The sequence below is a fragment of the Nothobranchius furzeri genome, chromosome 7 (genome assembly GCF_043380555.1).
Source record: "Nothobranchius furzeri strain GRZ-AD chromosome 7, NfurGRZ-RIMD1, whole genome shotgun sequence".
In the NCBI taxonomy this organism is placed as follows: Eukaryota; Metazoa; Chordata; class Actinopteri; order Cyprinodontiformes; family Nothobranchiidae; genus Nothobranchius; species Nothobranchius furzeri.
The window spans coordinates 30,073,599-30,217,777 of record NC_091747.1 but is presented as its reverse complement, the minus strand read 5'-3'; the positions used below and the strand labels follow the sequence as shown (position 1 = coordinate 30,217,777).

Sequence of the window (144,179 nt, the reverse complement as noted above, 5' to 3'; positions counted from 1 at the left end):
GATGGAGAAGGCTGGCATGCTTCGTATGCCGCCGATGGAACCGCTGGTTGCAGCCCACCTGCACCCACGGCTCTCGGCAACTTCCTCCAGGCCTCCCGGTCTCCCTGTGAAGGCGGACCGCTTCCAGTCGGCGCTGAACGAGAGGGCGTACAAGGCTGCCGCCATCTCGGTCCGAGCTTTGAACGTCTCCTCCATGCTCTCGGCGTACCAAGCCAAGCTCTGTGAGGACATGAATACGAAGCCGGACCCAGAGGTGTGGGAGGAAATCACCGTACTGACCGACATCTGCCTGCGTGTGCAGCGCTGCGCGGTCCAGGCTACGGCTAAAGCTATGGGCATGATGGTGCTTCAAGAACTTGCACGATGGCTGAACCTCACCAACCTCTCTGATAGAGAGAAGGAGGAAATTTTGGACATGCCAATCGTGCCTGAAGGCATTTTTGGCTCTGCCCTGGCATCAATGCAGCAACGGTGTGAGGCCAAAAAGAAAGAGGATGAAGCCCTTCATCTCTGCCTTCCACGTAAGCCCTCACCGGCGCTGCCGGCTCGGCCGAACCTTCCTCAGGCAGCTGCCAGAGCCCAGCCTCAGTTCCGGATCCCAAAGCGCCTGAAGCCTCAAGCTGTCAAACCAGCTCCTTCGGGCTCAGCGCCTCGACCAGTTTGGCCTCAGAGATCCGGCAACCAAGCCGCTCCGCCGTCGGGACAACCCACCCGACCCGGCGGTCAGCAGGTGAGGAAGAAGAAGAGGGCAGCCTGACGGAGTTCATTCCCTCCCGACGCTGCAGCTGGCAGTTCCCCGTTCGCCAGCTCCTCCTGTTCGATGTTGCCATGGTGCCTTCTCCCCCCCCCCTCACGGAACCCCTCCGGCAGAGTTCCCGAGTGGTCCAGGGTGGGGCCAGGACGTGCAGCCGGCTGTGCCGGCTCAAAACACACGTCACAAGCACTCACACTTTTTTTTACAAACATGTCACGCTCAAGGAGCATTAAAATGTTCGCTGACGCATCCAGACAGAACGTCAAGGGCGCAGCAAAAATCAATAAAAATGTTACCCATGGGCGGAAGCAGGCGGGGGCGGCCCCTGGCGGACGTACCCGCCAGCCACGGGTCGTCCCTGTACGCCTGGGCCGTCAAAGCACAAAGCCCCCGCGCATGCGCAGTGATTGCCTCGAGCACCGCTGCCCCACAACCTCTGGAGGGAGCTGCTGCTCCGTGTGTCACGGCTGTGTCACCGCTCTCCACTCACATGGAGGAATGGACAGCGGTTTCTGCTTCACGTTGGGTGCTGAGAACTATTTCGAGAGGTTACAGGCTCCAATTCGCCTCAGTTCCTCCTCGATTCTCCGGCGTAGTGTTCTCCCACGCCCAGGGGACGTCAGCTCACATCCTTCAGGGAGAAATCTCCTCCCTGCTGGAGAAGGGAGCGATATGCATTGTGCCTCCCGATCGGTCTCAGAGCGGTTTCTACTCCAGGTACTTCCTGGTCCCAAAACGGGGAGGGACCGGGATTCGCCCGATCCTGGATCTGAGGGCCCTGAACCGATGCCTCAGAACGTACAGATTCAAAATGCTCACGCTCTCATCCCTTTTGCGTCTGATTCACCAGAGCAACTGGTTCACCTCAATCGACCTGAGGGACGCATACTTTCATATTCCCGTGTACCCTCCACACAGGAAATTTCTGAGGTTTGCCTTTCAGGGAGTGTGTTACGAATACACCGTGCTCCCATTCGGCCTCTCGCTGAGCCCGAGGGTGTTTGTCAGGTGTACGGAGGCGGCGATCGCCCCTCTGAGAGGGAGGGGCATTCAGCTGGCCACGTATTTAGACGACTGGCTCCTGCTGGCACGGTCCAGAGAGGAGGCAGCGTCAAACACTCTGGTTGTGATCCATCACTTGTGTGGTCTGGGTTTCAGAATAAACTGGCAGAAAAGCGCTTTACTCCCCTCCCAGAAAATAACCTTTCTAGGTCTGAATCTGGACTCAGGGGCGTTCACGGCCCGTCTCTCGACACCGCGCGTGAACGCGCTCTCGCTCTGCCTGGCGCGCTTCCGCCTACACAGTTCGGTGCGGTTTGCGTTATGCCTCAGGCTTTTGGGTCTCATGGCGTCGGCTATTTCAGTGGTACCACTCGGCCGTCTACACATGAGAGATTTTCAACGCTGGGTGGCTTCTCTGGGTCTCTCTACAGTGCGCCACAGAGCGCGCAGGGTGACGGTCTCTGCAGCGTGCGTCGCGGCGCTCCGCTGTTGGCGTCACCCCTCCCCCTTGGCACAGGGGGTGCCTTTGGGGTTGGTTCTCGTGAGGAAAGTGGTCACGACAGATGCGAGCCTGTCAGGTTGGGGGGGGGGGGGGGGGGCTCCTGGAGGGTCGCTCTGTCAGGGGTGTGTGGAGCAGAGAGCCCTGGGGGACACACATAAATTATCTGGAACTCCTCGCGGTCTTTCTGGCCCTGAGGCGCTTCCTGCCTTTTCTCTCCGCCATCATGTCCTAGTGAGAACAGACAACACCACGACTGTGGCTTATATAAGCCGCCAGGGGGGGCTGCGCTCCATGCGGTTACACACGCTGGCACGCAGACTGATCCTATGGTGCAGCAGGCATCTCCTCTCAATCAGAGCCACCCACGTCCTGGGTGTTCTGAATCGGGGGGCGGATCTGTTGTCCAGAGGGACACCCCTGTACGGGGATTGGAGCCTGCATCCAGCAGTGTTGGAACAGATTTGGATCCGGTTCGGCACAGCCGTAGTGGATCTTTTTGCCTCCAAGGAGAATGCTCAATGTCCTCTGTTCTTCTCCCTGCGCGACCGAGACGCTCCACTCGGCGTGGACGCGCTGGCGCACGACTGGCCACGGGGACTGCTTTACGCTTTTCCCCCAGTGGCCCTGATACCACCCACCTTGCTGAGGGTACGAACCCAGCGCCACACTCTCATTCTGGTGGCCCCATACTGGCCAGCCATGCATTGGGTGGCGGACATTTTCCAGCTCCTGGAGGGCCAACCTTGGAAACTGCTGCTTCGCAGGGACCTGGTGTCCCAAGCGGGAGGCTCGATCTTCCACCCTCATCCAGAACGGCTGGCCCTGTGGGCCTGGCCCCTGAGGGGTGCGGGCTAGTGTCAGCAGAGCTGCCCCAGGCAGTCATTCGAACCATTCAGAATGCTAGGGCCCCCTCCACTAGGTCCCTATATGACTGTAAATGGAGGGTGTTTGAAGCCTGGTGTCAGGGCAGGGAGATCTCACCCTCCCAATGGCCGGTGAACGTCATTCTGTCTTTCCTGCAAGACTTGTTGGATGGGAAGAAGGCTTTCTCCACCATTAAAGTGTACCTAGCAGCCATTTCCGCCCGACACTTGGGTTTTGGGAAGAAATTGGCAGGTCAATACCCCCTGGTGTGTAGCTTCATGAGGGGCGCGCGCAGGCTTCTCCCTGTGTCTCGACCCCTGGTGCCCTCATGGGATCTGTCCTTGGTGCTGTTGGCCCTCTCCGGGCCTCCATTTGAACCTATGGACGGCCTGGACCTTAAGATCCTGTCTCTTAAGGTGGTGCTACTCCTGGCTTTGGTATCTGCAAAGCGAGTTAGTGACTTACAGGCTCTCTCTGTGCACCCATCCTGCACCCAGTTTGCACCCGGTGACATGAAGGTGTCCTTGAAGCCCAACCCTGCCTTTGTGCCTAAGGTAGTGGGCTCCTTTTCTCCTATTATCCTCACAGCTTTCTACCCACCACCCTTCTCCTCTCCTGAGGAGGAGCGGTGGCACAAGCTGTGTCCGATTCGCGCGCTCAAGGAGTATGTGAATCGGACGGAAAACCTTCGCAGGGGGGACCAGCTTTTTGTGTCATGGGGTGGGCCTCGTAAGGGGAAACCCGTCACAAAGCAGCGGCTTTCCCACTGGATTGTGGAGGCTATTTCTATGGCTTACTCCTGTCAGGGCATTCAGGCACCTGTTGGGCTCAGGGCCCATTCTACTAGGGGCCTGTCTGCTTCTTGGGCCCTTTTTCGGGGGCTGTCAATCAAGGAGATTTGTGCTGCAGCAAGTTGGGCTTCTCCACTTGCATTTGCACGCTTCTATAAGCTTGATGTTTCGGTCCCTGCAATGACTCACACGATTCTGAGTGTGGGGTCTTTGGCGGGCCAAGACGTATCCCTGTAGGTTGGTGATCGCTGGATAAGCTGTCTGGCAATACGGGAGTCTCCATATCCCATAGTGAGACATCGAAACGAATGTTAAGAAAGAGAACTTTAGGTTACTGTCGTAACCCCGGTTCTCTGAGTAACATGAGTGAGATGTCTCACCAGACAACCCTTCTTGCTGGGCGAAGCGAGAAGAGGTGTTTATCTTGAATAGTGCGTGCGTGGGGATGCTTGCTACTTATAGTAGCAGGGGGACGCGTACGTCACGGTCACTGGCCAATCAGGATTGGCGTATTGAGATAAGTGCTTCTGAGGAATCCGCGGAGGGGCGTATCCCATAGTGAGACATCTCACTCATGTTACTCAGAGAACCGGGGTTACGACAGTAACCTAAAGTTTCCCAGCCAGACCGAGGCTCTACTGAGGCCTTTCCACGGAGCTCTGTGGTCACGTGGGTCTGATGCTCATTAATTATACAGAATTTTAGGCTTTTAATACACTTAAACAGAAGAGTGAGAAAAAAATTCACCCCCCTCAGAGCTGTCATGAGTGCAAACTAGATCATTTAAACCAAAAGCATGTTTTGGAACCAGGCTGTAAACATGTTATGTTAAGGGGTGTTAACAAGCAAACCTCAGAACATCACGCCTTCTTTCAGACACTGGACACTCTGATTTGTGGCTAAGAAAATATCTATGTGTCATGACGTTTAACTTAACTTTAATTTATATCTAATGAACCTAGTGTCTGAGTGTAGATAATGATTCACTTGTCATATCAAACATTACTGATCACCATATATATATAAATCTTTCAGTGTAATAATAACATTCATTTCAAACTTCAGTAATTCAAGCACAGCTTAATCAAGACATTATTATCATTCATATACCATTTGTTCATTTCATTTCACGATTGTTTAGCTCATATGAGCTGAAAATGGTCACTTATTCAGAGAGTGAGCAATCCTGCGGTGTTATCAAAAGAAGGCTTTGTTTGGGAACACAGCCTGACATCTTGTTCCTCCTGAAATGTCAACAAGGCTGCAGTATCCTGGGCTTGTTGGAAGCTAGGATGTAAAATCCACTTTAGAGAATGGAATTTATGTCTGCAGACGACCGGTGGCATGTAGGTCAATCTGTAGGTGAAAACTGACCATTGCTGGACATTACACGTTGTTGTGGGAGTTTAGTAAATTAGATCGTGTACAAAACAAACTGTCTAATATAACATTATAGCTTTATAACATTGCTGGTGAGTGATCTGACTGCTCTCAGAGCTAACTCAGGGTCCAGAATCAGACGTGTTCAATGAGAACCGGACTCCTCGCCAGTTCAGAACCGGGTCAGGCCTGCTGCAGGAGGAGCTACTCTTCAGTGTCCCTCCTGCTCTACATCAGCTTATTACTAACTGGCACAAAAACTGTTGTTATTGTTGTTGTTAGCCTCAAGGGCAACATGCCGATTATCACTTGTAAGTCGCTTTGGACAAAAGCGTCTGCTAAATACATAAACATAAACATAAAACTTAACCCAAACCAGTGTGTGACATTTTAACACACACAGCACTCGCTTCGAGCCTGCGGCAATGTGGACTGATTGTCTAAATTACGTGAACCACGTCCACGTCTCTCTTACTTTGTAATTGTAAATATAGCAAATATAGCTGCAAAATTACAGGTAGGGAACGATCTTTAGAAGCAGTCAAAAGTAATTATTTAGCTTACTCACCTCAAATTGGGCCCAAAATCTCCGTTTTGAGGAAGCAGAAGTCGGCGGGATCCTTCTAATTACTGGAATGGCTTGGACTAATTTGTGAAATGCTCTTCAAACCAGCATAACCCAGTTCAAACTCCATCCCGGTTCAAACTCCATCAAGTTGGTTAAAGAGTAACATGTAAAAAACACTTAACTACAATATTAACAGCCAAGCTACTAGAACTAAATAACTATAATACTAGAAGTTTTCCTGGGACTCTGAGACAATGATAACGCTAACTACAGCACAGCTCACTTGCGGCTAATCCGAGCCTCGACTGCTACAAGGCTGGTTGAGACCACGGTGCTTTTATAACCTACAGCCACAGAGCTGCTACGTAGTACTGTTCTTGGACACGTAGCATCGTTCTCGTTAGCCATTGGCTAATACCGACTCAAAATAAACGTGTTCTATACTTTTGAGCTGAAGATGGCGCTAGACTGACTTTTTTAGACAGAATTTAGAGTTTTCAAAGAAAATGCATCAAAATGCAAAAATAATAACTACACGTCTGCAACACAATTAGTCACTCATATATTTTAGTTATCAGCTAAAAAAAAGTTGATTTTGATGTGACTTGCTCTTTAAGGTGTATCCATATAAAAACCACCCTGTATATGTGTGTATGTGTGTATATATACACATACTGTATATATATGTGTGTGTGTGTGTGTGTGTGTATATATATATATATATATATATATATATATATATATATATATATATATATATATATATATATATATATATATATACACACACACACACGAGTAGAATTGAATAGAATAATGACAAAAGACTTATACACACACACATATACACACACACGCACACATTATATATATATTTACCGTATTTTCCGGACTATAAGCCGCTACTTTTTCCCACACTTTGAAACATGCGGCTTATGATGAGGAGCGGCTTTAGTCAACCAGAAAGGATGGATGCTGGAAAGTCTAATGAAGGAATGGTTAAAGGAGTGCTACAGAAAGCGCCCAGGAGGATTTTTTTCACAGTAAAACGGCGCAGCTTGTTTTCCCAGCTTCATCGCGGGATAATGACAGCAACACGGAGAGCGACACGGACATCGCCACAGAAAAGGTATGTGACGAAGCTCTTCTGAGGCTGTTCAACTCCGACACTGAAGAAGAGGGCTTCAGTGGTTTCAGTGCGCAGGAGGACGATGAATAAACTAATCAAAAACTTTTCTGTTTTGTTTGACACTGATCAGTTCAGTTAAACTATGTTTTCAGTTCAGTGGATATCTGCGGCTCTTAGCCCGGTGCAGCTTATATTGAGGTGCGCTCTATAGTACAGGACATCCCTGGCAGCTGTGGTTACAAGAGTTTCCTGTAGATTTTACAGCTGCACAGTAAATACCTTTACTGAAGAATTGTTAATTAATTTACAGTGATTGAAATCACATAAAATATCTGTTAAATCTACAAAAAGTATTTGTTAATTTGGCACATCAATGTTGTTTATAAATAAACCCTTTCTTGTATCAAAACTTATTTAGTCAGGTGATATTGCAGCCAGTTGTTTGTACATCATGGTATAAGGTGGTACGTAGCACCAAGGGCCTTACCTAAGAGCTGAAACAACTAATCAATTTAATCGATTATAATCGATTATTAAAATAGTTAACAACTTTTTTAGTCATCGATTAGTTGTTTAATAATCACATTTTACCGCATAAAGTCTATTTTTACCACAATCTGACATCGGTTACAATCTGTGAAATTTGCCGCCAGTGTGTGGCAATAATGAGCCACTGATCTACCAGTGGAGCCGTAGAAGAAGAAACGAGCCAATAAGTGCCCTCGGTTTTCATGACGTAACACGTTACTGACGCGCATCTTGCTGTGAGAGATGGCGGAACAAGAAGAAATACGGAAGAAAAATAGAAGCGACAAAACTGAAGAGAAACCCCAGACAACAACCTCACGAGTATGGGAGCACTTCACTCTAGATGCCATGAAAAGACGGGTGACCTGCAAAATATGCAAAAACCATCTAGCATGGCACGGAAGCACGACGTCCCTAAGCGAACATTTGAGATGAAAACATGTGGGGGCTGATGCAGCAGAGGATGAGCCAGCCCGGTAAGTAACAGAAAATAAACAAGCTAAATATAGTGGTCCATCACTACACGCAGATCAAATTTGGGACTTAGTGTTTTAGCTGAGTTCGTTATAGTGAATGTTAAACATGTTTTCTTGCCGAGTCAGTCTACTGTGGTCTACTTCTGATTGACTAGATGCAATCGTGAATCTCCATGTTGTGTATCATGGGCTTGCCAAATTTAGCACGTCTGTTTATAAGAATGTTCTCGTTAAGAGAAAAACGGCACAAACCCATAACTATGTTCCTCATTCAAAAAAGGACAACTCCGCGGAGAAAAATATACAGACGAGCTGTGTCCAGGTGAATATAACGCGGCATAGTTGTACGCTTTCAATTTTTAAATACAGGAGAAATTTAGAAAGTAATTTTTTTACTATTAAAAGGCTGTTTTACTATCTAACACTGTAAAACACCTCACAACACATTTTTATCAAAATAAATGATCACTGTATATTGTTAATTAATTCAAATAATGTAATATTGATTTAGTGTTGTAGTGTGTGCTGCTTTATTTTATATGTGTACTTATTTCAGTTTATTAGTGTTTCTTATGCAGAAAAAAAACAAGCAACGATGGACAACTACATGGGGAACAAGACACTCACCCTCCAGCAATGCATACCACTTACAAACTCTATTCTACATTCTACATTATTTTTTATGGAATTTGCCTCTTATATTTTGATGCCAAAAAATTATTCTGGACTGATATTTTGCACTGTTTAGCTCATTTTACACTGCTGACTGTGTTCATGTGCAGTAAAATAGATTGCAGTCAACTGCACAATTCTCTTATGTTTTCCTTTTTCTTAACTGAAATGTATTCATCACTTGTATAGGTTAAATAGCTAAACAGTAACAAACCGATTAATCGGTTAATCGAAAAATTAATCGACAGGTTAATCGATTATGAAAATAACCGTTAGTTGCAGCCCTACCTTACCTAATGACTCAAACTGGTTGTTGGTATTTGTCCCAGAGAAGTCATTTGATATTTGTGCTGACTCCCTCATGATCCCAGCAGTGCATGATAAATTCTCAGTTTCATGATGCAACTATAAATATTTTTAACTGAAAATATTTCTGTAATCAAAATTGGCCTAATTTAATCAATAGTGTTAAAAGTACAGCTTAAACTTGTAAAGTGACTTACAAATCTCTGTCTTTTCAAAAAGGACTGGCATAAAATGTAGTTTTACAATATTTTGATATAATCTTGTCAAAACTTGTTCTGTTATAAGTATTACAGTGTTTTTCTGTATTGATTACTGTTGTTTGTTGTTTTAACAAATAAATGTGTTATTTTTACATAATGTTAATGTAGATGTTACATAAACATTTATATTGTGTAGGAGTGTAGACAATGATTAACTTGTTAAATCAAACAGTACTGATCATAAGATATAAATGGATCATTGTAAGACACTATTCATTTCAACTTCACTGAATTAGGCACAGATTATTCAAACATTTCATATAACATCTGGTTCATTCAACCATATGAGTATTTATGATTATTTTACTTATGAGTTGTAAAAGTTCACTTTTCATTCAGAGTGTGGAATCTAGCAGTCTGAGATAAGTTTGACAATCTTTATTACTGTTTATTATAATAATCATCAATAATCACTTGATTCAGTATAAATGTATTTTAATTACATGAAATGAATTATTATGCTTTGGGTATAATTATGATTATGGTTGATGACAGTAATGTGTGCTCAGCAAATCAAAAGGTCAGCTTCCACGTATCCATCTAACACAGAGTTTATTCAGAGTAAAGGGTAACCGCCATCACATGTTTTTGACTCATGACCAAAGCTTTCTTGCTGAGAGAGGGCGTTTTCTGAGGACTTAGTAAACTAACTTTCAGCAGCTTTCACGTCAGTTCGTGAACCCACCACCATGGACGTCACTAGGATTGAGATATGGGGGGGCTTAGCCCCAGGAGCTTGACCTCGAACGTTTTTTGTCACACCCTGCAAAAACTTTGTCAATTAATTCATTATCTGAAGAAAATCTAACAAAACCTATTTTTTTATCACTTTCCTTTCCTACTTTTGTGCATTTTCTCTCTTCTTTTTATAAAAAATAACCCTTAATCAGTTAATTAGTGGGGTGTATGTTGAAGAAAGATTTTATGTAAGTCCATTAAAAATTTGATATGTTATATTTCCAAATAAAGCTATTCATTTCAGTCTACTGCACTTAACAGGGGGAAATGTTGTAGTCATTTATTTAATTTGTTTAATTACAACTTGTTTAATTATAAATGTTACTGAAATGTGACAATAAAGAACAAATGAATAATTGTCAAACTTTTATTCTGCCAAATGAGTGTGCAGTTGACAGTTTTAATATATGAATAACACTGCTATGATATGGAATAAAGGAGTATATAATTAACTATTACAAGACAAAATAACAGTATATATGAAAATATCCAGCAAGTAGTAGAACTTATAATACAGAAAGTCAACTATACAGATACAACTTGACATAAGGTTGCAGGTCACATGATAATTATAGTTTTTTTTCTCAAGTTCTCTTACCTGTTCACTCCTAAATAGAAAACTGTTCAATTTTGCTTGGGAACTTTGTGCTCAGGTAAATGCTCATAATGGTGCGCTTGCCCCTGTTTTCGCTGTAGATCACTGACCTTGACCATGCAGATCTCCTCAGCATCAACCACCTGGTCTCTCTCCTGTTCCTCATTCACTCTCTTAAAAAAATCTTCGTATATCCATCTAGCCAACACATTGAAAAACATTTTCAATTTCTAATGCCAAAAAAAAAATGCTACTAAGCCATTTAGTTTTCACTCACAATAACTGAAACAGCCATTGGTGGATAGATGGTACAGAATATGGACAACTGTTAGCCTAATATAGCCAATGTTTGGTTGCTCATGATGATGGCATTTTCCATAATGTCACATTAAGCTGCCAAAATTTATGTTAAAGTTAGATGAGTACAATATCTCCTTTCTTTGCCATAGGTAAACATAGGAAATATTAAGCAATTGACAACCCACATGGAAAGAATTCATATAAACATATAGGTTTTAATATATGTTTTGATGTAGCTTTTGAATATATGTGACATATATAAAACTGGCTGTTTACTATATTATAGATACATATATGTACCTATAATATAATATATATATTATAGAAAAAATATATAATATAGAAAAATGGTCAATAATATACACATTCGGCCATATTCTGATTCAGGTTTTTAGTGTGGAGTGATTTTTGTGCCACCAACTGGAGCGTGCAGTGATCAATCTGCAAGAGCACAACCTGCTCTGCAGTCGTATGCGGCCCTCTCTCTGCATGCTCAACTCTGTCTCTGCCTGCACAAATCTTCCTGCTGTTGCTCAATTTGCAATTTACAAAGCAATGTAGCCTCTCCGTCAGCCAATCAGACAGCTCTCCATTATGCAATCAGAGCATGTCCAGGAAATACTGCCAGGAAAATTGCACTTTTTTCAAATAAAGAGGACTTTATATAATTATATTTAATTAGGTTGATTAACCCTCCTCTTTTCCTGGGACATTTCCACTGTTCACTTCCTTTTACACATCAAGGAATCGTTTGTCTGACCAAACAGAGAAGAAACACTTTATATGTTGAAATTAAAAGTCCTCTTTAACTGAAAATAGTGCAATTTAACAGTTTTAGGAATGGGCAATGTGTCTTTTCTGGAAGTCAAATATGGTCACCCTAATCATGACACATGAATTACAACAAAGTATCTTGCAGGCAGTGGATGGTGACTGGTAGCTAACCAGCAGCAGAAAGCAGTTCAATAAGCTGTTAAATGGGTGTTTTTCTGTAAAGCAGTGTTTCCTGGACATGCTTTGATTGGATAAAACAGAGCTGTCTGTGATTGACAGTTGGAGAGGCTACTTGTTGAGGAGAGCAGGGAGAGATTTGCATCGCAGAGACAGAGTTGAGCCCACAGAGGGCTGCAGCTCCTGCACACAAGCGCAGAGCAGGTTCTGTTTGTGCAGACTCATTACTGTACGCTCAAGTTGGTGGCACTAAGTCACTCAATGAACTGGCTGGCTCGTTAATCACGTCACTTCAGGGGAGTTTTCCGACCATTTAACTATGGCGCGGCTTTTCATTATGGTTTACGGCATGTAAACATGCTAGCGGAGTTAGCATTAGCATGTCGGTGCGGTAACATTTTCCTCTCTCGTCTGAACTATAACCTTGAAATATTAACGGTGTGCTGCTGTTGCTGTCTTACCCTAATGTGATGTTGAGTGACTTACAAGAGTGCTGAGCAGGGTTTGCTTATCGATATAAAGGTTTTGCTGTATAACACCTGCCCCTGACTTGTCAACAAAGCTGCCGGGCTTAAGGGGAGGAAGTCCTTTCTTGATACTTCCTGTGTGCGACGGTGTAGTTCTATATTCATTAATTATTATTTCTGTTTCAGACTAAAAAAAAAAACTCATGTACCAACTACACGTGTCGTGATTGTGTTGAGCATGTAGATGTGAACAAATAAAAAAAAGTTAACTGAAAAAATAAAATAAACCAAAATGATAGGGGGGCTTGTGATTATTTTAGGGGGGCTGAAGCCCCCCTAAAACGGACCTAACGACATCAGCGCCCACCACCATCACTGAGGAAGGGAACGGCCGCCCCTAACCTCCACCAGCTGTTCTGTCACGCTGATAGAATAGCTTTGAATAAACGTAACTGTAGTCAGCTGACGCAAAAACTCCTTCAGAGTATTGACTTGGAGACGAAAATAGTTCCACCAGTCGAGTGACCCAAGGAGACATCTCAGGACCGATTTGGTCGTGCCAGAGGTTTTTCTACCAACCTCGTCCCTGGAGGAACCCATCTCCACCTGGACACTTCGGATCCAAAAGGGGGTCTTCTGATACTGGGTGAGGTAGACTTCGACAGATTGTGTTTGATGCTGTTCCTCTAAGTAAACTCAGTTAGCTGCAAAAACCATCATTTCCAACCCAGAATGCGTTACTCTCTCTGAAAGAAACCTTCTGAGAAATCCATTCATGCATCCAAACTCGTATTTTCAATTTAGCTTTCATCCAGCCACAGGTTTGCCTTTTAAAACAAGTTTAATATCAAAGCTGTTAAAAATTGTCATTAAGTTGTCATCCATGAATTGTCATTTATAATTGTCATTCAAATCTTAAAGTTTAAAAATTGTTAGCAATAAATTCTTCATTTTTAAACTTGCCTCATTCTTTGAAATAGAACACAGAAAGGTATAGTTATTTCTGGTTACTGAAAAAGCAAAGATTCCTAGCTTCTGATTCAAAACAAACTTTTGCAATTAAATTTAATTATCTTAAATTAAACATTAATCTTTAGATTAAAAATAGACCAAACAGGTTGGTGCATGAACTTAGAACGATTATCCTGGATATTAATGATATAAGCTTCATAGATTAATCTGCTTGGTCATTCTCAGAATTAACAACTGATAGCAAAAAGTGTTGGTTCTAGTATGTAGTATAACCCTACGCTGTGATTACAACAGAAAATGTGTTTTTTAGTGCTTTTCTGCTGTGTATTTACATTGTTTTTATGTAAATTTCACGGTCATTTTTTTCTGTGTATATATATTTATATGCACACATGCACACACACACACACACATATTTATTTTGTCGTTATTGTTTGTGTTGTCTGTGGAGTTCTAATTCTGTGTTTGCAAAATTGCTCGCATGAGGTGTGCTTCTACCATCCCCTTTTTCAAATAAATAAATAAAAAAAGATTAATTTGAACTCTAGAAACTGACGGTTCTGGGCTGCATGGTGGCGCAGCTTTTAGCACTGTCGCCTTGCAGCAGGAAGGTTGCAGGTTTGAAATCTGGCAGTGGCCTTTCTGCGTGGAGTTGCATGTTCTCCCCATGCGTGCGTGGGCGTCCTCCGGTTTCCCCACAGATCACAACATGCCCTATAGGTTAACAGTTGTACGTTGCTAAATGAATAAACACGGTTCTGAGCGCTGATGGGTCTGCATTCTTCTGTGGCTAATTGTAAATGTTGTCTCTATGATTTAGAGAAAAGGTCACACGCGCTAGGGCCCCTTCTGTTAGAGGAGTTGGTTTCTGGCTCGAATCCATCAGCCTCTCCTGATGATGCTCTTCCCGCACGCTTATGTAAGGAGGGATTTGTTACGCTGGCTCCTTCTATTTAGGCCATTATCAATAGCAGCTTGAGATCTGGTGGGATTCCTAAACCTTTACAGAATGCAGCTGAGATATTTTCCTGTTTTCCTTGTTTATTTTATGCATGTTAGATTGTGTCACTGCTACTGTTCGGATATGGGACAGTTGCATTTTCTTTTGTAATCTCGGTTTTCATCTGTGCTGATGCCCTTTGTTTTTATTTTTCTGTTCATAATTGTGTTTTACTAATTGTGCAGCACTTTGGGCATAATTATTGTAGGAACGTGCTTTATGAATAAATGACAATGAGGAGGAGGAGGGACTTTGCATTGATGTGAGATGTTTGTACAGCTCCAGCTCAGGAGGAGCACTGCAGCCCACAGAATAAATCCCTTCTCCTTTCTGACCCTCTCTTTTTCTGCTGTGGTGAGCAGGCTGGCAGGCGGTGCTGCTGAGCCTCCAGGCTGCTCTTCTCTTTTCCTTCATTTAATTTTCTCCTACAGTACATCACAGCAGATTCATCACCTTGCTTTGTTTTGCACAAAAAGCATCAGAGAAGCAGAGGAAATTAGTCCCAGTGTGTGTGTGTGTGTGTGTGTGTGTGAGGGGGGTTGAAAGAGAGGAGTTTGAAGAATGTGGCTGTGGGTAAATGCTGTGGAGAAGAAAAGAGGGATGTGAAGATAATAGATCCTCATGACAGTCAAATGGGGTGAGCCAGAGTTCTGTCATGGAACGGAAAAGGAGGTGTGTGTGTGTGTGTGTGTTGTGCATCCATGTGTTTCAAACTTAAAGCCTACAACACACGAGAGCAATCGGCCGAGCAAACGGTGCAAACGGTTATTCGAGGCCGTTTGCTCAGCCGATTGCTCGCCGTGTGCGCCTGATTTTCACTGGGTTCACTGGGTTTTTCGCTGAGTCGAATATCTGACCAGTCAGATATTTTCCGCCTCACAAGGGGTAGAAACTCAACGTGTGCGCACTACTTAGCTGCCGGCTGAGTTGCTGGCTGAGCTGAAACATTCTAGTGGCCAATCAAAGCGCGTTCTCCGCTCACATGGCCCCAAGATGTATTCAGATGCAGCCCCTGCCCTGTCTGTGTGTCTGAAAAATAAATAAAACGGTACCTTGCGGATCGATGGGCCCACTCGCTGACGTCGTTAGGTCCGTTTTAGGGGGGCTTCAGCCCCCCTAAAATAATCACAATCCCCCCTATCATTTTGAGTTTTTTTAGGGCCGGGACTTTAACGCGTTATTATGATTAATTAGAAAAAAAGACACGTTAAAAAAATTTCACGCATTTAATCGCAGCTTGCATTTCGAGCACGGCGAACCTTTGTCATTGCACGACTTCCTCGTAGACTGAATATCACTGACGCACACAACAATGCACAGTGCTAATGGCTACTAACGGAATAAAAGCGAAAAGAAGTTTCCTTGCTTGGACTGATGCAGGATTTAGGAAACACGTCCGCCTCTTTTCTTAACTTCAGAAAACAAACTTCCAGACAACAACGGAGTCCGTGTCGCGGACATTGTTCGGAGATCGTCTCTGCTGCAGCTGCCCGCCCGGTGGCACAGGAAACTACAAAAGTTGCGGTAAGCTATATTTTTAACATTTACGTAACATCTGTGCAGCGCTGAAAGCACCAGACAGAATAATTCTGTGCCCTAACAGTAGTTTATGAAAGTAGTCAGACAAACGAGGCACCTGGCTGCCGCTGGGAGAACGCTCCGTGTTCTCACTACTCTGTAAACAATCAGAAACAACGTGTCTTAAAGTTGAAAACAGAAGTTTAAGTTAAAACAGAAACACTCTGAAACTTTTCTGATAATTTTCTAAACAATTCTGTCGGGGAATTATATGTTTCTGAGACGAGTCTCTGTCTAAACATCATCGCATGCATTACAATCATTAAGCAGCGAAGTGTGTTGAAGCTGTCATCAGCTGAGGGGTGGATGCTTAAGTGTATCGGGGCAGCGAGGAACGAGAACGTTGTGATCAGGCTGGAGATCACACCAGATTCGCTGCTGCAGGTGTGAATCTGCGGGTCTGCAGCATCCCCTTAGTAATGTGACATCAGGACTTCCCATGTGAGGAAGGTCCGCTCACCTGTTCGTCAGATCATTATTTCCTCGCCATGATCTTTTATCTTCCCAACATCCTCCAGTCATCCAACTGGAACCAGTTAGTGTTGCTGATCATTCTCAGAATATGCCACGCCTGCTCTGGTGTTAAAAGTTAGTACATTTAAGTCCTAGATCATATTTGTGCCTGTTCTACTGTCATTTTGAAGGATTATTATTTATGTGTTTTTACTACATTATGAGTAGAAATGCTAATAAAAACTCCCAATTATACAAACAAGTGAAACTGGAAAAATTAGAATCTGGTGCAAAGTCAAATTTATTTCAGTAATTCAACTAGACAGAGAGACTATTTAAAGGCTCAGGAACCCTTTGCAGGTGTTTTCTATTTGTAATTATAAATTTTAGTTGATTTGGGTCTTGTTTCATATCACACAGTGACATTTGATTAATTAAAATGCATTTTTTATTAAAAGCTTTAGTTTTACAGTAATAACCATGTCTAATGTTTAATTCTCTGTCTCATAATTTTAATTAAGTTTTGCTTTGAGAGCACATTTTCCTGAACGATTACAATGCGATTAATTTAGATTAATTAATTACAAAGCCTCTAATTAATTAGATTAAAATTTTTAATCAAGTCCCAGCCCTCATTTTTATATAATTTGTCTTGTAATTGTTAATTACATACTCCTTTATTCCATATCATATCAGTGTTATTCATATATTAAAACTGTCAACTGCACACTCATTTGGCAGAATAAAAGTTTGACAATTATTCATTTGTTCTTTGTCATATTTCAGTAACATTTATAATTAAGCAAGTTGTAATTAAACAAATAACTGCAACATTTGCCCCTGTTAAGTGCGGTACACTGAAATGAATAGCGTTATTTGGAAATATAACATATCTAATTTTTAATGGACTTATATAAAATCTTTCTTCAACATAGAACCCACTAATGAACTGATTAAGTGTTGTTTTTTATAAAAAGAAGAGAGAAAATGCACAAAGGTAGGAAAGGAAAAGAAAGTGATAAAATAATAGGTTTTGTTAAATGTTCTTCAGATAATGAATTAATTGACAAAGTTTTTGCAGGATGTGAAAAAAATGTTCAAGGTCAAGCTCCTGGGGCTAAGCCCCCCCTATATCTCAATCCTAGTGACGTCCACTGTTTCCATTACCCTCTCGAAGTATCCGGGCGGCGGTACTGTCGGAAGGATTCTGGGTCTTCCAGGAGCATCTCTTGGAGTAAACTGGCATAAACTCCTTGCCTGGCCCTTCTTTTCAGCCACCGTACACTTACTTTCCTAACCTTGAAATGCCGGTGGCGGCGATGCTTCATCAACAACAAAAGCAGAGGCATTTTCTCTTCCAGCTCTGTCTCTGTTTTGTTTATTTTCCGGCATGCAGACAGGGGACTGCCATCTTGGAATCATGTGATCAGAGAACGTGCTTTGATTGACCTCTAGAAAAGTTCAGCTCAGCCGCCAGCTCATGTAGTGTGCACACAGCGAGTTTCTACCTCCTGTGAGGCAAAAAATATCTGGTCAGATATTCGGTTCAGCGTCTCGAGAGGCGGAAAACTCAATGAAAATCAGGCGCACACGGCGAGCATTCGGCTGAGCAAACAGCCTCGAATGACCGTTTGCTCAGCCGAATGCTCTCGTGTGCGGCAGGCTTTAGGAAGTTACCATGTAATCTGACTGACTGTATCTCATCAGAGCAGAGATGTGGACCACCTGCAGCCAGACACTCATTAGCATATTTATGAGCTACCTGACCGTTCTAATGAAGAAGAACTTTGGTTAAACAAATAAAGGATGATGGGCCTTAACTTCAGTATCCAACTCCCTTTTCCTACTCTCTACTCTGCAGTTTAGTCATGTCTGGAACCAGACTAAAGAAATCAATCACAGATTCACATCCCTGCTCACTCGCTGATCTTGTTAGCTTTATGCACTACAGCAAACCTTCTTGTCTGAGTGTGTACGTAGAATATATGTAATGATGCTTGTTACACGTGTATGTGTGTGTGTGTGCTCATATCAGGTCTGCTCTTTCTCCAGCAGGGCCTGATTTGTTTATGCAGCATTAGGGTTGGTTTATGCTTGACACATTTACTTTCCGCTTGGTGATGCGGCTCGCGGATGGAACGTGCTTCACAACTCGCAGCGTTTATGGTACATGCGGCTTGTCTCTGCGGTGAGCCAATATTCTCCCAAACTGTAGGGGGCAGCATGGAGCTCTATGGCATGCATCCAACACTACACCGTAGTAGAAGTAGAAATTACTGTTTACAACACAGCATTCCAGCATTTTTTAACAGCGTCCTCGTCTTTTCCGACAGTGAGAGCTGTTTCTCTTCAAGAATAATTAACAACATGTTGATCACGGTGATCTCTGAGCGCTGAATCATACAAATGTCTGTATTTACGAACCTCTGCCATACTCGTTCTTGCCAGTCCGCCATGTTTTTCCGCGTCCGACCGTCCGCACGGTGAGAAAATTTCCTAGGTGCGCGGTGAGGAAATTTTGGGCCGTGCGGAGGCGCGGTGGTTGTTAAAATGACGCAATTTCGCCGTGCGGACCTCGCAGACGGGTCAAGCATAAACAAATCTTTCCACTGCCATGTTGCAACACTTTTCCTGGAGCTATGATTGCTACAGGAAGATGTTCCCTGAGTTGTCTTAGACTTACACACACACACACACACTACGGATGTCCCGATCAGGTCTTTTTGCCCTCGAGTCCGAGTCATTTGATTTTGAAAATCTGCCGACACCGAGTCCCAATCCGATACTTTCGATACATAAAAAAAAGGAAGAAACAGTTCCAGAATGTTCCTTATTTTTTATTTTATTACCTTTTTATTTTAATTTTTAACAACAGATCACTTCTGTGAGGTAGCTTGAACAATCCAGTAATAAAAAACATAAATTCTTCACTTTTGGACTTTATTGCAAATATAAAAGTCTAATATAAAAACAGATAGCACTTCAACTTTAAATACCTGGCAGGGGTCTACTTTGTCTTGGCCCCCAAAATGCTTAGATATGCCCCTGGGCATGGGACGGAGTTTTGAAGATGATCTGAATTGTATCAACTACATAAATACTACATGCTGATAAATTATTGCTTTATACAGGTACAAACGTGTAGTGGGATAAATCTACCTACATTTTATTTTTTTGAGAACTTTTTGTTTTCTTGGTTTTTATTTTCCTGTCTTCCTGTCCTGTCTGTCTCTGGTCTTCCTGCATCTCCCAGTCCTCCAGAAAAACTCCTGTCTGCTTCCTTCTTGTTCACCTCACAAGTCACTTTTTAACTAGCAGATCAAATTGATCTATTGACCGCAAAAAAAGCGGAGTGTGCGCCGCGCTGCCCGGCTGCGCCAGTCACGAGCGCTGCAGCGCGTCCACTCCACACATCATGCTCAAATACAGACAGAACTTACCAGAGAGAAAATGAACGGACACGAATGACTGTGTGTAAATTATAGATTTTTTGGTGTCGCCATTTAGAAACTTAGAAAATGTTACCTTGGCCGTGTGCAGAACGCAGCTGGAGTTCATCAGCGGTCTGCCTGCTGCTCTGCTCAAAAGAATCCCTGCTACTCTGAGTCCATTAATAATATAATATAGGTAGAAACTGGATCTTTTTTGGGCTCCTTCTGGGTGTGTAAGTTAAGGGCATCAGGGGAACCTGACAACTTTTAAGGAGAACCAAGATGCTCTCCTGTAATTTGGACCCAGTATCCAACTCTGGATTGGGAAAGCCCGAGTCCCGATCAGTCTGAAAACACGATCGGGGCCGATTTCCAATTTTGTGATCGAATCGGGACATCCCTAACACACACAAACACATATGCACGCATGCATGCGCACACACAGTTGGTCTATGTTGGTGGGGAATGAGATCAGGACAAGGACTTCTCAACGATATATTCCTCCTTGAACCGTCACCTTATCGTGGTGGAGGAGTTTGAGTGCCCTAATGATCCTAGGAGCTATGTTGTCTGGGGCACTTAGTGCCCCTGGTAGGGTCTCCCATGACAAATTGGTCTTAGGTGAAGGGTGAGACAAAGAACGGTTTGAAGGATCTTGCATGGCGGTTAAAACAAAGAGTCGGAGTACCCGGCCCGGAGGGTTACCGGGGTCCCACCCTGGAGCCAGGCCTGGGGTTGGGGCCCGTGAGCGAGCGCCTGGTGGCCGGGCTTTCGCCCATGGGGCCCGGCCGGGCCCAGCCCGAACCGGATACATGGGCTCGTCCAACTGTGGACCCACCACCCGCAGGAGGAACATGAAGGGTCCGGTGCAATGCGAATCGGGTGGCAGACCAAGGCGGGAGCCTTGGCGGTCCAATCCCCGGACAAGAAAACTAGTTTTTGGGACATGGAACGTCACCTCGCTGGCGGGGAAGGAGCCGGAGCTTGTGGCAGAGGTTGAGCGGTACCGGCTAGATATAGTCGGACTCACCTCGACACATTGCATTGGCTCTGGAACCCGAGACCTGGAGAGGGGTTGGACACTCTACTTTGCTGGAGTTGCTCCGGGTGAGAGGCGGAGGGCTGGGGTTGGCTTTTTGTTAGCCCCGAGACTCTCTGCCTGTGTGTTGGGGTTTACCCCGGGGGACAAGAGGGTAGCTTCCTTGCGCCTTCGGGTCGGGGAACGGGTCCTGACTGTTGTTTGTGCTTATGGGCCAAATATCAGTTCAGAGTACCCACCCTTTTTGGAGTCCCTGGGACGAGTGCTAGATAGTGCTCCATCAGGGGACTCCATTGTCCTGCTGGGGGACTTCAATGCTCACGTGGGCAATGACAGCTTGACCTGGAGGGGTGTGATTGGGAGGAACGGCCCACCTAATCTGAACTCGAGCGGTGTTTTGTTATTGGACTTCTGTGCAAGCCGCAGTTTGGCCATAACGAACACCATGTTCGAACATAAGGATGCCCACCGGTACACTTGGTACCAGGGCAGCCTAGGTCACAGGTCGATGATAGATTTTGTAGTCGTTTCATCTGACCTGCGGCCGTATGTTTTGGACACCCGAGTGAAGAGAGGGGCAGAGCTGTCAACTGATCACCACCTGGTGGTGAGTTGGATCAGATGGCAAGGGAACATGCCGCGTAGACCTGGCAGACCCAAACGCATAGTGAGGGTCTGCTGGGAACGCCTGGCAGAAGAACCTGTCAAGACGGTCTTCAACTCCCACCTCCGGCAGAGCTTTGACCACGTCCTGAGAGCAGTGGGGGACATTGAGTCCGAGTGGGCCTTGTTCCACTCTGCGATTGTCGAGGCGGCTGTTGCTAGCTGTGGTCGTAAGGTGGCCGGTGCCAGTCGTGGTGGCAACCCCCGTACCCGCTGGTGGACACCAGAGGTTCGGGGAGCCGTCAGGCTGAAGAAGGAGGCCTACAGGGCGTGGCTGGTCTGTGGGTCTCCGGAGGCAGCAGACAGGTACCGGATAGCCAAGCGGGGTGCAGCAGTGGCAGTTGCCGAGGCAAAATCTCGGGCGTGGGAGGAGTTTGGTGAGGCCATGGAGAAAGACTATCGATCGGCTCCAAAGAGGTTCTGGCAAACTGTCCGGCGCCTCAGGAGAGGAAGGCAGCAACTTGCTCACACTGTTTACAGTGGGGATGGGGAGCTGCTGACGTCAACTGAGGCTATAGTCGGACGGTGGAAGGAATACTTTGAGGAGCTCCTCAATCCCACCAATGCGCATTCCGAGGAGGAACCAGAGCTGGGAGGCCTGGGGATGGACTGTCCGATCTCGGGGGCAGAAGTTGCTGAGGTAGTCAAACAACTACACAGCGGCGGAGCCCCGGGGGCGGATGAGGTTCGTCCTGGGTATCTCAAGGCTATGGATGTTGTAGGGCTGTCATGGTTGACACGTCTCTACAACATTGCGTGGTCATCGGGGCAGTTCCTAGGGAGTGGCAGACCGGGGTGGTGGTCCCCATCTTTAAGAAGGGTGACCTGAGGGTGTGTTCCAACTATAGGGGGATCACACTCCTCAGCCTCCCTGGAAAGGTCTACGCCAAGGTACTGGAGAGGAGGGTCCGATCGATAGTTGAATCTCAGATAGAGGAGGAGCAATGTGGTTTTCGTCCTGGCCGTGGAACTGTGGACCAGCTCTATACCCTTGCAAGGGTGATGGAGGGGGCATGGGAGTTTGCCCAACCAATCCACATGTGCTTTGTGGATTTGGAGAAGGCTTATGACCGTGTCCCCAGGGGCACCCTGTGGGGGACGCTCCAGGAGTATGGGGTGGGTGGCTTTCTGTTAAGGGCCATTCAGTCCCTTTACCAGAGGAGCGTGAGTTTGGTCCGCATAGCCGGTAGTAAGTCGGACCTGTTCCCAGTGAGGGTTGGACTCCGCCAGGGCTGCCCTTTGTCACCGGTTCTGTTCATTACTTTTATGGACAGAATTTCTAGACGCAGCCGTGGTGTGGAGTGTGTCGAGTTTGGTGGCAGGAGAATCTCGTCTCTGCTTTTTGCCGATGATGTGGTCCTCCTAGCTTCATCCAGCTCTGACCTTCAGCTCTTGCTGGGTAGGTTCGCGGCCGAATGTGAAGCGGCTGGGATGAGGATCAGCACCTCCAAATCTGAGACCATGGTTCTCGGCCGGAAAAGGGTGGCTTGCCACCTCCGGGTCGGGGGAGAGGTCCTACCTCAAGTGGAGGAGTTTAAGTATCTCGGGGTCTTGTTCACGAGTGAGGGTAGGAGGGATCGGGAGATCGACAGGCGGATTGGTTCGGCGTCTGCAGTGATGCGGACGCTGAGCCGATCTGTCGTGGGGAAGAGGGAGCTGAGCCAGAAAGCCAGGCTCTCGATTTACCGGTCGATCTACGTCCCAATCCTCACCTATGGTCATGAGCTTTGGGTAATGACCGAAAGAACGAGATCGCGGATACAAGCGGCCGAAATGAGTTTCCTCCGTAGGGTGGCCGGGCTCAGCCTTAGAGATAGGGTGAGGAGCTCGGACATTCGGGAGGGACTCGGAGTAGAACCGCTGCTCCTCCGGATCGAAAGGAGCCAGTTGAGGTGGTTTGGGCATCTGGTCAGGATGCCTCCTGGACGCCTCCCCGGGGAGGTGTTTCGGGCATGTCCTGCCGGCAAAAGGCCCCCGGGTCGACCAAGGACACGTTGGAGAGGTTACATCTCCAATCTGGTCCGGGAACGCCTTGGGGTCCTGCCGGAGGAGCTGGTGGACAAGGCCGGGGAGAGGACGGCCTGGAGCTCCCTAATTGGGATGCTGCCCCCGCGACCTGGACCCGGATAAGCGGAGGAAGACGACGACGACGACGACGACGACGATATTCATAGAACCACAGAGCTCCATGATCCTTTCCTAGCAAGAGTATGAAAGACCAGAGACTTAAAGTTGGTTGACAAGAGATGAGAGAACTGGAACAGATGGCAGGGTATGCCCTGGGGGACATGGCGCCTAGCCCATGGACCGCTGGGGGCTCTTGACCATCTGGACCAAAAGGCAATGAGCAGCAACCCTGTAGCAGCTTCCCCAGGGAAGCATCATGGAAAGATAAGGACCCAATTCCAGCAATGTGACCAAAAAGCTGTGTGTGTGTTTGCGTCATCCTTCTACTGTACATACAGCATCAGCATCCATAAGGTTGTGTCTGTGTGTGTGGGGGGGGGGGGGGGGGGGGGGGCTTGTGCTGTACGGAGCCTGTTGGAGCAACACTGATGGAGCTACAGGAGCCACAAACCTTGTATGAACCTGCTCTTGGTAGAACAGTATACCCCCCCCCCCCTCTCTCTCTCTCTCTCTCTCACACACACACACACACACACACACACACACACACACACACACACACACACACACACACACACACACACACACACACACACACACACACACACACACACACTCCATTTAAAGCCAAAGCCCAGCTTGGATCGATGCCTTTCTCCAAATGGCCCGCCATTAATTATTTACTTGATCAGCACATTAGATGAGTAATCTGGGATGGGGGTGGGGTGATGGAACACTGCTTAGAAACCTGAGATGGAAAAGCAGGGAAGGGCGATCTAGGAGAGGGACATGCAGGACGTTCTGGTGCATCAGTGACTACGGGTCTCTACACCCGAGTTCTGACATCAGCAGGACTGATAAAGGCCCTGGATGTCTCTAAATCTGACACCATGGTCTTGATTTGGAAAAATGTAGAATGCCTTCTCCCGGTCAGGGATGAGGTCCTGCCTCAAGCGGAGGAGTTTAAGTATCCTGGGGTCTTGTTCAGATGTGAGGGAAAGATGGAGCGTGAGATCGATAGGTGGATTGGTGCTGCATCTGCAGTGATGCGGGCGTTGTACCGGTCTGTCGTGGTGAAGAGAGAGCTGAGCCGGAGGGCAAAGCTCTCGATTTACCGGTCGATCTACCGCCCAGGCGTCACCTATGGTCATGAGCTTTGGGTAATGACCGAAAGAACAAGATTGCAGATACAAGCGGCCAAAATGAGTTTTCTCCCCAGGGTGGCTGGGCTCTCCCTTAGAGAAGCTCGATCATTCGGGAGGGGTTCAGAGTAGAGTCACTGCTCCATTACGTCGAGGAGCCAGTTGAGGTGGCTCGGTCTTCTGGTCAGGACGCCTCCCTGGTGAGGTTTTCCAGGCATGTCCAACTGGGAGGGGACCCAAGGGAAGACCCAGGACACGCTGGAGGGACTATTCCTGCAAGTAGCTGGGAAGAGGGAAGTCTGGGCTGCTGCCCCCGCGACCCGACTCCGGATAAGTGGTTGAAAGTGGATGGATGGATAAATCTTTGATGAAATAATTGTTACTTTGATGAACGTGTCTGTGCTGAGACACGTGTCACAGATGTTAGTGCGTTAGGACAGATGGACAACAAACATGCAGAAAAGAGGAGGAGTCAGATTACACCCCTCCTAAATCCTGCTCCGGAACATCTGTGGTCAGTGTGGGTCACATTTCTACTGCCCCACATATCTCTCCCAGTGACAACCGTCTAGTGATTCCCAGTCTCAGTATGTTGTCCCCATTTAGATATCCACATCAGGGTCACACCAGATCTATGGAAGACTGAACATTTTCAGGTGTGTGTGGAAGGTGGTGCCGCTCAAAGAACCCCAGGAAGAAAAGGAAAGAAAGAGGGCTGCTTCTCCTTCACCATGTACAAGTGAGGTGTGTGTGTTGGGAGAATTACTTTCATCTTCATCCCCCACGAAAGCCAAAGTGTGGTGGGAGTGCACGGTGAAAGCTGTGGTGCACATGAGTTTTGATTAAAAGGAAATATGCATCACCGTGCAGCACTTTCCTTTTTATCTGTGCTGCAGAGGCGACACGATGAGCTTGTGTCACAGCTTCATCTGCGCTCTAGTCACCTGAAGTACAGCTGCTCTCGCCTGGATCTGCGAGTGTTTGCAGAGGAGTTGGAGCTTGCGGAGCAGAACCAGGAGAGTCGTGTTCTGCTCTTTGAAGAGGACGTGTCCTGAAGTCTAAACCCTGCATCAGAGGTCAAACAGCCTGTCCTCTTCTCTTCTGAAGGTCTTTGAAATCAGATGGAGATCAGCATGAATGTAGCATCAATGAAACAAACACACACACACACACACGACTCTAACTTCATCAGTTTTACAAAGGGATCCAATTAGTCGCTGACTCATTGTGTGTGTGTGTGTGTGTGTGTGTGATATACACTCCTTTGAAGAATGATTGGCATTTTGATTTGAATCCACCACAAGAACGTTCGGTAAAGCCGGGCGTACACTGTGCGACTTTTTCACTTGTTTGAGCCGATTTTCCAGTCGTGCGAGAATCCACGAGATCGGGGCGAGTTTTTCCCCGAGCGGTCGTGTAGTGTACAGGGGGTTACGAGAGGCGATTAACACCACGTGACCAGCTGCTGATCAGCAGTCGTGAGGTCGCACGGACATCTGGCGTGTTTAATATTTCGCTCGTCCCTCGTGAGGATATCTCACTGTTGAAGCGGCGCTGCGAGCAGCTGCGACCCAAAAAGTATCAGAACCGCTCACGGCGCATGCGCAATCCTGCATCAACACCACTCGCTATTTAGAGGTGATGCTTAAATTTAAAACTGCGGCTGCAGATAGAGCACCGGTGGAGCGGACTATCTCTTATGGTTTGCAGGACAGGGATTCGCTGTTCATTTTTGTTTCTACATGTTTTATTTTTACTCACAAAGATTGTCAAGAAAGCGTGTTTGTCGTGTTCATGTCAAATTAAACTGATCACAAAACACAGATTTACTTTCTTTATTTCGTTTTCCTAATCCAACCCCCATAAATCCCTGTGTGTCCTCCTGCAGCACTCCCGAAGGACAACAGGCAAGACAAGACAAAAAAGTCTGACGTGTTGAGTAAAACCTGCTATTTTTAGCATATTTTTAGGGCCGACGTGTTGCTACCAGACATGCAGTGTGAGCACATGACTCATGAGATCTGCCCTGCGAGGAAGTCGTACAGTTTGAGCTGAAGCGGAGTGCTACGAGTGAAAAAGTCGCACAGTGTCCGCCCGGCTTAAAGCTTCCGTTTAGGATCCTAAACAGAAAGATAGAACGGTAGCACAACTTTATTCTCACATCGGGGTTTTCAGGTACACTAAAGTCACACACTCAGTCGTTTTAAAGTTTTTTAAACATTCTGGGAAACTGTCAGCATACCAAGTCCGGGGGTGGGGGTGTCATCTTGTGTTCCACACAAGCATGGCTTCTGTTGCACCGTCATGGTGCACTCTCACAGCAGCAGGTTCACTAGTGACTCACTCCATGTAAATATATATTTATATACTTTCGGTTTAATATATTCATAAACTCTGTGTAGATACGTCTATGTGGGTGGTTGTCTTTAACATACAGGTACATTCACTTACCCTGGTGAGTCTTTTTATAGAGCTACAGTCACGTGACGACAGCCACCAAAACCCACAAAATAGCCCCCCAAAAATATGAAGAAGCATACACAACAAAGGTAAAGACCAGCCACAAGCATAAATATAGTCACAGACCTCTGGATGATTCTAAAGTACAAAATAGCATATTTATCTGGATTTGACAACAGTTACAACTTAAGTCTGGGTGCACATAACTCCACACGTGCATATATGAGCTGCTTTTCACTGTGAATTTACTAGAATATAACAGTACAATCTACAATCACTAATCCAGGGGTGCCCAATCCTGGTCCTGGAGGGCCGGCATCCAGCGTGTTTTAGTGGGGTGTCTTCTCCAACAACTTGATCCAGTGGCTGAATCTCCTGTGCTGCAGTTCACCAAGCTCTGCAGAAGCCTCTCAATCACCTGGTGAGTTAAACCAGGTGTGTTGAACCAGGATTAACACGAAAACACGCCGGATACCGGCTCTCCAGGACCAGGATTGGACACCCCTGCACTAATTTAAATAGACCTTGGCATGTCACAAAATACACACATAGGCATTAATAAGTCAAGAAATGAGCCAGCAAAAGGTCATACTGATGATTAGTCACAAAACACTAAAACAGCTGATGTCTGTTTCCCCCTGAAGGCCGTGTGGACGCTCCTTGGCTGCTGGCGTGAAAAGCATGTATTCGTGTACCCACGTTAAGAAAAGGTATTGTATGAAATCTGATAAATGCCCTTCAACTTTGAGCTGCCAGGTCAGGTTGTGGCAAAAATGTGTGTGTGTGTGTATTTAGACACACTTTTGCCACAACCTGACCTGGCAGCTCAAAGTTGGACATTTATGAGATTTCATACCTGTTAAAGGGAGTCTGTGGGGTTACATTTCTTCAGGCTTGAATATCTTTAGCCCATTGCATAAAATGCCCTGAAGTAGATTTGAATTCTCTGGATAATTTGTTGGAATTCTGGAGCTTCATCGCCGACTGGAACCGAAGCGCTCTGCGTGGGTTAACTGATGACTGGGTTCACGGGTGACGTGGCTCTGTGTTTTCTAGGCAGAACCCAGAAGATTTAAACGTGTAGAAAAATAGATGTTTGAGCTGAATATTAAATACATCCAAACCCCTCAAACAGAACAGTGCAGCGACATTAACGTTATTTGGATAACATTCATAAAACTGAAGTTTTTCCACAATGTGACTATCTCTTATGGTTTGCAGGACAGGGATTCGTTTTCAACACTGGCCTGATGATCTTTCCTTTCTCTGGTGTCACTAATGGTGAAAGATGAAACTAAAAGCTGTAAGAGAATCCTTCTCTCCCTGTGCTGCTGATTGTTAGGAGAAGAGACGTTACATTAAAGGGCTCTACCAATAGGCTGCCTAAAGTGGGCTTGGGGCTGGGGTGTCTAGATCCCCGTCAGCTTCCCCCTTCTCCTGGCTGGAGTAGGAGCTCAGGGCATCCCACAGCAGGCTGTGCTGCTCACAGCGGTGGTAACTCCTCCAGTGCTCTATTATCAACTCTTTAGTGTCCAACACCTTGCTGCAAAGCACACAGTTAAAAGCTGCACCTGCTTCTAGTACACCGAGACCACGATAGCTTGCTGGAGAGTGGGATCTGTTGTCATCGTTCTCCTCATTTCTGTCATTGTGGTGGGACATGACGTGTTTCTTGAGTTTGGAAAATGAAAAGAACTCCTCTTCGCAGCTCCCACACCTGACCAAGCTGCGTTTCTCGTTGAGTTGTTTCCAATAGTGAGCGGCATGCTTTACCAGCTCGTTCTCCACCTCACGACCACCCTGCAGGGTCTGGCTGTCTTGGGGACGAATGTGGACCTTCTCTCCATGCAAAAACAGCAGATGCATCTTCATGTCAGTGAATGTGGGAGTGATGGCGTGACAGCGACCACATTTTATTTGCAGCTCCACAGGATCTTCGTAATCCTGTTGATCTGACGGCTCTGGTGAGGTAGTTCTGTAGAAAAAAAGGAGTTAGATGCTTATTTACAACTTTGTTATGACAGCTTAGCCATTTACTCTATGTGAGAACCTCATACATAGAACCGTTGATAAGGAACTTGCACTTGTGTATTATCTGATTCAGTGTTCTCACCCCTCCTCGTGACGGCTGATGGATGGCTCCACAGTCAGCGCAACCTTGTGGACCTCTTTTAGATGACGAAAGTACACCCCGATATATCCGAAGGACTTTTCACAGAACTCGCAGCACAGGGAGCGTCGTGGCCGAACCTCAGAGTGATGAAGCTTTATGTGGGTGCTCAGGCTGCCTCTATAGGCATACTCTTTGCGACACAAGGGACATATGTAGGGTTGACTTTTGGTATGAGAGTTCATGTGGCTCTGAAGATGATGCTTAAATTTAAAACTGCGGCTGCAGATAGAGCACCGGTGGAGCGGACGGCTACCTATGAAGACTTTAGGATGGGGGGACCCTCTCAGTTGGAGCGTTACTGGGGCTGGCTGAGGTGGACAGTTTAGAGCCTTTGTTGTGGTAGCGGTAGGTAGCTGATGACCGATTAAAAGTTCCTGCTCTTGGCCATCTGGTGTAATAGAAGGCAAACTAACCGGTCTTGGAACCGTTTCCATTACCAACATTGGTTTGGGACGAATGCTGCGGTATTTCTTAGAAATATCAACTTCTTTTGGTTTAAAGCCTGTAAAAACCGCTGGTGGTTTATCTGGGACCCTTCTACGAAAAAAGGACAGAGACCTCTTTTTTCGGGCTTCAAAAGCCAGGATGTCCTCCATGGTCTTCCTCTTCCTACCTCTCTTCTTGCCAGGTGGTTTCTGGTGGGTGACAGTAACAGGCGTGGGCTTGGTCTGGAGCTGAATCTGGTTTTGACTGAAGTCTCCAGTGTTTTCTACGTTCTTGAATGTGGTTTCTAAGTGGCTAGTGAGTTCTGTTTGTCCATAGAAGCCTTTTTGTTCATGGGATAAACTACTGAGTTTTGTGGTAGGGATCAGGGTGCTTTTCATTTTAGAGTAGGGCAATATAGGCAATTTGCCCTTGGGTGGGGAAGGAATAATTTGGACTGCTTTACTGAAGATGGCTGGGGACAGGACAGTGATACTGCTTTGGGGCTGAGCTGGTTTAGCCTGGCACAGCCTTAATGTAGGCTTACTTTCCTGTAGAGATTTGCCCATGGAGCTTGAGGGAGTTACAGATGGGCACTGGAGGTTCTGAATAAGGCTTGTTGGGGTAGGTGGATCAGAGCAGGTTGACGTTTGCTCTAATTTGGTGCCTGGACAGAGAACAGCATTATCTGGAAGTACAGCAGTCACAGAGATGTCTGATGAGCTTGAATCCATGAGGATTAATTTTTCTAAAGGTTCCTCTTTTGGAACTAAGGTTTCCTTTATGTGCTTTGTCACTTGTAACTTTTTCATAGTGGCTGACGATGCTCTGCACATCATTGGCTTAATCTGTGGTACTTTACAGACACCAGAGGCTGGTTTCACACTGGCAGCCAGTGGCGGAGATTTACCCTTATCTGAAGTTGTCCTGCTTCTCATCGACTGATATCGAGGAATGGGTAACTTGATGTTTTTCTGGATTGACTGGGTTTGTTGTGGTGGTGACTGAGAGGAGACAGAAGGGGGTAGGGCCACCAGGGAGAATGTACCATCTTGACCGGCTATTTGCATGAGTGCATAATTTTGAGTGGGTACGAGGATTGACTTAGGTCTGGAGGCAGTGGTGGTCTCAGGTAGGGCTGACGGTGGCTGGCAAGGAATGGCTGTAGGAGAGGGAGAGCCCACCACAGCTGGGGCCTTGGGAGCAATGCTTCGGAACTGAAGGCTCTTCATTTGAAAGGCTGGACTCAGTTGTCATCAGCTGAAACACACAAAAAACTACGTTTTACTGAGTCTGGCCATATCCAGTCTTACTTTATAAATGTAACACATCAGACTTGTGTTTTATTACCAAGCCCTATTGTGGATTATTATTACTAATATAGAATAGAATAGACTTTATTAATCCTACTCATTACAGCAGCAAATACACTTAGAGAAAGAGAAGAATAAAAATAAAAACAAGACTACAGGTAAACACACAAAGACACTAAACTATTGTCGTAACCTTCAACCACTAAATTCAACAAATACAAAGAAATGTTTAAAAACCTGAACTGGCTTCATTGGAGGACTTGAATGATCAGTTACACACTTCAAGGCAGAGAGGAAAATTATCTCTGCCTGACCCAAACAAAGTCTTGTTATCAGAATCTGACGCCATGGCAGCCTTGTGAATGCCAACAACAAACCCCCACGAAGGAATGCAGACAGACGCTGTGAAAACCCAACCTACCCCCCCACCTTTGGATTGGTGAACTTCAGCCTGGCGAGGTCATCAACCTCAATGTAATCTGCGCTCCTCCCAAGATCTCCCTCCCACCTGTGGCTACACTGGCTGAGCGCCATACAGGGCTGCTCTCGCAGGGGAAACAGGATCCCAGCCCCCTATCTAAGGGTGGGCTATTGATGTCATTCACAATATTATCAGTATTTATTTATTGCCAAGAAAAAAAAATTTCATGTTAAGCTAATTTCATGATGTAATTTCATCTACTACTCTGTTCATGTGGATCATCAGCACAAAGTTACTAAAGTTGTGAAGGTGAACATGGCTTGAATCTCAATTTCAATTCATATTAGCCAGTAGGATAAAATACTTTTGAGGACTTTTGGCCTCTTCTGGCTTCCGTAACTGCAACCTGGTTACACAGAGGTGGGATGTTGCTAGTCTCTACACATAAATGGGAAAATCCCACCAGTGAAGCGGTGACCCAACACTTCCACTGTCCTATTGGGTGATCCCTCCAGGACAGAGGGTGGCTAAACATGGTTGATAGTTTATCAGTTTATGGGGCGACGGTGGCACAGGAGTTAAGTGCTCGCCCCGTAATCGGAAGGTTGCAGGTTCAAGCCCCGCTCAGCTTGTCGCTGTCATTGTGTCCTTGGGACACTTAACCCACGTTGCTTGCTGGTGGTGGTCGGAGGGACCGGTGGCACCAGTGCTCGGCAGCCTCGCCTCTGTCAGTGTGCCCCAGGGCAGCTGTGGCTACTATGTAGCTCATCCCCACCAGCGAGTTAATGGGTGAATGACTGTATTGTAAAGTGCCTTGGGGGGTTCTAGGACTCCAGAAGGCGCTATATTAAATACAGACCATTTACCATTTCCCTTGGCGAGGGTGAAGTGGTGCACTCCCAAAATAAATAAGCACCTGGGCCCCATCAGACCCCATTAACAATGTGGGAGGGTTAAAATTTTAGGAGAGAAGACGTGTGTCACGGTGGCACGGATGGATGGTGTTGAAGGCACTTGACAAATCAAAGAACATGACTCTCACAGACCTCGTTTGCATCTCGAGGTGACTTAGAGCCCGGTGCTGCAGGCAGATGAGCGCGTCCTCCACCCCCATGTTTGGTTTATATGCAAAATGCAATGGGTCTATTTATGGGATCACCACTGAACTTAAATGGGTGAGGATGAGTCTCTTCGTAGTCTCCATCAGGTGGGAGGTCAAGGTGTCTGGTCTGTAGTGGTCTGGTTCACTGGGATGTGATGTTTTGGGAACAGGAACCACACAGGAGGTCTTCCACAGGATGGGGACCTGCTCTAGCTGAAGGCTCAAGTTGAACATGTGCGTGACGACTTCACAAAGCTGGTCAGCACAGTCTTTGAGCAGTCTGGGGCTGATTCCACCAGGACCCGCAGCTTTCCTGCTCTTAAGCCACCTCAGCTCTCTCCTCACCGGGTTAGATGTAACAGGAGGGGAGTGTGTGGTGCTGAGGAGGGTTGGAACAGTCAGCTGAAACAGTGGAGGGAAATGTCCAGAAAGTTTGGACGCATGTGTGTTCATCATTCGTTAATAAACTGTATTTAAGGTCATAAGAGCTATTAACACAGATAGGACTTTACTGTTGCCCAGAATATTTAACTGAGGATGTTTTTCTACTCAACATCAGACTCCTCAAACCCAAAGCAGTTCTGTATAACCAACTTTAGCCCGTCTTCTTTAGAAGCATGTCTCCGTCCACCAGCTCCAGCAGCAGCCACTACGTTCAAAGTTGACAGAAACGTCAATCTGTGCTGCAACCCCCACAATGAATCCAAGTGCTTCCAGTGAATCCGTGTATCATTTGTTGTCTATTTTTGATGGAAAATCAAAAAGGGAAAAATTGATTGTTTTTTTTGTTTTATAAACTGATTAAAAAACAAAACATGTCGTGTTTTTTGTATTTTCTATTTTTGTCTCGGATCAAAAACATGAAATGGAAAAATGGCCAACATATGGTGTAACAGCTTATTACTCCCAGCATCTTTCGAGATGTGCAGCAGTGTTTTTTTTTCATGTCTTTAATCCTGGCAGTCGAGGGGCACAACATTATATATGACATCAAACAGTGATATCAAACGAGATCTTCTTGTTTTTGGTTTAACAAGGTCTTGCAAGATCTCTGCACGTCTGAGACCCTCCCGATGTGGATTAACGTGCCGCGAAGCACGCAAATAAACAGTTTCACTGCCGTTCAAAGTCACTGACGCCTCCAGTGTGGATTGGGGGTTAGGTTTGCTCTAATTGTCCACAGCAAAAACACTTAATGGAGGTGACTATGAAGCCTTTTTTTTCTTGTCCGAAGTTTGCTAGGACAAATGTGACCTCTCTGAACATTCTTGAGTTTTTTCCTCTGCACCTTTAGCAAATACAGAGACAAACACATCCAGTCAAAAATGCACACATTTGCACAATTGTGACAAGCTGTCCTATTACCTACGCATCTCTGGTCCCATGAAGCACACTCTCTCCGCCCCGGGCTTAGGGGAGACTGGCCCCTTTAATATGTGCTCAGTGGGCTGTCGTGGTACATCCTGAGGATCTGCAGGGGGCTTCTCATACCCCCTTACTTCCTACTACAGTCAAGGAGCAGAGCATGAAAACTGCCCAATGGGAGGATCTTTACCCTCTTCTATAAAATAATACCACCAATTAGCCACAATGCTGAGCTGGCATCAGGGAACCTTAGGTTGTTTAAAAGTAGTCAGACTGTGGTGGTAATGTGGTGTAATCGTGTCCTTTTTATACCAGATTACATGATGGCGGTACAGAAGGGGTACAGGGGTGGTCTCTGCACTGCCACGCTTGGACATAACTTGCTTTTTATTCCAATCAAATTCACGCTCATTAAAGTTTTTGACAAGCCGCTCCTAAATGTGTCTGTGTATTGAACTAGGATTGGGACAATATTACATGTAATTGTAACAAGCTTTGTAACCTGTAACATGTTTTGTAACTATTACTTTCATTTTGTAGCATGTGATTCTCATTTTGTAACACATAACTTTCGTTTTGTAACTTGCAGAAAACAATCAATGTAGAAGTTTCAAATCACAACTCTCAAAACACACATCTCAGTCTACAGTTACAAAACTCAAGTTTACAAGTACAAAACATTTTTGTCCCAATTCTAGCTTCCTTCCCAAAGAACCAATGACAGGCTTTAGCTGACCAGCCAATCATGAGTCTTGGATTCCTGTCGAAGAATATTCCTGTTGGAAGCGAGCTAGAGTAGGGACAATATGTTTTGTACTTGTAGACTGACATTTGTGTTTTGAAAGTTAGATTTTTTTTCTTCTGCAAGTTACAAAATAAAAGTTTCATGTTATGTACCAAAGTTATACGTTACAAAACGAAAGTTATATGTTGGTAAACAAAAGTTGTGTGACTAAATGAAAATTACGTGTTACAAAACAAATGTTACAATTTACAAAACATGGATTACATGCTACAAAACTAAAGTCACAGTTAAAAAACATGTTGCAATCAGAATCAGAATCAGAAGTTTTATTGCCATATGTGTGCCAAGTCACAACATTAGGAAATTGCTGCGGTATTTTGGTGCAGACGGTAAGATAGGAAAAAAAAATGAATTAAGAGATAAGCAAATATAAGAACTAATGAAACACTCATGATAAAATTATTAAAGTGGCAAGATTTAGAGAACAGCTATCTACCCTGTGTAGGTACTAATCTGAGTATTTGCTGAATGTTTCAAGCACAGCATCAGGTCACGTGACTGGGACCAATCAACTTGAGTGGGCTGCCCTAGGATGTTCATTCAAAAGTCCAACTGCAGAGGGGAAGAAACTGTTTTTGTGGCGAGAGGTTCTGGTCCGAATGGATCAGAGCCTTCTGCCAGATGTGAGCGAGTCAAAGAGACTGTGTCCAGGGTGAGACGAGTCTGCTATTATCCGACCTGCACGCCTCAATGTCCTAGAGGTGTACAGATCTTGAATGGAGGGGAGTTTGCAGCCAATGACCTTCTCTGCAGAGCGCACGACACGCTGCAGCCTCTTCTTGTCCCTGGTGGTAGCTCCAGCGTACCACACGGTGATGGAGGAGGTGAGGATGGACTCGATGATAGCGGTGTAGAACTGCCTCATCGACTGTGGTGATAGGTTGAATTTCTTCAACTGCCTCAGGAAGTACATCCTCTGCTGGGCCTTTTTTCTGATGGTGGTGATGGTGGTGATGGTGGTGATGGTGGGCTCCCATTTGAGGTCCTGGGTGATGGTGGTGCCCAGGAAGCGACATGAGTCCACCATCGTGATGGGAGTGTCAGACAAGTTTAAGGGGGGGATGGGGTGTGTGTGTTTCTTAAAGTCCACAACAACCTCCGCTGTCTTCTGGGTGTTTAGCACCAGGTTGTTGTGGCTGCACCAGGACACCAGCCGTTCAGCCTCCATTCTGTAAGCGGACTCATCCCCATTAGAGATGAGTCCGATGATGGTGGTGTCATCAGCAAACTTAATTAGTTTGACAGACTCATGTTTGGAGGTGCAGCTGTTGGTGTACAGGAAGAAGAGCAGAGGGGAAAGAACACAGCTCTGTGGTGAGCCGGTGCTGATGGTCCGTTGGTCCGAGACATTCTTCCCCAGCCTGACTTGTTGTTTCCTGTCTGTCAGGAAGTCAGTGATCCACCTGCAGATGGGGTCAGGCACGTTCATCTGGGACATTTTGTCTTGGAGGAGGTCTGGCAGGATTGTGTTGAATGCAGAGCTGAAGTCCACGAACAATATTCTGGCGTAGGTACCTGAGGAGTCCAGATGATGCAGGATGAATTGTAGAGCCATGTTGATTGCGTCATCTACAGACCTGTTTGCTCTGTATGCAAACTGCAGGGGGTCCAGGAGGGGGGCTGTGAGGGTCTTGAGGTGGGGGAGAACTAGGTGCTCAAATTACTTCATGACCACAGATGTCAGAGCCACAGGTCTGTAGTCATTTAGTCCAGTGATTCTTGGTTTCTTGAGCCCCCTTCAGACAGGCCATGAAAAACGGAAATGTTCCGGACTCTGTCCGTAAGACCTTTGTGTCTGAATACAAACATCCGGATAACGTTTTCCGGAATTTATCCGGACAAAGCCCCTAGTAACAGATCCGGAATTGTTACGGACAGGGTGGCTGATTCAGACTGGTGAGGTAAAGTTCCGGACAAGGGGGAGGGGAGGGGGAGGAGGAGGGGACCGGGGGGCGCTGTGCGCACCTAGGTAGCTCGCTGCTGTAGCATGCAGCGAACCACGGCAGCTCGCCTCCTACGGTACCGCCTAGACGCGCGATGGAGCGCTTCACACCGCTTCAGTGATTCCTTTAACCATTGAGCTTCATCATCCAGGTCTCTTATGCGTCTTCGTTTGCGCAGAATTATGCTTAAGCGCCTCGTAATTTTTATCTTGAGAGGCGCTATAGAAATGATATCTTCTTCTTCTTAACATGAGTCCAATTCTCTCTACCCCCACCACCCCGCCCGCCGCCGTCAGACATCTGGAACTTTTCCCTGCTGTGTGAACGCAGCCGAAAGGACAAGTTCCAGTACAAAAGTGGTGTGTCTGAAAACACAGTTCTGGTTAAAAACCGGATTGAATTGTCCACAAATGTTCCAGAATGTCTATCTGAAAAGGGCTCTAGAGACAGGGACTATGGTGGAGATCTTGAAGCAGGCAGGCACATGAGATTCCTCCAGTGAGGAGTTGAAGATGCTCGTAAACACTGGGGCCAGCTCTTCAGCACAGTGCTTCATGAATGTGTAGATTTGTGGTGGAGGTGTGTGATGTGAAGACCTCATGAGTGGGGAGTGAGGGGGAGGGTGATGAAGGTAAATTCCACAGTGAGTACGTTTACATGCAGCCAATATCCGGGTTATGATCGGGTTATGGTCGGTATTCGGGTTTCTGAGTTGATCAGAATAACCCGTTTACAAGCATAAATAAAGAGTTACCTCTAACGTGCATAACCCGATTTAAATGCGGACGTTGGGGTAGCATCAGGACGTATGGACTACGTCCAGACGCAATATGCGTCATTTCCGGTTCTTCTTGTTCCGGTATCCGTGAAAACAACAACATGTTTCCCAGTTCGGAAGAGATAGCGACCGCGTTTGTTTGCGCTATAGTTTCCTCATCACTCAAAGTGTGGTGCTGTGCCGCGACTCGCCATTTTGCTCCCAACTTGTTGTTTACTTCCGGTGTTCTGGGGCATACAAGACGTCTCGCTACTCAAAAGACCAAGATTCCTTGCGAACAGAGCATGCGCAGAACACACGCTTTGATGGGGATATCCCGATATGCGTTTACACGACCAAACATTCGGGTTAGAAAAGGGTTACCCCAGGTGTAGTAACCGGGTTTTTAAAAACCCGGTTATGAGCAGATCCGGGTTTTTGGCGGTGTTTACAAGGACCTGCGGAACCGGGTTATTGTGAATATTCGGGTTACTGGCTGCATGTAAACGCACTATTGTTGGGGCTGGATGAGGAGTGAGCCCTGCCTGATGGCTCATCAAACCGACAATAGAAATTGTTTAGGTTGCTTGCCAAGAGCAGATTATCGGTGGAGGCGGGGGTTCTGGGTTTGTAGTTGGTGATATTCCTGAAACTTTTCCACACAGATGTTGGGTCGTTTTCAGAGATTTGCTGCTGCATTTTGTCCTGATGCTGGTGTTTTGCTTTGACCAATTCTTTGCTGAACCTGTATTTAGTGTCTCTGTAGGAGTCCTTGTCCCCCTTTTAAATGCACCTCTCTTTTCTAACCACAGCTGTTTGAGTTTAGGGGTAAACCAGGCTTTGTCATTTTTATAACTCACCCTGGTGTGTGATGGTATGATGCCGTCCTGACAGAAGTGGATGTAGGAGGTGAGGTATCTGTGAACTCATCTAAACTGTCTGAGGTGGCCTTCATTACCTCCCAGTCTCAGTTGCAAGTTATGAAACTTGGTACAAGTTAAATGTAATATTGTCCCAATCCTAGTTCCACATCTGTCCTCCACAGTCCCTGTGCAGTCTCTGATGATCTAACGGAGAGAAGCTCCTGGAGCTCTGCATCACTCCAGTTTCTCATCTCAGCTGGTTTACGTTAACAAAAGCGAAAGTTTTACATACATACTATGTTTACTTTTATTTTCAACATTGCAGCAACATTACTACTAAGCTTGATGGAACAAATGGCGCCAAATCCCCACATCGCCATGCTGCCAAGGTGTTTACATAAGACACAGTGGCGACAGTGTTATGCTGATTTTCCAGCATGGTGTGTCTTCTATAAAGGGCCGTTACCAGATGAAGAGGGACTTCCTTTATTACATCTCCTTCCACTACCCACCATTACAATAAACAAAGACTTGGAAACGCTAACGGGTAAGAGCATTTTTAATCTGAATATATTCTGACAGAAACTTGTCGCCTGACATTACATTAAACACGTTTCCATAAAAATAACTTTTTGTTCTCTAATTAATGAGTTTCTAAGGTAATTAAATCATAATCGCTGCTAATTCCCGGCTCTGAGTACACCGCTATGTTTCCTGTTTACTAAATGCAAGCACAGGATTGGTCTAAAATGATCACATGAGAGCCGCTTTACTACTTATGCTGAAAAGAAAGTAGTCCCACATTCAAACAGCGATCAGAATAAACAGCGGGACTACTTTAGAAGAAGAAAGTTTACTTTGGAAATCAGTACGGATGTACTATTTTTATGAAACAAACAGATAGTGGCCTCAAGAGGTAGAAACTAGATGAAACGAAAACAGAGACGACATTGAGCGCTGCCCTACTAACACAGAAAGTCGCCACAACGTCGCATTTTGCGACGTTTCGTTTGTGACGTAGTGACAACGTAGCTGCTACGTTTAGGTTACTATGTTCCACAGGGGACGTTGTTGTTACATTGCTGAAACGTCACACTACAACATCCTCCAAAAGTCGCTTTACAACCTCTGTTAAATGTCCTCTCTGTAACTTATTCGGCACTTTGAATAACAACGTTGCTGCTACGTTGTTACAACGTGATAACTGTAGTTCCAGAATAAATAAAATTTGAGAGATTTTATCATCAAATTAGATTTTCAGCTTATCCATGAAAAATAACACACAAAGATATTTAATCTTTGGGTATTTTAATTGTTTTTTATTATTATTAGAGTTTTGACAATAATTAAATAAACAATTAGTAGTTGCAGTACTTGAATCATGTTTATAGCTAAAATGTCTTTCTAATTTAAAAAAGTTGGACTTTATATTTTATGAAAAAAAAATTCTAAACTTTGTTTACTGAAAAACTCATTTTTGCTGTTTACAAATGTTACTTTCTAAAATCCACCAGCAAGGAAATGTAGGCTAATTTACATGTTACTTGCCTCACAGCATTCCAATGGAATGGCTTGTTGCAACAACCCTGTTCCAGCCAGTTATCTGATTTGTTATGGTCATCACATGTTCCAGACCATCTTCCAATCAGCTTACTCTGCCTCTTTTTTTGTTCTTATTTCATCCCTTCTTTAATTCCACAAGATTTCCAGTTAGTTGCTCTTTGCTATTTGGCTACTTCGGATTTATTTGTCAACCACTCACTCCTTAGTTCGCTTGCTTCAGGTAAGAAAAAGTTTTATCATGTGCTTGTTAGTTCTAAATTTGGTTTACAAAAGGCAATAGCATATATCTGCCCTCAAACAATAGCTACCGCATGGTAGCTTACCTACTGTAGTTTATTCGGTCTGTTCAAGTAAAATCAAACAAACTAACTGGACTTTTCGCTTGAATTAGAATAATATCAATCTAATTTTAAGCAAGATGACTCTGTAACTATTCTATTGATATAACTACAACCAGTGTATTTGTAGAGTTAGCAGTCCAGCTACCGTTAGCCACAAGGTAGCCCCATTGCTAAGCGGTCATTACACGTGTTCTCACATGTCTGCTCGATCAGTAAACCTCTGGGCTAATGTTCTGCCCTAAACGTTTTGCGGCTCAGTGGTTTTTAATAATTAGGTAATGTTTATTGGTGTTTAAGCAAGCCTTTTCACTGTGTCTGTCGACTTTATTGAGATCTTGTGTAGAGAGACGGCCATGTTTAGCTAAACATGAATGGAGCGTTAGAAATTTGTGTTTGGGGCAGGGGGCGTGATGGACTTTTAGCCATTTGAGCAAGGATGTATCTAAAATATCCCAAGGACTGGACTTGGGCAACCCAGTCTTCCAAACTAGCAAAAGAATAAAGAATCAAATTGTTTAGTTAGCTAGTATTAAACATTGTAACACAAAGTATTGCTTTAGTTTGAGATGTGTAGTCAAAAGCTAAATTTTCATAAACAATGGGTGAGTTTGTTGTTTTTTGAACATGCAGTTTATGCAGAAATTCCTGTGGCTATGTGTCTGTGTAAACTTGGTTGGAAACTAATCTCTTTTCCAAAATCTTAGGTGCATTATTGTTACTGGACAGCAAACAAAACCACATTCAGGAACCTAAATGTGGAACATCCATCTCCTGATTGGACTCAACATAGAGTAAGGCTATTTCAGCGCCAAACAGGTACTGCAACTACTACTTGGCCATCACATTTAAATGGTTTCCTTCGAATCTTTTCATATGAACTTGACTGTTATGCTTATTAAGAGGAATATGAAGAAGCCAAGTGTCTTGCCAGGCAGTAGCTGGAAGATTCCCAAGCCGAGAGTGAGAGAGAGAGGTGACCAAACGAAAGGTTAAGAACAATAAGCGGTACCTGTCCAGCTCTGATGATGAAGCAGGTAATGTTTCTGTCATAAACATGTTGTATATTCTTTTTAATAATATAAAATAGCAACAAAAAAAAAAACATATCTGTTTGCTTTCAGGTCCATGCTCTACTGAGAGAACGAGAGGTTAGTTTTGAGCCGATGTTCTACTGCTAGAACTTGTGTTTTTAACTAAATCTAATTTTATTTTGTGGGGTGCAGAGCTCCATAGTAATTTTCTAGCCCAATAATGTTGTCGTTTTTTTTTCTGTTTTTTTTTTTTTCATTTTTTGCAGTTCCCATGGCAGAGAGAACGCTGTTGCTGATAGAACCATCAGCAGAGATGGTGTGTATATTTCCCTTTATGTTTATTTAATTTATTCAGGCCATACTTCAATTTGTCCTCTAGACTGCCCACCAGCTTCTTTAGACTGCTGTCAAATTTATTTGTTTAATTTAGTTTTGATATGTTTTGCCCCCTTCAGTTCCTGTTTCGAAGAGGACAACACTGCCAGCTGAGTCCCTCAACGGTGAAGGTACACATTTTATCTTCTGCTGTAACTAAAATGTCTACTGATTTGTATATTTGCCTTTTAAAACTTTGCACTACTACTATTAAAATGTGTTTTGTCAACTCATAGATTTAATGGCCACAAGTACACCAAGGCAAAGGGTCACCCCAAGGCAAAAAGCCACTGAAGGCAAGTAACTTAAAATACCTCTACCAAAACCTAGAGTGGTGTATTAAAATGTTTTGGTAGATTTTTTTTGAGAACTTATCATTTTATCATTTCAGATCAAGCAGCAGGCATCGCTGATGCTTTAAGGAATAATGCTGCAATCACAGGTGAGATTGAGTTTCCCCTTTTTAAAAGGTCCACTTATAAGTTAAATCTATTATTTGTGTTGTAATTTATGATTCTTCTTTTGTCCAAGATATCTGCAAGTCACTGCTGATAAAAGTGAACATGATGGAGGGGAAAATGCACACCATGGAGAAGCTGCTCCATAATGTGGCTTCTCAGCATTTTGAGAGCCAAACTCAAGATGATCTGCGCCTGGAGCCTTGTAAAGATGCGGAGGACTTTACCTTGCTTGACAATAACTTGCAGGACAAGGCATATTTCCAGCAAGCTGTAAGTAAACAATTGTAGACATTCAGAAAATGGTTTTAATGAAATCTGATATTTTATTTGATCAACTTTGTACAATTTATAAGGTCCGTTTTCTAAGCCTCATTGGAGGACGGAAGCTGGGAGAAAATACAAGACGGACCATGCTGGCTGTCGCCAGCAATGCTGTTTGGTGTGGATACAGCCTGCATGGGAAGAAGCAGAAAGCCAAGCTGTGTAACCTTAAAATATTCAGGCTGATCAAACGTGAGTTGATGCTTTTTACTGGACATGTTTTATAGAATTTCATTAAATCTTACAGCTGTCAGAACTGTAAAACGGTTTCAGTAATCTTAAAGAGCAAGTCACCCCTTACAAGAAGCGTACTTCACTCCTACTTCATGTTTGAAAAATGCAACACATGCTGTTTCCTAGCAGACCGAGAGGGTGGAGCCACTAACAAATACACACACTCACGACATTGTGACATCATAATGTACCAGTTTACATCATAGCATACCTCTTAGCCAATAGCGGCGGCAGATTTAAATTCAAATGCAGTGAAGAGTTTTTACCTGACAACGGCACAACACTGACAGTTTCAGGCAGAAATTTTAAATTTTAACTAAAATGCACTAAAGTGCAAAACTATTCTCTACACGTGTCTGCAGCACGATTAGACACGCATTTATGTAGTTTATCAGAGAAAAATAGTTGATTTGGGGGTGACTTGCTCTTTAAGGTTTCCTGTATATCACCTGTCTGTTCCCAGGTGCTGTGAAGACCTCGCTTCCAGACTCCACAGATAAGGACATAGAGGTGCAAATAATGGAAGTCCTTACGCATGCTCCCCAGAAAGTCAGAAGAGAGGTAATTGATTTATGACTGAAAGCTTGTTGGAGACATTTATGTGTTAATTGCTCACTAATTTGTACCTCCTTTTTTTTCCTTCAGGCTGAAGCACAGCATCGTGCCACACAAATGGAGGCCCATTCTTCTGAGGAGGACTAAGTGAACCTGCACCCTTTCTGTTTTATTTTTCTCAGTTTTGTTCACAATTTTAGATTTTTCTATTTTTATATATATTTTTTTGATCATTTTTTTAAAGCGCCTTGTGGTTTTTATTTTGAGAGGCGCTATAAAAATGTTTTGTTTAAATTGTGTATGCAAGTGTCAAATCTTTATGTAATAAAAAGCTGAAAAGTCAGTTTATTGTCCATCCTGTGAAATTACATCTGATCCTGCTGCCTACTATTCCATTCAATTCAAAAATACTTTATTAATCCCAGAGGGAAATTGATTGCTGTAGTAGCTCAGAATAATAATAATAATCAAGTCATCAGAGTTGTTGTATATTACAATGGCTGTTGGCAGGAAGGATCCTCAAGTCTTGTGAAGAGAATGCTCAGGGTTGTCCATAATTTTCTTGATTCTCTGGAGAATCCTTTGCATTATCTCCTCCAGTGGTTCCGAAACGAAAACATATGCATACTAAACATATGCAGTAGAGCTTTTAAATGAAATCATGACACCGCTGTCCTATATTACTTGTTTTTAAGGTTTTTATACATTTGTTTTTCCATTCTGGTTGTTTTTGCTGTTAATCTGCCATTAGTTTTGCACTATAATTTTCTGTGGTAAATAATTAATAAAGGTGAAAAAAAAGGTTAACCTGAAAACGTCTCTGCAACGTGCCACAAACATTTAGTTGGTACGTTGTCACAACGTTATAATAGCGATGTTGTCACAACATTGCAGTAAAGTTGTGGATATGTCGCGACAACGTTCCAGCAACGTCCTATGTGACGTTCTGACAACGTCGTAGCGGAATTTCACTTTGGAAGTCGCTACTACGTAACATGCGACGTTCCTGCAACATCACAAGGTGTCAGAAAATACGTTGCGACTACGTTGTTGCAACGGACCTGTGTTAGTAGGGTGGAGTGTTACCACATCGCCTCCATACTGGATGGGTCCGTCACTCTCCAAAACTTCATCGGAGTGATTGGCGTCACCTGGCCTGGGCATTCATGGCTCATGCCCCGAACATTTCTTATCAAGCCCCAAATGTTTTGTCAACACAGGCAAGATGGATTGACTAAACAGAGAAGAGTTACAGAAACAAGTGGAGAGGCAGGTAAACCCTCCTTGTTTCATTGGCTGAAAGCGACTCCGGGTCAGACAGAACATGGACGTCAGACGATTTTTGGTGAGAAATAAGAAGTAAAATTCATCAGTTTTGATGGCTGGCAGTGGCTAACTCATAAACCAGGTAAATCAACAAGAATTGTCAGGAATTAAATAAAGAAACTTTTTTTGCCCCAGTATTGAAATTGAAATCACTTTTATAGCAAAAAACTGTCTTTCTAATAAAGTTTTTATTCTGAGATTTTTTAAACTTTGTTTAGTGAAAAACTGCTTTTACATTTGGCAAAAACAAATTCTGAATGTTCAGGAATGTTGGAGGAGTGCACTGCAGCTCAGGTTCCTGGTCACTACTGTGTGATCCTAGTGTAGAAGACTAGGGTCATTTGCATTAGAATTATAACCTGAATGCTGCAGTAATTACCATTTTGTTCCCTCCAAAAGCCCACCAGCAAAGAGAGCCTATTTTCCATGTTGCTGCCCACAGTCCTCCAATAGAATGGCTTGTTGTAAACATGCTGAAACAACAAACAACCAATCACAGTGGCCGAGGTTCCAGTCGGTTCATCTGATTTGTGATGGTAATCCCGTCATGGAAAAAAGATAAATCATATATAACCTACAGGTCAAATAAGATTTATTTTTTTTCCTCCCCTTCTTTTCACTTGGATGATTCTTATTAAATTTTTGTGACTTAATGATGAATAATTTATTTTTTTGCTAAGTGAAATAAACTCATTGAATTGAAATAACCTCAAGCAGTATGACCCATGAACAGAATCCTCAAGTGTAGTGGATGTAATCATGTTTTCTTTTATGGTGACCTTTTTGATAACATCTATTATAAAATAAATCTGATATTATACTTTGTTCACAGAAGACCTGGAAAGGCAGAGATGAGAACGGCAGACACCAAATCATGTTCCAAATCATGTTTGTTTATTTAGAAACAGACCAAACGGCATCTCGGGTACTTCTGCTGCCGCCAGCACACCTAGCCAAAACCGAAAAGGTAAAGAAAACAGTCTTCATAAACTAAAGGAAAATGTCCATTTTGGGATTAAATCTTGGAACGATAGTGGCGGAGAGCGATGTGTTTTTACCAAATTAATGTGTAGTCATTTAGCTTCTTTTCATTGAATTTCTACTTTGTTCTCAATGTTCGCAAGTGTGAACCACGTGCGTGAACACATACAACGCAAACATCCAAGCATGCAGTTAAATGTCTTAAATGAAACATATTGTGTGCATTAATCTTATAGTATAATAGTATACAGGGTTTTTCCTGGCTCAAACTGAGGTGGTACCATCCTGACCGTGCGCCAGCACATGCATACTCTGTGCATTCAACTGCCTCGCTTTTTTAAAGGCAAAATATGTTTTCGTTAAGTGTTCGAATCTACGCTTCTGTTGATTAATAGAATATTCCATTTGACAACGTTTCAAGTGAAACAAAACTGGTTTGCTGCAAAAAAATATGAAATAAAACAAAATGATCAGGCTGAAATAACAGACTCTTATTATAAAAGGCTCAATAATTTGCATTAGATTGGTGTTTAGTTCCCTTTTCCCATCTGATATTTATAGTTAAAATATGTTTAAATATTTGACCTACATTTCAGTAACATTTTAGGTTTGTATTAATAACACTCATTTTCGCTCCCTCCGGTTAATAGACGACACCACGGTTCTTCATTCACTGATGGATTTATTCTTCCTTCACACTTCTCCTCCAAAACACCATGAATCCACCGTCAAACTGTCATTACACCAAAGTACAGAATAACCAAACATAAATATTACAAATAAACATTAACCCAAGTTCACAGATACTCTATAAATAAACACAGTTAACGTACCTCGCTGGCTGCACGTAACCATAAGGGAGTGAATCCGCTTCAGGAACAAAACTTAACAAAGGTAATTCGCTGGTTTCTTCTTCGTCTTCTCTACAGCTTCCCCTTACTTTAAACTGCTTATTTATTCATTCCTGTGACTGCATAGGTTATAGCTTAGCTTCTTTTCACATGCTCTTTTACTTCCCTTTCCGTCACCCAAAATGGGCCGTGTGCAACACAGCATGAAACTTAGTTCCTACCCCAAAAGAAACAACAATAGACAAGGGAAATAAGATACATACATAACACAATAAATCAAACAAATTGACATAATTTACATTGTGGCAGTTAAACTCATCTTAGTCAAAATAACACAAAATTATATCCAGTAAATAATGCATTTCATTAACATGCATTTGTATTGGAAATGGTAATAACATTTAATTTCTGCTGCTGACAATGTAATGGTGGCATGTCTATTATGTACGGGTTGGCAATAATCCAATTTAAATTATGTTCAAAGATAGAAACGTTGGTGAATTAAATACTACAACAGCTTGCGGTACATCCTGCTCCTGTGTGGAGCAGACTCGTAGCAGTAATGTGACTCGTATCTGCAGCCAGGGGCGTAGCACCAAATTCTGGGCCCTAGGTACAAGTCTTCTAGGTGGGCCCCCATGCTGAATTACTTAATATCTCTCTTACACATTTTTTGTCATGCTATAAGACAAGATAATAAATATGATCTTAGTTTAACCTCTATATTGAGCAAATACAAATGCCAGCATAATGAAAGTGAAATGCCCAGACTTCACATATAATTATTTTTATTTGCCAACAATGTTTTCAAACAAAAGTCCTGGAATTTATTTTCCAGTAAATGCCCACTGATGGGTCTTCATGTCAGCAAAATCACTTACAAGATCTTTAAAGTCCAATCCTTTGGCTAATTGGCTTTCAATAGAAAGAAGAGCTAGGCTGTTCAGTCTATCCTGGGACATTGTTGATCTCAAATAATTTTTCACCAGTTTCAGTTTGCTAAAAGCTCGTTCACCCCCAGCAACAGTCACAGGTAGTGTGCAAAATATCCTCAGTCCAATACAAACTTCTCCAAAAATGCTCTGTAATTGCATCCTGTGTGGAATTAAGCAGCTCAAGAGGAGACAGAATGTGTGGAAATGTGAAACCATATATTGTTCTCAGGTGTAGCATCTCATTCTCAAATTCAGCTGTGAGATCCTTGTAATGTTTTCTCATCAGTGCCTGGCATGATATCTTCATCTGCTCTTCAGTCATGTCTGTCATGGTTCATGATGTTAAGCTTATATGTATTGATATATTAAATACATATGACATGAAATAAACCAGGTTCTCTCTGTGAATGTAATGTACTCTAAATTTTATAATCCCTGCATTATCAGCCAAATTATAAGATTGTCCGTTTTCAAGATCAAATATAAAGAAATTGAAAATAGGCTTAAAATATCTAACCAAGTCAATAACAATCCTCTAACACCAGTGTCGTCATGCTATACGAAAAACAGTGGCAGCTTCACGTTCCTGAGATTACCACAAATCCATCGATACCAAGTTTGTCCTGGTCCATGACTGGGAAGGAGCTGAAATATCCACACAGAGTGAACCTGTTTTTACTGCGAGGTCCGCAAATTAATTGGCGGCGGCCGCCCGCGATAATAATTCTGATATATATATATATATATATATATATATATATATATATATATATATATATATATATTAGTGTTTTCACTTCTTCTTCTTCGTCTTCGTCCGTTTATCCGGGTCCGGGTCGCGGGGGCAGCATCCCAATTAGGGAGCTCCAGGCCGTCCTCTCCCCGGCCTTGTCCACCAGCTCCTCCGGCAGGACCCCAAGGCGTTCCCGGACCAGATTGGAGATGTAACCTCTCCAACGTGTCCTGGGTCGACCCGGGGGCCTTCTGCCGGCAGGACATGCCCGAAACACCTCCCCGGGGAGGCGTCCAGGAGGCATCCTGACCAGATGCCCAAACCACCTCAACTGGCTCCTTTCGATCCGGAGGAGCAGCGGTTCTACTCCGAGTCCCTCCCGAATGTCCGAGCTCCTCACCCTATCTCTAAGGCTGAGCCCGGCCACCCTACGGAGGAAACTCATTTCGGCCGCTTGTATCCGCGATCTCGTTCTTTCGGTCATTACCCAAAGCTCATGACCATAGGTGAGGATTGGGACGTAGATCGACCGGTAAATCGAGAGCCTGGCTTTCTGGCTCAGCTCCCTCTTCCCCACGACAGATCGGCTCAGCGTCCGCATCACTGCAGACGCCGAACCAATCCGCCTGTCGATCTCCCGATCCCTCCTACCCTCACTCGTGAACAAGACCCCGAGATACTTAAACTCCTCCACTTGAGGTAGGACCTCTCCCCCGACCCGGAGGTGGCAAGCCACCCTTTTCCGGTCGAGAACCATGGTCTCAGATTTGGAGGTGCTGATCCTCATCCCAGCCGATTCACATTCGGCCACGAACCTACCCAGCAAGAGCTGAAGGTCAGAGCTGGATGAAGCTAGGAGGACCACATCATCCGCAAAAAGCAGAGACGAGATTCTCCTGCCACCAAACTCGACACACTCCACACCACGGCTGCGTCTAGAAATTCTGTCCATAAAAGTGATGAACAGAACCGGTGACAAAGGGCAGCCCTGGCGGAGTCCAACCCTCACTGGGAACAGGTCCGACTTACTACCGGCTATGCGGACCAAACTCACGCTCCTCTGGTAAAGGGACTGAATGGCCCTTAACAGAAAGCCACCCACCCCATACTCCTGGAGCGTCCCCCACAGGGTGCCCCTGGGGACACGGTCATAAGCCTTCTCCAAATCCACAAAGCACATGTGGATTGGTTGGGCAAACTCCCATGCCCCCTCCATCACCCTTGCAAGGGTATAGAGCTGGTCCACAGTTCCACGGCCAGGACGAAAACCACATTGCTCCTCCTCTATCTGAGATTCAACTATCGATCGCACCCTCTTCTCCAGTACCTTGGCGTAGACCTTTCCCGGGAGGCTGAGGAGTGTGATCCCCCTATAGTTGGAACACACCCTCAGGTCACCCTTCTTAAAGATGGGGACCACCACCCCGGTCTGCCACTCCCTAGGAACTGCCCCCGATGACCACGCAATGTTGTAGAGACGTGTCAACCATGACAGCCCTACAACATCCATCCAGTGTTTTCACTGATAACACTAATTAATTTATATTTGATCTTGATGGTGAAACTAAAGGCGTTTAACACTGAACTCCTAACATGAATGCAGCTTCTGAGAGCTAGCTAATATCAGCTAAAACTGTGTTCTGCTGCTGCTGCTCACCGTCCTTCTACTTGCTTCTGTTCAATTAACTTTTCCTCCTTCTCCTTCTTTTCTTTTCTTTTCTTTTCTTTTGTGGAAGCCAGATTTCCCTTTCTTGGGAAAAGACATAACTGACTCTCCTGCCTCCAGCTCTGGCTGTCGGCATCTGCGATGTCTCATAGCTGTACATGCGGCCGTGCAGCCCCTGGCCGCAGGTGTGGACTAAACCACTTTGCACATTTTTAAGGGGTGATAGATGCCTCAGAGATTATTCAGTTATTATTTTTAAGGCGAAATTCTGTTTCTTAACCTCTTTATCCAGGTAAAGGGAAGTTTATTAAGACATTAAGTAAGTTGGGGGGAAAAAACAACAACAATAAAACATTTTTATTCAAAGCTGTCTCAGGGCCCCTCCCTGCAGTGGGCCCTGGGTAAACGGTACCCTTTCCCCCCCCAGTCCGACGCCCCTGTCTGCAGCTGTTCTGATCCGTAGCGCTGCAGGATGCAGAATAAACAGGATGGTGGGGACTTTTCATCCGCTTGTAGAGTTTAGTCTCTTAGTTTTACATCATCATATATTTTTCTGTGTGCCGCTTGATCGTGAGACTGCTACCCGTTAGCTTTAGCATTAGCCAATCTGCATGTAGCTGCACTTTTGATCCCAAACTTTGGGCCGGTTCTGCCTTTGCGTCTTTGCTGGTTCCTATCTTTTCCTCCACTGCATTCAGATTTCCACACTGTGCGCCAGTAAAAAGCATTTTTTCTTAAACGTAACTTTTTTTTTTGTTCATTAAAGTTCTGGGGAAAATAGAAATTCAAAGATGTTGCACCAGTGCTACATTTAAAAATAGACAGACACGCACAGACAGTTTTTTTTAGTTGCACTGTACTGCCCTGCTCTGATATGGAAGAGCCTGGGGGAAAATCAGGACGTCAATAGCACCAACCATAGATATGTACCAACTAGCAAGACAAGCTATTTTTGATCTTTTTCTGCAGCGGTTTCAGTGCTTTTCGGTGCACCGCTGCGGATACAGCGCCCCTGTAGTGGCGCAACACTGCAACTGCAGTTAAAATAACATCCATGTAGCTGGGGGCAGAGTGAAATCAGGCTGGGGCGGCACAAAATTAGCTGGAGGCGGCCACCACGCAAATTTGAATGCAAGAAAAACCCTGCAATAGTATATTTATGGTGGGCTGGTTTGATTAATATGTGTGGTATCACTGAGTCAGTAAGTCAGTTTAGGACACTGTGTATTACTGACAAAGGTATTTTTATAACTCGTGTTTTATTGTGAAATGTTTAACCAGTCAGCCGCTAGACCAGAGTCTATGTGTAGCACATTTTAAACACAACGGCAACTCAATGTGCTTTACAGAAGCAAGAACAGCAAACACAGTAAATCAAACAAAGAAATGTAGATATTAAATTCAGATCTAACAAACAGATAAAAGGTATAGTCAAAAGGTTAGTTACAATGCAGAAAGTGCAGCATAACAAACGTTCATTCAAAGGCTAATGGATACATGAAGGTTTTTAATTTTGATTAAAAAATCACTAGTTGTTGGGGGACGTTTGAAGTCACGAGGAAGCTTCACCCTGTTTGGTTCTGACTCAGGTTCTACCAGCTGACCGTTTCCCAAAGATCTGAGAGCTCTGCAGGGTGTAGACAATGGAAGGAGATCCGACATGTACTGTGGCCCCCGTACCACTGAGAGATTTATAAACTAGTAGAAGGGCTGCATGGTGGCGCAGTTGTTAGCACTGTTGCCTCGCAGCTCGAAGGTTGCAGGTTCGAAACTTGGCTGCGGCCTTTCTGCGTGGAGTTGTGTGTTCTCCCCATGCATGCGTGGGTTTCCTCCGGGTACTCCGGTTTCTCCCACAGATCACAACATACCCTATAGGTTATAAATTGTAAGTCGCCTTGGATAAATTCAATTCAATTCAAAAATACTTTATTAATCCCAGAGGGAAATTGATTGCTGTAGTAGCTCAGAATAACAATAATAATAATAATAAAGTCATCAAAGAGTTATTGTATATTACAATGGCTGTTGGCAGGAAGGATCTCCAGCAGCGGTCAGTGTTGCAGCCAAACTGAAGAAGCCTCTGACTGAAGATGCTCTTCCGTTGTCGAACAGTCTTGTGAAGAGAATGCTCAGGGTTGTCCATCATGTTCTTGATTCTCTGGAGAATCCTTCTTTGCATTATCTCCTCCAGCGATTCCAAAACTGCCGAAACTGTGGATGAGTCCTTGAAAGGGCTTGGAGTTCCTCTATCTGGTTGGCCAGTGATCTCACATTGCCCATTATGATCCATGGAAGAGATGGTTTGAATTTCCTCTTTCTCAGTCTCCGTTCTGCACCCACGCTTCTTGCGTTTTAGCTCATTTGAGATTTGTGGCTTCAGTCGAGGTATTATGTCAGCCTTTCCAATGTTAATCAGCTGCTCCCGATTGTAAACCAGCTTGTTGCCATGGTTACGCATCATAACAAATGCTCAAAAACTGAAAAGAAAAAAAAAACTAAAAAAAAATAGCAGTAAAAATCCTCCAAGCTTCATAGCACCAGAAACAGAAAACTAAAGTGTCCAAAAAAAATACAGTTTTTCTTGAGAAACTAGAAGAAAAAATGCACACGAAAAGGCAAAACTTACATATAGTCAACAGAGCTACTCCAACATGCAGCCACCCAGAGCAGCGCAGTTCCGGCGTCTGCCAAATAAATAAACATAAACATAAACAGAAGTACTTGGAAGTAGACTCTGCAGTTTACTGGTAACCAGTGTAGGGATTTAAGAACAGGAGTGATGTGCTAAAATACCATTCCTTCAGCATCTACACTGCACCTACAACCTACCAGCAGCCAGCACTCACTGCCACCTCAGACCTGGTACACACATCTCATTCCACAGAATTAGAATTTAATGTATTATTAAATGGGGCGACGGTGGCACAGGAGTTACGTGTTTGCCCCATAATCGGAAGGTTGCAGGTTCGAGCCCCACTCAGTTTGTCACTGCTGTTGTGTCCTTGGGCAAGACACTTAACCCCCCTTGTCTGCTGGTGGTGGTCAGAGGGACCGGTGGCGCCAGTGCTCGGCAGCCTTGCCTTTGTCAGAGAGCCCCAGGGCAGCTGTGGCTACATCGTAGCTCATCCCCTCCAGCGTGTGAATGTGTGTGTGAATGGGTGAATAACTGTGTTGTAAAGTGCCTTGGAGGGTTCCAGGACTCTAGAACGTGCTATAGAGGCCATTTACCATTTATATGGCACTTGGATGTTAATTCTATCTCTACCTGCCATGTTGTTTTTTCAAGAAGAAGAAACAGGGGTGGCACACTTCTGGCTACTGTGCAGGTCGTGCTCGGGTCAGAGGCTGAACAGGAGGCAGGAGGATGAACGATTTAAAACCATGATGCAGTTCTTCTGTGAGCTGACAGAGAGGGGTCTAGTTACTCTGGTGTGTAATCTACACCAGTTACTCTGGTGTGTAATCTACTCCAGTTACTCTGGTGTGTAATCTACTCCAGTTACTCTGGTGTGTAATCTACTCCAGCTACTCAGCTCTATAATAGCCCAGATTACAGCAGGAAGTGGATCACATGTAACAAAGGTCAGACATTCATAGATTTCGGTCAACTTAAAGCACACCAACTACTTTCTACATTTTAAATCTCAGGTGTAGCGTTAGACTTTATAATGAAACGAGTCACACGTCGTTGTTGCATGATGGGATAGATGGGTGTATAAACAAAGGACGGGCTGGTTGTTTTGTGTGTTTAGAGCTTATAAACCTGCAGAAAACGATACACTCCTGTTGTGTGAAGGGCCGCCAAGCTATCTTCACAAGAAGGTAAAAAAGGGGTAAAATTTAGGCGGGTATTGTGTTAACTGGATATTTTTTGTATTTGACCTTTTATTTTGATGGAGAAATCTCAAGGCTGTTGGTCATGCTGACAGACTGGAATTACCCATATGCATGCAGGTGTGAGGACATTTTAAATATTACACACAGACATCATGGTGGTAACAAAATCAATCAAGAAAAAATTCCCATTAGAACCTCTGAGCATACGTCAGACCTGGACACCAGGGCCGTGCAGAGATCTTTGAAGGGGCACTCAAAGTATAAAAAAGGGGCAAATACAGAGCAAGTTTTTAAAGCATATTCGTGATCCAACAAGTTGGAAAATTAAGATAACGAGAGAACCTTGGGTACAAACAACATAATATAAACTAGGAAAAATATTTCATTTAGTGTAAATAATTAGTGACGTGTATTGATGAATTTCAGCCAGACGATATTAGACATTTTTTAGACTGAAATTGTAGGAAAATTCAATAAACAGTCCAAACTGATATGTAACGTGCTTAACATGCAGTGCCTGAACCGTAATAGAGAGATTTACATTTGAATGGTGGAAACAAAACCCATTGCACACTGCTGCCAACTAGCGGTTGGTGTTTGAATTGCACCAAATGAAAATAAAATATAAAAATGTTTCCATGTAAATCAGGGGTGGACCGTTAAAGCGCCCGAGCGCCAATGGCGCTAAATTTTCTCGTCGGGCGGTAAATACTTGACGACTTACCGCCCCGGTGGCGCCCAAGCTTTATTTGTCATTTACACACCGGCTTTCACCTGCATCATGGCCCCGCCCTGTAGGAAGCTGCCGTTTTCGTTTCGCGCGCGTAAACCTGCGCGCCTCTAGCCACGTACTGCACTTGTACAATTCGTGCACGTACTGCACGAGTCTAGTTATAGTCACGTGAACTACAAGTTCACTGTTAAAGACGAAGTGGAACCACGCTAGAAACACACCAGCACGCAGGGAGATGCCGCCGGCACAGGAATGGGATTTCTTGATGAAATCTCCGGCAAAACGCTTTAAAACTGGTGAGGAGAAGCGAGACAGTTCGAAACGGTATGAAGCAGAGAAGCGTGTGCGTAGGAGGAATGATTCTTGGCGGTTTAAAGAAGACGGGAGGCGCAGAGAATGACCGTGTTCGAGTTGAGCAGCAGCTCGCCTGGAAAACAGACGAGAGCAGACGGAAGCAGCAGGGGGAGTGGCTGAAAGCCGGCGTTTACGCCGGGGACACACCGGCCGCGGAAGCGCTGAGAAGCGAATCGCTCACGAAATTCGGCCGCTGCTCAGTTCGGATCAGGCGCGCCCCCCAGTCGAGGCGCGCCTCGACTCAGCTGTAGTTTTTCCTCCATTTCCTCAGCTCTTTTCCTCTCTCTCTCTCTCTCTCTCGTGTGTGTGTGTGTGTGTGTGTGTGTGTGTGTGTGTGTGTGTGTGTGTGTGTGAGTGAGTGAGTGAGTGAGTGAGTGAGTGAGTGAGTGAGTGAGTGAGTGAGTGAGAGAGAGAGAGAGCCTATGGTGTGAACCAAATGTTTCTGCCAGTTGAATCTCATCATTATCATTTAAAACGGTTCAGTTGTTATTTTGACTCGTTTTAGCAGCTGACCAGCGGGCCGGTAGATTCTTGGCAGGGCCGGTAAATATTCAGAGTTACCGGCCCGGCTGGCCGGTTGGTTTTGAAGTTAATGTCCACCCCTGTAAATGCATCCAAAAATTTGATACATAACTTTGGAAAATCGATGTACATCTTACATCCCTATTAATAATTGAAGGTAATGTTATTTCATTAATATTTGTTTTAGTTTTTAAAGCCGACTTATATCTAGGGACGTTACAACCACACTTTTGCCCCTGATCCGAGTCCAAGTTTTCATTTTTGATGATTTTCCAATATTGAGCCCTGTTCTGATACGAAGTGGTAATGCAATGCATTAAAAAGCAGAAAAAAGAACACATCCAAGTTGTCCTTTCTCTGTCCATTTTAAACATATCCATAAAAAGTCACTCATCCAGGAAGTACATTGAACAGTGTGCAACCACAGGCTGTTATCCAGTGTGATAAACACCGCTATGTTCGCTGGAATCTTGTTCCTGTTTGTAGGAAATTCCTGATCCAAGTCCATGACCTCGCTCTGAACTAAACCTGAGAACATTCTTTAAACAATATCAGTCTGAAAAACAACAACCCACATTCATATAGAATCTGATATAGAATCACACACACACACACGCACACACACACACGCACGCACACGGTTAATTTCAGACCTGCTCCATCACCCAGACTCTATCTGTGAATCCCAGGTGAGCTTTGCTCTCACCGTTGAGGATATCAACCCTGACAAAGCTCTACTTTCTCGCCCTTTTTACAAGACACACCACGCCAGCAAATCAGCGTAATATTACTGCAACGGTGTGTCTTATAAACAGGCCACGCTGGCATGGCGATGAGTGAATTTTGCAACATTTGGTCCGCCTTGCTTGGTAGTAATATTCACACACATTGATAGACCGTGCGTGATTGCAGCTGATTATTGGTTCTTGTCAGACATGTGACCTGCACCTATATCCTCATAGCATCCTTTTAGATGTACGACTCGCGTTGCTAGGGGAAGCCACTGCTGAAGTTTAAGCAGAACAAGAGTCAAAAGGATGGATAAAAAGCACAAGGACGATGACATCCCATACAGGAATAAACTTCTGATGGGATAGGGATTGGTATTTTCTGAAAATCTACAGTCGACATTATAGTTCCCTACGACCTCAAAGGAAACAAAACGGAGCTCAAACATTACATTACTCCTGAAAACATATCAGTTATGTAAGCGTAGCATTCCTTCAACACGTTTATAATCAAGTAAAAGCCATCCAGAAATATTACTCCACTAACACAGGCGCTGAGCCAGCTTTTGTTTTCTGGATGAACCTTAATTAACTTAGTTAATATCAATATTAGTTACAAGCAGGTACAGAAACATTACCTACATGGTGAGGTTGCACGCTTGAGCAACTGCCCCTTTTGTCCCAGGTCCACTTTATCCGGTCGTCCGTCAAATTTTACCATCCAAAACTGTCGTACTTGGATATAGGTCAGGCACTAGGACCATGTGGAGGCAGCCGCCTTATGGGCTCGACACACGGGAGGTGACATCACCTCTCCTCTATTCATTTTCAATGAGACATGCGCGACAAAGTGATAATCGCGGGTCTCCCCCCTACCAAGCGAAACGCGAAAAACGTGCGTGTGAAATTTTGCGCTCGTGCACGTGTCGTGCACAGGCGACCCAGTGACGCAATCCCAGAAAGTTGAAACATTTTCAACTTTTCATCGCTGTCGCTCGGACGAATCAACGGAGGTTTCATTCACTGACCAATAAGTGGACAGGATGCTCCGCACATCTCAGAGCAAACATGGAGGAGAAGTTGATTATTATTATGTTTTATAGTAAAATCAGAAGTAAGATTTCACATAACTCTAGCAGCACCTTGTGAAACATCATGTCTATCACTTTATTAACTCGGAACTGCTTAAATAACCTTAATTCCCTCCAACCTGACACAGCCAAACAAAACAACAGAAGTTTCGATTTCGCCATGGAACAGAACGCGTAGACGGCTTTGCTGCTGGCCGCTGCCGCGGATCGCCTCCCGTGTGTCAGGTAATAAAAGCGACGGCGACAAATTTCGCTGATCGCGGTCGTTTGTCGCGTCCCGTGTGTCGAGCCCATTAAGCTGAAGCCTATTTTCCCTTAGACCTGCCCACAAGCTCACTGATTGGCTCTGCTGCATCATGCTAACATATGATTAGCTGTCCTCGCTGTTGCTCCAATTTGCAGCCATGGAGACTAGAGGCTGGTGTTTTATTTGTCGGTAGGAGTCTGCATTCATCTAACTGTGAGTTTTATTCTGCCTGTATCACATCAGTTGGATTGGTTTTAATATCACAGTTTCTGTTTACATTAACATTTTAGTCTGCGGTTAGTGCGTGTGTGGAGCAGAGTCAGATAGCAGCATGTCTAAGACAGAGAAGCGGAGATGAGAGACTAAGGCTATGTTCACACTGCAGGCAAAAGCGCATTAAATCCGCTTTTTTCCCACATGCGAGCCATATATGATGTTTTTATGACAGTCTGAACGTTCAGATCCAATTTTTTTCTGATGTGATCCGTGTCCCTTGAATATGTGGTACTGATTCCGACACATATCTGATGTTTTTGAAAGTGACTGCAGTCTGAACGGTCATGTCGCATTAAATCGTCTAATGAGCTTGAAAGAAAAGCGTCTGCACTTCTTTGAGTTGCTTGAAGACGTTTCACCTCTCAAGCTTGGTTTATGCTTGACGCATTCACTTTCCGCGCAGCAGTGCGAGCTATTTCTCTCCAAGAATTATTAACAACATGTTGATCACGGTGATCTCTGAGAGCTGAATCATACAAATGTCTGTATTTACGAACCTCTGCCATACTAGTTCTTGCCGGTCCGCCATGTTTTTCCGCGTCCGTCCGCGTGGTTAGAAATTTTCCGAGGTGCGCGTTGCGGAAATCTTGGGCCGTGCGGAGACGCGGTGGAGGGGCGTGGTTGTTAAAATGACGCAAAATGAGGCAACTTTTCCGCGCGGAGCCGTGCGGACCTCGCGGACGCGTCAAGCATACTTCATCCGAGAGGCTTCTTCAGTTCTGAGGTCAAATGGTGGAGAGTCCCAGATTTAAACCCCGTGGGAGTTTCCCCCCGAAGAGGGAACAAAAGACTCCCTGATGACCTTCTATGAGCCAAGGTGTGAGGGTGGGTGTGGGTCCTATTCAGCCAGAGTTTCGGGTGAGATCATTGTGAAACCTGGCCCCACCCTATCATGTGAATTCCTGAGATCAGATGGCCCAGGATATGGGTGGGCGTTGAGGCATCTGGGAAGGGATCTCAAAACTGGATCCATCTGCCTATCACACAAGCTGTTAACTCTCAGAAACTTGTCTTCTGATGCAGTTGTGGCTTTGGGTCTGCCAGACCTCTTCCTGTCAGAGTTTGCCCCAGTTTCTGAGTGCCTTTTGATGGTGAAGGAAACTACTCACTGACACCGTTACAATTTCTCTGTAGAAAAGACCTACATTTTTAGTGTTATGATGGTCTGTCTCTCTTCCATTGTTAATTGCCTTTTTCTCACCATTTTTGTAGCAACACACTATTATCTGCAGTACAATACTGTTCAACTGATGCTCATCAGGGTATGGTACCACAGTATGTTCCAACACTGCTTTGATGCAGACAGAGGAGGTTGTAAGTAATCCAGAAAAGTTGAAACATCTGCAGGAATTAGTAGCACCAGCTTTCAAGGCTTGATCAACCTCCATTGCTGTAGAACAGCTGTGTTTCCTGAAAAAGGCTTTTTGGTATAATTCTGAAATGTACAATATTTTTCAGTTTTGAGCAACTTTACCATTTTTTCACCTCTGGCAGTTTACCACTGACCTTTGTACCAGTTCAAGCTATTCATTGGACTTGAATGACCTACACTGCAAGAAATAATTGGAAAGATTGAGGCGTTCTAAAACTTTTGACCGGTCGTGTAAATAAATATCTATTATGACTTTATTGTGTATTTTTCATTATTAACTATTAAGTTATTATTATAATAATGGACGTAAATAATGAGGGGAATATTCTGAAAACGGCACCATGAAGCAAACTTATGGCCATACTAGTATGTGCATTATTCTGGAAATGGTATGAAATGTCACTGTGTGTGTTAGTGTGTGTGAGTAAGTGTGTGTTAGTGGGCATTAGCGAGCGTGTATGTGACAGAATGTGTGGTGTATGTGTGAGTGTGGATGTGTGTGTTAGTGAGGGTGTGTGTGTGTCTGTGTGAGAGTATGCGTGTCTCAGCGTGTGTTTGTGAGAGCATGTGTGTTCATGCAGGGAACTAGGCTGTGGAACTTAAGCGGTCATGAGGAAAATGAAATCAGTGTTAGCAGAGGTCCTTGTTTCCCAAGGCTCCTGCTGTATGAGACACCTATCGAGTTAGCGCACACGCACGCACGCACGCACACACACACTCACAGTATGTCATTTTTACTCACCTGAGGAAATCAATGCAAGAGAGAAATCCATTCCAATTAGGATTCGGCTGTGCTTGCCTGCACGTGAAATGAAAATAATCAATACAGAAATCCCATTTCTAACTCGGTATTCTTCATACATGGACAAGCGAAAATTAAAGAGTCACTGCGTTACCTTTTTGAAGTAAGGAACTAAGAGTAAGAAACACCTTTAGGTCTAACTAATACCTTTTCTGGAGATTAATATTTCTAGGCGGGACTGAGGATTTCAAAACTGTCCCAACAAAGAAACTGGAGCATAAAAGCTGTACAGACAACTTGCTGTATACCCATGACAAATGCTGTCCTGGTGTCCACTAGGGCCCAGGAAGCTGTAACCTCCTCAATCATCTGAGCTCGATGATGAGCCACCCTACGGGGACACTGGTGCACTCAGACGTCTGCTGGTTCAGAGCCAAGTGGTGCTGGAACAGAGGAGCTGACACCAGTGTGTTCAAATATGTGCAAGCATGAAGAGGTGTGGGTTCAAGGGATGAAATATCAACATGACCCCCACTCCCCTTACCAATGCCACTACGTTCCCCCTCCCCCACACCCTTAAGCATCCAGCACTATGTTAGACATTCAGAAATGGCTCAGCGCTAAACCTTTACCTGACCTTTCCCTTTCCTGTGACATTTAGTCGCATTTGAATAGGTCAAAAAGTGCTAAAGATAGGTGGACAAACAGGGAAAAACCTGAGCATAGAGTAAAAAAAGGAGAGGAAGTAAAGTCCGATTTGCCTGACAAACAGAAGGGAATTTGGGACTAGAGAAGAGAGCGGAGAATGAACACTCTTTTGCTATTTTCTAAATGTTAATTTACAGCTGGATGCTAAAACACACACACACACACACACACACACACACACACACACACACACACACACACACACACACACACACACACACACACACACACACACACACACCATAGTCAGCTTTCTCCAGAATCGTTGCCTTATTATAGCAAACTGAGAATATTTTTTCTGAGCTCAAATAATGTTAATATTTATTTTTGTCTTGTTATATTTCCTTCTATTTCTCTCTTGCTGTTCATTGTGACCTAAACAGTAGAGAGGGTGACAGTGGCACAGGAGTTAAGTGCTCGCCTCGTAGACGGAAGATTTCAGGTTCGAGCCCCGCTCAGTCTGTTGCTGTGTCCTTGGGCAAGACACTTAACCCACCTTGCATTCTGATGGGGGTCAGAAAACATCGGGTGGACACAGCGGATCTCCAACTGTGTGCAAAGAGAACGCACACGCCAGCCAAAAGCATCGTGCATGGCAGCTCAACGCCGCACCCGCTGGCTCGGCCATGTTCTCCACCTTCCCTTTGACCATCTGACCAGAGCCATTTTGCAGTTTGACCCGAGGTCTGCCGACTGTAGACGACCACGAGGTAAACCTCGCGCTCGATGGTTCGACGTAGCAGCCACCATTCAACAATTCTGAGTTGCTGTGGCGAATGCAGAACAACTGGCACAAGACCGCCAGCAATGGAAGCAACTGGTTCACCTGGTAGGCTCAACACACCAGAGCGGGACAACACCCAACCCCTTGCAGGAGCCGCGACGATGATGATACAGCTCCGTCAGCATTTTTCCAACAATAACTTATATGAACAATTTCAATCAGATGTTCAACCCCACCACAGCACTAAAATGGCTCTGTCTAAAATAACAAACGATCTCCTAACTGCAGCAGATTCTGGCCTTATTACCATCCTCTTCCTCGATCTCAGTGCTGCATTTGACACCATCTGCCATTCTAACTCTATTGACAAGAAAATCCTCAATAGTTATTTCATGCACTCAGTTTGATTGATTTAAATCATATCTCACAGACAGATATGACTCAATTAATTCAGATGAAAACATTTACTTCCACACCTACTGATGTAACTCCTGGAACTTCTTACAGTTCTGTCCTTGCCCCCCTACTTTCATAATCTACTTCTCCATCTAGGGTCTGTCTTCAGAAAATTTAACATCAGCTTTCGTTGTTATGCTGATGACACTCACTGGCCTCTTTATTGGGTACAAGTGTCCAACTGCTCATAAACGCAAATTACTAATCAGCCAATTGCATGGTGGCAACACAATGTGTTCATGCTGCTGCAGCACTCCAGGAGCTTCTCTCCGTTAGAGCTGGAGGTCAGATCACAAGAGATTGCATGGGGATTGAGAAGGAAAGACACCTTAAGGAGCGGCTTGTTAAAAAGTCTTAATGAGCACAGCCTCATTTGCAATAAAAAGCAAGTTATGTGCAAAATAAATGGAAGTCCGCAGCAGTGCAGGTACCGCCCATACCCCCTTGATGCTGCCATCCCGTCATATTTTGTAAAAAGGACAAGATTCCGCCGCATTACCACCATGGTCTGATCACTTATAAATGCCCTAAGGCAACCTGATGCCACCACGGCGTTGTGGCAAATTGATGGCATTGTTTAGTAAAAATGGCTACTGACTCCACTAAACCTTTAATTGTCTTCATAATGTCAAGGAACGGCTGGCCGAAAGTGTGCTCCATCCGAATGGCTCTAAACACATGCATGTGTTTTTAATCCCAACAATGTTAAAGCGACCCAGCCACTCTCTCCTCATGCAAGTTCTACTGTTTCCAACCTTGAAGTAAAAATGGACAGTTCTGAAGATGGATGCTCAGGCCAATAGCACATTCAAGTCCTGCTTCTAACACGTTAGGCCAATTTCTAAAATAAAGCCTATCCTGAATGTCCACCTTCTAGAGTCGATGATTCACACCTTCATGCCAGCCTGGCTAGATACCTCCAACTCCTGCTTGTACTGCATTAGTAAAGCTGCTCTGTCCAGACTTCAGCAGCAGGGTTCCTGACTGGAGCGGAACGAAGACAGCACATTACACCCATTCTTAAATACAGTCAGGTCCATAAATATTGGGACATCCACACAATGCTAACATTTTTGGCTCTATACACCACCACAATGTATATCAAATGAAACAAACAAGGTGTGCTTTAGCTGCAGACTGTCGGCCTTTATTTGAGGGTATTTACATCCAAATCAGGTGAACGGTGTAGGAATTACAACAGTTTGCATATGTGCCTCCCACTTGTTAAGGGACCAAAAGTAATGGGACAGAATAAGAACCATAAATCAAACTCATACATTTCAATACTTGGTTGCAAATCCTTTGCAGTCAATTACAGCCTGAAGTCTGGAACACATAGACATCTCCAGACGTTGGGTTTCATCCCTGGTGATGCTCTGCCAGGCTTCTACTGCAACAGTCTTCAGTTCCTGCTTGTTCCTGGGGCATTTTCCCTTCAGTTTTGTCTTCAGCAAGTGAAATGCATGCTTAATCAGAAATGGGTCAGGTGACTGACTTGGCCATTGCAAAACAGTCCACTTCTTTCCCTTCAAAAACTCTCTGGTTGCTTTTGCAGTATGCTTTGGGTCATTGTCCATCTGCACTGTGAAGCACCGTCCAATGAGTTCTGAGACATTTGGCTGAATATGAGCAGATGATGTTGCCCGAAACACTTCAGAATTCATCGAGCTGCTTTTGTCAGCAGTCACATCATCAATAAATACAAGAGAACCAGTTCCACTGGCAGCCATACATGCCCACGCCATGACACTTCCAGCACCATGCTTCACTGATGAGGTGGTATGCTTAGGATCATGAGCAGTTCCTTTCCGTCTCCATACTCTTCTCTTCCCATCACTCTGGGACAAGTTGATCTTGGTCTCAACTGTCCATAGGATGTTGTTCCAGAACTGTGAAGGCTTTTTTAGATGTCTGGCAAACTCTAACCTGGCCTTCCTGTTTTTGGGGCTCACCAATGGTTTACATCTTGTGGTGAACCCTCTTTATTCACACTGGTGGAGTCTTCTCTTGATTGTTGACTTTGACACAGATACACCTACCTACTGGAGAGTGTTCTTGATCTGGCCAACTGCTGTGAAGGGTATTTTCTTCACCAGGGAAAGGATTCTTCGGTCATCCACCACAGATGTTTTCCGTGGTCTTCCAGGTCTTTTGGTGTTGCTGAGCTCACCGGAGCGTTCCTTCTTTTTGAGAATGTTCCAAACTGTTGTTTTGGCCACGCCTAATGTTTTTGCTATCTCTCTGATAGGTCTCTTTTGTTTTTTCAGCCTAATGATGGCTTGCTTCACTGATAGTGAAAGCTCTTTGGATCTCATGTTGACAGTTGACAGCAACAGATTCCTAATGCAAATAACACACTTGAAATGAACTTTGGACCTTTTATCTGCTCATTGTAATTGGGATAATGAGGGAATAACACACACCTGGCCATGGAACCGCTGAGAAGCCAATTGTCCCATTACTTTTGGTCCCTTAACAAGTGGGAGGCACATACCGTAAATCCTCTAATACAGGCCCGGGCCTGTATTTGACTCAAGCTCATCAAGCTCCGGGCCTTTATTGGAAGGAGGACCAGAATTAGAGGCAGGCCTCAATTTCTCTTTGAGCAAAATGAACTAATGGTTCGCTGGAGTTTTTGACAATTAATATTGCGCCCACATTTTCAAAGTTAAACACATTTCTTTTAACAATGGTAGTTTCTGCTTCAGCCTTCTCCCCCCTCCCCCTGCGCAGCGGCCGCAAACTCACTGATGCGCCTGCAGCCTCTCAGAGTTCCTGCTGCTCTAAACATTAAAATAATTATTTCATTTTCTGTTCCTCACTTCTGATTACCTTCAATGGTGTCTGTTTGTTGCAACCAGCAGGTACAAAAACTAACTTGTTTTTTATTTGACTATTTTTCTGTCCTGTCTGTTTATTATCTTCCTGCATCTCCTCTCAATCCTAAAGAAAAACTGCTACCTGGTTTCATATATATTCACCTTATGAGTTACCTTTGAACTGCAGTTCTAAAAGATCTACCGACCGCAGCAACAGCGGAGTGCTCGCTGCTTGCCGGCCACATCAGTTAGGTGAGTCACAGAGGATAAAACAGGTGATGCGCCCCGATCCACAGCAGCGAAACGCATCAGGCACAAATAAAAGAATAAAAAAAACAAAAAACATAAAAGGAAATGAGCCGACATGAACGATCATGTAAACTGTTGTAATTCCTACACCGTTCACCTGATTTGGATGTAAATACCCTCAAATAAAAGCTGACAGTCTGCAGTTAAAGCACATCTTGTTTGTTTCGTTTGATATCCATTGTGGTGGTGTATAGAGCCAAAAATGTTAGCATTGTGTCGATGTCCCAATATTTATGGACCTGACTGTATCTACACTGATTGCTCGTTCAGTTCAGGATCAATTTCATAATTCTGCTTCTTGCATTCAAATCTTTGAACAGCCAGGCCCCTCTCTATCTGAGTGAATTCCTCCATTTCTAAAACCTTCCTCATGCTCTTAGGTCCGCAGATCAGCTCCCTCTCACCGTCCTGAAGGGGTTTTTCTATCTGTGCCCCATCATTTTGGAACTCTCATGAAGATTAACAAGGGTGTCCATACTTTCACATTCTACTGTATATGCTTCCAACTGGAAAAATCATCAGACAGCATGGGATAAACTTCCATTGTTATGCTGACAATACTCATTTATCCATAAACCCTGATGAACCCAACCGGTTAGGTAGATTACAGCCTTGTCTTGAAAACATGAAAATCTGGATGACTCTAAACGTTCTGCTGTTAAATCAAGATATATAAAGAAGATATTGTCTTTGGACCAGAACTGCAGAAAAATAAACTTCTTAGTCAAGAACGACATTAAACTAGCCTCAGTGAACTAAGTAAATAACCTTGATTTTATCGTTGACCAGGACTTGTCATTCAAATCCCACGTTAAACAGGTTTTTAGGATTTTCTTCTTCCACCTCTGTAAAATTTTATAAGATTAGAAACATCCTTTCCAGGAGTGATACTGAAAAATTAGTTCATGCACTTAATACCTTAAGACTGGATTACTGTAATTCATTGCTATCATGAAGTCCACAGAATGTAGTTAAAAGTCTTCAGCTTGTCCAAAATGCTGCAGCTAGAGTTCTGATGTTCCTGTGCCCTGCTCGAAGCCTAAGCAGCAATATCGGTTCTTCAAAGTGTTAAGCTATTTTGTCATAAACTAAAACAAAAACTATGAAATGCCATTTAAAGTACATGTAATGTTCTTTAAAAGGTATTTATTACAAAACCTTTCAAGTAATTGTTATGTTGGGTTATTATTTTTCCAAACAATGCAACAGTCTTATAAAAAGGGTAAAGCTGAAGATATTTAAAGAAAAATGCGAGCTAAATTGGATGAAAACACAAAATTCTAAATAGTTTGAACTGAAGTGAAAAACAGAATTAACATTTATTCCTGCCTTTAATGTTTATTTTTATTTTTTCTGCTCATGAAAGTTGGGTTTTGCTTCACTAATGAATAACTGCAGGAAAAATGGTCCACTGCTGTGTTTTTGTTGACAATATTAAAATAAGGCTGGAGGTTTGTCTTTTTTCTCTGCCTCTGGGTAAGCTTATCCGCCGAGTCTGAGAATTATCCGCGACACTCTCTTGCTCGCTCTGTAAGAAAGAAAAAAGAGGGAGAGACTATCATGTTTTATTACTAAATGGGAAAATCAGCTGAAATAGTGGAGGTGAATTTGTTGAAACTAAATCACAGGAGATGTCCAGAAAGTTTTAAAGCCTGTGTATTCATCATGTGCTAATAAACGAACCGCATTTAATTTGCCTTAAGTTATTAACGCAGATAGGACTTTTCTGTAAGCAAGAATATTTTTCTGAGGACGTTTTTCTGCTCAACATCAGACTCCTTAAGCCCAAACCAGGTCTGTATAACCGACGTCACTCCCTCTTCTTTACAAGCACGTCTTCATCCACCCGCAGCTGCTGCCGCGATCAAAGCAGCGGTTCAAAGTTGACAGAAACGGGGATCCATGCTGGGTTAACTTTCGAAATTAATTTGTGTATTTCCATTTGGACAGACTTGAACATGTTTGCCGAAAGATTGGAGAAATAACCAGATTTTGATTTTTATTCCAAAAAAAGCTAATTATAGATTGGATTTTACAGAAAACAGGGACGGCTTGTCATCAAATTTAAAAGCCATCCCTTGTTTATTATGCAGTCATTTTAGAAGTCAGGTGGTATGCTGGCTATATGCTTCCAGGTGAGCGACTTTCAAGTGCGTCGGGAGCTACTGGTGTACTAGAGTGTCTATCAGCGATCACCAGCTGGCTAGAAGATAACTTCATTCAGTTAAACTCTGAAAAGACTGAACGTCTGATCATTTCCCCTGACAGCATGGTCATTCAATGTAGCTTTCTGGAGTTTTCCCCTTTCAGAAATTATGTAAGATTTTTCAAAAATCCATAAAAGTGATTGTCTTATCATGTACTGTGATATAATGTAAGCAATAAGTCTTTTTGTGTGTGGAAACTGAGCACTGACCAGAATTTACCAATAGCGTTAGACTACTGCTTACCTGCTTCAAATTTAAGGAATACCTCGGCTGATGCTGAGTTAATGAACTTTTCACGGACAAGTAAGTCTCTAAAATATAAATATATGAAAACACAACATGACATGAGAGTAATACTTAAAACAGCTTCGTAAAACAATGTGTCTACCTCTGTCGAATACAGAAGCACATTTATAAACAAAACAATGTGAAGTCACCATCTTAAAAAAACGAATCCAGAGACTATTTTGTGGTATGCTTGTCAGTCACTAGATGGTGCCATCGGATAAGAGAAATACTCCAGAAGGAGACTAACTTCTGTTGTCAAGTCAAACTTGAGAAATTTGGGTATTTTTGACCAATCAATGTCTCCTGAAGCACACTCAAAATTGGTAGTTAGAAACTGTTTCCATCACTTAATATTTCCAAACTAGGGGTAGACCGATATATCGGGAAAACATAACCAATCATTATCGGCCCAATATATCGAGCAGATAATTACACTTTATTATATTCCTGCATCGGCAAACATACCTTCTTAGTAAAGCCGATTTGAAATCAAACACATCTCCGGGCAACCTGGTGCTGTTGCAGAATTTAATTTAAATGAATATTTACATTCCCGAATAACGTCTGCATAGTAAATGCTCTAAAAATGTTTTCAACAGATTTGTTTTTGATTTTTTGATATATGTCATTTTTTTGAATATTTTATACTTTGTCAGTTTATTGGTTTGTTTGATTACCTTTATTTAGATTTCTGACTTTCACACTGAGCAGTGCACAAAAATGAGATGTAAACTGATTATATTCAGAGTTTAAAAACTGGTTCAGATTCAGAAATTTTGTGAATCAACTGATGAAATTGGTGACATCTTAGCATGCAAATAAAGTAAAAGGTGTCTAGATATCAGCCATGAAAATTGGCTAAAAAAATAAATAAATAAAACGGAGGCCAACGGCCAATATGTCTCCAACCAATTGGCATCAGTTCCCCAATAGAAAAACCAATATCAGTTGACCTCTACTCCAACCTGCAAAGGTTGGTGTCAAAACCTGAACTTGAAATGGTTTTTCATGCCTTCATCTCCTCCCATCTAGATTATCGCAACACACTTTTCACATGCTTTAACAAAAACGCCCTTGACCGCCTTCAGCTGGTCCAGAACTGCAGCGAGGCTCCTAACTGGAGCAAACAGAAGAGCTAATGCCACCCCTATTCTGATGTCTCTGCACTGGTTACCCATAAGCTTTAGTATTCCTTTTAGAGTCTGATGTTTAATCTGTATTTACCCTCCTTAACTTACACTAGCAAAAACAAATCTTGCATGTGGAACTTTTACTTCCAAAGTCATGATTGTTTTAAAAGAACTGTATTCTGATAATTGTAGTATTTTATGAAAAATCAGAATCAGCATGTTTGGTATTGGTGAGTCAGAGCTCACAAGGACAGGAAATCAGTAACGCCCATCAAAACTGGTGCTGAATGCAGGATTTGGAATACAACTGCTGGAGAAAACTATAAATACGGGAGATCTGTCCATCCATTTACTGTCTACAGCTGCTCAGGTTTGCTTGTGATGATTTCCAGCGGCCCTTGGCAGTGGCTGCAGGCAAATTATTATTTCAGTTTTCAAGGCATTTTTCAGATACGTTAGCCACATATCACCACCAAGGGATGCCAAACGACCATTCTTATGTGGCACACAACTTGAACCTGATGGACACAGTAATGGGTCCATGAGCACTTCTAGCAATAAAGTTATTCCAAAAACATGTTTAATGTTAATCCAAATATGCAAACTACACACGTACTTAACAGGAAGAGGCTCATCTAAATGATAGAATCCACATTTTCTCAACAACACCCAATTCCAACAACGAGCCGCTAAATGCCGTTAAAAGATGCTAAATACACATTAAGAAAAACAAACAGTACTGAAGTGCAATATGATCAGAAGCAGATGTTTAAATTTAACCCAGACTTTCCAATGTCCCAACATCACACTGAGCTGATTCCTGACTGTTTGGGGCTTTTTTTAAACCTGCTGGACAGTGTTTACAAATGACCAACATCACATTACATCATACTCTTCTAATGATTGGTTACTAAGAGAGGTCCGGTCTTCTGCGTATGTTTCGATCTCAAACCTCTGCGCCCAAAGGCTCTCATATTTTTGTATTGGGGAGGGGGATCCAGTGTCCATGGGCCAGTTATAATGTAGGTCTATTGTAAAGATTGGAGCGCCCGTAAGGAACAGGAAAAACGTCACAAGACATTTAGGTCATGGTAAAAGTGTAGAAAAGTAAGGAAAACCATACTATCTTTTGTGCGAGTTTGCTACAGTTGTTCTACTCTGTTAATACTGCTAAATTATTATGCAATCATTAAAAAAAATATTGGATTATTTAACAAAAAATAATGAACGCTTTCAAATCATTGCAATAACGGAAACATGGTTAAAAGAAGGTGACACGAGGATGTACAAATTGAGGGATATGAGATGTACTTACAACTTGGTGAATAATAAATTGTGCCATAAAAAAGAGACACCATTTTGCGCCGTTGCCAAATGCCCTTTTTGACTACAGCTAAAAAAAGTTGCACGGTCAGCATTTCTTGTTTTCTGATTGGTTATTTTTGAGCTGGCTCGTCCCGCCCCTCTATGCCTCTCTGTCTGTGACTTACCAGACTAGTTCTCTGTGTAGAATTAAAAAGAGGATGAGTCTGGCAGGTGAGGCTATTAAAATGAAACTAACGTACCAGAAATTTGGATTTAAATGGCATAAAACATTATTTACAAGTAGATCCCAGCAAATAAACATACTCATCGTTAACATTGGCGATAGTGTTATTATCATGAGCTAATGAATTAAATAGCACAACTCACTACTTACCTCAGCAAAAACAAGACAACGGCAGTTTAAAGCTTTGCCAGATCACTAAATAGTTAGCCAACCTAGAATACAGTAGCTGTAGGCTTCCAGGCTTGTAAAAGGCTTTCCTTTGCTTGCCAGCTTAATATGTGTTTTGCAGCACAAGATAGTTTGTTATGTTGATCGCTTCAACACTGGATAAATCTTTCAGGGTGTAGGAAATGTCCAAATTTTTAACTATGTGGGTCTAACCGAAAGGAAGATGGTTATTTTTATATCGCGTCTGAGCCAGCTCAATTCAAGGCTTAGTATAGTCACATTCATCCATCATGCTGTGTGTTGTGGAGGAGCAAAACCCTTCCTGACCCCCATTTGTGTTTCGTGCGACTGCAGTCAAGTGACTCAAACACTGCGAATGGGAGCCTTTGAAGAAGGGTAAAAAGGAAGGAAGCTGCCAGCTTGCTAATTTTAGGCACTCAGCATCACAGTTAAAATAGTACCACTTTACAATAACGGACCCCAAAAAGTTGTCTGTCTCCTACTTTCTTGACTTTCTGCATCATGTCTTTGTAACTATCACTACACTTCATCCGGAATGAGAGAGTCTCAAAGCTCCTTGATTAGCTGCACCAACTCTTCCTTTCTTCCTGCTCCCAGTCATTACTCTCTCCTCCTCTTTCCAACGTTTTTTAATCTCACATCTCTCCCTGTCCCACAGTACCTGGGTAAATAAACACTTTTCTGTGGGATGCTAATTAGAGCAGGTTCAGGGATGTGACAAGCCCAGAGACGGATCAACAGCAAGGGTGGGTAGAAGAAAAGATGCAGTAAAGGGGATGGGGGTGATGGGAACCCACCCCATGAGGCAACACATATGAACAAAGATCAACTTAGCAGTGAATGTCTGACTGTAAAAAAAGATAAGGCAGCCATTTGGAGGGTGAATGGTTTGCTAAGAAGGGAAGAGCACAACCAGACACAATTACAGATGAGAAAAAATGAAATATGGGATGTTGGGAAAACTTCCTTAATGATGCCTGCTGCTAGAGACACAGAGCCAGATCAAAAGAATATGCAGATGAACAATCTATGTTGTGGAGCAGCCTAGGCTTTCTAAAACCAGGTCAGCACAAGTCAGTTACTTCTTGTAACAAAAATGGACTTCTATGGTGGAATTACCAGCTGGATGAGCTGGGAAAGTTTACTTTTGATTCAGGTAATTCAGTCCGTCTCTTTTCACAAGCAGAAAAATCTAAACATGTCAGTCATGGTGAAACAGGCTGCTGAAACACCACTGACACCCCAAAAAAAAAAAAAAAAACATGAAGCTAATAGAAAAGTTTAGGCCACTGAGTGTGAGCGCATTACAGGGAGTATGCAGAAAAATTTATATTTCATTACTCAGATGATGACAGCACTTGCTCTGGTAAAAAAAACAAACAACAACCAACAACAATAAGCTGAGATGTGGTACGCTAAATGAATACTCAAATAAAGTGCTGCACAGTAATATATGGTTGATATATTATCGATTATTAGGGATGCACCGAAAATTCGGCTACCAAATATTTTCGGACGAAAATGACGCAAAAGTGCATTTTCGGTTATCGGCCAACCACCAAAATTACTGAAACAACACGGCCAAAATAGGCCGCCAGGTGAACCCCGTTTTTGTTTCAACTCCTGTGGCACTTTGTTCTTCATGTCATAAAATGTCATGTGATTTTATGTGATTTCAAAGTAAAGTTTTCCCCTTTTAGTAACTATGATTGCTGTTCAAATCAATCATGATGCGCGGGGGGGGGGGGGGGGGGGGGGGGGTTAAACTCTATTTCAATAGAAACACCCAGGACTCATCTTGTCTTCTTCTGCCTATCCGGATCGTGAGGGCACCATCCCAACTAGGGAGTTGGAGAAAACTAATTTCGGCCGCTTGTATCTGCGATCTTGTTAGTCCAGTCATTGCCCAAAGCTCATGACCATAGGTGAGGACTGAGCGGTAGATTGACTGGTAAATCGAGAGCCTTGCTTTTCAGCTTAGCTCCTTCTTCATCACAACAGACCGGTTCAGTGTCTGCATCACTGCTGACAATTCCGTCTGTTGATCTCCCACTCCCTCCTCCCCTCACTCGTGAACAAGAACCTGAGATACTTAAACTCCTCCACTTGAGGCTGGACCTCTCTTGAACCAGAGTTGTCAAACCGCCCTTTTCCGGTTGAGAACCATGGTCTCAGACTTGGAGGTGCTGATCCTCATCCCATCCCCTTCACACTAGGCTGCAAACCTCCCCAGCAAGAGCTGTAGGTCAGAGCCTGATGAAGCTAGGAAGACCACATCATCCACATAAAGCAGAGATGAGGTTCACCTGCCACCAAACTCCACACCCTCAACACCACGGCTGCACCTAGAAATCCTGTGCATAAACGGAAGAACCGGTGACAAAGGGCAGCCCTGGTAGAGTCCAACCCTCACTGGGAACAGGTCCGACTTACTGCCAGCTATGCGGACCAAACTCATGCTCCTCTGGTACAGGGACTGAATGGCCCTCAGCAAAAGACCATCCACCCCATACTCCTGGAGTGTCCCCCACAGGGTATCTCTGAGGCCACAGTCATAAGCCTTCTCCAAATCCACAAAACACATGTGGTCTACTCCCATGACCCCTCCATCACCCTAGCAAAAGTAAAGAGTTGGTCCACAGTTTCATGGCCAGGACGAAAACCACATTGCTCCTCCTCTATCTGAGGACCCTCCTCTCCAGTACCTTGGAGTAGACCTTTCCCGGGAGGCTGAGTGTGGTCCCCCTATAGTTGGAACACACCCAACTACTGAGGGTGCCAATCCGTGACGGGCAAGCGACCCAATTGACTAAGCGGCTCACCGGGACGGTGCCAGAATGTCAGATAGGCCAGTCCACCTCTGAGCACCATCCAGAAGGTAGCAACAACAAATTCCTCCTCCTGACTCCCTTATCTGAGCTGCAACTCCAAGGTCCATGCAGATTATGAGACATTTACTCTTTATAAAATAATTTCTTTCAATCTACATGTTTACAATCATTCTGTGTAATCTACAATGAATGTTCTATCTAAAGTGATTTTAATGATCAGTTATCAGTTACATTCATAAATTAATATCAGTTTATTAACAAATTAATGTTTAACAGACTTACTCCATATATTAAGTGAAATTAGCTTTCTAATCGTCACATAAAGGGGGTGTCTGAGGGTCTTGGTAAATGCCTAAATACATTTCTCATATCTGGTTGGTCAAAGTTTATAAACAACCATTTCATTAAAAGTGAACTCACTGCCTATTTTAGCCCGTTCTGCCAGAGCTCCGAGTTCATCCAAAGCTCATGGCTCATGCTGAATGACCATCCAACGGGGAATCAACCAGATTTTTCAGAAGAATTATTTTAGCAGCACATGAACCATCTTTTTTGAATCAACAATTATTCTTGGCTCAATCCACCACCCACTCATCAGACATAAAACCGTCCACCAGAAGCCACCTGGGAAGTATCTTCTGGCCAGTCGTGCGTATGCTGAGGGTGTCTACGATCTTCAGATACATCAGAAGTCCACTCACTCGCTCTGAGAGACGGCTTAGCCTGCAGACCGGCTCTCCGGGAGTTTGCATGATCCAGGGTGTGTAGACTAAACAATGGCGTCAGAGTGGCTGATAAAAATTTGATAACTTGTTAAATTCTGGACATGATGTGAAAGTTTCAACATTTTATGCATCTTTGAGCAGACCTCACAGGAACGAATAAGAACCGGAATAGTTGTAATCACCTTTTCAGACAGTTTGTGTTTTGGATCGTGAACATGTATCAGATTCAATATTTAACCATTCTTGTTTATCTTTACTTTCCTCCCAATACTTAACTAATTTTGCCATTTCAAATGATAAGTAGTAGAGCTTTGGGTCCGAAAGTCCCAGTCGGCCTTTCTCTCCGGGGGCATACAATTTATCCAGTTTTATTCTTGCTCTTTTACCCTCCCACAAGGGATGTTTAACCAAATTTTCATACCTTTTAAACACGTCCTGAGGGATGGAAATTGGTAGCATCATAAGCACATAGTTGAGCTGGGGTGCTCAGGGTTTCCCTTACATAGGCGTAGCCATGGCGGCTCGCCACGGCTGGAATCCCACGCCACGCCTACAAGATCCCAAGTTTTATTTATTTATTTATTTTTTGCGCTGTTTCCCGAAGAAGCAGCGGGAACTACTATGTTGTCGCTTGTGATCACAGCCGGCAGGCAGCAAGGAGCAGGCAGGGCAAGGTGAAGTTACAGCATAAGTTACTGAGTTTAAAATTAGAAAGGTAGCAGTGGATACAATGCTTTTTGGTTTACATGTTTCAATAGCATTAAGATAAAGGAGTGTTGACGATCTTGACAGGGTTTCCTCCAGTGCTTATTAGGCCAGGTTTTCCTCCCCCCACCAGGCTAAGCATCACTTATTCATGTAAAATTTATTTATTTTTTCATGTCTGACTTTAACCGCATCTAATACTGTATTACGGCGTGAGCGCAACAGCGACAACTTAAGATCGATGTGTGAGCAGCCTGAGAGGTCGGGTGTTTTCATCTGAACCCTTAAAACCTCCAGCAGGCTACGCTGCACTATTGACGTGTTAGCGCACGGCGCTAACAACTTAGCGACGTCACACGTCTCAGAGAAAGCGTAAAAACACGTTGGACGCTTCTTCTGAAGCGGGAAAATAACACTTCTTCTTAAGCAGAGCACGACGTCGCCTCGGCTCGTTTACCCTCTGCCGAGCTGGACTGAGCTCGATAACATTGACCCAGCACAGCCACTGGGTCGTTGGAGCTGTCCTGTGACTGCCTGATGGAAAACCAGCGGGTTTCATCAGACTCGTAAAGTTTCTTGTTTTTGCTGGGGACCCCCTGTATTTTACCGCTCCCTCCTGCAGTCTTCCCCTATTACAATTTAAAATAATTCTGTAAATTCTGTGTATCAATATAAAAAATCTCTGCCTCTGCCAGCTGCAGTAAATGTAGTTTCCAAATAATAAATAAGAGGTGCATTCATCTGTGTATCTCCTTCGATCTGCATTAGTGATATTCTCAGCACCAGAACAATGAAGCAAAGAAAGATTCCTGAGTTTGTTAGTAATTTTATTTATTAGGTGCATCTGACCCTTTCTATTTTTCTCTGAAATGAGATCAAATCAGTGCTTCTATGGGTTGGCTCCTCTCTGCACTAGAAAATTTTACTTTATTTAGAGACGTGTCATAATTTCCTGCAAATTAGCAACAAAATAGCCATTTTCGCTTCAAACTGTTCTTTGAAAGTTGTTTCAGCTGTCATCACGGATATAAATGTTACAGATACGAAGGATGTCATTGGCTGTTAAACTCACATAGTGAGACGTCGGACTCTCGTGCAGGAGAACCAGGTTCGATTCTGTATATCAACATAGTTTATTTAGAGTTTCTTTTTTACATTAATGGTATAATTTTTACAGTAAGATGCCCAAATTTTTATTTGAGACTCGCCGAACGGCATTGAATTCACAGATAAAAAAGATGTGGGTTCAACTTTCATTTTGTCAGCTGTGCTGAAGAGAAAGGTACAGAGCCAAGATATTTAATTAATTAGCTGTGCGTTCTCCTGTCCTCTGGGACACACACACACACACACACACACACACACACACACACACACACACACACACACACACACACACACACACTAACACACACACACACACACACACACACACAAGGGACTGTGTCAGCTGTTATTTTCGTTAAGGAGTGTGCACGTACAGCATGCGCGCCTCGTGCACGAGCCTACTATTGAAGCTGCTGTTACACTTTTGGCCTGAGGAGGCAATCGCGAGCATAAAAATTCAAAACTCCGTAAAGTCCCTTTAATATCACTATTTGTCCTAATACTCACTGCTACAGTTTCTATAAAAATAATGAATAATAGAGGACCGAGAGAACACTCCTGTCGGGTCCCACGTGACAAACCAAAAAAAGGTGAAATAATTTCATTGGTTATAACTGCAGCCCTTGGCTCCTTATACAATATTTTAACCCCATTTATAAATTGTGATCCAAATCCAAAATGTGATAAAGCAGAGAAAGGAAAACCCCATTCAACTTTATCAAACACCTTCTCCGCATCTAAGGAGAAGGCAGCTATAGGCTCACCTTTTGACTGACTCAGCCACATGAAATGCAGCAGTTTTCTAACATTATAAACTGAAGAGCGGTTTGTCATAAATCCTGTCTGGTTCAGGTGTATGATATTAGGAAGGACTTGTTGTAAGCGCAAGGCTAGCACCTTGGTGAGTATCATGCAATCTAAATTCAACAAACTAATTGGTCTGTAATTTGACGGATCTGTACTATCCCTGTTTGTTTTTGGAATCAAAGAGATCAGCGCTTCGTTAAATGTAGGGGGAATTGGCCTCTTTCTAGAGACTCTTGGAATACTTTCTGCAAAACTAGGGAAAGAATATCTATATACTCTTTATAATACTCGGCAGGGGTGCCATCATAACTTTGGGATTTACCCCTCTTCATTAATGAAAATGCTTTTCTAATTTCTCTTTCTGTTATTGGTCCCTCTAACAGCTCCACCTGCTCCTGAAGTAATCTAGGTAGACTCAGTTTGGAGAAAAAATAATCACACCCTTCCTGGTTCTCGGCGCCAGTCGCCATAGATGCAAATAATGTTTCGTAATATTGCTTAAATACATTACTAATGCCTTTTGCTGAGGTTACCAAAGAATTGCCTTGTCAGTGGCAGGAATGTTGTTGAAGAAATCCTCCTTTTTAACTCATCTTGCCTTGCCTTCCCCATTTTCTCACCTCCCTCATAAAATGTAGTTTTTAATGTGAACACAGAGTATTCCACTTTCTTATTGTACATTTCATTTAACTGAAATTTAAGCCCACATACAGTATGTCTCTATAAATCAATTCACTGTGCTGAATAGACAGAATGTTTTTTTTTTTTTTTTGGATTTAATTTCCTTATCCAATTCTTGAATCTTAAGGACACTATTGGGCCATTCCCATCTGTACCGGGTCGGCCCGGGCCGGGTAGCCCCAGTCGGCCCCAGCCTGGCCCGGTTGATTCCACACATCCTTGTCTTAAGCCCATGTGGGCTGATTCTACCCACCAATCAGAGGCTTGCTCTAATGGAAGGTGTGAATTTGCTGTCAGCAGTGGGTGTGTTGGCCCTGGTGGGCCTGAAGCAGACTCCCTCGAGAAGAGGGCTGAGAATGAGCCTTGGTTGGCCCGGAAAAATACTAGGCCACCCAGATATGTAAACAACCTACGCTACCCGGCCCGGGCCGACCCGGTACAGATGGGAATGGCCCATATCTTTGTTCTTTTTTGAGGTGTATGCTATCAATTTACCCCTCACATAAGCCTCAGAGGCTTCCCAAACACTTTGAATATATTCCGTGCTACCAATGTTTACTTCAAAAACGTGCTTAAGATCTTCACCCAAACACTCCTTAAATGATTTATCCTGTAAAAGCGAGACATTCATCCTCCACCTTGAACCTCTTGTATTCTCCAGTCCTAGTTTAATACTGAATTCAAATGCTGCATGGTCAGTCAATGCAATAGTTTTTATATCACAGCTTATTACATAGATTTCTAAATTAAAACCAGATCGATCCTAGAGTAAGATTTATGGCAATGAGTGTAAAATGTGTATTCCCATTTCGATGGATTAATTAGCCTCCATGCATCGATTAGGCCCATATCTTCCCTTAACATTTGAACTGCATCTCTTCCCTTAGAACTAATTGGGCCTTTAGATGAACTTCTATCCATAATAGGATCCATTACTTCATTCAAATCACCTGCTAGTATTATTTGTCCATCCATATCTCCCAATACCCTGTTTATCCAATGAAAGAAACGATGGTCTTCTTTATTCGGAGCATAGATGTTACACAGTATTAACTAAACTCCCTCTATCATAGCTTGGACACATACTATTCTTCCTTCTGTATCTTTAACTTCTTTGATCAATGAGAATAGAATATTTCTTTTAATAAGGACAATTACCCCATTGCGAGCAGTTGAATGAGAACTTTGAAAATATGATTTACCCCACCTCCTTTAAACCTCAGCTCTTCACCATCATTTAAGTTGGTTTCTTGAAGAAGGATTATGTCAGCTTGATTTGACTTTAAATCAGATAGCAATTCACACCTTTTGGTTGGATTTCTGCACCCATTAATATTCCAAGATATAAATTTTACATATTTTCCTGCCATTTCCAACTAGGGCTGGGCGATATGGACCAAAACTTATACCTTGGTATCTTTTAGCTGAATTCCGATACACGATATATATCTCGATATTTTTCCTCCTGTAAAGTATTTACAAGTTAACTCACTTCAAGCTGTCTTGAGAAATTATAAACATAAATCAATAGATTAAATGCATAAAAATGTATTGATTCTTGTCAAACTTTAACCTTAGTGCCTATTTTCTACCAGTCTGAGCGTTAGAAACACTGGTACAGCTGTCTGCTAAAACACACACACACACACACACACACACACACACACACACACACACACACACACACACACACACACACACACACACACACACACACACACACACACACACAGTTGAGAGCTAGAGGTGTATCAATGTCCCAGAGGCACTTTTTAATTATATATTTATAATTAATGTAAAATTATTTCAATTTCTTCTAGAGGTGGGCCATACTGTATACTTCTTGTCCAGAGGGAAAAAAAATCTATCATGTTAAGCTAATTTTATGATGATGTAATTGCATCTACTGAAGATCACATGGGTCATGCACCGTGGAGTTATTAGTTATCAGGGCAAACATGGCTGCAGTCTAACAGTATTGGCTCATATCAGCGATTATACTGCAATGACTCAGAGACTCTGGTTGCTCTTTTATGAGTATTATTTTCGGGCTTCTGTCACCGTAACCCACGCCTTACAAACTTTTAACTTTATCAACAGAATCGCTCGTAACGGAGTATTTACTAGCATAGCAAACCAGAGTGGAAAAAACCGGAACAACATTTCTCACCCGTTGAGCTCGCCTTCAAAATAAAACGGTTACCCTATAGTTTACTATTCAAACCCTTACAATATATTTGAGGTAATTTGGCCACTCCGGCTTTCCGTAGATGCTTCCTCATTACACAGGGGAGGGAGGGGTTTGACTCGTCTCTCTGCACAAGCAGGATGGAAAAACAGAACTCCGTTGGCGTTGAACGTCCCCAAATAATTAAAAACCAGGATGCCAAATGCAAAGTTTAGAGCAGCACATTTACCCAGAGGCTCTCAGATTGAGCACACTTGTGAGAATACATGTAATAGCCACTTTCAGACTGAGCAACATGTAGCGTCCAGCAATGGTCAATTTAGGCAATGTCTGACCTTTCACCATCTATTCAACATCTGGTCAGAAAGGAGACACAACATTGCATGTGTTCCCTTTAAATGAGTCTGCCTTCACACCAGCTGGGATTCACAGACTCTGCAAGTCTGAAAGATAAACAATAACTTTCTTTCCCAAGGTCCCATCTGTCTGCCTCCACAGAAGACAAAACTCCAGCAAGAATGATTTCCTAAATCAATATGAACTTCTTCTATGACTTATAATCTAGATAATCATTAAATAAAGATTTGTTTATTACTACTTATAATAATTATAGTATAATGAAATGCTTCATTAATCTGTGCACACTGAATGGATGTTATGTTATGTGTCTACTAGAACCTGCCATGTGTTCAACATGTTTTGACGACAGGTCCTCACACCTGCATCCACACAATAACAAGTACGGTTAAGTTAGACTACAACACATAACTTGCCTTTTTAACCAGTCAGGACATCTGATATCAAAGAGGGGGTGTTTCTGAGTTGTCTTGGTAAAACATCTCCAAACTTGTCAGCCTCTGATTGGCTGTGCAAATCATAACAGCTAAACCTTTAAACCAGATCATTCTGAGAGATTCGACAGTTCTAGAGAATCGCTCATACCAGCCATCTGTAGCAAAACCTCTTTAACCATCAAAGATTTTGACACGTCGTCAAAACCTTTTTGCACCTGCAAAGCTGGATGAGCCAACAGTTCCTGCAGAAACAAAGCTGATATTATTAGACTCCTTAAGAGTCCTTAAGACGCACGGTTCCACCCAGTGTCGTGACCCGAGATATCTCTGGACTGAAGAGTCGGTACCACGGTATTCTACAGCCGTCTGGTGCCAGCGGTCAGCCGACCCTGGTGACTTTCGGATCCACCAAGAGGGTCTCTCCAAAACGGGTGAAGCAGACATGATAGATTGCGTCTGAATATTCTTCTGATCAAATCATCAAATCAAATCAATTATATATAGCGCTTTTCATACAAAAATAATGCAACTCTAAGTGCTTCACAAATTAAAATGGACCCACAGATCCCATATTCCCATCCCAGCCCCCCTCCCCAAGTATAAAACAATTGACAATTACGCTCCCCCCCCCCCCCCGCAACCAATTTCCAAGGTGAACGTACACTCACCCACACACTCGCACACACACACACGCACACACTCGCACACACACACACACACACACACACACACACACACACACACACACACACACACACACGCACACACACACACACACACACGAACAACAAAGTAAACAATAGGCTGAGTTCAGATGGGTCAGGTAATGGATGGCACATCGTCAGCGGAGCCATCTGCCTCGACAGCAACAGATCCACGGCAGCAGCCAAGACACCAGCCCATGACGCCCAGGGAGGGCGGAGACCCCCACCACTGGCCGGGCACTACCCGAGGAGCGCCCCGGCCGCCGCCGACCACGGGCCCAAGGCAGAGGACTCCACAGAGGAAACACTGGAGGATTAAAATATATAACATGTAAAATAACAAAAGCTAATATAGATAGAAAGTAACTGATATGGATAGAAAGTAACTGATATGGATAGAAAGTAACTGATGTGGATAGAAAGTAACTGATGTGGATAGAAAGTAACTGATATGGACAGAAAGTAACTGATAAAAGGTGATGATAACAACTTCATAGTTTAGAGCAAACCAAATTCTTTTTCATCCGGAGACGCCGCTTTCCGAGATTCGGAAGTTCTGAACAACATCACACTGACACATAGCCTTCATCACATTTAGCTCCATCCAATCACAGTAAATGCTTAATTAATTAGTCATGTTTTAAATTGTTTGTAAAATAAATTCTTACTTTTATAAACCTGACTCCTTGAAGTAACACGAAGTGTGGTTGATCACTGAAAAAGTAAAGAACCTAGATCTTCTGAATTAAATCCTAGAATCTTCTGAATAATTACAATAAAGACCCCGCAGGTTAATACTTTATATTTATATAGAATATTACATCTTCCTGGTCATAACAGATAAAATCATCAATTTGCCTCCGCTACAAACATGTCGCTAGCATAGCAGCTAACCGCTAGCACAGCTGCTAATCACTAGCATAGCAGTCTGACCAGTCATATCGATATAAAGATATAAAGTCATCTTATATCTTGTTTAGAAATTAAACCGATATTTTAAAAATATTGATATATCGCCCAGCCTTATTTCCAACTGTAAATTCCAATATGACTTGAACCTGCAACCATGCACATGAACAAAAGAAACTCTTCCTACCCTGAATAGAAGCCCACTGCATGGGTGCACCCAGCCAAAAAACAGAACAAATGTAAAAGGAACATTACAGAGATAGAAAAAAAAATAACTCAGAAACCTTTAACCTAAGGCTGCCTAATGCAGCCTCGGAAAAAAAAAAGAATCTAAATAAAAACCTTATTGGGTCCGTAGGAAGCTGCTGCGCTTCTCCCCTCCTGCATGACAGATGATGAGATCTGCCCCCCTCCCAAGGGCGTAGGAACCGGGGGGGACGTGTCCCCTCCAATATTGGACAAACGCGCATTTGTCCCCCCCAATAACATGGAGAAGAAAAAGATTGATTTTGAAATATTTGACTCGCAAGCTTTTACTTTGAAAGACACAGCCCCTCCCCTCAGGGACTCAGACAGGCTGGCTGAGTGAAGCAGGAGGAGTCAGAGACAGACGGCAGCAGCTCAGCCAGTTCTACTCATGGGCAAAAAAATAAAGAAAGGAATTGTGAGTTGGTAATAATTTAGTCCAAGAGTATAATTGTATTTCTGGTCAAACGCTAAAATGGCTGACTAACGTAAACATCTTGCTAGTTAGCGTTAAACATTAAACAACACTACTAGTCAACAAAAAATAGCGAATTTTACAGTAACAGACAAAAACCATTTGACACGAAATAAATAAAAAAGTTGAATCTCCACATAAAAATGGAGTTTGTAAGTGTGATTGTTGCTTGTTTGTGACGTTCTCATCACATTTCATTTTTTAACCTCATTTATGTCACTTTTCATATAAGAGACCAGAGGAAGTTCAGCAGGAAATGATGAAGAAGGTGAGACAGGCAGCGTCAGACCTGCTGAGGTGCAGGTAGGTGCTACAGTGGAGTGAGATTTTAGATGGTTGATGATGAGAGGAAGATTTGAGCATGATAACAAGTGAACACGACTAAATAATACTATAACAACCATGATTTTAACGTTGCACTAGTCGTCCAACAGTATTTTTTTTACTCCTTATTCATGTCCACTGTTTTTATATTAGAGATCAGATGAAGTTCAGCAGGAACCTGCTGAGGGTGAGACAGGGAGAGCCAGACCTGCTGAGGGTGAGACAGGGAGAGCCAGACCTGCTGAGGTGCAGGTAGGTGCTACAGTGAAGAATGAGATGGTTTTAGGTGGCTGATGAGAGGAAGATTTGAATGTAATAATAAGTGAACACAGTTAAATATATGTAATTCCATAACAAGTAGAGCTGGGCAGTACGGTTTAAGAATAAATTACATTCTGTACACACTTCCTTAGAAATATTAGAAAAATAAGTGTTAAACTCTGCATTCTGTTGAATTTAGACTGCAATTTTGGCCACTGTTTTTTCTTTTGTCCATCTGAAAATTAATGTAGTTCCAGCTGCTGCTGTGAGTGAATTATTTCTTTTTTCATTCTGTCAGAAGCAAGCAGATTTTTCTGATTGTTGGTCAGCATTGTTGGCTGATGTAGTTTAAAATATTCTGATGAGAGTCAGATCAATTCAGACTGAATATTCACAGCTTTAGTCTTGTATTAAATCTGTTTACACATCTCTCCCCATATGAATAAGATAATATATCCTACATTCATACTATTAAATAAAAATAAAACAGTACTGACACATAAACAGCTTTTTTATCATTAAAACATCCACGTTGGCCAGTAAGCACCTGGATCTGGCTAATGGGGAGCCTAAGTCTCCTCCCCTTCTGGCTGGCTCATGGGTCCCCGATCAAAAAAAAAAAAAACCAGAATGTTAGTGAACTGGGCTATAAAAGTTATTTTCTTGTCTTTCTGGGCTTTGCCTTACGCCCAGAGTCACATCTGTCAGACTTTTCTAATCCTAGAGTTTCACCGTCTATCAGCTTTTCTATCAGAAGCTAATGCAGGAGATTGTGGTAGAAGACTATGTTCATGTTTAGCCTGCATGAAACACTCAGTGACACGTTAGAATCAGAAATAATCATTTAATGTATTTTTTCTGTGAAGTTGACCTATATATCAATCAATCAATCAATCAATCAATCAATCAATCAAAGCTTTATTTATAAAGCGCCTTCCGCAACCCTGTCAGGAAGCCCAAAGCACTGAACATGGTTCAGTTGAAGGTAAATATATTGAATAAATCAACAATAAAAGCAATTCAAATTACAAAATACAAATTACAAAATAGGTGAAACATTCTGGTACAGGACAAATGTGTGAAACAATGGATTGAGTGAACCAATGAAAACTGTGAAATAAATTCAACATAAAAGAGGGACAAAATCAAACATGTTCAGGAAACGCCAAGCAGAGGAGGTGTGTTTGTAGGTGACTCTTAAAGACTGGCAGAGATGGGGACAGCCTAACTGAGGGTGGCAACTGGTTCCAGAGTGACGGCGCTAGGACTGAGAAAGCCCGGTCCCCGCGAGTACGACACCTAGAACGAGGGACAGCGAGCAGGCCTTGGTCAGAGGAGCGCAGTTGTTATATTGACCTACAACAGATTTACAGATTTGTTAGATTTCCAAAATGTGTCCCCCCCAATATTAAACTCGTTTCTACGCCCTTGTCCCCTCCAACAGTCAAACACAAGGTGTCTCAGGCTCCTCGAGGTTACGTCATCAATCAGTCGAATGACTCTGACTGCACCTGCGCGTCGACTGAGGGCCCTTCAGAGCGCACGCCTGCGCTGAACTCTCGCAAGGCCGAGCCTGCGCCAGTCTACAGTCTAAAGCGTTTTTGGTTTCAGTTTTCAGGACTGACAAAGTATCTTTTGCTAGTTGCGTGTCTAAGTTAACTAAGACTACTGTGATGGATGAATCTAAGGGGATGGGATGTAATGTATGGTGATTGAATGGTGTGTGTTTTTCAGAACCTTGTATCTAGAAGAACTGAGTTCTGGGTGTGAGAAGAATTTGGTATACATTAAACTATGAAGTTGGTTCTTATCAAAAAGCCATCAGACGCAATCATGCTGTGTCTACCTCACCCATTCTTTGGAGACCCTCTTCGCGGATCCGGAGGCCAAGAAGGTCGGATGACCTCTGGGTACCGAGGTTCAGTAGATTAACCGCAGCTCCAATACTCCAGACCAGAGATGTCGCCAGGCACACAGGTTGGAACTAGTTTGCGTCTAGAGCAGCTGTTTCTGAATAGCTGAAGGAACTGTTTTGCTGTGTCAGCTGTAGGCAGCTTTTAGCTTGTCGAAAGCTTTTCAAGAGATGCGGTGGTTACTGTTTCCTCCGGTGGCCAATCCGGAGTTCTGCTCAAAACTAACTGAATGCTGAATCTCACAGAATGCTGGAATGCTCCGCAAGTGATCCTGTTTTAATATTCTCATATTATGATTTACTTGGCCAATCGGGACGTGCCATGTTGAGAGGTGTTAACAACAAACCTCAGAACATCACACCTTCTTTCAGATGATTTGTGGGTAAGAAAATATCTATGTGCAGAAATTACTTTAACTTTATTTTATGAACATTGTGTATGAGTGTAGATAGTGATTCACTTGTTAAACCAAACATTACTGATCATAATATCAAAATGTTTCATTGTGTAACGATGGGTAGTTTACATCTTACTTATGAACCATAAAATGTGAGATTCCATAGAAATATGAAATGTCAATCTGATGGTTCTTTGAATATTTTAACCAGATGATCAAAACTTTTATTGCAGGGATTAGGTGACACTTCGTATTAATCTCGAGGAAAGAGAGAGTGTCAGGTCTATAATAGTTAAGAAATTTATTTCTACACAATTTAAACAAGACTAGCTTTAAACACTCTGTGTACTGATGAACTAGGTGGAATGACACGTGAGATGATTGATGTATATGTGTGGAATGTTGTTATCAGAACCTCGTATCCGGAGAAGCATTTAGTTCTGAGTGGGAGTGAATGTTTCGCTCTAAACTTTAGTTGGAGATTTAGAACACACATGAAACGCCATCTGTCGGTCTACGTACCCCAGGGGAAGCATCCGTTTAGATCCAGAATGTCGAGGTCCTTAGGACCCTCCTTGATGCCAAAGCCGGTAGAAACAGCAGCGGTCCCGACCAGTCTAGTCTCAGAATGCTCCCAGGTCACGACAAGTTATTATTGGCGTCAGCGAAACCCTGAAGGGGTTGTGAGTTCAGCTTTTATTCTGAAGGAACCGTTGCGGTCAGGTGTAACGTGCAACAGATTTTATCCAGCTTGTCGAGCAAGGTTCTTTCGGCTGAAGAGGAGTTTGGATGGCCTGTCCGAACTTCTCGAGAACTCTTTGAACTGAACTGAAGGTGACGTGGGAATAGTTTTTATAATTGTCATATTTTGGTTCACTGGCTAATCAGAATTTGACATGCAAAAGAGGGCTTATACAAACACCACAGAAAACCCCGCCTCGCTTCAGAAATGAAGGTTCTGATTGGATCAGACAAAAGGAAATATGTCATGTGATTTTAGCATTACTCTGTGTCATCACGTGTCTAGTGCAGCTGTCCAAGATTATAATTACTTGTAAAATACTACTGATCACAGAATTATAATATCAAGTAATAACATTGTCATTTCACAGATTGATTAAACATTGGGCTCACATCATAACTGTCAGTAACAAACGTTGTTTGATTATGTATTTGTCAAGAGAGTTCTCCGTTTTGTCTTGAGCTGTAAAGAGGTGAAGCAGTTCAGATGAGCAGAGGCATGAAAGGCCTTGGCACGAAGCTCCCGTTCCACCACATCCCAAAGATGCTCTATCGGGCTGAGATCTGGTGACTGTGGGGGTCGTTGTAGTACAGTGAACACATCGTCATGTTCAAGAAACCGATTTGAAATGACTGGAGCTTTATGACATGGTGCATTATCCTGCTGGAAGTAGCCATCAGAGGATGGGTACATGGCGGTCATGAAGGGATGGACATGGTCAGATACAATGCTCAGGTAGCCCGTGGCATTTAAACCAGTTGGCACTAAGGGGCCTAAAGTGTGCCAAGAAAACATCCCCCACACCATTACACCACCATCACCAGCCTGCACAGTGGTAGCAAGGCATGATGGATCCATGTTCTCATTCTGTTTACACCAAATTCTGACTCTACCATCTGAATGTCTCAACAGAAATGGAGACTCAGCAGACCAGGCAACATTTTTCCAGTCTTCAACTGTCCAGTTTTGGTGAGCTGGTGCAAATTGTAGCCTCTTGTTCCTATTTGTAGTGGAGATGAGTGGTACCCGGTGGGGTCTGCTGCTGTTGTAGCCCATCCGCCTCAAGGTTGTGCGTGTTGGCTTCACAAATGCTTTGCTGCATTCCTCGGTTGTAACGAGTGGTTATTTCAGTCAAAGTTGCTCTTCTATCAGCTTGAATCAGTCAGCCCATTCTGCTCTGACCTCTAGCATCAACAAGGCATTTTTGCCCACCGGACTGCAGCATACTGGATGTTTTTCCCTTTTCACACCATTCTTTGTAACCCCTAGAAATGGTTGTGGGTGAAAATCTCAGTAACTGAGCAGGTTATGAAATACTCAGACCTACATATTTATATATATATAGCTCAGTGGCTTTCTGAACACCTCCAAACAGCAACATCTTCGTGAATTTTTAATGTGACTTTTCCACGAGAACACAACATCATGAATGAAGTCTTCTGAGACCATCTAAGCTTCCTCTATGGTCTTCATTGGGTCATCTGAACATCAGAATCAAAGCCAGTTTTGACAGTAATAATGCTATTAAACTAGACAGACGTGTTCGAGTTGTTCTATTAAGAGGGAAGGATGTAGTTTTCAAAAGCTCACCATGTAAGCACAAAGATTCATGTGAGATGTTTTGTGCTCATGACGGGCAGAGTCAACGTAACCATTACAGGCACTTGCATAAGCTTTTAATCTCATGTCAGGTACAAAACACTACGTTTACATGGGTGTAAGTAATGGGAATCATGCCCTATGAGATCAAAAATTCATGTACGCGCCCATTCAGATTGTTGGAGTAAAATATTGCCCACTGTGCATGTGTGCAACTTCAGCATGACATATTTCTGCCTTTGCAGCCACTCAGGACAAGTCTGAGAAGCAGGAGGATGGTGTGAGCGGGTGATCATTAGTACGTTATCCTGCTGAACATGTAGCTTAGTTAAAGCAATCAGTAAAAACAAAAGCATACAGGTCAAAATGCAAAGGTGCGTAACGAGGGAAAACATAAGCAACAGACAAAGCTGGAGAATAAGAAAATAAAATGGGAGGGGAAAGACGTGCGGACAAGATGGTGTTTGTGTACATTTTTCCCAGGAAAGACAACTATGCGCATGTTCAACCTATTTAATCTGAGTGCTTGGTGCATGTATACTCATGGCATGCTAGGATAATTTCAGTTATTGTCCACGTAAACAGAGATCAACCAAGGTTTCAATCGGATAGGGGAAATTTGGCGCATGTAAACGCAGATAGTGATGGAGAGACAAGTAAACAGGAGGTGGGGGTGGTCCCTCTGTCTTCAAGACCAGAAGGAGAGAGAGAATGTGACTGCTGTATAGATGAGCTATTTTAAAAATTAGGTCAGTGCGAGCTGAGAGATTTTCCTCTCCTGGGAGAGACAAAGAGTAACAGGAATACATTCCTCTCCCTGACAGGACCGCCTCGCTCCACAGGAGGAGGACAAAGTGAGGGTTATTGTCTCCAGGCGTCTGTCAGATTTAAACAAACAAATGATGAACTAACATAGCTGAAGTATCTGTGAAATGACACAAGTTCACCTTAAAAAGCCAAACTGTAATTTGAAGTCAGGAGTTTACCTGTTGGAAGCCTTTCCTCCTCTTTTCTCTGGGCAGTGTGCTGGTTGTGGTCCTGTCCCTCTGCTCCTCACTCCCCCTGTAAGAGACAGTAGCGGGACCTACACTTAATTTATTAAATCAAGATAGGATAGGTGCATTTAAAGTGCTTCATCGTTGAATCTAAAAGTTATCCATTTCAAGGTGTTCCTGACCAGTCATGAGGTGTAATCTCTCAAAGGAACTCTGGAGTCTGAAACACCCTCCATCCTAGAAACCACTGAGCGGACGGCTGAGCATGCGCTGACTGCCGATCACCGGATACACGGCAGCGTATGAAGCTGATGGCAGCTCGTTAGCAAACATCCACAAACAATTAAGACACATTTTCGCCTAATTTATCTACTGACAATGCAAAAAAGTATCTGGTAAGTATAACTCACTCAACCTGGAGGTAAGTGGAGACAATTTAGAAAGTTTACAAAACTATATTGACAAAGTTTTTGAGTTTTTCTTTATGGGTCCGAAGAAGTCAGCAGCTGAGACCGAAACACCTGGGACCAAGAGGAGCCGTCCTCAGGAATCGCCTGAGGCCTCATCTCCCCATAAGGACATATTTGAATTACTAGATTCTATAGATGAACGGCTTCTGGGATTTGAGGGGCGACTTAATCTGCTTGAGGTTCTACTCCAGGAGTTTCAGAACCTCCGAACTAGGGGTTGCATGACTTAATTTTTTTTAAAGTCGACAGTCAAGTAATGAAAATTTAGTGGACTTCGACTAGTCGTTGATGACGTCATACACCTGAAGCGGCGGAGGGGTGGGGTCGGTTGGTTCGCTGGAGTTTTTGACAATTAAAATTGCGCCCACATTTTCAAAGTTAAACACATTTCTTTTAACAACGGTAGTTTCTGCTTCAGCCATCTCCCCTCTCCCCCTCCCCCTGCGCAGCGGCCGCAAACTCACTGATGCGCCTGCAGCCTCTCGGAGTTCCTGCTGCTCTAAACATTAAAATAATTATTTCATTTTCTGTTCCTCACTTCTGATTACCTTCAATGGTGTCTGTTTGTTGCAACCACCAGGTACAAAAACTAACTTGTTTTTATTTGACTATTTTTCTGTCCTGTCTGTTTATTATCTTCCTGCATCTCCTCTCAATCCTAAAGAAAAACTGCTACCTGGGTTCATATATATTCACCTCATGAGTTACCTTTGAATTGCAGTTCTAAAAGATCTAACGACCGCAAAAACAGCGGAGTGCGTGCTGCTCGATGGCCGCAGTGCGTCACCGGATGACAAAACAGATCAGGGTTCCCACTCTTTTCTTGAAATAATTTTCCAGGACTTTTCCAGGACATTTTCAAGAATTTTTCAGTGTACAAGTCAAGTTATCATAACTGCGGTTTGCCGATATCCCGATATATTTAGAAACAGATATGATATTTTACCTACCCACACCGTTATTTTGACAATATAGTTGTGGAAAGATTTTTGTCTTTCACAAGCCCACCTGCTTTCCTCTACTTACAATGCAACACAACTAAAACAGAAGTTATTCTCTACTTTAGTTCATACCAGAGGTGTGACATTGTGGCATCATCAAGTCATCTCCATGTCCTGTTTTTGTTCTGCTCAGCAACTGAACCAGGTTAATCCACTGTGCTGAATGAAATCGTCGTCGTCTTCCTCCGCTTATCCGGGTCTGGGTCGCGGGGGCAGCATCCCAACTAGGGAGCTCCAGACCGTCCTCTCCCCAGCCACCTCCGGCAGGACCCCAAGGCGTTCCCGGACCAGAATGGAGATGCAACCTCTCCAACGTGGCCTGGGTCGACCCGGGGGCCTCCTGCCGGCAGGACATGCCCGAAACACCTCCCCAGGGAGGCGTCCAGGAGGCATCCTGACCAGATGCCCAAACCACCTCAACTGACTCCTTTCGATCTGGAGGAGCAGCGGTTCTACTCAGAGTCCCTCCCGAATGTCCGAGCTCCTCACCCTATCTCCAAGGCTGAGCCTGGCGACCCTATGGAGGAAACTCATTTCGGTTGCTTGTATCCGCAATCTCGTTCTTTCGTTCATTACCCAAAGCTCATGACCATAGGTGAGGATTGGGACATAGATTGACCGGTAAATCGAGAGCCTGGCTTTCTGGCTCAGCTCCCTCTTCACCACGACAGATCGGCTCAACGTCCGCAGCACTGCAGACGCCCAACCAACCCGCCTGTCGATCTCCCGATCCCTCCTACCCTCACTCGTGAACAAAACCCTGAAATACTTAAACTCCTCCACTTGAGGTAGGACCTCTCTCCCGACCCGGAGGTGGCAAGCCACCCTTTTCCGGTCGAGAACCATGGTCTCAGATTTGGAGGTGCTGATCCTCATCCCAGCCGCTTCACACTCGGCCGCGAACCTACCCAGCAAGAGCTGAAGGTCAGAGCTGGATGAAGCTAGGAGGACCACATCATCCGCAAAAAGCAAAGACAAGATTCTCCTGCCATCAAACTCGACACACTCCACACCACGGCTGCGCCTAGAAATTCTGTCCATAAAGGTAATGAACAGAACCAGTGACAAAGGGCAGGCCTGGCGGAGTCCAACCCTCACCGGGAACAGGTCCAACTTACTACCAGCTATGCAGACCTAACTCACGCTCCTCTGGTAAAGGGACTGAATGGTCCTTAACAGAAAGCCACCCACCTCATACTCCTGGAGCGTCCCCCACAGAGTGCCCCTGGGGACACAGTCATAAGCCTTCTCCAAATCCACAAAACACATGTGGATTGGTTGGGCAAACTCCCATGCCCCTTCCATCACCCTTAAAAGGGTATAGAGCTGGTCCACAGTTCCACGGCCAGGACGAAAACCACATTGCTCCTCCTCAATCTGAGATTCCACTATCGATCAGACCCTCCTCTCCAGTACTTTTCCAGGGAGGCTGAGGAGTGTGATCCCCCTATAGTTGGAACACACCCTCTGGTCACCCTTCTAAAAGATGGGGGCCACCACCCCAGTCTGCCACTCCACAGGAACTTCCCCCGATGACCACGCAATGTTGCAGAGACGTGTCAACCACGACAGCCCTACAACATCCATAGCCTTGAGATACCCAGGATGAATCTCATCCACCCCTGGGGCTCTGACGCTGTGTAGTTGTTTGACTACCTCAGCAACTTCTGCCCCCAAGATATGACAGTCCATCTCCATGCCTCCGGTTCCTCCTCGGAATGCGCGTAGGTGGGATTGAGGAGCTCCTCAAAGTATTCCTTCCACCATCCGACCATAGCCCCAGTTGATGTCAGCAGCTCCCCATCCCCACTGTAAACAGTGTGAGCGAGTTGCTGCCTTCCTCTCCTGAGGCGTCGGACAGTTTGCCAGAACCTCTTTGGAGCCGATCGATAGTCTTTCTCCATGGCCTGACCAAACTCCTCCCACGCCCGAGATTTTGCCTTGGCAACTGCCACTGCTGCACCCCGCTTGGCTACCCGGTACCTGTCTGCTGCCTCCGGAGACCAACAGACCAGCCACGCCTTGTAGGCCTCCTTCTTCAGCCTGACGGCTCCCCGAACCTCTGGTGTCCACCAGCGGGTACGGGGGTTACCACCACAACTGGCACCGGCCACCTTGCGACCACAGCTAGCAACAGCCGCCTCAACAATCGCAGAGTGGAACAAGGCCCGCTCGGAGTCAACGTCCCCCACTGCTCTCAGGACACGGTCAAAGCTCTGCCGGAGGTGGGAGTTGAAGACCGTCTTGACAGGTTCTTCTGTCAGGCGTTCCCAGCAGACCCTCACTATGCGTTTGGGTCTGCCAGGTCTACGCAGCATCTTCCCCTGCCATCTGATCCAACTCACCACCAGATGGTGATCAGTTGACAGCTCCGCTCCTCTCTTCACTCGGGTATCCAAAACATATGGCCGTAGGTCAGATGATAAGACTACAAAGTCTATCATCGATTTGCGACCTAGGCTGCCCTGGTACCAAGTGTACCGATGGGCATCCTTATGTTCGAACATGGTGTTCGTTATGGCCAAACTGCAGCTTGCACAGAAGTCCAATAATGAAACACCACTCGAGTTCAGATCAGGCGGGCCATCCCTCACAATCACACCCCTCCAGGTCATGCTGTCATTGCCCAGGTGAGCATTGAAGTCCCCCAGCAGGACAATGGAGTCCCCTGATGGAGCACTATCTAGCACTCGTCCCAGGGATTTCAAAAAGAGTGGGTACTCTGAACAGGTATTTAGCCCATAAGCGCAAACTACAGTAAGGACCCGTTTCCCGACCCGAAGGCACAGAGAAGCTACCCTCTCGTCCACTGGGGTAAACCCCAACACACAGGCAGAGAGTCTTGAGGCTAGCAAAAAGCCAGTTTTGAAAAGTTTTGAATTGGCACCGTCTTCCTGACATCACTCACTCCTGTCTATAAAGGACACAAAGACATATTTTGAAAGATTGTTACTGTTTATAATGACTGTTTATTCAATAAATTAGGCCTACTTTTCAAACCTTAGCTCTTTCATATCTTTCATATTCTATGTATTATACTTACTGTACACACCACATTACACTTTACTGCTTATTCCACATAGTTGGATGTTAAACTGCATTTTGTTGTTCCAGTATTGGTCATTTTAGGTTAGTCCAGTCATCCAGAAACAAGATTCAGGATAGATGACTAGGTTAATATCTCCCGCTAACACCACAAACATATTGGACCTGAAAAATATTTTTTTTTACCTCAGAGATAAGTACTTGTAGTTGTTCGCTACCATTTTAGTCTGGACTGTACGTAACATTACTATGATAAATATATAGTTACCACTTAAAATCATTCCTAGTTATTAATTTAGCCGTATTGAATTCAATTTAATTACGTTAACAACTTTGTTCAAATGACCATGCCAGTCCAGTTCTCACTGCCTCCTGGCTGCGGTCTGTGTAGCTAGCTAAAAACAGTATGAACAGCTGAGGCTCTGTCCTCTGAGCACATACTTAGTATTTTGATAGAATTGATAGAATCAAATTCATGACATTTTTATCATTCACATATTTTTGTTTCTGCTGTTGGACGATAGAACAAGTATGAATTACTGAGTGGAGCGCGGGTCCGGTAGACTACCTGCTTTCCGTTGCTATCCCGAAGCTCTCCTCATGTTCTCACGTCTCATCGCATGAGTGAAAAAAACAAAAGCTCTCCGCTGCTCCTTTGTCACTCAACAGAGAGAAGGAGAAAAACCTCTCGCTCTATAAACTGCGATAATGCAATACTCGCGAACCGAGTCGCTACTTTTGGCCCTTCTTTAGAGAAATAAATCTAGGGGTGAAAAATCTGTAAATCTAGCCAAAAAGACAGTTGGAAAAACAGAAGTGGAACTGGAACTGAAGGGGAATATGCAATCTGATTGGTTGGAAGCATCATGTGGGGCGCTGTGCCAGCTAGATGCAGAAATTAAAGGAGAAGCGCTACAGCCCAATATTGCCCAAAATGTTTAATCTGTTTGTTTATCCACAAGGATGGAAAATTATTTTCCAGGACAACTCAAAAATTTCCAGGACATTTTGCAATTCACCCCATTTTCCATGTGTTTTCCACGAATGGAAAATTGGACTATCATTTTCCAGGTTTTCCAGGACGCGTGGGAACCCTGCAGATGATGCGCCCCGCTCCACAGCAGTGGGGTGCATCAGGCAAAAATAATGGGGTCTCCATTACCTGGGTGGCATTTTGACAACAGAGGTGCCTATTGGGGCCAGTGGGGGAGCTGGCTCCCTGGAGGGCTAAGCCCAACAAGCCATTCCTCCCCATCGCCACATATTTCTCTCCTCCTGCTCCCTCACATCATCACACAAACATGCACATAGGACCTTGGGGGGTGGACAAGTCAGGGAGTGCAGGTATGGACCCCATTTCCGCATTCCTGTGGCAACCTGCCCCCCAATTTTATTTGCACCATAAACACTTCCACCAATGACATTCCACGCAAACGCACACTTACCCCCAAATTCCACTACCTCCGCTCCGCTGCGCTCTGCTCCGACACGAACGCCGGAGCAAAATCGGTCCCGTTCTAGTCAATCAGAACAATTCCACTACTGCGGCCGTGCTCCGGCAGTGCGGCGCCGTGCGCCGCCCTCTGTTCCGGCGTCCGGCAAAAATAGAATCGATCCTATTTTTGCCGGACGCCGGAGCACCTCCGCAGTCAATGGACAGAAATCACAAACGCCCAACAGGAAAAGGAGCAAGCACAACTTCCGTTATTCACAATACATCGATAAACAAAAGGCGTTTTTTGTTTCATATGCACAGGTTTAACAACTTTTAACAACTATCAATGGTGGCTGAACGCACAAAAATAAGCCATAAATACAGTTTCCACTATCAAAGTAGTCACACTTTGTTGATCCAAACACTGCTGATCTCTCAACACAAATGATGGCAGATTAAACAGTTCATGCCGATGCTTCTCCCACACAACGGGTGTTTGGATCTAACTTCCGCGTTTATTGCTCGGACTGTATCGCAAGATCTCGAAAATCCCGCACATGCTTGTTTGCCCACCTCAAGTCTCCGCACCGGAGCGGAGCCGTTGTAGAGTGGGTACCAGTAAAAATTGAGTTCGGAAGCGAGCGGCTGCGGAAGGCGGGGGCGGACCGGAGCGGAGGTAGTGGAATTTGGGTGTTAGGGCCTTAGGAGTGAGCACATTCAACGGCAGTTGGCAGGGGGATTTCTCAGCCTCATCCCGAATGCCGGTGCCCACTTCCAATTTTAAACTGCACTTAGACACTGAGGGCTGTGGGTGCAAGTGGGGTGGTGTGGTGGCATCAGCTGGCATAGGCCAGACGATGCCCGCACTGCCCGCTCACCACAGCCATGGAATACACCTCATCAACACTCACTAACACCATATTGGAGCAGGCGGAGGGAGACTAAGGCCCTAAGCACACCTCTGTTGTCGCTCGGTTTCCTGGGGCTGGAGGCTAGGAGGGAGATCCGGCCATCCGGTTGGGGTCTGGAGTGGTGGGTTGCTGTGCTAAGCGTTGGGTGGGGGAGCCTGTTCATCAGCACCCCAGCAGAAAGGGTCGAACTCTGGTAACCGGTAATGGTTGTACCCCATGTGCAGCAGTACCAGAACCAGAGTGAATAGGGTGTGTATGGGGAGCATGAGTGGGTGTCCGGCATGCATTTTTGTAAGTCTTTGGTTGTATGTGTATGTGTGAGCACGAGGGAGGGAGTGTGTGACTGTGTTTGTGTATGACTGTATATCTCAGGTGGGGCCTTTGACTCCTCCCTTCTCCTGGGACTTCTTTTGATGACATAGATCTTCGTCTCCCCTCTCCCTGCCACACCTGGTGTGGAGTGCGGCGCCTTGGTCTGCCTGGGTCGTGGCTCCCGGGTCAGGGAGTTTAAGATTTTTGGTGTCTGCCTGACCAATCCTGGTGACTGCCTGGTGGGGTCTGGGACTGGGTCCCTGGGCTCTGCTGGGTAGGGGTTGTATGAAATAGTCGACTTCACTGCTCTGTAGTGACTTTTTATGCCTGTCATCGACTAGTCGCTGTCACGTGATAATGACCGACAAGATGCAGTCCTCAGAAAATACAGCAGGTGACAAGCCCCTGCGCGTCGGGAGGCGATGCACTGTGCCAGAGCGTCGGTGCTGACACCGCAGTAAATTTAACCAAATTGTGACCTTCACCTTCTTGCAATTTAACCTTCCACTCAGCCCCATCCTAATCTTAACCAGCTTGCACATGCAAAGCTCTGATTGTTGACACGCTCCAGACATCTGTGTCCTGAGCACGGCAACAGTAACATTATCAAATTAGGTGTCACCACCTCAAAAACAAATTTAACACGCGATCGTTCATGTCAGCTCATTTCCTTTCATGTTTTCTGTCTTTTATTTGTGCCTGATGCTTTTCGCTGCTGTGGAGCGGGGCGCATCACCTGTTTTGTCCTCCGGTGATGCACCTCACCGGTGCGGCCGGCGAGCAGCGCGCACTCCGCTGTTTTTGCAGTCAGTAGATCTTTTAGAGCTGCAGTTCAAAGGTAACTCATAACGCGAATATATATGAACCCAGGTAGCGGTTTTTCTTTAGGATTGAGAGGAGATGCAGGAAGATAATAAACAGGCAGGACAGAAAAATAGTCAAATAAAAACAAGTTAGTTATTGTACCTGGTGGCTGCAACAAACAGACACCATTGAAGGTAATCAGAAGTGAGGAACAGAAAATGAAATAATTATTTTAATGTTTAGAGCAGCAGGAACTCCGAGAGGCTGCAGGCGCATCAGTGAGTTTGCGGCCGCTGCGCAGGGGGAGGGGGAGAGGGCTGAAGCAGAGCAGTATAGATGCAGAAACTACCGTTGTTAAAAGAGATGGGTTAAACTTTGATAATGTGGGTGCAATTTTAATTGTCAAAAACTCCAGCGAACCATTAGTTCATTTTGCTCAAAGAGAAATTGAGGCAATTGAGGCAATTGAGTCAAAGTCGACTCGATTTTCATTACTTGACTGTCAACTTTTAAAAAAATGAAGTCATGCAGCCCCTACTGCTGGGTCCCCGGTCGCTGGGTCCCGGGCTTGGCCGGCTAGGGGGTGGGAGGCTGTGGGCGGGCCTGTGGGCTTGCCGCCGATATCTCCCGGGACTCAGCCGGCAGCTGGTTTTGGCCCCCCGGGGCGATCCTCTGCGCCTCTCGAGGGGGGCAGGGGCTTTTCTGGTTGCAGTCTCCCTGGAGTTCCTGTGCTCTGGGGCAGCACCTGGATCTCTGGGACTTGGAGCTCCCTCCGTCTTCTGCACATCTTTAGGGGGCAGATCTGTGGCCCCTCACACTCTCTATTGGACGCTTTTATAGAGAAACCTTACATAAACAAGCGCGTGTACACTCACAGGTGCTCACATGGTGCTCTCATAAGTATGGACTTGGGTACGTTCAACACAGGTCTTAAGGCTATGGTTGGCACTAAATGCACTTTGATTTATTATCGTGTGATTGTTCAGTTAAACAATGTTGATTATATATTTCTTCATCAAGTTGACGCATGATAGCTTGCTCCTGTTGTATTGTTGTGTGTCCCATTTGTTATTCTTTTTTTTCTCTTCTTTCTCTTTCTGCAGGTCTAGAAACAGACTCTTGTTCATTATTGTTTATTTTTGTAGACCCCCCCCCCCCCCCCCCCCAACACACACACACACTTTTGTTCCTTCCTTTCTCTTTCACCTTTGTCTCCGTGTCTGGTCGGAATTAAACACGGAAAAACAAACAAACAAAAAAAGAGAAACCACTGAGGGGAACCGGTGCTGATGGTCCACAGGCACGAGACATTTTCCCCAGCCTCACTTGTTGCTTCCTGTCTGTCAGGAAGTCAGTGATCTACCTTCAGATGGGGTCAGGTGCGTTCATCTGGGACAGTTTGTCTTGGAGGAGGTCTGGGAGGATTGCGTTGAAGGCAGAGTGTTGATGCCTTGTAAATAAAAAAGTTGCAGGTTGAATTCTGGGCATTTTACGTGGACTGTGCATCTTCTCCATGTGGGGTTCTCTGTAACACGGCCAAGGTGGAGATTGTACTCTGCACGGTCTGTGTAACACACACACACACACGCACGCACGCACACACACACACACACACACACACACACACACACACACACACACACACACACACACACACACACACACACACACACACACACACACACACACACACACACACACACACACACACACACACACACACACACACACACACACACACACACACACACAGAGAGAGGGAGAGCGAGAGAGAGAACAAACTCTAAATGCCTGCTGCGGTGGCTCTCCATTAAGCTGAGCGAGTGCTCATTTAGCAAACACTCAGTCACATCCAGGCGTATTAAATAAATATGGAGCGCTCTTGTGAGTAAATTATTCATTTAACACTCCTTGTCCTCTTCCAACAACCTTGTTGGAGAACCTCAGGAGCTGAGCAGAGAAAGGCAGACGCCACGGTTCATGTTAATCAGCAAAAGCTGTGGTGCATCCCTAAACTTTCTGGACGTTGGGTTGTCGAGGGGGCTAATTCACCCTGACACCTCCTTTGTTTCAGGCAGAAACAAGCTGCATACACACTGTTTATAAGTGACAAGAACAGACACACAGACGTGGAGAGGAAACAGCACAGGAAAGGGATTTTTAGTGCATAATATTAGAATAATCATTTAGGCTGTCTGGACAAATTATTCAGATGCAGGATTCCCGCTAACCACGGCCGGAATTTGTGCCGATTCCACCGAGTTACGATGACATCAAAGTGGTAACAGCTTTTTAAATTAAAACTGGATTTAACCTTCAGGACAAGGCGTTCAACAGCACGCTGCATAATTTATGACCACAGTACAAATGCATAATTAAGAGAGACAGCAATCATTAGATTTGCAGTATTAGTGTTCATCCAACATAAGTAGAAAGCCCTAACTCATAATACCGTGGGACTCCATTACCATTTGTTAGAAAAATATAGGAAAAAGTGACAAATTCAGGCAGACACAAGAATTCAGTTTTTGGCCCATGAGGAGAGGTGTTACACCAAGTATAAGATCTCTGACTCCTCCTCAGTGCAGCCTTTTATTTCCAACACAGTGACACAACCATCCGAGGGGCCGTCCCCACGGAACAGCACAATCAGGCACAAACACAAATATTCAAAACATCTGCATCTGGTTACTGATAACCCTGCCTACCAGTTGCTACTCATAAATCTTCTTTTAGCTGAGACAGACTTCCTTTTGCTTTACGACACCCCGTAATCACGTTCTAAACACACACGTATAGACACATAGGTAGCAGTAAACAAGTAAACAAACCATTACACCCTCCACCAGAAAACAATAAAGGAGCCGAACTATACCTCTCCTTTAACGAGTAACTTCACTGAAATGCTGGAACATTCCATTTGGGTCCAGTATTCTGTTTGTTAAGTGGTCTAAAACAGGCTTTTAATTGTACCATGTCACACTAGATCTTACTTATTAATGATGAAACTTCAAATAATAATAGAAGTAATAACATTGTAATGAAATTATTGACATGTTTTCTTAACAACATTTTAGGAAATGAGTTTGAATGAAGCAACTAAAGTAAAGCAGGTCAGACACGAAGATCCGGGCCCATCCCTGCTTCATTTGTTTTCAGACAGTTGTGACTCTTGTCTTTAAGTGCATTCATCAGGTTTTTCAGCTGCTGCTTCAGAGTACTGATGGTTTTTGTGGGCTGCATGTGTAAGCTGAGTGTTCTCCCAGCACAAGAACAATCATAGCTTTGATCTGCTCTTCCTAGCACAGACAACCGCACATGAAACCCACAGCTATGGTCCTCGATCATCTCCGTAGGTGAAGATACACACTCAGGAAGTTCCTGCTGCGGTTAAAGAGACAACTGTTAACTTCTCTAAGCAATTAGACCTGAAGTGCATGTCAGACAGTCGTCTTTTGGATCTAATAGCTGCTCAGAATTGGACTGATGCTGTTTAATTCTGATTGGCTGCCAGGCTGATGGTAGCAGGTTAGGGTCCAACCATCCAGCTGTTGTTCAGCTGCTAGCAGATGTCTGACAGTTCTCATTAACCTCCTTGTCGTGATAGAAACTAGTCTACCAGATCCGAGCATGAACGTAGGTGCATGCAGGGGGGCTGCCAGAGATTTTGGGCCCCATGAAAAAAATATCAAGTTGGGCCCCCTGGGGGCTCGTCCATAGCTGGAGCTGGGGTTCCACCCTCCCAGATTCGAAGGGAGAAAAAAATATAATGTATATACTTTATATTAGTGTTTCAGTTTTGCTTAATTATGTAGGTCTACATGCATTCTTACTTATTTACATATCATTTTCACCAGGTTTTTTTTCTTGTATGGTGCCTTCAAAAAGGTGCTTCACAGTAATAATCTCACAGTAATTTATGTTACATTAACAGACTAAATAACAATGCTTCAACCTGCCCAGCATCAAAAACAATCTATACATTTTTACTGATTGATACATACATACATATACATACATACATACATACATACATACATACATATATATCTGTTCTTTGCGATATTCATATTGCGCATGCTGATATCACGATAACGATATATTTGTGATATATTGTGCAGCCCTACTAAGGTATTAGGAAATCAGATTGATAATTCATATTTATATGGAATCACATTTAACAAAATTGAATCTACCATAAATCCTCTAATATTGGCCTGTATTCCATTACAGGCCGGTCTCCTACATTAGCTTGTCTCACTGGTTAAGTCAAGGTTAAGTAAATGCCCGTCTCCAATAGTGGCCGGCTTTACGGCACAAACCTAACCGCTGGCAAAAACCCAGCCACAGTTTTGATAGCTTTAAAGTACAATTGATCTTAAAATATTTTAACAAATGCATACCACTGTTAATGAACTAGTCTCACAAAAGACAACAGCAAGTCTGATCACGTATAAACAATAGAGTCAGTTCTTGCTTCCTGGCGCAGTGTGCCGCCCGCCGTTCCGCCATCCGGCAAAAATAGGATCGATTCTATTTTTGCCAGACGCCGGAGCACCTCCGCAGTAAATGGACAGGAATCACAACCGCCCAACAGGAAAGGGAGCAAGCACAACTTCCGTTATTTCACAATAAATCGATAAATAAAAAGCATTTTTTGTTTCATATGCACAGGTTTAACAACTTTTAACAACTATCAATGGTGGCTGAACGCACAAAAATAAGCCATAAATACAGTTTCCACTATCAAAGTAGTCACACTTTGTTGATCCAAACACTGCTGATCTCTCAACACAAATGATGGGCAGATTAATCAGTTCATTTCCATGCTTCTCCCACACAACGGGTGTTTGGATCTAACTTCCGCGTTTATTGCACGGACTGTATCGCAAGATCTCGAAAATCCCGCGCATGCCTATTTGCGCACCTCAGGTCTCCGCACCGGAGCGGAGCCGTTGTAGAGCGGGTTCCAGTAAAAATTGAGTTCGGAAGCGAGCAGCTGCGGAAGGCAGGGCGGAGCGGAGGTAGTGGAATCTTGGGGTAACGCGCAACTTTCCAAGAAGTGCTGTGCCGTGCGGTACATCCTGAGTAACCACTTGACTGCTCAAAATCACCTCCGGCGAGCCCCAGGCTGTATTTACTTTGATGACTGGGTGAAGCAGTGTGCCACAAAGGATTTACCGAAACTTACTAAACGAAGAGGGAAGAGTGGATCATAATCTCCGGCTGCAAGATGAGCAGACACGGAACGTAAAATGCTACAGTTTGCAGTGATCACTTCATGACAGGTAAGGGTTTTTTATGGCATTTTATTGAACAGCTTAGAAACACTGCTACAAAAGCAGCAGGTTAACATTTTAATACTGTTTTCTCGTGTCCTGACCGCAAGTGGCTTGTAGAGTGCTAATGATTTTAGCAGTTAGCTCAGTGTTGTAACCATCGACATACATATATGGACAATGGGTTTCCATAGGTTCCAATAATAAGTTTTTGTACTAAAATGGGATGTGGCCACCACCGCCATTTTGACCGTGTCACAGGTTCCGTCAAGCCCAGACAATTCCATAAAAGGGAAGAGAGGTGGAGCTGAGGGTGGGGCTGTAAGGCTGGGATCAACTGACGACACCCGGTCGAACTAGCTACAAGCTAACCTGAAGCTAACCCAAAGCTAACGCGGAGGTGGGAGCTAAGCTAACGGAGATAGCAACCTAGTGTAGCGTTAGGAAGTATAATGGTCTGCCCTTAACAGCTGCCCCTTCACACAGTACCATCACCAAGGTCGGACGCTTGGTTCAGTATGTTTACATTCCAGGAGAAGAGACAGAAGAACAGAAGAAGAACGCTTTTCATTGAGTAATCAAAGTACTTTATTTGTGATAAGCTAATCAAATCATTTGTTGATCATTAATAATCAAGTGAATGATCTGTGAAATAAAGATGTCATGAGTTATGTGTTTAAATGAATAAACAGGGCTGCCCCAGACACACTGATATGCATTACCATGGAAACGCATGACACATTGTTTTCAACCAATCAGAACTTTCGACTGTGGTAGGGCAGAATCTGGTTTGTTTATGAAAGTAGTCCAATCCGGTTTACTAAGATTCTTAAACAAAGGGGAGATATAAAAAGAAGGCAACGCCATTTTAAGGCAGTTCCACGTTACGTTCCAATTTCAGCAGTTACATGTTGAACTCAGCTCCAGGACATCCGAGTTCCTAAGGATTTCCATCGTCATCATTAAGAAGTTCAGACTGGCCAGCTGGACTTCCTACTTTGAGATGAAATCTGTCAAGCTGGAGATGTTCCGTCGTTTATACCAATGAGACGACGGTCCTTCAAAATAAGAGTGAACTTGTTGACGCCTGCCGATGCTACTTGAGTCGACCCTTCAGACGGGCGTTGTGTGCTGTGACCGCTGTTTCAACCAGCTCCAGTATCGCTGAAGGTCCGAGACCTGGCAATTCCTGATCTAACACGGGAGGCTCTTCCTGGGTACGTAAATACGGCAAATGGCGGCTCATGTCATCAGCTTCTGAAGCCTCGTGGTAGCCTAGTCAAAACAACCAGATTCGCTACTCAGCCTAGAGTTTCTGAACAAAACACACACACACACACACCAACCCGAACCATCTACATCCATATGCATCCATCATTGAGATAGTCCTGGTAGATTGTAAGAATTTATAATTATAGAAATGAAAGATTCTTAAACGATCCCAACTTTCTCTCTTTCTTGTCTCTCAGTCAATACAACGTGTTTAAGTAAACTCCCTGATGATAGAAACAGCCTCTTCTGATTGATTACTTAGATTGTATAAATATACAAAGTCAGGTAATTAAATTATCTAATTACAGTATATAAATATACAACTTCAAATCACAACATTACATTACACTAGCTACAACCGGAGTTAACTGTGCACAACACCAGAGCTTCTGAGTCAGAGATACGCTGGGCTGACCGCTGGGTAAAACCGGGTGGAACACAGAGGTCTCCGAGACCTCCACAAGCTGGCAGCCACACAGCAGACAAGCGCCGCTGCGATCTGAGATGCGCAGAGCTGCCGCTGGGGAGAACCGGGTGGAAAGGTTTCCATCCCAGAGCTCCACAAGCCGTCAGCCGGCGCAGCAGACAGAAGCCGCGATCAGACAGATGCACCGAGCTGCGGGGAGGGGAGAACCGGGTGGAAAACATCGGTCTCCCGAGAGCTTCACAAGCCGATAGTCGGAACCCAGCTCCACCAACATCTTATATTCAACCCATTTTCTAAAGTGCAGCATTATGTTAAATGCACTGGGTTTTACCCTATTACATTTAAATTTCATGGTTAAACAGTACATGTTAAAATCTAAGCTCAGCTCAGCAGTGACCTAAAATACATAAATATAATTTTACTTACCGAAAAAATGAAGTGGAGACTCCTTGGACGCTCTATTAGTGCAATTAATGCCACAGCAAGTCATTTTGTCCAACAATTGCACAAATAATATCCAAAACAGAATACACAAACACAGAGACTCAAAATGCCGGAGCAGTTTCCAAGCCAGACCGAGGCTCTACTGAGGCCTTTCCACGGAGCTAGCTCTGTGGTCACGTGGATCTGATGCTCATTAATTATACAGAATTTTAGGCTTTTAATACACTTAAACAGAAGAGTGAGAAAAAATTCACCCCCCTCAGAGTTGTCATGAGTGTAAACTAGATCATTTAAACCAAAAACATGTTTTGGTACCAGGCTGTAAACATGTTTATTTCTGCTGTGAAACTGGTATTTTTAACATGGGAGGAAATTCGGCCATTCACATCTGTACCGGGATCTGCCCGGCTTGCGTAGGTTGTTTACATATCTGGGTGGGCTGGTATTTTTCCGGGCCAACCAAGGCTCATTCTCAGCCCTCTTCTCGAGGGGGTCTGCTTCAGGCCCACCAGGGCCAACACACCCACTGCTGACAGCAAATTCACACCTTCCATTAGAGCAAGCCTCTGATTGTTGGGTAGAATCAGCCCACATGGGCTTAAGGCAAGGATGTGTGGAATCAACCGGGCCAGGCTGGGGCCAACTGGGGCTACCTGGCCCGGGCCGACCCGGTACAGATGGGAATGGCCCAAATGAGGATTTGCTCGCTTCTGACACCAGCTACCAGCGGATGAGGGTGGAACTGCAATTTTTGGTACTTCTGGGTTGAGACAAATTTCTGAGCCGCATTGTGGGGGCCTGGTTGTAACGTGGAACTGCAGAGGATGAGGATTAAACTGTTGGAGGATGTATTTTTTTTTTACTTCAAACCAAACGAGACACAACGGTTAAACTTTGGAGCAGTAAGGTGTCTGTTGCCTTTTGTTGTGAATCAGTGACCTAATTATCGCCAAGTGTTTACAATACATTAACAGAGTGTTTACTACATTTGTACCATACTGGTATTTAGCCTGAAACAACGATGTTTGTTGTAAATGTTCTATATGCATACGTACATACAATGTTAACTGTTCATTCTTTATTTAACCAAGAAGGTCCCAGTGAGATTAAAAACCTCATTTACAAGGGAGTCCTGGCCAAGAGGCAGCAAAAGTTACAGTTACAAATGTTTCAGTTACACAAACATGTTATGTACAAAATTACAGAAGGCAGTTACAACACAGGGAATCTTTCTCAAGGGCTCTTAGTCTGGTTTTAAAGATAAAATCGGTTAATTTCCAGTTTTCCTACAGCCTGTTTCATGCAGAAGGAGCAGCATGAACTGTACATTTTCAATAAACGAATCTAGAGTTTTTAGGTTCAAATAGACACAAAGTCTTATTGTTATTCATTCTACTGGTAGTTTATTTTGCTCAAATATTGAGACCTGCCTTTTAATTCTGGCCTCCTTCCAATAAAGGCCTGAACCAGGATGCATGTGAGTAAATAAAGGCCTGGGCCTGTATTAGAGGATTTACTGTAATCCATCACGCTACACTGTAGTTTTCTACTGTGTGTAGTATAAAGAGCAGACTGAGCCCATTTGTACGAGGATTTGAGTGTTTGCCCTGGTGAAAGAGTTAATACTGGCTTTGTTAACCTGAATGTCTTTCTGAATTTTACAGCTGTTTCATGGTCAAACTGGGAAGAGTTGTGTTGATCTTGCAGTGGCCAGACCACTTTTATTTTTTATACCGTCTGGGCAAAATGTGAAGGACAGAAATAAGAGGTGTGTCCCTCAGTTGCAGCACAGCAGCCTAAATTACCCTAGACCACATGAGAAGCTGTTGACTCTATTCCAGGATGGGATAGGAAAATTACTACCTTGCTCCTTCTACTCCAGCATTAAACCTCAATAAGTGCAAAAGCACACCAGTGAGGACAACAAGGGACCAATAGGTCCTGAAAAGAAGGAGTGCTTTTCTGTACCAATATATAAAACTGTCACCTCCAACATCCAGATCCATCCTCTCAGCTGCCGAGAGACTCTGTTCCCCCTCTAAGAAGACTCTCACATGATCTGGACGGGGAAACACAAACAAGACAACTGGAGCCCTGGTTTTGATCGTTACCTGAAATTTTAGGCCTGAGTCATGAGTGGATAATTCCCAAAAGATAGGAGGTCAGTGAGGTAAGCCCAGAAAACCTGCGCTGGTTTGACCTCCAGTGGCAGTAAGAGGCAAGAGGGGGGGACGAGGAGTGGAACTAGGCCTGGGCGGTATGCAAAAATGTCATATCACGGTATTTTTTAAAATTACATCGGTTTTACGTAGGGCTGCAACAACGAATCGATAAATTCGATGAAAATCGATTACTAAAAGCGTTGGCAACGAATTGCGTCATCGATTGGTTGTGTTGCACAACTCTTCCAAAAGCGCCCCCCCTTCCCGCCCGCCGTTGAGCGCAGACAGATCAGCGCGAGGGAGAGCCGGCAGATCAGCACGAGGGAGAGCCGGCAGTTGTTTGGAAGAGGAACATGGCAGAAACAGCGAGAGTCAAAAAAGTAAAAGCTTTTTAAGTTTGGGAGCATTTTCAGTTAAATCAGGTGAAGACATGCGTTACCTGCAACGTTTAGGTCAGACTTAGCATGGCACAGGATGATGCAGCGTCTTAAACGCAAGCATGTCGGGATCATCAGCGAGGAAGGAGAGAACTCTGTGTCCGGGTAAATTAAAAACTTTTCAAAAGTGATTAATCCAAGTCCCGGATTATTACACAGGCTAGACATGCCCTAAGCTCGTAAAAAAAAGAGTCTAAAGTCGTGAGCGCGACGCTTATTAGATGAGCGGGGGGACTCGCGCTGCTGCGAACCGGTTCCAAGGCCGGATTAACTGGGCAATTGCCCAGGGCCCACGAACTCTAAAGGGCCCAGGGCACGAGCAAATTACTGTATCTATAATTTCCCGCTTTATGAGGACTATGGTGACCGTACGTTCCGTTTTCCCCGGACGTGTCCACTTTTCACTCTCTGTCCGGCGCGTCCGGACTGCGGGTTCTTGTATTGATGAAAATGTCCGGCTTTTCATCCAGGAGCAGGGATCGAATTATGGGGGAGCTGTATATCCTACACATCCGGGGAGCCGGAAAAAAGTTTTCTATATTATATCATTTTTGGACTCTTTTAGCAGAGAGCGGCACAGCGCATTGTTGCGCAGCGATCCAGGCAGCTGCTTCCAGCGCATGGTCCATTCTCAAAGTGGCGCAACCAAAAAACTATAATTAGCACACGATCGTTCATGTCTGCACATGTTCTCTATTTTCTGTCTTATTTGTGCCTGCAGCGCTCTGCTACTGCGGAGCTCATCACCTGTGCTGCGGTGATTTCACCTCACACAGCATCGAAAACGCGCTCTGCGCTTTGCGGTCAGGAGATCCCTTTGATCTGCTCAGAAGTAACTGATGAGGTGAAAAAGTAAGAATCCAGGCAGCAGTTTTTCTGGAGAATTAAGAGGAGATGCAAGAATATGAGAGACAGACAGGACAGGAAAATAGTTCAATAAAAACAACAAAACAAAACAGTGTTGAAAAGTACAATGTAGATAGATTTATCTCCACTACACGTTTTACCTATAAAACAATAAGTTATACACATGCAATATTTATAAATTTGATACTATTCAGGTCACCTTCAACACTCAGTCACACACCCAGGGCCGTTTCAAGACATTAAATGCCCCCCACCCCTCCCATAACTGGGCTCCCCAGTCCCCAGAAGCCTCTGTGTAATTCATACCCTCTCCAGTAGTGTTAGTTATACAGTGTTTATAAAAGCCCCTCAGACATTACTGACATGTTCTAATATTATCAGATGAATAACTAAATTATCAGACATGCTGTCTCATCTGCTTCTTTTCTAAACTTGCAGAAAGTAACAAAACCATTTGAAAGCCACTATTTGTGGATTCTCTGAAAGTTTCCATGGAGTGTGTGACAACTTATTTTTTCAGTCATTTTTGGAAATAGTGATCAATTTTGATTAATTCACAGCCTATGTTTAATTACATTTAAAAATTAGTTGTTTGACATCCCCAGTTATAATAAATGTCTACAGATGAGATCAAACAAAACAGATGAGAATTGCCCTTAAGCTGTTTAATTGGACCAAGCATTTTAGGTCACAGATAGATGTAGCTTAGGGTCTCTGTCTATACACCTTATAAGACAATTTAGGTGATGGCATGTTGTTTTTCTGCTATTGAACTGTTTTCTAATAATGTTGTGTTAAATAAAGTGAAGGAAGGAGAGAAATAACGTTTCCCTAGCAGTTTTTAAAAATTTCCCCATGTAATCCGATTAATCGATTAATCGTGTCGAGAACCCATCCGATTCATCGATTATCCAAATAATCGTTTGTTGCAGCCCTAGTTTTACGGTATTTGACGTTTTTTTTCTCAAGGCCGTGATTAACCACATTATTTCTATAAGAAAATAATTGCTGCACTAGATTGGCCTTAAATAGCCCGTTTTACCTTCATGTGCAGAATTCCAGGTTTTCCATGTCCAGTCACAGGTAGGTAAATGCAGAAACCCCCTCAAAGTATCCTTGTCAAAAGAAAGCAGTTAAGAAAAAACCACTAGAAAGATAAAATATTGCAGTCAAGATAAACTATTTTTAATGAACACATTTCGCATATAATCTGTGCAGTTAACCATCTTTATGATTTCACATCCAACGTTATTGCGTTGGTTATCTCCACCCACTGCTTGCTTTTTTTATATATATACAGTCCCTTCAGCGAACGCGTCTTTAATGGACGTCTGACTCTGACTGCTACTAGCTGTTTTAGCCTCAGAGGTGGAGGGTGCAGATCGAAGCTTGAGACATTCTTGGTAATCCAAGACGTGTTTTCGGCTGAGGTGATGAAGCAAGTTGCTGGTGTTACCCCCGCCGGCTACCACCGTTGCTCGACAGCATTTGCATATAATAGTTGTTTACTCCACGTCCGAACTTTTAAACCCGAAATACCTCCAAACAACAGACGTGGCTCCTCTTTTTTGAATAAGTTCTTCTGCGTTCAAAGTTTCGATGTCGCCGTGACAGCTCCCGCCAGCCGCCATTCTTGGTTTCACCACGCTGTGGTGTTTGTGTGTAGCAGTGAAACGAGTCCCCGCTGAAACACTTTCCTACTACCAACGTTCTGTACGTTGTTTAGGCCATTCACTGGTATAGCGGTATGTGAAAAATTCATATCATAACCAAAATAAACACCGGTTTTTGGTATGAACCGGTATACCGCCCAAGACTAAGTGGAACAGACATGGCTTCTATCCAAATATCTACTAGAATGTTTCTGCTGCCCTAATCTGACCTCTCAACTCAACTCACTCCAAGTCAATTCAATCTTTATATATAAAGCACCTTACTGGCATGAAGCATGCCACAAAAGTGCTTTACAATAATAAAATAAAACAGATAAAACCAACAAAGGGAAAGTTACACAGTAAGTTCATTTAAAATATCTGCAATAGCTAACCCAGAGTTAAAAGCCAGATCAAAAGTAGGTCTTCAGCCTCATTACTGATGAAGAAAGCCTAACATAGTTTTGGTCCCACTACCGAGAACACCTATGCCTTCTTATCTTCAGCCGAGCTGTGGTACGCAAAAGCAGCAGCTAGTCCTCGGACCAGAGTGCCTGAGCAGGAACATTTGGCTGCAAAAACTGTCAAAACTAAGAAGTTTTAAATGATTTCTAAAATTGACAGGTAGCTAATGTAGAGCAGATAGAATCAGTGTTCATATTTTCTCATCCCTTCCAAGAATGTCGCTGCACTATTCTGAACAAGTTGCAGAAGAGCTACATTACCCTAACTTACACCGACAGAGCTGTAGTAGTCTAGGCGCCAGTTAATAAAGGCATGCACAAGTCTCAAGATCCTGTCTAGTTATTAATGACTTTGCTTTAGCCAAGTGTCTTGTAACGCGCTTCAAGTGACTGCCGGGATCTACCAGAACCAGGTCCAACTGCAGGAGCCTGAGGGGAGAATAAAACTACCACAGAGAAGGTCTTGTGAAACCAGGTGTATTGTGACAAACTGAATACCAAGTGAGACAAATTAAATACCAAGCAGGACAAACGGAAAATGTCCACACACAGATAAACATAAACTGAACAAAAATAACTGATTGAAAACAGAAGATTTGTGAAACCTAACAAATTTTCTCTCAACCCTTTCTGGTGTTTGACCAGGAACACTACTCAGAGCAACACGGTTCGGTATTTTCCCTCTACCTTCTCCCCTATTTTTAATCCCCGCTCTGTTGAGGTACCTGGCAAGGCTGAGCCCACAGACACTGAGGGAATCTGCATGACTGCTGCTGCCTGCGGGCGCTGACTAGCGGTGCGCCGCCATCGTGGACCGGTCTGACGTTTTAGTTCAGCACAAATATCACAATAATAAGAAATTATCTCAAACTGCCTCAAGTTTGCTGCCTAAAGTTCCGGGTGCGCCGCGCACAGATCTACTAAAATTCTCTGAAGAAGCGCTCCTGCGGGCAGCTGCTGCAGAAACCAGAGACGATCCCTGGTGGATTATTGAGAATAGTGTTTGTGTCACAGAATAAGAGCAAATCATCAAGTCAACTTGTCGTTTATTTTAGAGGAGAGGCATGATTTAAAGTTTTTCGTCGGACAATATCAACTCATTAACCGCCACTGACGACTGAAGTCTTTATTTGCATTTTTCTACTGTGTGGGCGTCGGAACGAGCCCCCGCACCGTGAGAAAAAACATCCCAGCTCTAAAGCCGATCTTCATCTGCACAGGTCACACGTCACATGATCAGGAAGCAGAAATCCATGTGTTAGGAGATCGTTTTGGGCCACTGCTGTAAAAAAAGCAAGGCGCGAACCGGAAAAGCTTCTGCTGATCACAATTCAACAACGGATTATGAAAGAACGGATAAAGCTCGAAACGCGTGGATTCTTCCCGATGTAAGAGGTGAGTCTCCGCTTTGTCTCAGTTCTGGTGTTGACATCATCATAGAGCGCACAAACTTCTGTGACTCTTAAAAAAAACTGTGGAAATGCTAAAAAACGCTGGCAGCAAAGGGCTTTACTGATCAGGAAACGACTGGCAGTGAATGAGTTAATACATGTCAGTAATGTCCGACATGTTTTCGCAAACACTGCAAGCATCTCAGTTATTGCACCAATCTCAAAATGCTATTTGAAATTATTTAAAAAATTCACTGAAAATAAGGCTGTTCCATTTTCATCCTTAAACCCAACCCTTCCCAAAAATGGACAAACACTTCCTGTATGGGAATGCCACAACTTTGCTGAAGAGAAAAATGACTGGTCAACAGGGGAAATACTCTCAGCACCTCCTTGTTCTCCCTGTTGTAACAGAGAAGGTCGTTCCCTATGCTGAGTGAATAATGCTTTTCAGCTTCCAGCAACCTCTCACAAGACATTACATCGAGCTGCATGCATGGGTCTACTCCCGTGTACTTTTACGAGAAAAGTTGGAACACTTTGAAATCTTCAAAGCGAAAACAATCATGCCATAGGTAGTTAGTACCACCCAGTGGGTTCACAAACTTGTATCTCACAGGTGAAGAAAAGAGGAAAAAGTGGAACAGAATTTTCAAAAAACTTCTGAGCATGGGTGGAGGCGGTGATGGAGGTGGTTGAGATCAAACGCTTGAAAGTTCCTGGCGAGTGGACCCAATCAGCCGAGAGGGCCAAGGAGAGACAAACACTTCCCTTTCAAATTGATCCCACTGAGACCTTCAAGGTTTCTCCTCAAAGGACTCACAGGAAAGCGATAAAAATCTAGACCTGCGGATCTGACGAGGACAACAGAGGAAAATTAGTTTTTCATGGGAAGAGAGAAAGAAAATACAGAAACAGTGTGTGTGTGTGTGTGTGTGTGTGTGTGTGTGTGTGTGTGTGTGTGTGTGTGTGTGTGTGTGCGCGTGCGTGCGTGTGTGTGTGTGTGTGGGTATGAGGGGGAGAACAAAAAGGAAGGCTTGATCCCCGGGGGTGGATCCTGGCATTGATGTGTGCCAGAGCAGAAGATCAGGGAGGCCTGGTGCTATCAGCTATCAAAGCTGGATTACACATCTGATGATGTGCTCATCCAATCAGCTGTGGATGGATCTTTATCCTGCCCGGGTCCGTTGGACAAAGATCAGACCTCAGACACTGCTGGTGTCTTGATCCACATCTTGCTGGGAACTAAATACAATCAGAGCAACCCAGAGAGCCCAAGATGAGTCAAATCTCTCTCTCTCTCTCACACACACACACACACACACACACACACACACACACACACACACACGCACGCGCACACGCACACGCACGCGCACACACTTATGTTTGTGTGGGCCTCCATTGACTTCCAATCATTTTAATGACTCCACTATGCCTAACCCATACTCTAACCATGAATAGGACCTAATTAGGACTTGGACTCCTCTCCACCAGCTTTCCGTTTATTGTGAGTGACTGGTGCTCCACTTTTTTCCTCCTTGGTTCAATGATGATTTCCTAGGGCTGCCAGAATTAGTCGACTCGTCAAAACGATGTCGACAAATAAAACAGTCGACTACTGATTTAATAGTCGACACGTTGTTTATTTTATAACCATTTTTTAAAATCTTGCCTGCTGCAGCATGTTTGGTTGCTCAGCCACTGCTTTAGCTCCGAGGTGCCTACGCAGTAGTGGCCATCCAGATCAGCCTTCGACTACATAGCTTGAAAGTTTGGGAACATCATACAAAGAAAAAAAGAAAGCAAGTAGAGTGGAAACTCAGCAAAGCAAAACTCTTTCATGGGAGTACATCGGCGATGCACGAGCACCTTAAGAGGAAGCACGTCATGGCGGAGAACAAAGAGTCACCTCGGTAAGTTTAACTCTTGCTAGCTGCTAACATAGGTGTAGAAACACCAGTAGAGATGGCGATGTTGTTACCTTTAGAGCACATTTGTATGCCACAAAGTTTTGCTCTAATTACAAACGCTAATGATTTATTGCATCCCGCTACATTACAGCTAACCTCCTGACTGAGATCACTGAGAGCATGTTGGTCACCAGACTCCTGTCCATGGTCGGTATCAAGGTTTCAGAGAGATGATCAAGCAGCTCAACCCAGGATACCATGACAACTACGCGCGCGCGCGCGTGCGTGTGTGTGTGTGTGTGTGTGTGTGTGTGTGTGTGTGTGTGTGTGTGTGTGTGTGTGTGTGTGTGTGTGTGTGTGTGTGTGTGTGTGTGTGTGTTTCTCTCTGGACACAAATAAAATAAACATTAGAATAAAATGCATTTATGAGGAAATAAAAAGTTGCTGACTGAACAATTGAGAAACAAATATTTTTTAAGCATAAAACATTTTCTTTCTGTTAAATCTTAACCTGCTTTATTAGATGTAACAGAATTATTAATCTGGTAAATAAACAAACATTAATATCTTTCATCTTTACGGTAAAGCAGACCCTCAGAGCTGTCGATGGTCCCTGACTGCTGACATGTGAACCAGCCGTGCTACAGAGGCTTGGTGCAATTTCCTGAGTTAAGACTGGAAGATGAAGGGCTTCAACCTTGCCACTATGCCTCTTGTGAACACAAGTCATTTTTGGTTTTAGGTGCCTACCTCCATCTGACTGCAGCGTTTGTATGAACAGGTTACAAAGTTATTTAAAAGTTGATTGATAAGCTATCATCTTGTCTTTATTACTAGATGGCACATAGCTGATCACACTTCAGACTAGAAGCTAATGGTGGTATATTAGAGCATCCTGGTGCAATAAGCTAAACTTTTATGAATGACACGATTAGTCGACTACTAAAATAGTCGTCTGTGGCAGCCCTAGATTTCTTTGGTTTTGTTGGTGTTCAGGGTCAGATTGTTAGCTGTACACAAGTCCAACAGATGCTGCACAGGGCCAGATTAACACTTTGTTGTACCCTGGGCAACAATATTCAAGGGCCCCATCATCATGACCCAAGGATCACCATAATATGGTCACATACAGAATATTTTACTGTAATATGCAGTAAATATACTCAATACTTGAATGCCTGACATCACGTAACCCGCTCAGGGTAACCTTTGACCCACCTCGTGTGGACTGACCAATGAGGAGAGGGTCTCAACTTGAGGCCTCTCTTCATTGGTCAGTCTGCATGAGACTGACTCTCAACTGACGTTCAGAGTCATAGCAAGCGAAGCGTCTCTGTGCAGCGCAAAAGCCCGGGTGGACAGTTTGTTTAATAGGGTGATCATATTTCCATTTCCAAACAAGAGGACAGGGGATCTGTGCCTATGACGTCACACTATGGCAACGCCACACAAACCACGTTGGGACCCATTTTTTTGTAAGAACTAAATTAATATCAGATTCTACCAATAAAAGGGCTCTAAAACAATTCATATGTAAATATTTAGCGTATTTATTGCAAAATCTCATTTTTCTGCTTTATTAATAAGAAATTATTATAACTTTTGTTTTACTACAGCACCGGTACGCTTCCTGTGCACAGATTATTAAGGATGCTTGTTTCAGCTGTGAGATTAGACGATAGGATCAATGAAAAAATAAGTTGTCACACACTCCATGGAAACTTTCAGAGAATCCACAAATAGTGGCTTTCAAATGGTTTTGTTACTTTTTGCAAGTTTAGAAAAGCAGCAGACGAGACAGCATGTCTGATAATTTAGTTTTTCATCTGATAACAGTAGAACATGTCAGTGATGTCTGAGGGGCTTTTACAAACACTGTATAACTAACACTCCTGGCCAGGGTATGGATTACACAGAGGCTTCTGGGGAGCCCAGTTATGGGGGAGTGAGGGGTGGTGGTGGTGGGTGGGGGTGGGGGGTCATTTTGCCTTGTCCCCAAAATGCCTTGAAACGGCCCTGGGTGTAAGACTGAGTGTTGAAGGTGATTTGAATTGTATCAGATGTATAAATATTACATGTGTGTAACTTATTGTTTTGCAGGTAAAAACGTGTAGAGGAGATGAATCTACCTACATTTTACTTTTCAACACTTTGTTTTGTTTTCTTGTTTTTATTGAACTATTTTCCTGTCCTGTCTGTCTCTCATCTTCCTGCATCTCCTCTAAACTCTCCAGAAAAACTGCTGCCTGGATTCTTACTTTTTCACCCCATCAGTTACTTCTGAGCAGATCAAAGGGATCTCCTGACCACAAAGCGGAGAGTGCGTTTCGATGATGCGTCAGTGAGGTGAAATCCCCGCAGCACAGATGATGAGCTCCGCAGTAGCAGGGCGCTTCAGGCACAAATAAGACAGAAAGTAGAGAACAAGTGTGGACATGAACGATCGTGTGCTAATCATAGTTTTTTGGTTGCGCCACTTTGAGAATGGACCGTGTGCTGGAAGCAGCAGCCTGGAGCGCTGCGCAACAACGCAACAATCATCGCTGTGACGCTCTCTGCTCAAAAGAGTCCATAAATGATGTAATATAGGTAGAAAACTTTTTCCGGCTCCCCTGATATACAGCTCCCCCATAATTCGATCCCTGCTCCTGGATGAAAAGCTGGACATTTTCATCAAGAACCCCCAGTCCGGACGCCCCGGACAGAGAGTGAAAAGTGGACATGTCCGGGAAAAAGAGGATGTACGGTCGCTCTAGTTTAATATAAAGCGGGTAGATTAAAGATACAGTATTTGCTCGTGCCCTTGCTGCCCTGGGCCCTTTAGAGTTCATGGGCCCTGGGTAATTGCCCAGTTACCCATATGGTTAATCCGGCCTTGATGCTGCACTTCTTCCCTCTACACTAATTCATTTCCTTGGCTGATTAAGCCCTCCACGGTTGTATCACCAGCAAAGTTAATTACAATGTTAGTGTTGTGGGTGGGGTTACAGTCATGTGTGTACAGGGAGTACAGGAAGGTACTCGGCACGTAGCCTTGTGGGGCTCCAGTGCGGAGGGACAGGGAGGAGGAACAGTAGTGGCCTAATTCAAGTCTATTTATATAGTGCAAAATCACGGCAAGAGTTGTCTCAAGGAACTTCACAAAGTCAACAGACTGGTTGGTTTGTTAACAAGTCTTGTATCCAGAGTCAGATGTTGTGCTCGAGACCAAGGTCAGACATCTTGTGAAAAAGTCTGTCGAGGAGAATGTTGCTGAATGCAAAGTTGTAGTCCACAAATAGCTGCCTTGCATATGTACCGGGGTATTCCACATGTCGGAACATTGCAGAGGGTGGTAGAGATTAGGGCTGAACGATCTATCGTTTCTGGACCGAAATTGCGAATGTAGTAACGTGGTTATATATCTTGGTTACCATGGTGCAGGGTTGATTAGCCTCTGTTGCCAGTTGTACTCCCAGTTAGGGCTGCTCGATTATGGCAAAAATAATAATCACGATTAATGTGACTCAAATTGAGATCATGAATATATAAGACGATTTTTTAATTTATGTTGATTTTATTTGTTTTTATTCAGTCATAAAATTGCTCAGGGCACAATCAGGACAAAAATAAATAAGAAACAAGATGATCACTAAAATAACTCCTGATTCCCAGTATAAACAGACCAATATACTTATAGCTCATAGTCTATGACCCAAGGGCTATAGACCTTGGTTTAACTCATTTAAGTCTAACCAGTACAGACCCAAATACCAATATCTTGCAAATACTGACAGCAAGAATTATACAGTGGCATTTATAACAAATACATGCAAATAAATTGATGTTCACAAAATGTTGTATAACATTTATTTAGTTGTGTCAAGGTGCTGTAGGAGAGTGCACTAGCACCGTGTCCTCAGAGAGATTAGTTATTAGTTATCATTTTGAGGAACTTATTTCTATTTCTACTTTATTTATAAACTATTTATTTACAATCCATCAGTTAATGTAATAATTGTCCCAGCCACAGCTGCACCCCCCACCCCCCAACCCGGTCTCACAGCACTCAGGGGCAAGCTGCACGTGTGTTTAGCACGCCGCACGCGCACATTTAGCTGTTTTTAGCGGCTCAGGAGCCCGCAGGTGCGGTGTGTGTGTCACTCACTCTGGTTACTCCAACAGGGAGCCGGCTCCGAGAGCTGTCTTTAGTGACTGACACATCACTACATCATTCCCTTTCCTAATGTCCTGAAGAACGGTCCGGAGCGCAGGCGGAGTGTTTAGCTAACCTGCAGGAAATGTCGACGACAGTTATCCAGAAAGTAGCTAAGGGTTACCAGAGATGTTTCTGAGGTGTTCGCTAGGTACTTTTAAGATTTAAAAAGTCAAGAAGGGGGTCTGAAAAGCTGTAAGAAATAGCGTCGAAGTCGCTAAGTTGGCGACACTGTGGGAGGAGCGCTTCATTTGCAACTCAGGGCAGCGCAAGTGGGAGGAGCAAATAATCGGCTTGTTTTGTTTTTATAATCGTTCAAAACTCAGATCGTAATCGTGATTAAAATTCGATTAATTGAGCAGCCCTACTCCCAGTCTGTGCACGCGCTCAACTTCCACAGGCCTTGAAAAATGTTCCTTACCCAACATTTCTGAACAAATGTAGCCACAAATTCAACAGGCCTACTTCATTCAATACTCTCAGGCAGGCCGATTATCCATCCATCACGTATCTTCCCCTTATCCGGAGTGGGGTCGCGGGAGCAGCAGACTAAGCAGGGAGACCCAGACTTCCCTCTACCCAGCTACATGGGCCAGCTCCTTCAGGGGAATCCCAAGGTGTTCCCTGACCAGCGGAGAGACATCGTCCCTCCAGCGTGTCCTGGGTCTTCCTTTAGGTCTCCTACCGGTTGGATGTGCGTGTGTGTGAGTGCACATATGTGTGCGTGTGTGTGCGTGCATGCGTGTGTGTGTGTTTGTGTGTCTGCATTGCGTGCATGTGTGTGTGAAGGCACACTGGCCTTCCCAGAAACTGGTATTGCTAGGGCTTCAATTAATCTTATGTTAGATGAAAATGAATGCAAGAATTTTTCCAGCCTCAATATACCGGGTTAAGAAATGTAAAACTCAATGATTATTTATTATCATTACTGAGGTGCAGTTTTGGTTGTTGACACTAGATAGGCCATTGTATTTATTGTTTTGGAGAGACACGGTCTGTTTTATTGTTTTTGGTACAATATTTTCAAACAGAGTCTGTTTTTATTTTATTTATTGATTCATTTTTTGTTTATTTAGAAGCTCTGGTTCTGGACATTCCACTGTTAAAATGTTTCATTGTTGCATTTTAAAGGGTGTCTTTTCATTAACATTACATAGGTGGTTATTATGATCTTGATAATGTCAACAATAATATTGTTTATCGTCAATAATTTGCTGGACAATTAGTCCAGCAAAATTTGTCATCATCCCAGGTCTAACTAAGTACGCACACAATAACATATCACCTCCCAGGGATTAGAGACCAGAGTGTGTTTTCTATCCAAATAGAGCCACTCATGATCACGATGCAGGAAATGCATTATGAGCCGAGCTTGTGATGGAGCACTGTACCATCACCAGATTCAAGTTTCAAGCTTATTTATAAAGTGCCAAATCGCGACAAGAGTCATCTCAAGGCACTTCACACAGTAAACATTTCCATACAGGTCAGTTCATTAAGCCAATCAGTAAAAAAGTTTCCTATATAAGGGTGTGTATCCTATATAGGGAACCCAGCAGGTTGCATCAAGTCACTGACTAGTAGGGCTGAGTCATATCATACCTTTCACGGTAATACCGGTACAATGGTGGGCAATGATAAGAAAATGAAATATCACGATAGGATAGAATGGGTAAAACGCGCTTGCGCAGTGCCTTTGTTTTCATACGCTCATACGCACATGGCGGAAAAAGCATGGCGACGACGGAGAAGGGCGAAAGCGGTTCGTTGAATGAAACAGAATTTGTTTTTAAAAAAGGTGCTACTTCAGTGGTGTGGAACTGGTTCGCTTTACGCCCGTCAGATACCCAACAAAGCACAATTTTTTGTAGAACATGCAAGCGGGCCGTCGTGGCGAAGGGGGGAAACACCACAAACTTATTTCATCATTTGAAGCAGAAGCACTTTTTGGAGTACAACACAGCTGTTAAAGCACGCGAAGATGCGTCCCCTTCAAAAAGTGCGGTGGTAAGACCAAAGAAGCTGGCTCAACAAACAATCGGCACAGCTATAAATAGCTGCACCCCGTATGACAAAAGTAGCAAACGCTGAGGAGAACTAACTAATGCAGTAACGCACTGCTTAGCCAGAGATATGATGCCCATTCAGAGTGTGGAAAAGGAAGGTTTCACAAAGATGCTTAACCCTCTGGGGTCCAGGGTGTTATTTGCCGTTTTTGACTAATTTAGAGTTTTCCTTTGTATTTCCAAAATAAATACCATAACCACTGCCTTATTTATAGTATCAATCTTTTCAGCACAATATGGACTTTATGTATTCATACTTATTTTTTATATTTGGACATAAAGGGGTTGCATATTAGACCTTAAATCACTCAAAAACATAAAATCTGAATTGGAAAAAAGTTGTTTATTTTACTGTGAAACCAACAAGCATTTATGACGAATGTTTTTATCATTTAGAATGGTAATCTAGACTGTACATTTATAAAAAATATGACTAAATATAGCAAATAACAAATTTTAAAAAATTATTAGCCCTCTGGTGTCCAGGGTGTAAATCACCATTTTTGACTCATTTTGGTTTTTCTTTTGTATTTTCTAATAAAAACAATAAATATTGCCTTATGGGGTATCATTTTTTTCAGGACAACCTGGATAATCTGAATATATACTTATTTTATTAATTTGGCAATAATGAACATGCATTTTGGAGTGGGGAGTGGCTCTGTCTCACGCGGAGATCTGACAGCTGCACGGCGACGCCCACTCCTCTTTTTGGATATTCGAGGAGCTGGATCTCTGCCTTCATCCTCTACCTCATCATAACCCAACTCTTCTATGAGGAAGGATGGATTTGCCACATCGTCATCAACATCCTCGCTATTTGCTTCAGACTCCGGCTGTGAGTCTCCGTCCACTTCCTCTGCTTCCAGTTCAAAAAACAGCCGAACTATCTGAACTGCCTGGTGGACATTTATCCTTCTCATTATCCTTTATTAAAGCCTAATAAAAGCCTACTAAACTGCAGCGACAATATATCTGTCCAGGTCGCTCCAAAATATGAAGTTTACCGTCAATATCTGTCTGTTTGTTGTTACTCCGTTCGCGCCACTACTTTCCCTGCGAAGCGGCTCCTTTTTGCGCACATCTCGTTACTCGTGCAGCCTTCCTCTCTCTCTCAGCTACATAATGATACTTTTTATCAATTGAATATGTGAGACTTCCACCAACAGCAAAAGGATCTCATGTTTTTGTGGGTTTTTAATGTTCACAAGCACATTCCCTCTCACGGATTACTAAACTGCTGTTTCGACAAGTGTTCAGATTGTCTAAAAATAGGTTGTTTGTTAGTTTAGTATAACTCAGTTTTTACGTTGCCTATTAACAAAATTTAAAAACTAGGGTGTAGTTTATCTCCTTTTTAAAGCTGAATTGAAACCAAAACTCAGGGAGGCGGAGTCTTGCTGTTACAAATCTGACAAAAAATCTTAAAACTTGAAAAGGGCACTTTATCCATGCTGTTTTTTATGTCTTTTTTTTATTCAAGAGTTTGAGTTTCATGTTGCAAAGCAACTCCAAGTTATTAGACACTACACATGGTTATGCTCAGGAGGATATTCAGCCCATTTGCACAAACATTTTAATGTAGTTTTGATGCACGTTAAAACTGCTGCTTAAATGAAAATATATTGGTGGTTCTTTGCACTAATAAAGTTGTAAATTTGTAAAGTACTTTGTCTCGCATCAGTCATATCGTCAGTTATATCGTTATCGCAAATTTTCATACATATATCGTGATAAATATTTTGGCCATATTGCCCTGCCCTACTGACTAGTGTCGGTGACTTTACAGCAATTCTCATACTAGGGATGCTCAATTAATCGAATTTTAATCACGATTACGATCTGAGTTTTGAACGATTATAAAAAAACAAAACAAGCCGATTATTTGCTCCTCCCGCTTGCGCTGCCCTGAGTTGCAAATGAAGCGCTCCTCCCACAGTGTTGCCAACTTAATGACTTTGACGCTATTTCTAACAGCTTCTCAGACCCGCTTCTTGACTTTTTAAATCTTAAAAGTACCTAGCGAACACCTCAAACGTCTCTGGTAACCCTTAGCTACTTTCTGGATAACTGTCGTCGACATTTCCTGCAGGTTAGCTAAACACTCCGCCTGCACTCCGGACCGTCCTTCAGGATATTAGGAAAGGGAATGATGTAGTGATGTGTCGGTCGCTAAAGAAACGGCTCTCAGAGCCGGCTCCCTGTTGGAGTAACCAGAGTGAGTAACACACACACCGCACCTGCGGACTCCTGAGCCACTAAAAACGGCTAAATGTGCGTGTGCAGTGCGCTAAACACACATGCAGCTTGCCCCGATTGCTGTGAGACCGGGTTGGGGGGTGGGGGTGCAGCTTTGGTTGGGACAATTATTACATTAACTGATGGACCTGTAAATAAATAGTTTATAAATAAAGTAGAAATAAGTTCCTCACGCTGATAACTAATAACTAATCTCTCTGAGGGCACGGTGCTAGTGCACTCTCCTACAGCACCTTGACACGACTCAATAAATGTTATGCAACATTTTGTGAACATCAATTTATTTGGATTTATTTGTTATAAATGCCACCGTATAATTCTTGCTGTCAGTATTTGCAAGATATTGGTATTTGGGTCTGTACTGGTTAGACTTAAATGAGTTAAACCAAGGTCTATAGCCCTTGGGTCATAGACTATGAGCTATAAGTATATTGGTCTGTTTATACTGAGAATCAGGAGTTATTTTAGTGATCATCTTGTTTCTTATTTTTGTCCTGATTGTGCCCTGATCAATTTTATGACTGAATAAAAACAAATAAAATCAACATAAATTGAAAAATCGTCTTAAATAATCGTGATCTCAATTTCAGTCACCATAATCGTGATTTTTATTTTTGCCATAATCGAGCAGCCCTACCTCATACCATACCTGTACCATCACCAGATGGCCTGTGTGCACACAGAGCATGGATAACAGACAGAAAAGGTTGGAATGCCTTTCATTTATCCTTTCCATGAATGCAAACAGTTTTTCTTAGACAGGCCTTCACTCAGCAAGGATTCTGATCCTAACTGCTTCCTCAATTATCCGAGATTCACCAGATGAAGCTAGGTCTACTCCAAAACCCCAGGTAATGCTCAGCAGAGGGCTCAATAGCCTCTTCTACAGGTGTGACATTAGCAGGACTCCTACAGAAAATGAGTTGAAGGATCAAAATGTACTTTTCCCCTCCTAAAGTCTCAGAACTGTACCTCTCAGCTCCTGCCCAGTGTGGACCACATATCACTCATATGCATTCTTCAGATTTATGTTCATCGTTTTCCAATCAGGAACAACGGCCAGTGTAACATCCTCTAGCTCCACTCACTGTGTAATAAACAACTCCCTTGCATCAAGGGCTTCAGCTTGCAGGATCGATGAAGCATTTAGCTAATCACAAAACCTCTACAGCAGGAAGAATAAGAAAGGATCTTCGTACACAGTGAACCCTTCTGTACAACCAGCTGGGTTTTTGTATTTGCTCTTCAGGTATTACACAATCTTCAAACAGGAGCTGTTGCTCATCACAGAGGGCTGAGCCTCCTCTGCTGCTCCATCCGGACTACACGCCACCTACAGCAGTTGGCATCTTTAACAGGCAGAACTTCAGGAGAAGTAGGCGTTTGGTAAGCATGAGAACAGCAGGTTGACAGAAAGAAAAGGTCTGGTCCAGATGAAGCAGCTGCTTGCCATTACTATACACACACACACACACACACACACACACACACACACACACACACACACACACACACACACACGCACACAGCTCTAGAAGGAAACAAGCAATCCTTTAGCACTGACAGGTCCACACCAAACAAATAATGGATTCTAGTTACATGAACCTTAAGCCTCTGCATCAGAGTGTGTCAGTCAGCACATTTCCATGTCTGTGCCGTTCCTGCTGGGACTACGAATATCCCTCCAGAAGATGCATCTGCAATTTCATCAGATGCTCTATAGTGTCAATAAATTCTATTCTAATTTAAAACAGGTACTGATCATGGGTAGGTGTCGCGATACAACCCCAGATCTGGGTACTTCCCGTGATTCTCATTATTAAACAATAACGCAGCAGGACAAAGAGTCATTTTACAGCCACTACACTCTACAGAAGATAAATCTGTTTGTAGGGATGTACGTAATTAACTGCCGTTAATGTTGTAACAGAGTAAACTAGTTTTTCCCGGTTAACTGCTTCAAGTCCTTCTGCTGCGCTGGGTGCAATATATTTTGTGCCACCAGAGGGCAAAACTGTGCGCTGCTATCAAATATGTTTACTGGGCGACCGCAGAAGAAATAAGCCTGTCACATGACCAAACAAATGTGCTCAAACACAAAGCGGTTATCCACAAAGCAGCGTTGGAGGAGTTTATTCTTCGTTATTTCCCTCTTGGAACACAATAAGCCTCACATCAAAGCGCCGAGCCTGGCAGCAAACTGAACTGAGACCAGCAAAAGGTCAGTGTGTCGTGGCGCTCCTTGTGTCCGACTCCTAATTTGTCTAGTAAAATAAAGAAATGCCAAGTGTAACTATTTAGTTCAATGTAAGAAATGTTGGTTGTTTAACCGTGGCCTCCAGAATGTGCTTATAAGCACGCAATGGCAAGCAGAGCTGTGTATTTGATGCCAGACGCTGTGCAACAAGTTCTGAGTCTGACTGAAATTCCGGCTGTCATGCCGCTCTCTTTATGTTCACAAATGTAAAGTTGTGCGTCAGAATTATATTAAAAATAGTAGACGGAAATAGTGTTATTTATAGAATGGGGAACATGTTTGTGTGCGTCGGGGAAGAAGTTGGTTTCCGGTTAACCGGCTATTAATCATTAACTTCCATTGACGACAAAAGTCATCATTTTAAATCCAACCGTTCACTGCCAATGGCGACTAAAATCGTTATTTGTATTTTCTTTATTGTGTGGACGTCGAAACGAGCCCCCGCACCGCGAGAACCAACTTCCGAGCTTTAAAGTCGATATTCATCCGCACGTCACAGGTCACGTGACCAGGAAGTAGAGAAAATCCATGTGCTAGGACAGGAGCGTAAAACGACGGACGAAGTCGCGGGCCGAACTTAATATTTTTTGAAAAAGTGACGGCAAATTTGCACATTTTCTTTATCAACATATATGCAATTTTGAACCTTTTAGTTTGGAAACAAACATATTTTTGCATTAACACTGAATGTGGAATAACCAAATTACACACGAGCAAGTCAATTTTAAATAAAACGCATCAGTTGTATTTAGGGCTGCACAATATATCGAAAAATTATCGTCATCGCGATAACAGGACGTGCGATAGGCCCATCGCAAAGCACGTCAAAAACGGCGATAAATGTTTGGTTCAAACATTTCCATCCGTGTCATACATCAACTTTTTGTAAACCAGCTCTGTTTTTTACGCGGAAGTAATATTTGACCAATCAAATGTAGCCCTTCTGATATGCGGCCAATCAGATGGGTCCGTTCACGTAATACGCACGCCCCCTACGAGCTGCCCCGTGCTGCTCGGCTGTCTCCATCCGAAGGTTGAGATGTTTGCCAGCCTTACATAACCCCTCGTTTTCGGCATCACCACTTTCTCCGCGCGCCGACACCGGAGCGTCGGAGACGGTGCTGCCGAGCGGAGCTTCCCGGGCTGCGCTTACTTTGGGCCGCCGTGCTGCCGCCTGGTTCACCCGCTCCAGCACAGACTGTATCCCCAAAATTCCACTATCTCCGCTCCGCCCCCACTTTCCGCTGCCGCTCGCTTCCCTTGTTCATCACGCTGGCTCAGATTAACGAACCCACTTTGTGCTGAGGTTTCAGGCTCCGGTTAGCTTCCAGCTAAAAGGCTACAGCACTCTCCTCTCAGTCCCACCCTGCTAAAGAGGGCCTGGAAAAGTTCCCCCACACATCAAAGTGATTTTTCATTTATGAGCGTTTATAACCTCGTTAATCAGGATAGTTGATTTGCTGCTGCACATAAACTGTCAGTCAGAAGCTCTGCTAGCCCGTTATCTTAGAGGAGCTAGTTCAATTTGTTAGCTTGTTACCAGAATCATAGTTGCAGTTTCATCATCTGAGCTGCTTTTTAAGATCTAGGTAAACTTGTTCAATTTGGGGTTAAAAACAAACGTTTTCACATATTTTCATGTAGTTTTTTGCCAGTTCCTCTTCTGAAAGGTAGACAATTGTTTTTCTCTTTCCCTCAGAAAATCTTAATATTCTCCTAGTTTGGCCCAGCACAGTTCACTTCCCAATTGCAGCAACAGCCTTATATCATAACCACATAAGTGGAGAAAATGTTCAGTAGCAATGAGAGAATTTGCTGTTGCATTTAAGTGATGTTAACTATTATTTAACATTTAAACTTATTTTCAGATTTTTTTTATTTATTCTAAAAACCCTGGTAAGGGATGTTTTTCTGTATTTGGAGCATCAGAAAAAGTTTTATGTTGGAGGTGATGTTTTAAAGTCACTGAGAAACTGCATGCATGCAGTTTGTTGTTTTGCTGCTAATACAATAGCAGGTGCAGCTGCTAATACAATAGCAGGTGCAGCTGCTAATACAGAACAGGTGCAGCTGCATATGTTTGCAATAAAAATGTTATGTTGTAATGGAATTCATGCATTAGTTTTTGTTTGCTTTGAACCCAGAGCAGACATCACACAGCAGACGACATCAACACTGCATACTTTAGTATTTGTTCATTTATCGTGAGTAATATCGATATCGCAATATTAAGCACTGTTATCGAATATCGCAGGTTTTCCTAATATCGTGCAGCCCTAGTTGTATTCATTACTTGTGGTATAATCAGCATTTTTACAATCTATTCAGGATTTATGTTTTCTTGTTGTTTATTCATTTTTCTTATTTTTTATTCTCAATTTTTTCTCCTGTAATACGTGTCATCGCTGTTATGACATCTAGCTTTCTCCACTGAGGAACAATAAAGGGACTTTCTATTCATCTATCTGCAGTTGTTCCTGTTTACTGCAGGTTAAATCTTTTCTCACGGGCCAACAACAAAATAAAAATATCATTTTATCTTAAATGAAAATGCAACATCTCACATGTTAACTTTCATGTTTTGGAGCAGAAAAAGAGCATAAAACCAACATATTTAAAGCTCAGTTTGCTCCACTGGTTTACTGTGATGCTCACCTGTTCCAGCCAGATACCTGCAACATGGGGTTGATCTGAGCTGAGGAGGAGACTCCTGTTGTTTTGTTCATCTTCATCATAATAATGACAACATTAGATGACAACAGGTGCTCACCTTATAGGTTTGTGCTGATTAACATGCCTGAGCAGCTTGACCGCGTTGTTGTGTGTCGGGGAGGAAACACGACAGCAGCCACAGAGTCATGCTGGTTTGAGCGTGTCGCTGCTCGCTGGAGTTATATCAGCTCTGCCTGGATGTTAGTTGGAAAACTTCCTCTTTCAGTCGTGAACACATTACGCCGGGGACACACCGGCCGCGGAAGCGCCGCGAAAATGGGACCGCCTTCATTTGGCGCACTTGTTAAGCTATTCTATAGACCACATGGGCCGCCGAAGTGCTGCGAATCGCCTCGCGCCGGCGCTCCAGCCCGCGCCGTGCAGCGATCATTTTGGCGTCGGCTCTATTTTTTTCGCGAGCCGCGGGTGAATCGCGTCAATTCTGGCAGGAAGTCAAACCTAGACATAAGAGGCAGGCCGGTAAAGTTAACAAAATAAAGCATTTGAAAATAAAATTCCGCAATATTCAAATGTGTTCGTAATCAGACACTGCAGAAAAACCACACAAACACGCACATCGAACTTGTGTGCGTGTGTGACCACGTGAAGGGGGGTGTGGTTTTGGGTGTCTTTTCACCGGAGCAAACAGGACAGAGAGGCAGAAAGTCTGAGGCAAGCAGTTAAGATGGATGACTTTAAATTAATTATGGAAGTTGAGAAACACAAGGAGCTGTACGACCCCCGAAAAGCATGGTTATTTACGTACCCATCTCTGAAGAAACTGCTAGGATACAGCTGCAGAATTGGAGCGGGTTCCAAGAGATTCAACTGGCAGAAACAACTCATACCATAGGTTCACACACACACACACACACACACACACACACACACACACACACACACACACACACACTCAAATGTAGAGGAAAAGAGCTGAGAAAAGGCAGAGAGGAAATGGAGGACACCAAGTGTTTAAAAGAAAAACTACAGCTGAGTCGAGGCGCGCCTCAACTGGGGCGCGTCTGATCTGAACTGAGGAGCGGCGAGCAGCGGCCGAATTTCGTGAGCGATTCGCTTCGCGGCGCTTCCGCGGCCGGTGTGTCCCTGGCGTTACTGCGCGGTCAAAATCTCCGTTTCTGGGCTTCAACGTTGGCAAATAGCTGAGTAAACTCAGCGCTGAGTGAGAGGAGTGTTTAGTTTGTCCGAGAGGTACCGTTTTTTTATTTTTCAGATACGCAGACAGGGCAGGGGGCTGCATCTGAATACATCTTGGGGTCATGTGAGCGGAGAATGCACTTTGAAAAGCTATCTCCTCCCTCAGCAAAGACCAGGGGCCTCATTTATAAAGCTTGCTTACGCACAAAACAGGGTCGGAAAACTGCGTAAGCAACTTTCCACGCAAACTTTGGGATTTATGAAAGAAAACTTAGTGGAAAAACGTGTGCAACTTTAAGTTGACTAAGGATCTGGCTTACACACATGTTAGACATGGAGAGCACCTGCAGTGCTACTGCTGAGAAGATACAATTATGAAATCCTGCAGCATTATCACTTGTACCGCTTTGTGTTCACACAGAACAAGACCTCCACATGCACGCACACACACACACACACACACACACACACACATACAGCCTGAAGAGCAGAATACAGAATGCTGAATATCAGCAGGGGGACAGATTGAGACAGAACATCATGCGTCTGTGACAGTGTGTGTCACTGTGACCCGATTGATCATGCACCCTGGCTACTTGGCCAAGGAGGATCTCTGTTTGGGTGACTGGTTAGCGCGTGTGACTCTCACCCGGGAGTCTGGGGATCGAATCCCGATCGGACCATTTTTTTATATCTGCCACAGATCTCTCTGAAGAACTCACAACATTGACATCTTCAGCAACGCTGTGCCACTCTGTGGATTTCCCCTTAGTTGTTTTGCAAAAGCACTTCCTTTCATTTCTCCACCTCACCCACAAGTACCTCAATTTCTGCTTGTGAAGTAGCACTTCCTTGATCTGTGGGCGGTCGAAATGCTGCAACGAGCCGGCTTATGTATATGCATCAGATCCGCAAGGCATTTTGCATTGACCATTTATGGCCGAAAGTGGGCGTGTTGAGGGCAGGATGTGACTAAAAAACAGATGGGAACCTAGGGCTGCACAATATATCGAAAAATTATCGTCATCGGGATAACAGGACGTGTGATAGGCCCATCGCAAAGCACGTCAAAAACAGCGATAAATGTTTGGTTCAAACATTTCCATCCGTGTCATACATCAACTTTTTGTAAACCAGCTCTGTTTTAAGTATTATTTGACCAATCAAATGTAGCCCTTCTGATATGCGGCCAATCAGATGGGTCCGTTCACGTAATACGCCCGCCCCCTACATAGACCCTTTGGATGGAAAGCAACACCCGAACTGAGTTAGCGGCGCCGTTCTCTTGTTCGTCATGCTGGCTCAGATTAACGAACACACTTTGTGCTGAGGTTTCTGGAATCAACGCTGCTTTCAAACGCGAGTCCGCTCGGTGTCGTTAAGCAGCTGATAATAACCGGGCTGACTCCGACGCGTGCCGTGAACCAACCCACCTTCATGTCGCTAGTGTTCCACCGGGTGGTGATGTTAGCCCCAGGCTCCGGTTAGCTTCCAGCTAAAAGGCTACAGCACTCTCCTCTCAGTCCCACCCTGCTAAAGAGGGCCTGGAAAAGTTCCCCCACACATCAAAGTGATTTTTCATTTATGAGCTTTTATAACCTTGTTAATCAGGATAGTTGATTTGCTGCTGCACATAAACTGTCAGTCAGAAGCTCTGCTAGCCCGTTATCTTAGAGGAGCTAGTTCAATTTGTTAGCTTGTTATCAGAATCATAGTTGCAGTTTCATCATCTGAGCTGCTTTTTAAGATCTAGGTAAACTTGTTCAATTTGGGGTTAAAAACAAACGTTTTCACATATTTTCCATGTAGTTTTTTTGCCAGTTCCTCTTCTGAAAGGTAGACAATTGTTTTTCTCTTTCCCTCAGAAAATCTTAATATTCTCCTAGTTTGGCCCAGCACAGTTCACTTCCCAATTACAGCAACAGCCTTATATCATAACCACATAAGTGGAGAAAATGTTCAGTAGCAATGAGAGAACTTGCTGTTGCATTTAAGTGATGTTAACTTTTATTTAACATTTAAACTTATTTTCTGATATTTTTATTTATTCAAAAACCCTGGTAAGGGATGTTTTTCTGTATTTGGAGCATCAGAAAAAGTTTTATGGTGGAGGTGATGTTTTAAAGTCACTGAGAAACTGCATGCATGCAGTTTGTTGTATGTTTTGCTGCTAATACAGTAGCAGGTGCAGCAGATAATACAGTAGCAGGTGCAGCTGCTAATACAATAGCAGGTGCAGCTGCTAATACAGTAGCAGGTGCAGCTGCTAATACAATAGCAGGTGCAGCTGCTAATACAGTAGCAGGTGCAGCTGCTAATACAATAGCAGGTGCAGCTGCTAATACAGTAGCAGGTGCAGCTGCATATTTTTGCAATAAAAATGTTATGTTGTAATGGAATTCATGCATTAGTTTTTGTTTGCTTTGAACCCAGAGCAGACATCACACAGCAGACGACATCAACACTGCATACTTTAGTATTTGTTCATTTATCGTGAGTAATATCGATATCGCAATATTAAGCACTGTTATCGAATATCGCAGGTTTTCCTAAGATTGTGCAGCCCTATGGGAACCTTTCTCGTTAGTTTCTGATTTATGAAGTGGAGATTGCGTGCAGCTGTGCGTACTCCGTGTTTGATAGATCACAAACCTACTTGGCGTAAGTACATTTTTTTGCTGAGCTTAAGTTCGGTTTTAGTAAGGATTCTACGCAATGTTTTATAAATGCGACTCCTGAACATCACAGTTTTACCTGCAGACAAGGGGCGTACGGTTATTCTGAATACAACAGATCACCACAACAAAGTCCCCACACTTTTGCAGCACCACATATGAAGTTCTAAAGAGAGACCCAACAAGTGGGTACAAGAAGAAAATCACGGACTATTTACAGAAACTGCTAAAGGACAAAGTAATCGACCACCATTTTACTACAGACTATCCAGGAGAAACCACCCCATCTGAAGATTCACAAGGAAGGAACACCACTCAGACCCATCATCAGCAGCAGCATCAACTCAGTCACATACCACACTGCAAAACATCTCTCCACCATCCTGGCCTCGCTGGTTGGAAAGACTCAACATCACATACAGAATTCGGTGGATTTTGCAAAGAAAGTTCAAGATCTCAAATGCCCCAGGGGACACCATTGTCTCATTTGATGTCACTTCACTCTTCACATGTATACCCACAGACGAAGCAGTGGAAGCAGTTAGGAAACATCTGGAACAAGATGACTCCTTAAACGAGAGGACAAAACTGACTCCAGACCAGATCTGTACCTTCCTGGACCTCTGCCTTTCAACCATCTACTTCAAACACAACAACAAGTTTTACTGGCGAAAACATGGATGCGCCATGTGCTCCCCAGTATCTCCTATCGTCGCCAACATTTACATGGAGGAAGTGGAACAGCTTACAGCTTATAAGCTTGACGCTCCCATATTCCAGTTAGAATCAACAAAGCTCCTCGGATGAGAAGTGAAACGTCTTCAAGAAACCAAAGAAGTCCAGTTGCCTTTGTTTGAACCCTTTTTGATTGCCATGACCTGGATGACTGAGAACTAGGGCTGCAACAACGAATCGATAAATTCGATGAAAATCGATTACTAAAAGCGTTGGCAACGAATTGCGTCATCGATTCGTTGTGTTGCGCAACTCTTCCAAAAGCCCCCTCCCCTCCTGCCCGCCGTTGCGCGCAGACCGGTGGAGAGCCGGCAGGTGTTTGTAAGAGGAACATGGCAGAAGCAGCGAGACCCCAAAAAAGTAAAAACTTCTAAAGTTTGGGAGCATTTTCAGTTAAATCAGGCGAAGACATGCAACGTTTGTAGGTCAGACTTAGCATGGCACGGGGATACTACGGTGATGATGCAGCGTCTTAAACGCAAGCATGTCAGAATCATCAGCGAGGAAGGAGAGAGCTCGGTGTCCGGGTAAGTTAAAAACTTTTCAAAAGTGATTCACCCAAGCCCCCAGAAACTGGTTGATCATACCTGGGCCAGACTGCTAACATGTGGCTTTACAACCACAGTGTCCTCACAAGCGAAAACGCTTAGGGGAGGGAGGAGTCCTAACTGTTGCTGCAGGCGTGTTGTGTGCGTGTAGTTATATACTGGTTAATATATTTTTGGGTTCAGTTGCTTTCATGTGTCCTAATGTGAGTCTATTTGGGATCATTGGAATGATCAGCAGCATCTCTTGATGTGACTTTAAGGCAGGTGCCCAGGGCATCATCGCAAGGAGGATGGCATTCATTTACTTTTGTTTTATTTGGTATTTTTCAGTCATTTTTGGAAATAGTGATTAATTCACAGCCTATGTTTAATTTCATTTAAAAATTAGTTGTTTGACATCCCCAATTATAATAAATGTCTACAGATGAGATCAAACAAAACAGATGAGAATTGCCCTTAAAGAGCAAGTCACCCCCAAATAAACTTTTTTTTGCTGATAAACTAAATAAACGAGTGTCTAATCGTGCTGCAGACACGTGTCGTCAATAATTTGGCACTTCAGTGCATCTTAGTTAAAATTTAAATATTCTGCCTAAAACTGGCAGTGTTGTGCCGTTGTCAGGTAAAAACTCTGCACTGTATTTTAATTTAAATCTGCCACCGCTATTGGCTAAGAAGTATGCTATGATGTAAACTGGTACATTATGATGTCACAATGCTGTCGTGAGCCTGAGTGTATGTGTATTTGTTAGCGGCTCCGCCCTCTCGGTCTGCCAGGCAACAGCATGTGTTGCATTTTTCAAACATGAAGCGGGAGTGGAGTTAGACTCTGGTAGGGGTTGACTTGCTCTTTAAGCTGTTTAACTTGGACCAAGCATTTTTGGTCACAGATAGGTGTAGCTTAAGGTCTCTGTCTGTACACCTTATAAGACAATTTAGGTGATGGCATGTTGGTTTTCTGCTATTGAACTGTTTTCTAATAATGTGTTTAAGTGAAGGAAGGAAGGAGAAAAATAACGTTTCCCTAGCAGTTTTAAAAAATGTCCCTATGTAATCCGATTAATCGATTAATCGTGTCGAGACCCCATCCGATTAATCGATTATCCAAATAATCGTTTGTTGCAGCCCTACTGAGAACCTTCACCAGCAAACATGTTCATCATTTTTTATTTTAATATTGATTTTATTTCATTTCTATGGTTTGGATGTTTATGACTATTACAGAATATTCTAATTGTTGTTAATTAGGGCTGGGCGCTATATCGAAAATTTATCGTTACTGAAATTTTGGACTCATATCGTGATAATTTTTCCCATGTCAATAAATCTGATAATATAAAAATGAAAAGATGTGTGTAGGCTGGCAACGTTCATGTCCCTTTAAGAAGCTGTACCACCTTGAGTCACATAAAAATGTGACTCACCATAATACAAGTGACAGCCCCATCTAGTGGACAACTATTGTCTCTGCGCATACCTGTAGGTATCGTCCATTTATCGTTATCGAGGTGAAACATCGCCTAGCCCTAGTGTTAATAGATGATATTATTATTAACAGGTCATGATCTAAAGCAAGTCTGAGGTCTAAAACTCTGCCCTGGGCCTAAAGCGCTGCAGATAGATTTAGTTTCTATAAACAACAACATTAAATTAATAACAGCAGCTGGATTCTACTTTGTTCCTTAAGTTGAGTCAGGTAGTTGTACAAGTTTAGTCGTCACTGGCAGTGAATGAGATAATAAAATTGCTCCTCTTCAATGGACGAGTTTGTTACGTGCAAACCTCAGCAAGCTAACGTCCTGCCTGAGGCCATTGTGAGCATGTTGGTCACCAGACTCCGGTTCTTGGTGAACAACCAGGGTTTCAGACAGGTGATGAACCAGTTCAACCCAGGTTACCACGACAACTATCTACCAGGCTGATCCCATTTCACCACTATGATGGAAAAGAAATATGAAACAACCTTTAAGGTGTGTGTGTGTGTGTGTGTGTGTGTGTGTGTGTGTGTGTGTGTGTGTGTGTGTGTGTGTTTCTCTCTGGACACAAATAAAATAAACATTAGAATAAAATGCATTTATGAGGAAATAAAAAGTTGCTGACTGAACAATTGAGAAACAAATATTTTTTAAGCATAAAACATTTTCTTTCTGTTAAATATTAACTTGCTTTATTAGATGTAACAGAATTATTAATCTGGTAAATAAACGAACATTAATATCTTTCATCTTCACGGTAAAGCAGACCCTCAGAGTAGGGCCTGCACGACTTTATTTTTTTTAAAGTCGACAGTCAAGTAATGAAAGTCGAGCCGACTTCGACTAGTCGTTGATGACGTCATACGCCGGAAGCAGCGGCGGGGGGGGGGTCGGTAGGTTCGCTGGAGTTTTTGACAATTAAAATTGCGCCCACATTTTCTAAGTTAAGACATCTCTTTTAACAACGGTAGTTTCTGCATCCTACTTCAGTCCTCTCCCCCCTCCCCCTGCACAGCAGCCGCAAACTCACTGATGCGCCTGCAGCCTTTCCTGCTGCTCTAAACATTAAAATAATTATTTCATTTTCTGTTCCTCACTTCTGATTACCTTCAATGGTGTCTGTTTGTTGCAACCACCAGGTACAAAAGCTAACTTGTTTATATTTGACTATTTTTCTGTCCTGCCTGTTTATTATCTTCCTGCATCTCCTCTCAATCCTAAAGAAAAACTGCTACCTGGGTTCATATATATTCACCTTATGAGTTACCTTTGAACTGCAGTTCTAAAAGATCTACCGACCACTAAAACAGTGGCTGCTCGCCGGCCGACTATAATTGGACCGTTTTTGCTGCGGAGTTCATGCCGGAGCGGAGCGGAGCGGAGATAGTGGAATCTTGGGGGTGCGTCACCGGAGGACAACAGGTGATGCGCCTCGCTCCGCAGCAGCGAAATGCATCAGGCACAAATAACAGACAGAAAACATGAAAGGAAATGAGCCGACATGAACGATCGCGTGTTTAATTTGTTTTTGAGGTGGCGACACCTGATTTGGCCGTGCTCAGGACGCAGATGTCTGGAGCGCACGTCAACGATCAGAGCTTTGCATGCACAAACTGCCAAACTGGTTAAGATTAGGATGGGGTGAGGGGAAGGTTAAATTGCAAGAGGGAAAAGGTCACAGTTTGGTTAAATGTCCGTTTTACCGCCGGTGTCAGTAACGCACAGCGCGTCGCCTCCGCCTCGATCCAGACGCGCAGGGGCTCATCACCTGCTGTCTTTTCCGAGGACTGCATCTTGTCAGTCATTATCACGTGACAGCGACTAGTCGATGACAGGCATAAAAAGTCACTACAGAGCCGTGAAGTCGACTAGTCGACTAGTTCGTACAACCCCTACCTCAGAGCTGTCGATGGTCCCTGACTGCTGACATGTGAACCAGCCGTGCTACAGAGGCTTGGTGCAATTTCCTGAGTTAAGACTGGAAGATGAAGGGCTTCAACCTTGCCACTATGCCTCTTGTGAACACAAGTCATTTTTGGTTTTAGGTGCCTACCTCCATCTGACTGCAGCGTTTGTATTAACAGGTTACAAAGTTAATTAAAAGTTGATTGGTAAGCTATCATCTTGTCTTTATTACTAGATGGCACATAGCTGATCACACTTCAGACTAGAAGCTAATGATGGTATATTAGAGCATCCTGGTGCAATAAGCTAAACTTTTATGAATGACACGATTAGTCGACTACTGTGGCAGCCCTAGTGAGATGCAAGCTGACCAAGACGGTCTCTGACTTTGGGAACCTGCTTGTCTGGGGCACAGATGAGGATCTCAGTCTTTTCTTCATTCAGCTGTAGAAAATTCCCACCATCCAGGTTTTAATAAAGTCTAAGCAGCTTAGACATGTCATGGGGCTTAAATGAGATGTACAGTTCAAACGTCTGGTTTGGGGAAATCTGCCTCTTTGGAATACCCCCCAGGAGCACGTTAGGCATTCGTGACCATAAAGAAAACATTAAACCGCTGACTGCATGATTCTTTCTACAGCCCTGGGTTCTGGTTCGGATCTGTGGACAAACGCTGTTACTGAAGGAAATCCCGTTTGGTGACGTATTTCTGCGCTGCACAGCTGCAGGTTTAGCCGCAGGCTGGCTCTGCACCAGCTGCTAGACCTGACACTACCACCAAACCTGAAGGCTTGGGCGTCTCAGTGCCGAAAGATCCGTGCAGTGAGTGTTGTGGGTTTGGGATTACAGAAGCTGTAGCCCGGAGAAAATACACATTCTTTCCGGATCATAAAGCTATCGTGACAAGATTGCAAACGAGATGAGTTTTGCTGCATTTTGAGTCTAAACGAGCGGATATGTAACAGATGTAGATGTGATGTAAAGCATATCTCACCTGGATGCTCAGTTTTTAGGAGGAAGCACCTTCAAACATCACAGAGACTCGTTTTTCCTAAAAATCTAGCAAAGCCTCAGATCCTCATCCCTGCTTCCCAGCAGCCATGTTGGGCGAAACCATCCACTGCTTCACGCAGGGGTGACACTAAACGGGCTCTTTTAGTTTTACGTTTCTCGTTTTTTTTAAACACCATTTCAATTCTGTATATTAAATGTTCGTACCTATTCATAAACGTTATTAGTACTACAATAAATAGATAACATAAAGCAGTGTCTGTTTTCTCTGACCGGGCCTTACATGGTTCGGTCCAACCGAGATCCAGGGACCGACCCGTCGTTTTCTGTCAGATTAGCCAATCAGCAGCCGATGAGGAAGAGCCCGCCACAGCTGGAGGAGAGGAACATCTGACTCAAGAACCCAAACAGAGCCTCTAGCGGCATGACAATTTAGAGGGGTGTTTACCTTATCCCAAAGCCCCATAGAAAACCTGTAAGAAATAAATATCAATTCGTTTATTCATTCAACAATTTAATAAACAGCAACATAGATCAAAGGCTCACTAATGGTTACTACTAAAGTGACTACCCTCAGGGACAGCACCTCTCATAAAACACAGTGTTTCCCCTAGGAATTTTTCCAGCTGTGGTGGAGGTATTGTTTGCTGGGAGTTGGTGGGTGGGGTGGTGGGGGCAGAAAATCAAATAAAGGGGGCAAAAGGAGATGTTTTTCCAGACGCCAAGAAAAATCAAATGCCAAATCCACCCTGCAAAGTGTGTCACTGAGAGTTTAAAACAGAAATTATTCTTGTGCAAATATTGGTGTACTCACCTTTAATACTAGTTATTACAATGCAGCAGTCGCTGGATTGGTGCAGTTCAAAGTGGAGTGCATCAAATGAAACAATATTAACATAAAGGTGAGACGTGTCATAATCCCCCCCCCACCCCCCACCACCCCACCCACCCACCCCCCGCAAACACCACCTCCACCACAGCTGGAAAAATTCCTAGGGGAAACACTGATCAGTGCTAGATAAGTTAGAATGGAAGGAAGGGACAGAGCCTCGTTCTTCTCCCAGGTGGAGCAGGAATTAATTTGTGTCTACGAGGACTACAAAGATATCATAACTAAACCAAGGTCATGGTCAAGGCCAACTTTATTTATATAGCACCTTTACTGCTGCTCACGCAACCCAAAGCGCTGAACAGAACAATGCCATGAAATAAAACATGTTCCAGTAAAACATATTAAAAATCAAGGCATTAAAAACAGAGTATACAATAAAAACCATAAATAAAAGGATGAGAGTGAACAATAGTAAAAATAGAACAGGACCCAAACAACAAAAACTACAACAACCAGATAAAAGAGAATGGATACACAACTCAACTATTGCTAAAAGCTAAGTCAAATAAAACATTTTTACTAAGTTTTTAGTAAAAGACAAGCACATTGCACGTCATCCAATTAGGGATGCAGGTGCGTACACAGGTGCTTTATACCATGGTATAAAGTACCTTGGTATTCCATGGCAATGGCGGAAGTCCTCTTCAGCTCTGTTTCTCTACATATTTTATTCAAGTTTTTATAATTTATGCGTCGTTTTCATGTTCTGTTCAAGAGACTGGCTGTTCAGAGAGTGGAGTGTTTCTGCTGAGCAGCTGTGAGTTTTAAGAATCTACGTTCATGGTGGTCATGTGACCCTTAAGTTAACTCTGGTCACAAATATTCAGCTATCATATTACACACCAAGATAAAGAAAAAACGCATTGGTCATTCAGAACAAATACTACCGTGTTTGCCACAAGCGACCAGAGTACAGCTGTTAATATTTAAAGTGTTTCCTTTTACATGTAATATGTTAGCAGCTGTAAGGTAGTTTAAGGCTATTTTAACATATTCATTATACGGGTCCATCCCAGACTAACTGATACATAATTATATTTATTCATAATGCTGGCATCAGGGACATCATCAGTGGAATGAAACACGCCTGGCAGCATGGGGACACAGTTTGACAGACAACCGTAGACCCCACTCCACCACTGAGCTCTGCCTATAGGAAGCCTAAGTTTTCATTCAAATACAAGTAGAGCATATATACGAACCAGGGCGTAAGGCAAGGCGGATTAGAAAATAGCATTTTTAGCCCAGTTGACTTGCATTCAGTTGTTCGTTCTTCCGGGGACCCATGAGCCAAATGGAAAGGGAGGAGACTTAGGCTCCCTAGGAGTTGTGGCCATATGGAACTCAGCTTTTTAATTAGCCATCTGGTACTCTCATTGAAACCAGTTAAACAGATTATGACTGAATTAATGGAGCAGAACTTTAACCAGAGAGAGTATATATAACCTTTCCAGTTCTGGATCACATCCTGATCATTTGGGTCTCCTCTCTAGGAGACATTCCCTTCCAGGAGATGACCGAGAGAAATTCTAAGGGGTGCAGAGGCCTGACGCCCAGCTGGTGTTGAGGAAGCTCTCTTCCTGTAGCTTGTAACCAGGATCTTTTTCCTTTTGTCGTTTTCCATATCAGGTGACCTTAGTGTAGGCTGCACAGTGGCATGGTGGTTAGCACTGGTTAAGTCCTGGGTTCAAATCCTGGTCTGGGGTGTCATGGCCTAACCCTGTGCTGAGCTCTTCATTTCACGTAGGCGGTCCTGAGAAGCGGTCACAGCTGCAGCCATTCAGCCCATCAGCAAGGCTGCTATTTAAGGAGCGCTGGATGATTACTCACCTTTGGGTGTTCCTCGAGCCACTCTTCTAGTGTGTATGCTTTAGAGAATGAGTTTTTGAATATTTTGATTTCTGTGGGATAACTGGCTCTACTTGGTTCTGAAGGTTTTGTCACCTCACCTCCTGTGCTCCATAACCTCCTGATCAGCAGCTCACCCAGAACGGACTTGTCATGACTCGAGGTAAGTGCCTAACTAACCCGAGACATGCAGAATCATACTAGTCGGGCAGAATTGGTAATAAAGTTCTTTATTACACAAACGGGAACAGAAACAGCACAGGGAAGTCCTGTGAGAGTGAGCGATGCAGCTCTCGTCCTTGTAGCGTTCGGGATGAACGAGAGAGGAGGGGGAGCCGGGGGGAGCGCTGGGCAGAGGGTGAGCGCTCCGGGAGGGGTGAGGTAGCAGAGGGAGTCCAAACAGGAATGACGGAGGAGGATGGGACGTGGTGTGTGAGATCCAGAGTACGTAGACAGCAAAGGTGGAGCAGGTGGTGTGAGAATCCTGAGGGGAAGGGAAACAAACACCAAACGTCAGGGATAATCCAAAAACATAGTCAAAAACACAATCCGAGGTCATAAATCCAATAGTCAGAGAGCGAGTCAAAACACAAACAAACAAGAACAAACAAGTGGCTGGGGCTACCTAAACTGGTGCAATTATCCGGCACAGTGAGGTGTCTCCATCCTCCTTTTAAACCCGCATTCCTGATTTGTAAATCTCCTGCAGCAGCCGCTCCCTCTGCTCCTCACCTGTGGAGAATTAACTCAATGCTGATGAGAGGAGATGGTGTGACTCACCTCTGCCCAGGTACATGACAGGACTCTCTCCCTCCAGAAATCTTCTCTAGCAGGACCTTGATGCCCCCTTTCAGTTCCCTCTCCACATCACCCTTTACAACCAAGGTGCTGACTGTCATCTGTTTCTAGTGCCTCCCGTGAACTCTCCAGGACCAACCAACCCTAAATGATTCATTCAACATTACAAAATAAAATAATTCTGCTTACCTCTGTAACTGTGATCGATTATGTACGTCATGGGTCTACCTGGCATCATGAAATGGGGTCTTTTTGCATGTGTTTTTTCATGTAGTTCGCATGTTCTCTCTATACACACGTGGGTTCAATTCACGTCCTCCAGCTTCCTCTCACAGTCCAAAAATATGACTGTTAGGTTAATCGGTTTCTCTAATCTGTCCTTAGGTGTGTGTGTGTGTGTGTGTGCGCGTGTGTGTGTGTGTGTGTGTGTGTGTGTGTGTGTGTGTGTGTGTGTGTGTGTGTGTGTGTGTGTGTGTGTGTGTGTGTGTGCGCGCACGTATTTGATTTTGTAAGTTTAAGTGGACAAAATTTGACTTTAACTTGCTGCACATTTCCACATTTGTTGCTCCACTCCACACAATGCTGAGCACCTGTAACTTTTAGTTTAGATTAGGGTTAGGAATAGTGGCTTCTGTTTTAGGTTAGTTTAGGCTAGAGTTAGGAATAGAACCCCATTGGTTAGGCTCAGGGTATGGGTTAGGCATAGAGGAGTCACTAAAATGACTGGAAGTCGTTGGAGGTCAACACAAGCATGAGCAGAGGCGGAGCTAGCCTAAATGGCACCCTGTGCGACAACCCCCTGTGAGCCCCCCCTCCGTACATAAGAAAAAAATTACACCTACAACTTTGTTTCAAATTGCGTGGCGTGTATTATATACAACAAAGTTCTTATATTGCAAGATTTAAACCCCACATACACACTGCACTGAAACCTTTCAAATATATACATTTAGAAACAAATAAAATAAAATTATATATATATATATATATATATATATATATTATATATGTGTGTGTATATGTGTGTGTATATGTATAAACAGGCAACAGCAACAAAGGATGTGTACAAATAAATACAATTATTACAATTCCAAACAGAATTAAAAACAAAAGTTTTGCAAACCAAACAAATCAGAAACAAAGTTGCAACAATTTGGGCTTTTTAAACATTGTGTGTTCTTTTGTGTTTTTATCTTATTTTTATTTTTTTTATTTTGTGTGTGACAGGATGTGTTTGGATTAGAGATGACAGTTGAGTGATTTCAAAAGTGTTGCTTTCTGGCTTTCCTTCAAGCAAATTCATCAATGATATCAGCATATGATATCTCCTCCCCAACTTGGAAGTTAATGCTGATGATGCTGAGGCCAGCTAAACGCTCCTGGGACATGGTTGACCTCAGGTAGTTTTTTATTAGCTTAAGTTTTGAAAAGCTCCTCTCTGCTTGTGGTGCTTTACAGCATTCAAACAATAAAACAATCGCATGTCAGTGAATTGCTCTCAAGATTTCTTAGTTTGGATTTAAAAACAAGCAGCGAAATAAACTCTGTCCTCTTCCATTTTGCCTGCAACTCATTACAAGCTGATGGAGCTGCGTTGGCAGAAGCTCTCTTTCCAAGTTCAGTATGTGCAAATGGGAAAGAAAGCAACAAATTTTCTCGCAGACGAAGAAAATAGCGACCTGCAGTTTTCATTTTAAGTAGGGAGAATTGCAGGTGGCAGTTCTCTTATATAGTTAAATAAGTAAATGAAATAAAATTAGGCATTTTTGGTGAAATGAACTGAGCATTTTTCTTTCCATGTGTGTGCAGCAAAAATCCGCTTTGTGGGTGTTTTTTAAGAAGAAAGAAAGTAAAATGGTTACAATCTCTAAAAAGTGGATTTTCCATGAAATAGGATTGTCAAAGCTCTTTCAGAGGACTGGAACCAGTCGTCAATGGTTTGTTCATCACATTTAAACTGTTATTAGAAATAAATTGGATTTATTTCTATAGTAAAATGCCTGTTTTTATTTAGCACCTTGTAGAGTCCTAGAACCCCTCAAGGTGCTTCAAAACACAACAGTTGTTCACATGTTCACACAATGGTGGTGATGAGCTACATCGTAGCAACAGCTACAACTTACCCCGGCTTTCCACAGGAGCCGTCAGCAGCACGTTACTGCAGCAGCACGTCTTGCTCGCGTAAGCTGCTGCTTGGCCCTTCCCACGAGACGCGAAGCAGCAGGGGAGCAGCTGTCACCGACCGAGCACGAAGTCACACGAGTGACTTCGTCAGTAAACACAATAACAAGCAGGAGAAAACTACAACTTGGCTCCAAAAGGTTTGTGTTTTATGTTCTGTCCGTTGTATAATCGCCAATACGGACCTGAAAAACAAAGGAGACCGCTAGCTAGGTGATAACTTCTCACGGGGACGCACATTTAGTAACCTTTTTTAAAAGTAAAGCAACCGGAAGGCAGTATGTTCTTTATTCTGAAAATCTCGGGAGCTTCTCTCCATTTCTGCGTCCGATTTCCTGTCTTTCCTTCCCCAAAAATGTCGAACTTGACCCGTTTCAGAGGCGTCGCACGTAGAAAATAGAACCGGCGCGTAAGGGCCGCGACATGCTGCTCCTGAGACGCGGCCGACTCGCGCTGCTGACGGCTCCGGTGGAAAGCAGGGGTCCGGCAGCAGTAGCTCAGGAGGTAGAGCGGCTTGTCCAATAATGAGAAGGTTGCAGGTTCGATGCTGACAGAGAATTCTGCTGTTGTGTCCTTGGGCAAGACACTTAACCCACCTTGCCTGCTGGTGGTGGTCGGAGGGACCGGTGGGGCCAGTGCTCGGCAGCCTCACCTCTGTCAGAGCGCCCCAGGGCAGCTGTGGCTACATCGTAGCTCACTACTACCAGTGTCAGAGGCAGACGGACAGAAAGCTTTCCGACCACCACCAGCAGGTAAGGAGGGTTAAGTGTCTTGCCCAAGGACACACTGACTAACAGGGCCAGAGCCCGGGTTAGAACCAGCAACCCTCAGGTGAGGGGCCGGGCACTAAGTGGACACAGAAACAGTCATGATCTGACTATTTTCGCCCACTCAGAGCCACAGTTCTTTGTGTGAGCAGAAGCTTTGGGTGAAGCCTTTATGAGTCAGAATCAGGAGACGCTCATGCTTATTCAGTGTGTCTACTGAGGTATGCAGCCTCCTTATTTAATGTTTCCATGAGGTTGTGTACGGCTCTATGCCAGGCACTCCCTGTAATCAGTACGTGATGTATTCCGCGCCAGCAGCAAAAAGGTACGCTTGGAACATCTCTGACCTGAACAGACAGTGGGCACATACATAATTAAAGCAACAACAACAAAAAAAAAATGAATATTTCATCCCAAAGCATTTTCATCTCCAAACATCAGAACACCTCAACGTCTGACACAATGAGCAAGGTAAATGGTGTTTACTCACAGAGGGAATGTGCATTCAGGGAGGAGAAGAGGAAGAACTTTTGTTGTTCAGTTCTTCAACCTTCCAGAATTGGTTCTGACCTTGGAGGACTTGTTGGACACACCATGACTTCAGGTTTGTTTACAAGCACCTGCAAGGCATGGTTTAGTATGTTAGGTGTGTTTCCGAGTCAAAGTTATAAATAATCTCTCTCTCTCATGAACAACCTCAGTTCTAAGAAACAGGGTTTGTATCCGTCAAGACTGATGTGCTAACAGCTAGTCTGAGAGCATCCCTGACCAACAGCTTCAGTATCTAAACTATCAGAGGTTCCTGCAAACATGGTTGTATTAATCTTTAATCCACTAACAGTATTTACGTAGAATGCCTGTTTATTTACAAGCATCACCTGCAGCATCTTCTGGTGCATCATTCATGTTCATTCGTCATTCATGGAGACGCATGGAAGCGTAACATTCCGTGCCACCCCCCGCCCCGTTGTCAGGGACGACGTATGGAATCGGAGCGTTCCGGGGGCACTCCCAGGGGAAATCTTTGTATGCTCTTGCGGCAGTAACCCATCAGGGTGGAGGCCTGCTAGCAGAGATCATTCATTGTTCCATCATTTTACAGAAGCTACATTTTCATTAGCGTTGTCTCCTGTTATGAAGCTTCAGTCTACGTTTGCTCCCTTCCAAACAGCAGAAAGCCTCTGGCCTGGCAAAATGGTATTTGTATAGCACCGTCTTAGGGTTCTATAACCACCTAGGTGCTTCACAACATATTCACCCATTCACCCATTGATGGTGATGAGCTACGATGTAGCCACAGCTGCCCTGGGGCGCACTGGCAGAGGCGAGGCTGCCGACCACTGACGCTACCGGTCCCTCCGATCACCACCAGCAGGCAAGGTGGGTTAATTATGTTGCCCAAGGACACAACAGCAGAATCTCTGGCCAGAGCCGGAATCGAACCGGCAAACTTTTGATTACTGGACAACCTGCTCTACCTCCTGAGCTACTGCTGTTCCAAGCCATCCTATGTGTGAATGTGGTCTGGCCACGACCCATTCACGACTCTCACTCGTGGGGCGGGACCTACTGTTGTCTATCAAACTGTGTCCCCATTCTACTGGATAACAAATAATGTGACACACTCACCACTATGGCAGTCAGCGGTGCAGTCCACCATGCTCTGTTGAAGAAGACACAATTACATTCCTTTTTGTAAATAAACTCAAGTATCTCAACATTCTGCCCACCAACAGAGTGTTGTGATTGGACTGCTATGGAGCTGCCGCCATCTTAGTTTTGCTCAGTCACACTAACGTCCTGCCCTCCTAACTAACCCCCAAATTCCACTACCTCCACTCCGCTCAGCTCCGGCACGAACTCCACAGCAAAATCGGTCCCGTTGTAGTCAATCAGAGCAATTCCACTACTGCGGCCGTGCTGCGGCAGTGCGGCGCCCTCTGTTCCGGCGTCCGGCAAAAATAGAATCAATCCTATATTTTTGCCAGACGCCGGAGCACCTCTGCAGTCAATGGACAGGAATCACAACCGCTCAACAGGAAAG

The 144,179-nt window shown here is 43.9% G+C and overlaps 2 protein-coding genes across 9 annotated transcripts; one reads left to right on the top strand and one right to left on the bottom strand.

Annotated features, from left to right (window-relative positions):
* Positions 1-26,824: 26,824 nt before the first annotated feature.
* Positions 26,825-135,784, bottom strand: znf438 (zinc finger protein 438). Of its 8 annotated transcripts, none has more exons than XM_054751246.2 (6): positions 135,633-135,778; positions 108,279-108,351; positions 105,758-105,829; positions 88,362-88,437; positions 29,262-31,004; positions 26,825-29,123 (listed from the first exon to the last, which is right to left on the bottom strand). In XM_054751246.2, the coding sequence occupies exons 5-6, from the start codon at positions 30,974-30,976 to the stop codon at positions 28,532-28,534; spliced, it is 2,307 nt and encodes a 768-aa protein (XP_054607221.2). In that variant the 5' UTR covers positions 30,977-31,004; positions 88,362-88,437; positions 105,758-105,829; positions 108,279-108,351; positions 135,633-135,778; the 3' UTR covers positions 26,825-28,531. The 8 variants fall into 8 exon arrangements, with proteins under 8 accessions (XP_054607221.2, XP_070409119.1, XP_054607219.2 ...); XM_070553018.1 differs by lacking the exons at positions 105,758-105,829; positions 108,279-108,351 and adding exons at positions 59,589-59,645; positions 97,712-97,912; XM_054751244.2 differs by lacking the exons at positions 105,758-105,829; positions 108,279-108,351 and adding an exon at positions 59,589-59,645 and having other exon boundaries at positions 135,633-135,784.
* Positions 41,694-43,537, top strand: LOC129157544 (uncharacterized). The gene is made up of 7 exons (XM_070553020.1): positions 41,694-41,754; positions 41,860-41,919; positions 42,015-42,065; positions 42,155-42,354; positions 42,438-42,597; positions 43,103-43,200; positions 43,285-43,537. Exons 2-7 carry the CDS (start codon positions 41,865-41,867, stop codon positions 43,339-43,341), a joined length of 621 nt encoding a protein of 206 aa, XP_070409121.1. The 5' UTR covers positions 41,694-41,754; positions 41,860-41,864; the 3' UTR covers positions 43,342-43,537.
* Positions 135,785-144,179: the final 8,395 nt, after the last annotated feature.

What these genes read in the sequence shown, in the direction of transcription:
- znf438 (XM_054751244.2), bottom strand. Translation starts at nt 30,976, where the DNA reads ATGAAGAGCCTTCAGTTCCGAAGCATTGCTCCCAAGGCCCCAGCTGTG. An exon ending in ATCAGCCGTCACGAGGAGGG is followed by an intron (nt 29,124 to 29,261) that starts GTGAGAACACTG and finishes TTTTTTCTACAG; the next exon opens with AACTACCTCACCAGAGCCGT.
- LOC129157544 (XM_070553020.1), top strand. Translation starts at nt 41,865, where the DNA reads ATGGCCACAAGTACACCAAGGCAAAGGGTCACCCCAAGGCAAAAAGCC. An exon ending in AAGGCAAAAAGCCACTGAAG is followed by an intron (nt 41,920 to 42,014) that starts GCAAGTAACTTA and finishes TTATCATTTCAG; the next exon opens with ATCAAGCAGCAGGCATCGCT. An exon ending in AGGCATATTTCCAGCAAGCT is followed by an intron (nt 42,355 to 42,437) that starts GTAAGTAAACAA and finishes ACAATTTATAAG; the next exon opens with GTCCGTTTTCTAAGCCTCAT.